The sequence below is a fragment of the Trichosurus vulpecula genome, chromosome 9 (genome assembly GCF_011100635.1).
Source record: "Trichosurus vulpecula isolate mTriVul1 chromosome 9, mTriVul1.pri, whole genome shotgun sequence".
Classification (NCBI taxonomy): domain Eukaryota; kingdom Metazoa; phylum Chordata; class Mammalia; order Diprotodontia; family Phalangeridae; genus Trichosurus; species Trichosurus vulpecula.
In genome coordinates, this window is record NC_050581.1 from 121,759,856 (window position 1) to 121,904,034 (window position 144,179).

At 40.6% G+C, this 144,179-nt stretch overlaps 3 protein-coding genes and 1 pseudogene across 6 annotated transcripts; 2 read left to right on the plus strand and 2 right to left on the minus strand.

The window, feature by feature from the left end:
* Positions 1-1,138: 1,138 nt before the first annotated feature.
* MANF (mesencephalic astrocyte derived neurotrophic factor) lies at positions 1,139-10,685 on the plus strand. Its single transcript, XM_036738537.1, has 4 exons — positions 1,139-1,316; positions 4,459-4,586; positions 5,515-5,656; positions 6,792-10,685. Exons 1-4 carry the CDS (start codon positions 1,139-1,141, stop codon positions 6,974-6,976), a joined length of 633 nt encoding a protein of 210 aa, XP_036594432.1. The 3' UTR covers positions 6,977-10,685.
* Positions 10,686-15,467: 4,782 nt separating this feature from the next.
* RBM15B (RNA binding motif protein 15B) lies at positions 15,468-18,631 on the plus strand. Its single transcript, XM_036739254.1, has one exon. It carries the CDS (start codon positions 15,529-15,531, stop codon positions 18,337-18,339), a length of 2,811 nt encoding a protein of 936 aa, XP_036595149.1. The 5' UTR covers positions 15,468-15,528; the 3' UTR covers positions 18,340-18,631.
* Positions 18,632-23,609: 4,978 nt separating this feature from the next.
* DCAF1 (DDB1 and CUL4 associated factor 1) lies at positions 23,610-101,814 on the minus strand. Of its 4 annotated transcripts, none has more exons than XM_036738026.1 (25): positions 101,669-101,720; positions 92,700-92,817; positions 84,912-84,988; positions 75,575-75,648; positions 74,423-74,536; positions 68,855-68,992; positions 67,236-67,739; positions 66,729-66,830; positions 58,381-58,539; positions 56,448-56,627; positions 55,004-55,213; positions 53,702-53,871; positions 52,691-52,815; positions 50,204-51,458; positions 49,381-49,579; positions 48,267-48,349; positions 47,279-47,363; positions 46,158-46,391; positions 44,831-44,924; positions 44,095-44,199; positions 43,549-43,622; positions 42,823-42,924; positions 33,582-33,590; positions 29,295-29,547; positions 23,610-24,682 (listed from the first exon to the last, which is right to left on the minus strand). In XM_036738026.1, the coding sequence occupies exons 2-25, from the start codon at positions 92,807-92,809 to the stop codon at positions 24,624-24,626; spliced, it is 4,515 nt and encodes a 1,504-aa protein (XP_036593921.1). In that variant the 5' UTR covers positions 92,810-92,817; positions 101,669-101,720; the 3' UTR covers positions 23,610-24,623. The 4 variants fall into 4 exon arrangements, with proteins under 4 accessions (XP_036593921.1, XP_036593919.1, XP_036593918.1 ...); XM_036738024.1 differs by lacking the exons at positions 23,610-24,682; positions 101,669-101,720 and adding exons at positions 28,381-28,542; positions 101,771-101,814; XM_036738023.1 differs by lacking the exon at positions 23,610-24,682 and adding an exon at positions 28,381-28,542.
* Positions 101,815-108,601: 6,787 nt separating this feature from the next.
* Positions 108,602-109,522, minus strand: LOC118832230 (annotated as a pseudogene).
* Between the last annotated feature and the right edge of the window lie 34,657 nt (positions 109,523-144,179).

Sequence of the window (144,179 nt, forward strand, 5' to 3'; positions counted from 1 at the left end):
AAGTGCATTTGTGGTGGCACGGGGCGGGAATAAAAGCTGCCCTGAGGGCACAACTGAAGGAGAGAAAGCAGAATTTAGTCGGTCACTAATGGATGAAATGATCCTTAAGGGGAAATGTGAATTGGGAGCCCCAATTCCCCTGACCCCAGCCACCCACCCCCTCCCGCCCGCCCCAATCCCCACACACGTTTTATGGGACGGTCTTTGCAGGGACTGAAACACCTGTATGGAGAGGATGTCCTGCCTTGGGGCAGCGCCGCATCGGGGAAGGGACTATAGACTCCAAGTTGACAAAGTTTAGAAACCTGGGTCTTGTTCCCAACTTTGCTGTAAAGAGGCAGATCGGCCTAGTGGCTAGGGTGCTAGCCTCGGAGTTTGCTTCAAACGCTATATAATACATGACACATTGGGTATGGCGCTGACGCATCTCTCAGCCTCAGTTTCCCCATCTGCAAAATTGAGGCTAGTATTAGCAGCCGTCTCAACAACCCTGTGAGGGTTAGGGGCCATTATTACTTCCATTTTACGGATAAGGAAACTGAGGCACGGGTGGTTAAATGACATGCCCAGGGTCACACAGCTACTAAGTGTCTGCAGGTAAATTTGAACTCAGGTCTTGCCTCCTTCAAGTCCCAAGCTCTGTGAGTGGTCATTAGTATGCGGCGCTTGACTGAAGTTATCGTAACTGAATTCGTCTATGATTGCGCATGCCCAGGTGGGAGATGAACTAGGCAAGCACGGGGACAGAATGGGGTCAAGGGAACAGGCAAATCAAAACATTCGGAGGCCGAGGCATTTTCTCCAGCACAGTGGCAGCATTTCCTTTCTCCCCGCACGTACCGCAGCCGCCCTCTCTCGCTTTGGTCCGCCCTCCGCTAGGCGGCGCAACGACCAAGCCGGCCCTCTCCAAGATGGCAGCACCCGCACCAGTTCCGTTTCCCGTGATCCGGCGGGCCAAGCCGCCACTGTCCCCCATATCCCGCCCTCCTTCAATCAGCGGCCGCCAACTGTCCCGGGCTGAGAGCCGATGACAGCGTCACCCAATAAGAAACGGCGTCGTGGAGCCGCCCGTCTGGGTTCTGTGAGGCCACGACCAATGAGAGAGCCGGACGTAGGAAGGAGCGGAGAGCGGTAGCCAATGGGATATCGCGGCGGCGCTGAAGCCGGCGCTTGGAGAAGACCCGGCTGCCGGGAGCGGATCAGTCCGAGCGGCGGCGGGACCAGGAGGATGTGGGCCTCTCACGGGCTGGCGGTGGCGCTGGCCCTGACTGTGCTACCGGGAGGGAGCCGGGCCCTTCGGCCAGGAGACTGCGAAGGTGAGAGCAACAGAGACGCTGAGCTAGTCGGGGGAGGAGGGAGACGAGGCTACTCGGTGCCCTGAGCTGGGCCGGGGCTGCGCTGAAGGAGGGACCCGAGGAGCCGGGCCTGGGCATGGGGTGGGGCTGGACTGGGGAAGGGGAGAGGAAGAGGAAGGGCCTCGGGGCCGGCTTAGCCGGCAGGGGAGCGGCGTTATCCTGGGAAGGAAGCCCGCTGAAAAGAGGCCGCCCACCTCCATTGTACAGAAGGGAAAACTGAGACCCGGACCCGGGGACCCCACACTGGCCTCCTCCTGGGGTGGCTCTTGAGGTTGTGGGACCCGGGAGCGGGGGGTGGGGGGTCTCGGATTGTTAATTGTGCCCCTGGACTTGGAGCCCGGGCTGCTTCTCCCGGAAAATGCGTCCATGAGAAGTTGCAGTACTTATTAACCGGGGCGTTGGAAGGAAAGTCCTCGGTGAGCTGGAGGCTCCGTGCAGACTTCATAAATAAAGCCCAGTCCCGAGTGTCAGAGGAGGCCGGGCTGCTCTCGGTGCTCTTGGTCGGGGAGAAGAAACTACCGGGAGTTTTCTGTTTGGGGGAAAGACCACCCCGCCCCGGGGGAGGGGGAGGGAGGGGGAGCAGTTCTTGAGGACCCCGAAGGATGCAGATTGAGAACAGTTTCTGTCCTAACCCGACATACTCGATCACCCCAGTATCCCAGGGTTACAGCTGAGGCTGGGGCGAGATGGATCATCTCGTTCACCAGCTTCTGTTATTGGGCTCCTTGAGGCATCAAGACCGATGGAAACCTCAGCTGTGCCACCGACCAAGGGGCAGGGGGCTGGGCCCGACCTTCCCCTCTGCCTGGTTCGTTCGATTGGTTCTTTAGTCTATGAAATGGAGCTGAGGATACAAGCACTACCAGTTTCTCAGGATTAGCTCCTAGAATTAGGGATGGAAGGAAACTTTAGGGGCATCTACTCCTACTCTCTTGTTTGTTAGGAAACTTTCCGGAAGAGGTCAAGTCACACAGGTTAAGAATAATGACAGAGCATGATTTAAATGCTGTTGACTCCCTAATAAAACCAAGCATTTCAAAGCTACAAAGTTTTGAAGGTGTATATTCTTCCCATCAGATTACTTTTAAATAGTAAAACACGAATAAAGTGTCAAACGTGTTTGATCCGGCACTCCACCCTGTGCCCTGCCATTCATCAAGTGCTGTGTGGCATATCCATTATTTAGATAGGACCCTTGAGGAGAAGTTATTCTGATCCATTATATAGCCTGTACACCCTTAGATGTTTCAAAAGAATGTGGGTGCATCAGCACAAACCTGCTTCTGTCCGGAAAATCATACTGATGCCTTAAAAGACTGCTATTATTGGGTCTCTAAAAAGCTTTTCTGCGTTTCTCTTTTGGCAGAACTGTTGTGTTTTTAGAGTCAGTTCATATTAGCACATCAGCCAGAGCATTTCCATGTTGGGGAGGCCTTTTGAGTTGTCTCAGATTTGCAATATAAAGGCTGTTCTCTCCACTCACATGGCCGGCAACCTAGTGCAGGTACTCATCACTTCTTCACTGTATAACTGCAATGACCTCATAATTTGTCTCCCTGCTTGCAGGTCCTGTCATCTCTCATCCATCCTCCACCCAGCTACTGAAGTGACATTTCTTGTAAAGTACAGGTTTTCCCACATAAGGAATCAAGAAGCATTTATTAAGCGCCTTCAATGTGCCAAGCACTAAAGGCAAATAGAAAAAAATTAATGGATTCCTGCTCTCAAGGAACTTACATTCTATTATCTATATAGATGTGTGTGTGTATATGTATGTACATGTATTTATATGTAGGGGTGTGTCTACGTAAACATAGCCATACACATATGTGAATATATGTGTATGCAAAGTAGTTACATGGAAGGAATGGTTTCCTGGAAACAAAAGTGATACTTGGAAGGCTATTATGAAGTATGGTGAGTTGAGAAAGTGCTCGTCAATGGTTTGATATTGCCTCTAAGATCAAATACAGTCTTTTCGGATTGTTATTTTAAAAGCCCTTCATAGTCTGGCCCCAGACCGTCTTTCTAGACTTAATTCACATGACTCCCCCTCCTTCCCCCAACTGACTGACTTTCTGCTACAACACCCACATTCAGCACTCCTCTCTCTGGCATCTCTGCTTTTGTACAAGCTGCCCCCCACCCCTGGGCCCAGAATTACTTTGTGTATGTTTTGTATTAACTTATACCATTAAAGTATATGGCTTTTCTTCTTTATCAAGCTTCTTGAGGGCAGACGCTTAATAAATGTTGATTAACTTGAATGCTGTGAATTTGGACAAACCTCTTCTGTATGAGCTTTAGTTTCCTAATATGTAAAATAAAAGGGGAGAGAGGGTTGGAATTGATTCTTGCTCTCTTAAGGACCTTCTGGCTCAAAAATAAAAGGGCATTATAGGCCTTTAATTCTTATGCCCATGAGAGATGGGCCTAGATGACGAGCACACTATATTTGTTTAGTTTGGCTTTTACAAAGTCAGGGAATTCCAGAGTAGCTGATACTTTATTCTGAAATGAGAAGTTTGTGATAAGCACATTTCTCAGACATCCAGCTGATGGAGGAGAACTTCACCATCAAATCAGCAGAGCTAGACAGGGAACGAAAACCAGAACCAGATAGGACTATTAGGAGATCCTTTAAACTCTGGTGTCCGAGCAGGCTATCCTAAGTATAGGCAGACGAGGTAGCCAAATGGATTCCTGCCCCCAAATGTAGGTTTCCATTTCACGGTGCCTAGAATGCCACTGTTAGAGAAGCAGTCCTTTGGGTAAAGACATCCTTCCAGGAGACCCATGTTTAAAATGTAAATATATTACCTAACACTCATTAATACTTAGAATGGATTACCAGGTTAACTGCCTCATATAGCACATTGGAAAGAACACAAATGAGCCACTATCTGGAAGTCTTTTCTTTGATCAAAACCTGGCACTACTTACTTGCTGATACAATTGGGAAGGCAAATAAATGTTGAAAGAATCAATTGTAGTTAATCCTTAGAAGGCAAGTCTGTTGATGTTATTTTCCTGGATATTTGGAATAAGCACATGTGTGACTGCTATAACTCTTTCCCCCCCCTCCCCCCGTTTTTTTTTATAGTATGCATTTCTTTTCTGGGAAAATTTTACCAAGACCTTAAAGACAGAGATGTCACATTTTCCCCAAGCAATATTGAAAATGAACTTATGAAGTTTTGCAATGATGCAAAAGGAAAAGAAAACCGTTTGGTGAGTATGCCATGCCTTGGCCTTTTCTAGATAGATTTGTCAAAATCCGTTGATAAAAGACAGGTATCTTTCCATGCTGAAGGCCTGTTCTGAGAACTTAATCTCTGCTCTGCTCATTGGGTTCAGCCTTTAAGCTCAACTGTTGGTTTACCAACCAGCTTTTTCTCCTCATACCTCTCATCACAAGCAAAGATTAAGTAATTCAGGACTGGAATAATCTCCTGTAACTTCAAACAACTTCTAGGAAGTGTTATATATACTAATGTCAGAATGGGTTTATTCTTGTGGTCAGAGATAAAAAAAAAAACCAATATCTTGAAGTTAGAAGTGCCTGAATGATTGTGACTTGAAAAATTCAATCTGGGCAAAGCAAGTACCAGAATAACATAGGCTTTAAAATATGAAACTAGATTTTTGAGAAAAAATTTTGATTTTATATAATATTGACTATGTGTGTAATATTGTTTAATATGGGCTGTCCCCCCTGCCTTTTCCCTCCTTAACTTTACCTACTGACTTCTGGCTTCCTTTTAAGTCCTAACTTCAATCTCATCTTTTGCTGGGAGCCTTTCCCGGCCCCTCTGTTAAATTATTTCGTGTTTATCCTCTCCATAGCTTGCTTTGTCTATGCCTGTTTGCATGTTGTCACCTCTGTTGGATTGTAAGCACCTTGAGGGTAGGGACTGTCCTTTACCTTTCCTTGTATCCTCAGCACTTAGCCCAACACCCTGACACGTGGATACTTAGTAAATGTTGCTTGATTGGTATTTGTAAAAGTGATTGTCCTGAATAGTGTGCAAGGATAAATGACCTAGCGTGGCCATAAAGAAGAGGGATGGCATATGCCATCAGATTTTGGTGCTGTGTTGGTCATTTTTGCTGAAATTGATGTAAAAGTTTCTTAAGCAGTTGTTCTTTCTTCCTCCAGTGCTATTACATTGGAGCCACCAGTGATGCAGCCACCAAGATTATCAACGAAGTGTCCAAGCCTCTTAGCCACCACATTCCTGTTGAGAAGATCTGTGAGAAGCTAAAGAAGAAAGACAGTCAAGTCTGTGAGCTCAAATATGGTGAGTTCTGATGTATCTTCTACTTCTTAAGCATCAGGAAGAAAGGAAACAAACATTCATTTGAGAGAAGAGGAAGGGAAAGGAGTAAGCCCTAAGTGCCTCCTCTGAGCCAGGCACCATGCCAGTGTTTTGCAAATATTATCTTGTTTGAGCCTCCCAACAAGCCTGAGAGGTAGGTGCTGGTATCCCCATTTTACAGTTGAGGAAACCAGGGCAGACAGCAGTTAAGTGATTTGCCCAGGGTCACATAAGCTATTAAGTGCCCGAAGCTGAGTTTGAATTGGGGTCTTCCTGGCTCTAGGCCCAGTGTTCTTCTATCCACTAAGATACTAGCTGCCTTGGTGGCAAGGGTGATCTTCTCAGATGGGTGCTTCCATCTCATCAGCTACTCTAGCAGGCCTTGGCTCTCACACTGCTCTGAAATTCTTAGCCATGTCCAAACAACTCTGGGAGTGGTGGTGTTCTCCTTTTCGTACTGTTAGTCTGTTCACAGAAACATAGACTAACACTTAGAGCCAAAGTCAAAAAGTACTTTTGCTGAGTAGAGGTTTTTCCTTCTTATTTTAACAGCATCAAAACATTTTGTGAATCGTTTCTTTCATGTCCTGTTGTAGAAGTTGCTGGCCTTCGAAAAAATCTGCAAAAAGGATCCAGTTAGGTTGATGTTCCCACAGTTTATTATTGAGTATTAGAAGCACATTTTAAATTAGTCTCTCTAACATGTTGATTTTAAACAGTATTGTTCACTTAATTGTCTGAAGCAGGTGTTGAACTTTTATGTGTATGGAGAGTTGTATTCAGTGTTGGGGGGCTGGCTGCCAAGGCTAGTTATGTTAAGCTTCACCACTGTGGCTAGCTCAGTGCCTTCCACAGTGCAGGTTTCTATTGACTGAGTGACCAGTATTGCTTTTTGGAGAATCACCATTGTCCTCTCACCACCACCCACCCACCCCCACCCCCCCACCTATGAGCCAGCTTTGTTACAACAGCTTTGATAAGTGGCAGTGTGGCAGTGGAGAAGAAGCTCATTAAGAGAGGCTTGTGGAGTGAGTAAAAGGGGGTGGTAAGAGCAGGAACTGCTGACTCAGTGCTGTGTGCCTTCTCAGTTACTAACATCTCCTCACCCTTCCTCCAGATAAACAGATTGACCTGAGCACAGTGGATCTGAAGAAACTCAGAGTTAAGGAGTTGAAGAAGATCCTGGATGACTGGGGTGAAATGTGTAAAGGCTGTGCTGAAAAATCAGACTACATACGGAAAATTAACGAACTGATGCCCAAATATGCCCCAAAGGCAGCTAGTTCACGGACTGATCTTTAGTTTGCACAGCGCTCTGTAGGCATTTCAGAAGAAATCACATTTAATCTGTTTCCAAACAGCCTTTTTGTAATTTATTTTTAAGAGGGCTCCTGATGGTGTCAGATCTGAAACCTGGGGCTTGATTCAAGATGCTGGTTCTACAGCTCCATTGCGTCTCTCTCTCTGTACTGTTCTTCATTTTTGTTGTTTCTTCATTTAGGACTTCACAATATGTATGGGATTTTTTTATTAAAGTTTTAAAAAAAATTAGTTTTCTAGCTGTCAGGGTCCGTGCCATTCTCAGCTCTGATAAAGTTATCTTTGCTGTAAGAGTGTTCCTCACGAAGCAGATTCCAAGGTGACCAGTCTCACCTCCTAGAACATAAGGAACAGAGGAATAGGTTGCCTGATCTGGTGGTTGTACTTAAAGAGCAGATAATTCTGTATTACTTTTAGAAGGGCAGATATCTCTGTATCTGCACAACAGAGAACGTTCAAATCCTACTGACTTGTGATACCAGGCAAGTCACCTCTCAGTGCTCTCGAAGACTCCAAGACCAGAAGTTGCTGCCCAGCACTAGTAAAAGGAGTTTGTTTATCCAGGAGGCTCCTCTACCAGTGAAATCATAGGTCGTCCTCTTCTGACAGACTTGATGTCCAGACAAGTTACAGAGAATTGTCCAGTCTTGGTCCTTGATGCCCAGGAAACTGAATTCCTAGAATAAGCTCTTTTGGTTTGGTCATCGGCTCTACCTTCCAAGGCCCAAGATAGTAAAACAGTCTAGGCCTGGGGTGATGAAAAGACAACTGTTTCCAAGTATGACGATTTATTGGGACAGTGAGGAGGGCAGGGAAACTAATAAAATGGATCATACCACAAAGAGACCTTTGAGATCAAGTCTAAACTCTTTATATAGAGGAGAAAACATCCACAGAGGAAAAGAGATTTGTCTGAGGTCAGACACTAAATAGTATTAGGGATTGGAGCCAGGTCTTTGACCTGAGTTTTATTCTCCTGCTGCCTCCTCAAAGTTCCAGAGGTCTGCACAGCCCATTAGACTGAAACAGCAGACCCAAGAGTAGTAACCAACAGGAAGTTTTCTGAGAAAAGTCAGTAGGAACCCAGACCCTGGAAAAATACATTGGAAGGCCTGTGGTTTTAATGGTGTCTGTGATTTATATAGCCCCAGCTTTTCTCCAACAACATTAACAGCTGTGAGCCTATGGCCCAACCTCAATGACCTTTGGTCATCTGCCCTCATTGGGCCAATGCTGGGCACAGGGCAGCTGAAAAAGTGGCCCAAATGTAGGGTCTCGGCATACAAAGTGAAAACAGATTGTGCCCCTCTGGACACCTACTCTGCCTTCAAATGAGTCGTCTAATTCTCTCCTACCTTCTCAGGAAAACAATGCATTTCACTATGTATAGAAAGTTTAAAATATCAAATGACACACATAAAAGAGTTGAGAAATATGAGGGGTTTTTTTTAACTTTAGGTAGATGACTAATTTACTTTTCAAAATACCATATTCCACTTCACCTTTTAACATAAACAAGCAGCATTTACCAATTCAAAGAGGTTTTTCCCTGGCATGTAAAAGCACTTCTGGCTGTTCGTAAAATTTGAAGTTGATCATATGACTTAGGACTTTCCTCTGAGAAGCCCTATGAAATCTAGTGATCTGTACTTTATCCCTATTTTTGAATACTTTTGTGTAATTTTCTTGTATGATTTCCTTGAGGAATACAGGCTTTTCATCATGTTTTTCTGAAAAGGACTATAATTTTTTAATATGATTTTGTTTCGGTTTAGACTCTGCCTACCCAGGGACCCCAAAAGCTTTCGGTTTTATGATGTCATGGAACCATCTGAAAGAATTCGAGTCAGACCATCTCTAATCCAAGTTTAGGCATTTATTGAGATTGATGCCTCTCATGAAGCAGGCTAAGTTCCAAGAGGAACCAGCAACTTCAGAGAAAGCAAGGTGGGTTTTTAACAGAAATTATGAATATTAAAAAATCAGGAGGCATTTGTTTAAGGTAATAGGGGAGGGGTCCCAGCCACAGTGGAACTGTGCATGCAATTACCCACAGTGCATACAGAAAAACCTATTTGGAGGGTTATGTACGTATGATAATGATAATACAACAAGCCTCTCTGTCATAAGTTCATTCTAGGTCAGCTCTTAAATATTATTGCACAGGGCCTACCTAGGGAAAGTTCCTTCTATTGTTTTGGGGTCCACATCCTGCTTGGGCAACCTGGCGGTGCTGTTTTCTGATTGGCTGAGTATAGTGCTCCTCTCTGAGACTAGATGGTTGTGGTTGAGTGCATGAACACACCCGCTGTTTCTGTGGGAAATAAGAGGAATGCGTCTGGGGGCAGTGGCTGGCTAGAAGCAATGGCTGGGACCCCATCACATGGACACACCTGTTCTGTGAGAAATATGAGTTCATGGACACACTTGTTCTAGTGAGCAGTGAAGCAAGCATCTATGAAGTTAGAATATTGAGTGTGGGCAGGGGGGAATGGCTAATGAGGGGCAGTGGGCTTGCTGTTCAGTGGCGCCTATAAGGAAGTTAGAATACTGGGGCTGGGGGCAGCTTTATTAAGATTCCATCAATTTCTTCGTGTCTTTTCCTTCATCTTGGACTCCACGTTGTAAAGATCTCGTGTTTTTTTCAAATCCCCTGTCCTTTCTCAATTGGCTGTTTTAGAGAGAGAATTCTAAGTCACGATCTATCACCCTGGAGAGCCTAAGATTTCTATCCTGATTTCTTCCTTTGATGTTGTTTTTAATTATTTTGGTGTTCCTCTTTTGAGCCATTCTGTTGATTTTTTTTATCTTTTCATCAGGGAGTTTTTAGTTGCTTTCTATTCTGGGGAAGCTGGACGAGTACTACAGTATTGAGGAAAGGCAGTGTCCTAGTTTTCAAAAAAGGAAAGAGAATGTAGTCTGCAGACTGCAGGCTAGTAACTTTGACTTTAGTCCCTGGAAAAAACTGTAGAACAAATTGCTAAAGATTGCCATCAAAATAATTTAAAATGCTTGGTAAACACCTAGAAATGGAAGCAGGGCTCACAAAGAAACAGCATGGCTTCCTCAACAACAGGCCATGCCAAAGTAGCCTCATCTCTTTTTTGATGGGAGTTTACCAAACTGGGAGATTGGGGTAAGGTTGCAAATAACAAAAAGATTTCAGCAAAACTTTGAACAAAAATCTTTCAAGTGATTCTTATGGACAAGACAGAAATATAGCCTAGATAATACTGCTTTCCATTCCATGTTCTCCCAGTGGTTGAAAAGGGGTTTGGAGACAAATTGGTCATTGAACCTTGAGTGCATGGCCAACTGGCTGGAAAGCACTAGACACCAGGGATTCCCAGAAGCAGAAATAGAATCTATTAAACCGTATGCACTTTTCTCACATGGTCTCCCATTGTAACAACTGTACTAGATAATATTGCACTTGGAGTTATTAATATTTTTATGTAAACTCGGGAAGAAATCTTTAGTGGAGCGACCCCAGAGATGTGTGCTTAGCTATCACATTTTACTGTTAATCTGCCATGATCAAGTCTGCTGAGAGCCAGGAAGCAGATCTGCAGTATGAATTCTTTCCCTGCCTGCAAGTTTCTCAATGTCCGGGATCACTTCATCCTTTCACTCTGTATGTAGAACCATATACTCCATGGGAGCATTAGAGATTAAAAATCAGACCTGTGAATTTTTTTTAGGTTTATGAAATTCTCCTGAGTCCACTATGAAGCAGTATTGGGAATGTTCCCCTTTTATGACAATAATACAGCACAAAAACAATTGAGTAGTCTCACAGGAGTTTTAGGACTTGTATAAGGCAGGTTCTAAAAAATGTGTGACTGAATGGCTGGCCTGAGCAGAAAACCACAGTTGGGGTCGTCAGGCATGTGCACATAACCTCCATTCCTCCAATTCTCATCCCAGCTGTTCTTGAAAATCCAAGATTTGCTGTACTCGACCTCATCTTCAAAGCTATACTCCACCACTAAGACTGGTGACCCATAGCAGTATGAGTTATTTAGTAAGGCCCTGAGCTGTAGAAGTCAGAAGCTATCAGGTCCAGCACTGATGGCCACAGCGATGGATCCCACAGTAGACACAGCATCTTGGAGGCTTTTTCTCAGCACTTGAAGGAAATGTAAGTAGCAAAGTCAGTGTTATTGGCAACAGATAATTCTGCCATGTACTTAGATTCTTTTCTTGGCCATGTAAGAGTAGGAATCTTCAGAATCAATGCACTCATTCTCCTTGACATGCTGAGAAACCTCCAGTATAAACCCATGTTTCCCTGCTTCCAACTGCAGTCCACCAAGCTCTGCTCATTCACAGGTGAGAACATGGCAGGATGTAGCCATGTTCTCTCAAGTCTGCTGCTCTGAAAATCTCCACAAGCTTCAGTGTCATGGATATTACACTTGCGGTTTTCTTTCTAGATGCTTTGTAGCCCAGAATCTTTTCCATGAATTCTTCCTTGGTCATGTCACTAAACTGGTTCATGGCCAGTCTGTAAGTGGGCTAGTCCATGCTGTATTCCATATGGTACAATTCATTTTGTCTCCCGAAAGAGATCCCCTCTAGCTATCTTGTATGCTCGTGAAGGTCTTCTGATGCCAAGATTTCCATACCTTCCAGGGAGTGTCCCTCTGGATATGATGAGGCGCCCCCCAAGGCCAACCCCAGACAATGCAGCCACTAAGAGATAAAACTCCATTACTAATATTAACAAAAAGACTGCAAGAGAAATGCTGAAGGTTTTTCTTTTTTAAGTTGCTGATATTCCTATTTCCACTCCTTCAAAGAGTTACTTGTTTGCTAGGGGACATGGTAAGCAGATTTGGGGTTTGTGACCCTTGTGATAAGGTCAATCATCTTTGCTTTCCATTCCATGTTCTCCCAGTGGTTGGGAACTTAGGTTGAAAAAGGGTTTGGAGACAAATTGGTTGTTCAACCTTGAGTATATGGCCAACTGGCTGGGAAGCACTAAGAACCAGAGATTCCCAGAAGCAGAAATACGTTATATTAAACCATATGCATTTTTCTCACATGGTCTCCCATTGTAACAAATTTTGAAGCTGAGAATCAGCCAGAAAATAGTTTCTAACTGGCTTGAATTGAACCCTTAAAAGAAAGCTCTGGGCTTTAGTAACAATCCCTACCATATATGCATGTGGTACAAGGGACAGGAAGTGATGACAAAGTTACAAAGACCATCCCTGCAATCTGGAGTTCCTCTCTTGTAATATGCCTTCCCCACTATAACACACAGAGAACTGTTTTTAATAAAGTGCACAAAAAGTATCACTTCCAAGGAAATTTTGGTATAACCTATGCACAAATGAGGCAAATGATAAGTTCATAGCCTTGTGGTGCAGTGGATAGAGTGCCAGGCCTGGAGTCAGGAGGACCTGAGTTCAAATTTGGCCTCAGACACTTACTAGCTGGGCAAGTCACTTGACCCTGTTTGCCTCAGTTTCCTCATCTGTAAAACTGGAGAAGGAAATGGCCGGTATCTTTGCCAAGAAAACCCCAAAAGTGGTCATGAGGAGTTGGACACAACTGAAGTGACTAACAAGAAGACCTAATGAGCCTGGCACAAGGTTGAAGTACTCCAGATCAGCTGGTTCCTCTCATTTGACTCTCACAGCAGCCCTGTGGAGCAAGTGGTATTCTTCCCATCCTAAGCCAGGGTCTGAACCTGAAGTTTGCCCTCTGACCTAAGCACGCAGAGGAGAAAGTGGAGTAACAGAATTCTGGAACTGTAAGACGTTTTGGAAATCTAAGCCAAGCCCCTCATCTTCTGGTGGGGGGAAGGCTATCCTGGGCCTTCCATGCTGCCTTTTGTTCTCGCTCTTAATAACTCATCTGAAAGTGCAGAAAACCTCACCACCATAGTCTCCATCGGTTCACCCATCTTAGATGGCTCCGGTTTATTATTTTCTCAGAAAACTGTCTCCTCAGGTACACCAGCTGATGGGCAGGGGTGGAGTTCACGCCTGCAAGCTCCCCATAGCTGTTAGAAATCCTCAGTCCCCTAATCTCTGGTCCTTGAGCTGTCCTCAGTGCAACATTAGTGTTCTCAAAGCCCAACATTCACATTTCAGTACGTTTGCTTTTGCCCCTCTGAGGCCATCCTCCCCCTCAAAAAAAAAAAGATTTAGGCAGTATTGGCTCAGAGAGCAAGTTCTACCAACTTGTATGACCTTGGTTATGTCCAATAACATTTAGGAAATGCGAGTATGACTTCCATTAGCTCATAGGTTCAGGCTTTTTATAGACTGAAGGACCAAATGACAAAATAGATATGATGATCTTAAATTGTGCAGTCTATCTTTTGCTTAGCACTTTAATGCTTTTCAAAGCACAAGCTCCATTCATTATCTCATTAGCTCTACGATACCTGTCAGGAAGATCTCATAGCCTAACAATGAATTTGAAAAAAAAATCGAAGGAACCAGGTAGAAAGTTTGTCTTTGCTGTGCTTGTGACAAGCAAATCACTTAACCTTTCTGGGGCTTCCGTGTCCACATCTATAAAACAGACTGGCTTACACGATGTCCAAAAATACCATGACCTTATGACTGTCTCTTGACCTCAGGAAGTAAACCTGGGCTTAGTTGTATCCTCCAGGCTTCAGCTGTTACAGAACAGTGGAGCCGGATCATCATCGCTATACATGTAGATGTCCAGAAATAAAGAGCTGTGGCCATCAACATATAGGAAGAGAGTTGTCTACAGGAGAGCAATATGACAGGTCCACAAGGTCAAATGTGGGGTGGAGGTATGAATGACTGGTGATAGTGAGACCCAAGGATAATAGGAGAGTGGAAATCTCAACACCCAGTAGGGATGGGTCCTAATGTCTCTTCCAGTCATACAGCTACATAGATGTAAGGGAGGTTCTCACTGGTCTCATTTTCCTTCCATGGTCCCTTTGTTCTCAGCTGAATTCCACAGTTCTTGGAGATCGTAACCCCCTAAAACACTCACCAGGCAATGAGGGATCCTTGGGCACTTTCTCTTCAGACTTGGTCATTTACAGCATGCCCCCCCCCCATCTCGTTGCAGTACCAAGTCCCTCTGTCACACTGCAGATGGCTCTAGGTGAGCCCATGAGCCACCAGAAGAGAGTAGGAAGTAGAAGTCCCCTTCCCTAAACACATTGCTCTCAAAGGTAAAAGCTTTCTGATTCCCTCGGTATGAACTGGTTATTCCTATTCCACAGTTCAGATGTGAGAACTTCCCAAGTGGTCCCTCACCTAAGGGAGAAGGGCGACTTTGGGAACCCACTTCTCACTCCACGCAGCATAACCAGTCCCTCCCTGTGGGGATCCACAGATCCTCCCTAACAAGTGACTGGACTAACCCGCGTTGGGGGTTCAGCACGGGACAGACAGCTCCTTGAGCCTCTGGGCGCTGACTCTCCTTGGGGCTTTATCGTAGGAGGCGGTGTATGGCTCCCCAGAGCCGGAGATAAGAGAAGCTTCGTAGATCGGGGAGCGAACCCCCATCCGGCTATTTCCTACCTGTGTGACCTTGAGAATAAAGTACCTTCCTTCTCCAAAAGCTACTTTCCCTTCCTGTACAATGCCAGGATCTCTTCCACTTCTTAAGTCTGTGGTCCTAGGTAAAGGAAGGGTCTGAGGAGAGATGGGGAATTCCAGACCCTCCAGGAACTGAAGGGGAGGGGGATTACAGGGCCGACCCCCAAATATCACAGCCTAAGATGGAAGCAGCTAGTAGATAAAGTGCTGGGCCTGGAGTCCGGAAGACCTGACTTCAAATACGACTTCAGACACTGTGTGACCCCAGGCAAGTCACTTAACCCTGTTTGCCTCAGTTTCCTCATTTGTAAAATGAGCTGGAGAAGGAAATGGCAAACCAGTCCAGCGTCTTTGCCAAGAAAACCCGCAAACCGGGTCAGTAAGAGTCGGACACGGCTGAACAACTGCATGTCCAACGGTTGTTCTGAGGATCAGATTGGTAAAGCACTTTGCAAACGCTAACACTGTATAAATGTGGGTCGCTCTTAGCTGGCCGGGCGAAGCGTCGGACGGCGCATCTTCGGGAGAGAGCGCGTCACTCCGGGCTCACTCGCTGTCAAGGTGACTGAAGACGCCGAAGCCCGAGCAGGCTGGTTGTTTCGCCCTCTGGCCGACAGGTGGCGCTAAAGCCCAAGCTCCAATCGGCTGTCGAATGGAGTCAGAGCCCGGGAAGGCTGGGGGGAAGTGACGGAAGGGCGGAGGGCTCTCCCATCGGACGTGCGCCCGCCCGCCCTCCGAGCCGCGCGCCTTGATGACGCAGCGGCGCGCTGTCCCTGTCCCTGTCCCCTCCCCTTCCTCCCTGCGCTTTTCCTCCCCCGCCTTTTCGCGGCCGCCGCGCTCAGTCCTTTTGTCCAAGATGGCGGCCCGGGGGGCGCTGCCTCCTCCTCCCGCTCCTGCTCCGGCTCCGGCCCCGCCGCCGCCGCTCCCGCGCCGCTGCCCGGTCGCGCTGTGAGGGAGGGGGCCCGGCCAGGCCCGGCCGGCCTCGGCGCCATGAAGCGGCAGAGCGAGCGCGACTCGAGCCCGGGGGCCCGCGGGGCGTCGTCATCGTCGGCGAAGCGGCCCCGGGAGCGGGAACGAGATCGGGATCGGGAGCGCGGGGAGCGGGAGCGGGAGCGGGGCGAGCGCGGGGAGCGGGAGCGCGGGGAGCGCGAGCGGGAGCGCGGGGAGCCCGACTCGAGCAGCAGCGGCGGCGGCAGCCGGCGGGCCGCGCACAAGAGCTCCGGCTCCGGCTCTGGCTCCGGCTCGGGCTCCGGCCCCACCAAGCACCAGGCCCCGGCCCGCGCCCGCGACAAGCCCCGCGGCGGCAGTGGCGGCGGCAGCAGCAGTCACCGCGACGGCCGAGGCTCCGGGGACTCCAACCACCGCGCGGGGGGCGGCGGCGGCCGCTCGGGCGGAGGCAGCGGCCGCACCAAAGCCGGCGGCGAGTCCGGCTCCGCGTCCGCCTCGTCCCCCGGGGCGTCCCCGCTGCTGCTGCTGCCACCGCTCCCCGAGCCGCCCGCGCCCACGCCGGCCCCGCCGCCGCCTCCCGCCCCGGCCCCGCCACCGCCTCCGCCCGAGTACAAGACGCTGCTCATCAGCAGCCTGAGCCCCGCGCTGCCGGCCGAGCACCTGGAGGACCGCCTCTTCCACCAGTTCAAGCGCTTCGGCGAGATCAGCCTGCGCCTGTCGCACACCCCCGAGCTGGGCAGGGTGGCCTACGTGAACTTCCGACACCCGCAGGATGCCCGCGATGCCCGGCACCACGCCCGCGCCCGCCAGCTCCTGCTCTACGACCGCCCGCTCAAGGTGGAGCCCGTGTACCTGCGGGGCAGCAGCAGCAGCAGCCGCCGGAGCAGCAGCAGCAGCGCCGGGGCCGCCGCCACCACGCCGCCTCCCGGACCCCCCGCCCCGGCAGACCCCCTGGGCTACCTGCCCCTGCACGGCGGCTACCAGTACAAGCAGCGCTCACTGTCCCCCGTGGGCGCGCCCCCGCTCCGGGAGCCCCGCGCCCGACACGCGGCCGCGGCCGCCGCCTTTGCCCTGGACGCCGCTGCGGCGGCCGCGGCCGTGGGGCTCTCCCGGGACCGGGCCCTGGACTACTATGGGCTGTACGACGATCGAGGCCGGCCCTACGGCTACCCGTCTGTGTGCGAGGAGGACCTGATGCCCGAGGACGACCAGCGGGCCACCCGCAACCTGTTCATTGGCAACCTGGATCACAGCGTGTCGGAGGTGGAGCTGAGGAGGGCCTTCGAGAAGTACGGGATCATCGAGGAGGTGGTCATCAAGAGGCCGGCCAGGGGCCAGGGCGGAGCTTACGCCTTCCTCAAGTTCCAGAACCTGGACATGGCCCACCGGGCCAAGGTGGCCATGTCAGGGAGGGTGGTGGGCCGCAACCCCATTAAGATTGGCTACGGCAAGGCCAACCCCACCACTCGCCTGTGGGTGGGAGGCCTGGGACCCAACACCTCTCTGGCTGCCCTGGCCCGGGAGTTTGACCGCTTTGGAAGCATTCGAACTATTGACCACGTCAAAGGAGACAGCTTTGCCTATATCCAGTACGAGAGCCTGGATGCAGCCCAGGCTGCCTGTGTCCAAATGAGGGGCTTTCCTTTGGGGGGGCCAGAGAGGAGGCTCAGGGTGGATTTTGCCAAAGCTGAGGAGACCAGATATCCCCAACAGTGCCAGGCTACGCCGCTCCCGGTGCACTATGAGTTACTCCCCGAGGGGTACACCAGGCACCGAAATTTGGAGGCTGACTTGAGGGTCCGAGATAGAACTCCCCCCCACCTGCTCTACTCAGACCGGGATAGAAGCTTTGTGGAGGGTGATTGGGCCAGTCCCTCCAAAAGCACAGACCGCAGAAACAGCTTGGAAAGCTACAGCCGTTCTGTGCGCAGCCGCAGTGGGGAGAGATGGGGCAGTGATGGGGACCGAGGCCTGTCTAAGCCCTGGGAAGAAAGGCGAAAGAGGAGGAGCTTATCCAGTGATCATGGGCGGACTACCCACTCACCTTACGAGGACAGAGGCAGAACCAAAGTCAGTGGGCTGCCCTCAGATAGAAGCCCCGAGAGGCTCCGAAGAGAGAACCATACCAGTGAGTCTGGAGCAGAGAAGGAGCCGAGCAATTCGCTGCCCAACAACCGGCACGGGGCGGAAGAGAGAGGTCCAGACTCTCACCAGGTGAAAAAGAGAGATAGCGAACGCAATCATCGAACCAGCGAGGTAGAATCGAAACCCACCGAAGAGCCAAAACCCGAGACCAAAAAGCTAAAGAGTCTGTCTGAGTACGCTCAGACCCTACAGCTGGGCTGGAATGGGCTTCTGGTGTTGAAAAACAGTTGCTTCCCCACTTGTATGCACATTCTAGAGGGGGACCTGGGAGTGATCAGTGGCCTCCTCAAAGACCATGCTTCAGGGAGCAAGCTGACACAGCTCAAGATTGCCCAAAGACTTCGACTTGACCAGCCCAAATTGGATGAGGTCACGCGGAGAATCAAGCAGGGAAGCCCCAATGGTTACGTGGTGCTTCTGGCCACTCAAGCTTCTCCAGGAGGGCCTGGAGCAGAGGGGACCCACACTGTGGAGCCAGGTTTGCAGCGGAGGCTTCTCAGGAATCTGGTCTCATACTTGAAACAGAAGCAGGCTGCTGGGGTGATCAGCTTGCCAGTGGGAGGGACCAAGGGCAGAGACAACACAGGCATGCTCTATGCCTTCCCTCCGTGTGAATTCTCCCAGCAGTACCTCCAGTCTGCTCTAAGGACATTGGGGAAGTTAGAAGAAGAGCATATGGTGATAGTTATAGTAAGAGACACTGCCTAGCCAAAACCTGGCTTTTTCCAATCTTGTGTTTCCTTTGTGTCATGAAAACAGTTATTTTTAAAGCCAATTCTGCTTTTGGTTTGGCTTTTCTGCCCAGTTATTATGGTTGGTTTGGTGAAGGCCAAAGCCCCCTCCACCAAAACTCAATTTTTTTTTAATGCCCATTTGAAGGTATTCCCATTTTATTGATTTCTAATGTATGAAACACTTTCCAGTGTGTTCTGTATTTTATTTTTTAACTAACTGTATGGAAAGTTGTCAGTAAAGCCTTTGTCCAAGGATCATTTTTTAACCCTGTGCAGTGTACTGGTTTAATAAGGTCCCCTTTGAAATAATGGAGCATGTGGTACTTCCCTGCCCTCTGAGATTTTCCCCCTACTTGCGCAGCTATCCTTTCCACAGACCACACACACACACACACACACACACTTTCCCTCCAAGCCCAGTCCACACACACACACACACACACACACACACACACACCTCTTTCCCTCCAAGCCCAGTCTACTTTTGGGCCTGTGGTGTCTTCACCTCAATTTCTAGGTATCATGACTAGCATAGAGCATGCAGAATCCAGCACTGAAACTTGTCTACAGGAAAACCTGTATACTCCGGGCCCTTCTCCCTAGAACATTTACAAAGACCTAAGTGTCTTAACAAACACTTAAACAAAAAGCTGCTGCTCCTTCCCCCATCTAGTCTGCTTTAAGAGAATATAGTGTCATTCTAATGTACTTCAGGTATTGTATAAACTGCCTCATTTCAAGACCTTAAAGAAAACAGGTGATGCTTTTTACCCAGTGTATTGGTAAACCTGGTAGAAATGTTAGCAACCCTTAAAAGGTGATGGTGACACATTCCCCTGTAATCTGCCTGGAGGAGGTGGGGAGATTTCTTCAGGCGGCATATTGCCTTGTTCAGGCTACCTTTCAAATTCGAACAACACAAGGACCAAAGACACCTCAGCTTCCTTGGTTACTTTTGCTTTGGGGGCAGACTGGGCTGTGGAATCAGAATGTAGCTATTTGGTTTATTTAAGGGGGTATGAACTGCAGGGATTAGCAAACCTTCCCTAGGAATTCAGGAACTACAGGTCCCAGGGAAGAACAAAAAACTTTAAATCTTTGTGTATTCGTTTGCCTGTCCCAGGGAAGAACAAAAAACTTTAAATCTGTTTGTGTATTCGTTTGCCTGTCTGGCCAAGGACTCCCCAGGCTCGCAATGAGCTTCTACGAAGACATAGATAGGGCAGGGAGGGTAGAGCTGAGAACCCCATCTAAGTTTCTGAGCTAGGGAGGTGCAGGTTTTCCCAGGGGTAAAGAGGGTATAAGAAGGGGTATGGCAAGTATCGAAGAGTTCTAGCTCAAACCTCTAGCAGTTCAGGAGCCATTGGGAAGCAGGCATTCAGTAAACTTTCCAATGTGTTCGACTGAACCATCTACTAAGTCAACTGCCAGCACTAATCAGACCTGCAGGGTATAGTGCCATGTGCCACACACCGGGACAGGCAAACACCTGCCTTCTGGCAGCTTTTAAATGAGACTTGAGGCAGCTGGAACGAGCAAGCAATGGGAGTGGGGATATCTGCAAGTCTTTCTAGTCAGTAGGTCTGTGATTAAATGTTCTCTTGAAAGCAGCTCATGGCCTCCCTCTCAATTCTTCACAAGAAAGCTCAGTGTAGCACCTGCATGAGCCACATTTTGTTGGGTGCTGGACCTGAAAAAAGTAGTGGACAGATCGGAGGGTCAGAATTATGGTCTGCAGCTATTTGAAATGAGGTTGTGTGGATAATAAAGTCTTTCAGAATGCAAGCTTCCCCAACACATCACCATCTTTGAAAGGTCCTCAAAAGCGCCACTCATCTGGGGCAAAAGGGCACCATGACAAAAGTGCTACCCCTGAGCCGAATGGAAACAATTACCTTAGAACAGAGCCCAGACACGTTAGACTTCACTGCCTAGCAAACTCACCTTGGAACTCTACAAAATGAGTACTTAATAACCACTGAGGAAGAAGATGAGAGCTCCAATGGAATTGGAAAGGATGGTATGTACTCTGGCCATCTGGTATTCATTTCAATGAACTTGAAGTGAAACTTATCTCAGGTAACCAGGAAACAGATTCCTTTTTAAGGCCTATCTTTCAGGAGTGAGTCCCAAGAAGGAAACTGACTCCCAGGGCATTTTCAGGAATAACCATGGAATTCCAGGTTTCAGAATAAACCTATTTTTGACAGCTTTAGAGAACCTGCCACCCCAAACCTCTTTGCCTGACCCCTTTCCTCTCCTCCAGCAGGCAGCTAGGAAGCAGCTGCAGTCTACAGAGAATTGAGAACACTGAGGGCAGGCAGGCAAGCTTGGAATTCTGAGCTTTCGGCCAGGATTCAGAGAAATGAAGCTATGTGCTGGACTGCTGTGGCCCATATGATCCTTTAGTTCTTGGAGGGGAGATAAGAGTTTGACCAGATTCATGAACTGTTAGAGCTGGCTGACTCCTTAGGCATTTTACTGGATAAGTAAACAGACCCAGGGAAGGGATGCGGTTCTGCCCCCATCCTTTTGGTCAGGAGCAAACTAATATAAAATACCCCTAAGGTTGGTGGTTAAGGCCACCCTACAATGGAGCAACATACTTAAGCAATACTTGAAGCCCAGGCTTAGGACCAGAAGCACACAGGTAGCTTATAGACAAGACATGGTTAGTACCTCCAGGCAGTACAAGACAAGGTTTACCAAGCTAGAGAGTGACCTGGAATTCGGTTAATGCTGTGAAATTTCCCAATTCCTGGATTGAAGAGCTCGGGTCCCTGAGTAGTGCTTCCCAGCACTGGGGTCGGATCCTAACGAAATGAAAAGTTGGCCATCCTTCTACTCTTTCTTCCCAGGGTCACAGTAGCACCTGCCTTGCTTCTAACTCCCCTTGGCTGCTCCTCACCAAAGGCCCTGTAGCGCTCTTGCCCACCAGATCCTTTCTTTTCCTCCATCTCCCCAACCTGTCTTAGTCCCACCAGTAGTCCATTTGGGCAGCACCCTGGCTGTACAGACATTCTGGGCTCCAGACTATTATCAGTGCCCATCTTTAAAACCCAACCCTACAGGCCATCTAGTTACTACAAAGACAGTTGTAATGTCAGACTTAAGATTTTTTTAAAAACATCACCAGTAGTTTACTACTTATATGGAATCTATATGTTTTCTCTTTTGGGGTAGCTTAGATTTGCGGCTTTAAGTCTCTGGTAGCTCAGACAATGTAAGGAAGAGGCAAGGTGTTTATTCAGCCCTTCCCCAGGGTGTATAACTCTAGGGGCCGTAGCCAAGTCAACCAAACCCAGCTTTCCTGATGGGAGTCATTGCCTCTCATTTACCATCCCCGTGGGATCTGTTTCCAAGTTTCATTCTGAGCCAGCCACGTTTCAGAGACACAGTTAAGTCCTACTGTTGGCTGAAGGAACCTTAGAGGATTTCACAGAATTGTAATCCCAGAACTTAATCAGACCTTGAAGGAACCTTGGAAATCATATACACCGATCCCCTTGTTTTACAGCTGAGGAAATGGTCTGAGGAAGGAAGAAATTCGCTCAAAGTAACACTGATATTGGGGTAATGCCAGGTCTAGAACTAAAGTCTGACTCTTAAATGCAATAAAACTTTACAAAAATGAAAAAGCCATTCATAGCTCCCTATGAAAACACGCAGCAGACTGGATCTGGCTCACAGGCTATAGTTTGCTGACTCCTGGAACTTGTGACTTACCTTTCTTTGTATCCCCAGCACTTAACGCAGTGCCTGGCACATTTAGTAGGTGTTAATTGACTCTGACTAAACCGGGAACATGACTTTTATGCTGCCTTAGATCAGGGACAGCAGTTGGATAAGGTACCCTCCAGGTTGAGTTGGTAACCAATTCCTATTTTAGGCATAAGGAAGGTAAAGTTAGTGTCTCAGCTATTCTAACCTCTTGGGAATCAAAATATATTTGTATAGTATGGACCTGATAATATATCCTGGGCTGATAAACCTTTCACCTTCCAGCTGTTTGAATTATCATCAACTTTAAAACCTTTTCCCATAACCCTAACCAAGGGTGGGGAACCTGCATCCTTAAGGCCACATGTGGCCTTCTAGGTCCTAGGGTGTGGCCTTTTGACTGAGTCCAAGTTTTACAGAACAAATTCTTTTATTAATAGGATTTATTCTGTGAAGTTTGGATTCAGTCAAAGGGCCACACTTGAGGACCTAGACAGTCACATGTGGCCTTGAGGCCACAGATTCCCCACCTCTGCATCTATCACCGCCCCCACAACATGAGTGAGTTGGAGTAGGAGCCCAGAAGCTATTACTGTAGTAGAATCAAAAATACTTAGGGCTGATGGTAGTCACTATGGAGTTCAGGGTGGTGATGATGGCCTCTTCAAGGTTAGGGAGAGTGTTTGGACTTGTGAGTTCATTAGTATGGGGAACTCTTGGAGGAAAAAACTCCTTCTAACAAAGCAATTTGGCACCTCTCTGCAATTGATAGTCTTAAGATAGTTACCTAAGGCATTAAGAAGTTAAGTGACTTGCCCAGGGTCAGCCAGGATGTGTGGCTGTCAGAACCTGAATCCAGGTCTTTCCTGGCTCTAAAGCTATTTCCCTATCCATAATACCACTACCTCAGTATCTCTTCAAACTCTTACTTTGTCTCCTAAGAACAAAGCAGCCATGGTTGAAGGGGAAAGAATTACTTTTTTTATAGTTCCATCCATCTTCTGGTAAGGCCAACCCTATTCCCTCTTTTCAAACATACTTTTCAAAGGCAACCAACCAGCTCTTAGCTCCTCCTCTCTGATATTCCCAGCTATGCAGCTGGACTGTGGCTAAAGTGATCAGATTCAGAATTCACCAATTACAAGTCCCTTTTCCAGGAGCCTTGTTCTCCTTTCCACCTCCCAGGGATTGGCTGGCACCAACTCTGCTACAGTTTCAGCCAGATCTACAGCCTACTCTCTTGAAGCCAAAGCATGGAGAGGGTAAGGGGGACTGTCCACACTACATCCATCCGAAGAAGCAGCTATCTGAAAAGACAGACACCTCCCTGCATGGAAATGGCAGAGTGGAGCTGACCAGAATGACTCAGCTCTTTGCCTCAATGAAGTCCTTGGGAGGGGCGAGGGGAGGGCGATTCTTATCACATTGCTACTGCTGCTGTCCCTAGAAGGCTGGAGAAATCTGTCTACATTGGGAGGGAAGGGACCCACTTACTACCAGAAAAAAGATAATAGGTAAAGGCCATAAACAAAGACAGACTTGTAGTTTATTTTGTATTTTTTTTAAATAAATACACTTTACATTAAAGAAAAAGGCCTTTGATTTGTAATTTCCACACAGGAGAAAGGGAAGAAAAAAAAGATTTGAAAAAAAAACTGAATCACGAAGAAAAATAGAGGGAGTGAACTTATATCACAAGTTCCCTCATCTCCACAAAACCAGTATCCACAATGACCAAAATGCCAGGACTTGCTCCTGCCTGCCATTCTGTGAGGGTGGGTAAACGAATGTGTGCATATACATGGCAAACAGCGGTCAATGCCTGCCTTCCTCCCCAGCTCTGGCACGAAGGCACCTCAAGTCAAGGAAAAAAACACCAACATCCTGACAGCATGAGGCAACAAAACTTTTTTTTAAAAAAATCATATATTATATTTATAATAAAATAGTCTTAATCCTTATCAATTTAAGAAACCACGATTTTCCTTTTCATTTTAAATACTTGTGTAAAAACGCCTCTTTATATTGATCTTTGGGCATCACTTTCTCCCAAAGGAAATGAAGCTTAGGGGACAAGGTACCCGGTGGATATAAGTTCACACCCTCTTTGCTATAAACACCTGCAATTTTTTTTTTTTGCTTTTATATAAAACTATTTCTTGTTCTTTAGTAAAGAACTTTATACAAAGAAAATATATTGTGAAATATCCCCAGAGAAGTGGGGCTTTTCCTTAAGGAAAGATTTGTCCATCCTGGAGGAAGTGGGGAAAAGAAGGCAGAAAAAGGGCCTAACCCCTGATCTCTTTATTGAATGGCCACTGTTGGGCACAACTGATTCTCTGCTTAAGCCAAAACCCTCCAAGCTTGAAGCCTACAGGTTGTCAAAAAACAGATATCCCTGGGGGAGGGACAGAGACAGGGATGGGAGAGAGGGGAGAAGAGGTGTCAGGGAGGCTTGTTCTGAATTCGCTGCTCATTTGGTCTCCTGCCTGCCAGGAATAGAATTTCTTCTGTGGGCATCCATATGATGATCACTCCTCACTCATTCAAAGATAAGATGATGTCGTCTTCCAAATCGGAGTTATCTGAGCTATCAGCTGGAAAAGTAGAGAAGAAAAAGGGAGGTAAAGAGGAGGTTATGTGTTGAACTTACAAGAAGTGTTCAGAAAGTACTGTGCTCTACCTTTATCCTCCCTGAGTGGGTCAATTACCATTTTCAAGAAAGGAGAAAACATACCAATTAGCTCCTTGGTGTTGGCAGCTGCGAGCACATCTGTTGCTGGCAACCATATCCTACCCTGGGAAATCTCAGCTCAGTGTTCTTTAAAAAGGGCCAAGGCAGTTTAACCTTTCTTCGCACTTAGGAACACTTCTGCTGCCTAAAAGAACCTATCCAGCCAAGGGGAATCTCAATCTAAAGAAAAAGGAGTGGTACCAGTGGTACCAGAAGAAATCACCATATATGGCATTTAGCAAGTGTCTATGCCATATAGCACTAGCCCTGAGATCAGGCCTGCTGTAGGGCTCCATATCACAGAGCTGCAGCCAAGCCCAAGGGATCCTAATACTCCTACCCTGAGGTCAAGGGACAGAGAACAACAAGATGTCACTCACTATAGTGTTCTTAAGACAGAAGATGTAAGATTTACATAGGGGCCCTCCTATCTTAGTGCTAGCTGGGCAAAGAGGGCAAATTTTTTACAACTCCCTGTAAGCTGAATACCACTTTGGTTTTTCATTTAGTTACCTCCTTCCTATGTCCTAGAGATTCTGGGCTAGAAATGGGGGCTGTCAATAGTGAGGCTCTGGTTTGAAGGAACTTGGGATATTTTCCCCTAAACTTCTCAGACTCCCGTCTGATCCAACAATCATCAATTTCATTCTGCTATAGGATGTCTGAGATACAGACCCATCAGTGTGCCTCTTCGTTACCAGCACCACCTTCTAAAGAAAGATGGCCTGTACAGACTTCCAACTACAAATCCTATGGGGGACATCAATTACCTATGGAGGATTAGCCATCTTATAGCAATGCCAAGGGAGAGGCTATTTTGAAATTCAAGGTAGGAGTTTGACTTCCTTGTGACTTGCTCCAACTCTCAACAAAACAAGTCTACGGCCCACCTAGGACACACTACTGAGCATCTTTTATGGATATAAAGCTCAGATAACCTGCTTCATCATGTCCCTTGCCCCTCACATCTGCCAGGCTGTACTTGTGCCTTCTTATATAACACTGACTGGAAATGCAAGGAGCCAAACCAGATTCTCTCAGCTGCCTCTACATTTCTGAGGCCTAAGTGGTCATTCAAAAGGGGGTCATCATGTGTTATTTGAAGTCAAGCAGGACAGAGAGGAAAAAGCCTGCCTCTGGTTTCAGCACTCTTCTTCGCTGTTCACAAAACAGAAAGCATGTCAATGGATGAGAGAACTAAAATTTTCAACAAGCCCTGTAATTCTTACTAAAGGGAATGAGTTAACTGGAGATAAATGGTTTCTCATCTTAGCTACATGACTAGCAAAAGCTTATTCTGTCCTCAACAAGATTAATAAAGCGTCCAAATGGGTAAAGATCAGGTACTATCCTCTGTGAAGTTTTATTCTTCAGACTTTTTCTAGTACTAGAGTTAACCAATTTTTGGAAATTACAGGTAAAGCAAAACATTTTCCCAAACATCACTTCCAAGAAAAAGACATACTGTGACTGGAGAAGCAGACTATAAAGCTCTTGAGCGAGGATAGACCAGAAGGCTAAAGTAACTGCCCCTGGGGTCAAGAGGAGTCACAATCAAGCAAAGGGGACAGGAAGCAAAGATCTCCTAAGAGTTAAGAAAGCAAGGAAGGAAGATCAGAGAACAGAGGCCTGGAATTACTGAAGTAAATCAATAATGGCACCTAATCTCGTCAACATGTTAAAGGTTTTCTCCAGCAGTCTAAAAAAGGGATGCCAGGAAGCTAGGGGCTCAGAGAAGAGAAAGGAGGCCAACATAGCCTACTATCTCATATGTCCCTAAGCGCTTGACCATCCTGCCCAAAGCCCTAGAGATGTCCAAAGACACAGCTGGAAACTAGGGTATACCAAATGGACCAGGACAATTTGTTCCAAAGAACTGGACCCAACAGTGGGAAGTGGCACCTAACCATCAGCTTCAGCTACATGCATGACCACCAAGAAAGGGCAATTAAGGGAATTCATGTGGCCATAATCCTCCTTGAGCTAAGTTCAAAAAGCTGATCCAACTTTTGATTCTATGAAAGTGGATGCTGAAAAATGATGTAAGATCGGCTTTCAAGAACACCACTACTGTTGAGTGGACTCTTGCGTGAGGGAAATGAGAAAAACTCAAAGCTAAGGGATCTCTGACAACAAAGACACTGCAAACAGATTGTTATATACTATGCCGGACCTTCTCACCATCACTCCTATCAATATAATTCATACTATAGGACTTCCTATCTATTTAGCCTGTGCTGCTAATTTTTTTTTAAGAGTAAACTGGATGCCTGGCAGCATGCACCACACCAAATGCCCAGAAAAGTCCTCTTAGGCACTGCAAAACCTTAGGAAACCTGTTGACACTAAAGTAAGCAAACAAATTCCCCTAACAGAGTAGACTAGTTAGAACGTAGGATGATGGGACATCAGCAATGCCTACCCAAGCCTCTTCCCCTGAAAAGAGGCCATTTGGTGCTTAAGATTCTGTTGTCAGGGTCATCATAACTTTGAAAACCAAAGTGGACTAAGCGCAGCCTGCATTTGCTCTCAAACTCCAGCTGAGACTCATGATGTAGTCTGGGTTACTCTCTATGTTCTACTATAAACTCTTTTCTCCATCTGTACCACCCCGATCTTCCCTCCCCGCCCCAGCACCCACTGGAGTCATAATTTAAGCTTCTTCTTTCCCAAGCTGTAGTTCTACACCCGAAGCTTTCCCCCTCTTAGCAACGTAAGTACTGTGCCTATACATTTGGCTTGGGAGAAAGTAGTTCCCAAATCTAAAATGATTGGTGGCCTAGTGGCTAGAACAGGAAGCTGTCTTACAAGCCAAACCCAAATTTTGGTGGCTTTGCATTCAAACTAAAAAATTAAAAAATTAAAGCAGTACTCACTTGCATTAGCTGGCACCACCACGAACTGGACTTTACTCTCCGCCACGGCTGCTTGCCACCCCTTTTAATGTGCCTCACTAATCCTTTGTCATTTAAGTGAATTAAAAATGGACAATGTCGATGCAGCTTGTACCCCATGTCCAATTATTAAGTACAAGAAAAATGTTTAATAAAACCTGTTCCCTGCACTTTTTACATTGGTTACGTCGATATGTTTCATCCACCCCTCATTCCCTGCCGGGTCCTCTGACAAAGGAAAAAAAACCCCTCTGCTGAATAGGAACCCTTCCTGGGACAAGGCCAGAGTACTGCCCCATCTCCTGGACTGTCCTACCATCTGTCTCCAAGTGCAGGAAACAAAGGCCGCTAAAACAGCTCTCTCCTCTCTCTCAATAGGGCAGATGGAGTTATGGTCCCCAACTCCTCCTCCCAAAAAAGTTTCCTTAAAACAGCAACAAAAAGAAGGGCTCATGGAAGTGGCTACACAGAAGCCAGTCTCCTCTAAGTTGGTCTTAGATTCTTTGATCAGAACCAGCAAGATTTATCCCAGAGAAAATGTCCTCACATCACAGTTTAAGGGGAATGCCTGAATTATACCTCCAATTAATTAGTTTCCTCCCCTCTGTCCCCACCACCTTCCCACCACCAAACCCATCCATTATAAAAACAGGTCAACTATGGCGAGGGTTGGCTTTAATTAAGTCTGTGTTGTGTCCTCTTCTCTCTGGACATAATACCTACCACCTTTAAAAGTGCTGACTGGACTATATATAAGAAAACCCGCTGGAGATCATAGGGATTATTTCCCAAAAATTCATGAGTTTGGCCACAGATGGGCAGTGAAGCGCTACAACGAAACAGAAGAACAGCATGAATGAATCCGCCAGTGATGCGCACATCTTACCGAGGGGCTGGTGAGCAGCCTAAATGGGAGCCTGCCCTAAATGAGTGTTGACAGTTCAGCTAACTTGTAAAAATGATCTTATTTTACATCATTAGTTGGCTTTTACAGGATTCCTGAACAAAGACAAGGGACAACCCTATCTCAGAAGCATATAGGGCCACCCAGTTTGGTCCTAATGGGAAATTTACTACCTAAGTCTTTGTTGGCTTATTCATCACAAGGAGGAGGAGGAGGCAAAGGAGGAAGAAATTCTAAGCAGAACACAAAGAAAGGAGAAGAGAGAATGTACCCCACCACTTCTAAGACGGAGGAGCCAATAGCAGAGAGGAAAAGGACAACACAATGGACTCTATCACTTTATCTCTTTAGAAATGAATAACTGTTCATGAGAGCTTCTTCTGATGAATTCAGACGTGCCCCTCAGATGGAACAAACAACTAAACTTTTTCCATCTGATCTAGGAAGTTTAGTCCTCTGAAGGTAAGGGATCATGGCCAGCTGGTCATACAGTTTAGGTGGTGAGATAGCAAATGAACACAGATGCTGACTTTGCCTTTCCTCCAAGAGAAATGTACGGTTAGCAGTTGAGGGCAGAGCAAAGAAGACATGTTTGACTCTCCATCTGGGTTGGCATGTAGGAATAAATATTCTCTGATGCTTCCTAGGATCAGAGTGATGGTCCTCTCTATACTTACTGTCTCCCAGTATCAATTCAACTTCCTCATCAGCATCAGAGTCTTCATCTTCCCCTTCATCTCCTTCTTCAAGCAAGTTAGCCAGCTCTTCATCTGAAGGAGAGAAGTCATTATCGCCATCCTCGCCAGCGTTCTCATTGTTTTCATCCTCCTCCAATTCTGCCTCCAGCAGCTGGTCAGTGTCAAGTTCATCGAGGTCATCTGTGTCATCATCATCTTCATCATCATCTTCTTCCTCCTGTTCTTCTTCCTCCTGTAGAGAAAACAGTAGGTCCATTAGGACAAATGCCTCAAAACCAAACACACGGCAGAAGCATCAGCTTTAGCTTTTCCCAAAACAGGTTGTGTGTGAGGGATGGGGAAATTATCTGGGAAGTAACTTGTTCCCAGTTCTGATGCATTTCAGGGTTAGTACTGGTTTACATTATCAGAGTGTTAACTCTGAGAGACACAAGCCATGCCTACCCAAAGGAGAGCATAGCAGAGAAAGGACATACCTTCTCCACAGGAGAAGTTCAAAGTATTAGTCTGCTTTATCCAGCAAGTTCAATCTCAACTCAACTTTCAGCAGTTCACTTAAAACTCCCCAACAAGGCATGAACAGTTATGCAAAAATCTAGTCTCAAGTCAAGAGAGAATTAATTTCATCATTCATTCCTCTCCTGCCTCAGCCAAAGCAGGAAAAAAATGCAAATGTGAACCATTTAAATAGGAACAGGATAAGTTTCTTTCAATAATCAAAAAAAATCTGCTTTTTTAAACTGAGAAAACACATACCAGTTAGAAATAAATCAGTACTTAAATTCATCTTCTCAAGATCACGCTGCATTTTCAATGTCCTAGTCTTGATCTTTTTCATTGTTAAGATAAGATGCAACTATAATAACCCCATTATTCTTAACATAAAACAAGAGAACAAATTCTATTATAACTGCAATGCAGGAGAAAAAACCCGGGGTGATAATACAATCCAACATACAAGGCTTCACCTTCTTCATCAATCAACCACAATGTGCTAAAACTGTTCATGTGTTTTTCCCAAGATCTTCTCAGAGACAGAACAAGTACTAGGAAACAAATTGAATGTTTTGCTCTCAATTCCTGGGACTTTGAAAATTCTACAACCAGCCATTTGTTACCAAGTTTAACTTTGCACAGGAATGTAAATAAGCTTCCAATCCTGGGGCTGGCTCAAACATCAATTACCGAAACGTAACAGAAAAGGGATTCTAATCTCTGCTGTAACTTGCGTTCAATGATTCTTAGTAATTGGCCCCCCAAAACACAAGTAAAGTGGGGAATGTAACAAACAAGCTCCAAATAAGGAAACAAGAAAATTATAATATCCATCAATTATTTTTAAAATCCCACAAATACTCTGACTTTCCTTCATCAAATGAAAATTTACTTTTTTTACTAACTGCTTTTTTTCTTCCGTGGTGCCTACAATAATGTCTGAACTACTATTAGTAAGGGTTTTAACCATCTAATGACTTAGAATTGACAATTAATACTATGAACTCAGAGATTTTTAGAACACAATGGGTGGAATAAAACCACAACACTAGGAAGCATACTGTTCTCACATGAAGAGTAAAGAAAGGTGGAACATGTAAAACTGAAGCACCTGGTTTACTATGGGGCCAGTCTGAGGTCTATAGTACTGAATATTGAACACAAAATGAAACCACTGTACCTGTGGGTTATCAATAAACATTCACTAAACTGAAGTGAATCAAGAGTGAGAAAAGTCAAATCACTGCAAAAACGCCATATAATTAATACTGACACAAGCAAAATGATCAAAACTTAAGGAAAAATGAGTCCCTTGCAAAGTCCAAAAAACTAAAACCACATACAGACCAGATTACAACTGATGGAAAAGCAGTCATCTTGGCCAACGTATTTTTATGGCCTTTACCAGCATTTACCCTGCCACCACGACAAGCAGTTGGTACAAAAAGGACAACTTTTGGTTCTCTGGTGTTTATGCACTAGATGGAATATTTATCAGTTTTCCAAAATCCCAAATTAGACGAGAATATACAAAGTTAGAGCAAAACGTTAAAACAGTCACCTGTGAATCAGGCAGCTCAGTAAGATACATGTTTCTAGGCCTAACATCTCAGAAAAACGTTGTTATTACCTTAGCTTAGGCAGGAAAACTGGGTAAGGAGAAATTCACAAACCCGTAGTTAAGGCCTATTTCCTCACAGCAATTCTGAAAAGGTCCTAGCTTTGCAGACAAAATTCCAAATCCACAAATCCTGAACTTGAGTGGAAATGAGACAAGGGTCTACCTGGGCCTTCAACAATCCTACAAATCCAACTTTTCATTTCATCTTTCTGTATCTGAACTAATTCTACACATAGCCATCAAAGAAGACCCAGGGAATGCTGCTACAATTACAAGAAAAGCAGGTAGGAAGAATGTATGGAAATCTGCTTGATTAAAAGGAGACCTTGTTGCTTTATCAATCAAACTCAAGTGTTTAAATAATCAATTCTAGTTTATTTTCTTTGTTTTTTAAATTATTTTTAACATTCATTACGAGTTTGTTTTCTGCAGTGCCACACATGGATATGACTATACTCTTCTAGGGCCAAAGGACTCTTACAAAGTTATCTAACTTACCTAGAAAATTAATAGAAAGATTTCAGGAGAACCTTTCTGGGTCTAAGTATAAGGTAACAGCAAAGTGCTCCAGTTTTCACAGTTAAGTACCAAGGTTTATTAGTGAGGGACTGACAAAATGGCCAAAGAGAAAAAGTGGCATCCAGATTTCCTCCCTGCCCCAGCCCACCCCTGAGTCAAACAAGACATCTCTTTAGTGGCTTGGGAATAGGATTACTACATAAACACTTTGTCTCTACTGTCCTGATCACTGCTTTCAGGTTCAAGTTTAGAACTGGGTTCTGAAGTCAATTCTTGCAAATAACTATTAATGATCAGCAAACTATAAAAATGTCTGATATTATTAATAGGTATATACTTAAACCATTCAACAAAACGTTATTTTTCTTAATATCTAAGAGAAAGAAAGCCTATTTTGGCATTGTCTTCAGATCTATTTTGACCTTTCTTCCTTAAAGATAAATTTTCACCATATTTGATGTCTATACCCTTCAGAATCCAGTATTTCCAGTTTTCCTTAATCAAACTAAGCCTACTACTTTCTATGCTGGAATTTCTGTCCAACTGGGCAGAAGAGCAGTGGAGTCCTATACAAAATACTGGAATCTCTCCCTTTAGCAATGATTTCTAACATGACCCATTTCAAACAGGATCCCTACATCTCTACATGATAGTACTTAGGGCTTCATAATCACGATCAGCAATGAGGCTAGGTATTTACTATTCAAATCAGAAGAGACAATTTCTAACCAGTTCAATGATTTTTCAAGATTAAAAATCTGCCCTTACATTTGCCAAACAGGAAACACATTTAGTTTGTTTCAGTTTTAAATCCAGCTGCTGTTCTCTCTTTGCTGAGCAGTAATTAAACTGCTCCTCAGGCATGCTCTTAGTTGGGTCACATCTCTATTTCTTAAAGATCTTACTTTCTTCCTTCCTTTTAGTTATTTCTCTTAAAATCACCTTCTATTTCTCTTAAAATCATCATCTACTGACTATTTAAAATTAAATATACTCAAATGTGTCTTCCTTTTCTAAAACACTTGCTATCCTTTAACTAAAGAGTTTCTTCTCTAGTAAAGAGGCCTTCTGGGGAGAAGTATTTTCCTTCAAGAACAGAACAGCTTACAGTGACTTATAGTTAATAGAGATAATCAAGATTTATTTTATGATAAATCTTTTTCTTTTGATGACCACTGCATCTGCTTCTAATGAGACCATTCAAAACTGCTCTCTCTGAAAACAAAATAGCTACGTTTCCAACAAAAGCAGCATTACCCTTGTATTTCCAGGCAAATCAAGCCATTGAACAAGTTTAACAGAGTAACTTGTCTTAACAACTGGAACAAGGATGAGACTACTTTTTATATGTGATATACACCTCACCCTAGTATCTTAACCCAGCCAGACTGTCTTTTTCAAAATAAAAATTCTGTTCCATACACTTCCTGCAACATTTGCTTCCGGGTATTAAGCACCCTCAAAAATTGTCTTTTCATCACAGGTCCAGATACCTGCATTGTCCCCTCCCCCGCTCCCCCCCCTGTAATGTCTAACACTCATACATTTAAATAATTTTACCAGGAAATTTGGGCCTATCAGAAACAATATATTCAACTATGGCTATGATTGATAGGAGTAAAGAATCTTACCATCCGCTTCTATGCAGTCAGAGGACACATGGACGGACACAATACAGGAAACACAGCATACAATGTGTCATAGATTCCAAAATGGAGTGGAGAAAAGATAGAGTTATTCTCTTGTTGAGGTTTAATTTACCAAAAAAATATGTTTAACAATAATTAGATGACTTCTGCTTGATGATTTTTCAAAATGCCTAAATCTTATGGGCAGTAAATATCTAGCCCTCTTACCTTATTAAGTATGTGACTTTCTATAGAGGTATACTACTTTAAGAACAATATTTGAATTTTAAACTTTTATTTGTTTGCACTAAATGTCAATGTCAAAATTACTGACTTGACTATGAAACATTATAATCTCCATTAGACTTAATCAAAACAGTAATCTGCTTATTTATGTTTCAAATTAACTTTCAGGTTTACAGGGCATATGATAACCTATGCCTCGCTGATTCAAAATAAAACTGTGTGCATTTTCTCATGTATAATGAGAAAAACGCACTAGCTTATTCCATCCTGTTGGGGTTAAGTCACTTTGAGGTTCAACTCATTAAATTTTAAAGGAAAAATCTAAAGTGAGTGGAGGAAGATACACATTAAAATATAGTGTTGTTTTTCTAGTCTTATCATTTTATCAGACTGCAAGGGGCCACTCAGACTTTACATTATTTTAGTAAGGTGAACATGCAAAGGGAGATCACTCAAACCTCCAATTCCTGTGCCACAGAAAATGAACAAATGTTCAAGGTCAAATTACTAACATCTGAGAAGAAAAGAGCACAAAATTTCATGTGTTTGGTAAAAAAAAAATTTGAATAGTAAATGATCCATATGAAAACGATCAGCCTAAAACTATTAAATACAGCACAAAGGCACACCAATCATAAACAAAACAGAAAAAGAGATCAAATACTCAGGAAGTAGCAAGATTATGGTGGCCAAAGAAGAGCAGAGAAATGTGATGAAGTGCCAACCACTCCACAAATTCCCATGACTGCAAATGTGACTCAATCAAACCCAAGTTATAAAGTAGCTTTATTCCAAATATACTCCCACCCCAACCCACACATACACATCGGCTGTTTGAGCCATAATTCAAAGTGCAAGAAAGTAAAGGATTTAGAGGGGCATAAGAAGCTCACCATCAAGGTACAATTTCAGAACTGGACTTTAGTTTAAAGCCTACTCTTAACATTTCCCTGGAAAAGAGAAGAGTACTAAATAGGAAATACTGCAAAGGACCTAATTCAGTGACATCATTTTATCTGCCATCTATAACCCAAAGAAATCTCAAATGACATTTAAGAAATCTGATGATCTATCAAGAGAACAGGTACTATAGAGAAAGTGTTCACAAAATACTGTGATGATGATAATAATTGCTAACATTACATAGCACTTATATGGCAGGCACGGTTTACAATTATCATCTCATCTGAACCTCACACCCACCATGGGAGGGAGGTGCTGTTATTATCCCCATTTTACAGATGAAGAAACTGAGGCAAACGAGGTTAAGTAGTGTCTGAGGCCCCCTGGGCACTATGGCACCACCTAACTGCCCTACTAATCTTAACAGAACTATGCCACCCCATCAGATTCATGCAATGTAAGATTTCATAAAATTAAGGTGACTCACCTCTAACAACGACTGCCTGAAGGTAAGGTCATGCCATAACATTTGGTGTCTTCACAGCCTTCCAAAACTAAAAGAGCACTTAAGAGGGGTTCCCTTGTTCAGTCTGACACCCTAGCAGGCTGCCAGCCTCAGAGCACCTACCTCCCCTTCCCTATATTCTCTTCCTGATCCAAGATATGAGAACTCCTCATCAGTTCACTCCTTTGAGTAGTCCCTAAGAATAGTTAAATATCTCACTGTGTAAGATGAATTCATCAGTTTCCTCCTTTTCTCCATTCTCTGCCTCTGACCCTTCACAAGAAAGCTATCTGGGGTGGGGTGGTAAGAGAAAGAAAATAAAATTGTAACTTTCACTCACCAATGGGACCCAATCTATCAAGAAGCACTCTAGTCTCGAAAGCTTCTGAGATAGTGCTCTTTGATTCTGCTGGCCTCCTCCCCCACCCTAATATTTTATATGACCTCTTCTCCCACTTTCGTAAAAGGACCACCATTTTATGGAAAGGTAATTTGCATATCACCTTTGAAATACACATAAGGATGGGGGAGGAGAGGCAATTTTTTTAAAATAAAGAACTGCAACCTCCTGGAGCTGAAGATTGATCCTTCTATTCTGGAAAGCAATTTGGAACTGTGCCCAAAAAGTGACTAAACTGTATATATCCTTTGATACCCCAAAGAAATTAAAGGAGAAAAATGAATCATCTGTATAAAAATATTTACAGCAGCTCTTTCTGTGACAGCAAAGAATTAGAAACTAAGGGAGTATCCATAATTGGAAAATGGCTGAACAAATTCAGTTTATGACTATAATGAAATACTATAGTGTTGTAAGAAATAATGAAAGGGATGGTTTCAGAAAAATCTGGGAAGACTTGTATGAACTTATGAAGACTGACGTGAAAAGAACCAGGAGAACAATTTCTATAGTAACAACACTATAAAGATAAATAGCTTTAAAAGACTTAAGAACTCTATTCAACACAATGAGAACCATGACCTCAGAGGACCAATGATGCAACATGCCACCTTCTTCCTGACAATCAATCAATAAACATTTATTAAGCACCTACAATATGACAAGCACTGTGTTACATGTTGACAGAGAAGTGAGAGACTCAAGGTGCAGAATGAGACATATTTTTTTAGATATGACCAATGTGGAAATTTGTTTTGCTTTAGAATATATGTTTGTTTAAAAGATTTTTTTATTCTTTGTTCTTTTCCATAGGGGTGGATGAAAGGTGGGAAAGAAAAAGATTTTTGTTCATCAAAAAAAAAATAAGCACTATGGCCTTTAAAAACATACTACTGAAAATAATTAGTAGCCAGAGTATTTAAATATTTCTAGCTATTGGTAGAGGGGAAAGGGAAGAAAGGAAAAACATTACATCTGGGATGGGGGTGAGGGAAACGAGCTACAGCAATCCACAAAACACAACACAACAATACAAAACGGTCCTTAGTTCTTATAGAGGCCTCTACTAAATTGATGATGACAGACTGGCAAGGAAGAAGGCACAAAAAGTATTAAAATCACATAATAAAAGCACACACATTAATTCAACTGTACTCAAGATGTGATCTTTGACCAATCACCTGACATACCATGAAAGGAACTAAACCACGAGTATACTGCCATCCCCATTTTAATTGGAAACATCTATCATGAAAGGATTGCAAACTCAGGTCTCTCAAAAAGGTGAATACAGGCATTTGGGGATTTGGATCCACCAGGTTTTCAAAGGCAATAATAAATATGATTGTGCCAACAATTAGGAAAATGAACAAAAATACAGGTATTATCACCATTTCTTACTTAAAAGCTTAACCAGTTCAAAATATTCACTGCAAGATAGAAACTGAATGAATCCAAAAGCCACTTCAGTCAGCAAATCTTCTAGACCAGTGGAAAAATGTGACATCCCACAGCAACACTAGTTGAGATCAAAAGATCAACTGCTAAACATTACATAAGTCTACTAACAGGATGGCCTCCATAAATAAATAAATGAATGAATGAATGAACGGATAGACAAATTAATTAATTAATTAATTGGTGAAGTGAGCTCTAAGAGAAATTGAGCACAAGACCCAAGTGAGCCAGATCATTCTGACATTTGTAAATAAAACCAGAAGGAAAAGTACAAAATGAAACATATATACACACATATGTGTACACATACACAACATAAAAGATATATTGTTAACGGCAACAAGGATGCCCCATTTGGTTTCTCTAGCATCACATTACCAAATGTGCTATGTGAAGAAATGGCAACAACACACAAGAAGGTAAACTTAAAAGGAGAGCTGGACCTGAACAAGTACACATACAGAAAAAAAAAGTCACACTGAAGGCATGCAATTTTAAAGACACTCAAGGGGGTAATTTTCAAGGTATTTAAAAATGAACATTCCACTGGAATGGAAAAAAGATCACAGATGGTTTGCCTACAAAAAAAGGTGGGGGACATGAAAACTTGACAGGTTTTTGCAGCTTTCTGTTTTTAAAAAAAAACAAATCATCACAACTTTATGCTCACATAAAAGAAAGGTGTAAGTAAGAAACACAAGATCCTTCTCTTTGTGTCATGTTATGTCTCATGCAGACGTCAAAATCAGCTAACACACTACAACAGATGACTGCAGAGATTGTCAGCTCTGCTCTGCTGAATGATTTGCAGAATAATGACTACATAAAGTATTAAACAAGAAGATATATGTTCACAAAAGGCATTCATCAATTTAATGGAATAAGTCCTGCATGAGGTCCACATAAACACTGATTGTGAAGCTAAATATTTGATCCATTGATGACATTGTGCCAATTGCATTGAATCTTCCAACACTACGAAACCTCTTCAATAAAATCTATAGCGGTGCAAAAGAGACTGATTTAACTATGAACACTGTAAAAACAAAATAGACCAAAAATATGCATCTCAGACAGGTAATAAGCTGAATTTAGAACTTAGCTTGAATTTAGAACACTTTATAGTACCTTTAAATGATTCCAAAGAACTTAAATACTATAAAAATCTCACCTCTCCAATGCAAATATATTTTTCCAGGAATATAAATCATGGAATACCATGGTTATTAGAAAAACTAAAGTTACAAATAACTTGAAAGACATATGATGTATTTAAGTAGATTGCACATATACTAACAAAACTTGTGTTAAAGTTGTGTTAAAAATACTACAAGGACATGTAAGACTAGAGAAGGATGTGGAAGCTCACATAGCAAGAAATGAGGACAGGCAGACAGTCTCAGCAACATGGTGGTAAACTCTAAGGTGTAAAAAGAAAAAGAGTAAGACCTCCAGTTAGGGGGGTAGGTCCCTTACAGAGAATGTATGTAAAAACACCATCAAGAATTGTACAGAATATGACGGTATAGAAAGGTTACAATTTCTATGATATACTCACATTGATAAAATTTATGGATCCAAAGTACAGTTTACATCTTGATACTATTATGAAATTTACCCAAAGCAGACATAATTCTGCAAAATTAATAGAGCCTGAAACTAACAAGAAGCAATATGTGCATATTAAATATTGTAATACTTTAAACCAAAACCAAAGTCAAAATTAACAATTTTTTAAAAGTCTATTTGAAGAAAGCTTGTAGAACACCTCAGCATTATTCTTCTAATTCTTATAGCCACTCAACAACATTATTAATTGAGTTTGTCCTCATGTGGCCACACACACACACACACACACACACTTCTACCTTATCTAATCCCACTGCACCAAAATGTAATTGGTTGTCATGTTGCCTCAAAACATGGATGGAATAATGACTCAGAAGTCTTAGTTATAAAAGGTATAAATAGTCATACAGGTTGAATTTTAATGATTAGTGGAGATCCTTTCTAATAACTTTAACATATAACACTGTAACAGTCAGCAAACAGTGGCTGATACTCCAGACTACACATTACAAATAGGTTTGCTTATGGATGGGAGCATGTTGCTGCTGGGCCTCCACCTATACGGCCTAGTTATAGCTAATATGCTAGACCACTTCTACCGAACCTCTAAGTCAATTTGCCAGTTTCTTTCAGTATATTTTCTCAATGAAAAAAAATGCCTAAATCACACACTAAAGGATTGTCCCAGGGACCTCTAAAGGTTAAAATTTTAACCATAAGATGGCAAATGATTAGACAATCATTGTGCCAATCAGGTCACTTAACTTTTTCTCCTGTTACTTCTTCAAAATGACCAGCTTTAGGACCTATCCAACCAATGTATGTTGTGATTAAAAAAAAAAAAGAAATTTTAAGATCTGCAGTTAGAAAACATAACTATTCTCTATACATAGGAAACCCAGCAGCATAAAAACAGCTGATACCATTTGATGACTGACTCAAGCGCATAAAGCCTGCATATTTTGGATGGACATTCCTACTCTTATTATTTATATAATGAATATTATATGTATATGGCACTACGTGTTCTATTTTATTAATTTTAAGTATTTTGTTGATGCCCTTACATCACAGTCATTTCAGTACCCTACTGAATAAAACCTCCCTTGTAACAAAGAAAAAAGCAAAAATGACCAAGAAAGACACCAATGAAGAAAAGAGTTTTGTGAGCCAGGCCATGAACCTGGCATCTGAGCATATATCCCACATAGAAAGAAACCAAATATACTTTGGTTTGGGGCACTGGACTAGGCCTGATTATGTTTTCAGGCCCCAGTAAAGGCTCTACTCTAACCCAGACAAGCATAATAGTTTGCCCTTACACTCAAGGAAGAGAAATTCTATAATCAATTAAATATCTCCTTCTCTCGCAAGATGCATGGAAACCAGTAAGAAAATGCTCCATGAAACACAACGAAACACTTGCTACTCAGCCTGAAAGCAACAGAAATTGTGACTGCCAATAGTGACAACACTTTAAAGTTGGACAGAAAGCATTCCATAAATACGTAAATGTAGATATTTAACCATCCTGATTCCCCTGGATTAAAGGAATAATCAAGTTGCAAGGACAAGCAAAGAATTCATATCCTGCTTCAGCTACTAAAGAGCAAATGTTTGAATATCAAATCAGCAAGACAAGTCATTAATGTGAGTTCACTATAGAAAATCTCATTTATTTCTCCCACAAAAATAAGCTATCACGTTCACTCCAAAGCCCCAAATCAAACCTCCATGGGCTTTACTTGTACAACAAAATTCCCATTTGCAAGAAGATGCAGGAAGTACGAAGACAAGCTATTTGCTAAGTATGTTAGTTAACCCTAACCTAACATGGCTTTAATGGTAAAACAAAACAAAAACCAAACATAATCTATTCCACTTGTTTCTCTCAACCATGATTTCCCTAAATAAAAATAGAAATAAAGTATGGAAAGGAACAAACACTAAAGAAAACATTTTATTATTCCTTTACCATCACACACACAAAGAGACACCATGATGTAGTGGGGAAAGCCTTGGATTCAGAGGGCTTTAGTTTGAATCCTAGCTCTGTGACCCTGGGCAACTCATTCAACCTTGTGGGAAGGGAGTTTTCTCATTTGAAAAATAAGGAAGTCCCTTCTAACTCTATGTTGGTAATCCAGTGTGTAATTCTGTCATCTTTCCTCTACTCAATGCCTTTTATTGTATGTACCCACCTAAAACAAACCAGGGGAAAAATGGTATGAGATCTAAATTTAGTTCAGTGTGCATTTATTAATTTCCTATATATGGCAGGCAGTGTGTGAAGCTAAATAAAATAATGACAGTTAGATAGTGCAGATAGGCAGACAGAAAAAAAGAGGGAGAGACAGATGGATAGATGGACAAGCTAGGACAGGCAGATTATTCCATGCTAAATAGGAAATGAACCTCAATGTTACCTCACCTTCTTTAAACTTGCAACAAGGGAAATTCTCCTCTCAAATGCCAACGGGTCAAAATCTTCAACAGATAACTGCTTCTCAAACATTCTATTACCCCCTCCAGAAATATACTATTAACCTGGCATAGAAAAAATTCTTTTTCTGGAAAGTGAATAATATTGAGCACAACCACAGGAAAAAAGTGCTAAAACTCTCAATCATGGGAAACCAAAGTACACAGTGCCAAGAGATATCCTATCTACAAAAAATTTACCTAAACACTCCACAGACAAGCCTGTTCCCCTAAATACTACCAAGATAATCCCTAATCTCAAAATTCAATTTAGCATCTAAGTGCTGAGTATAGATACTAACCTATGCTTTACGATGAAAATGCTAAAACAACAGAGTCCACCCTCAAGAAACTTATACTCCAAAAAAGTATTATAAGTATTCAAAAAAAGTACAGTAGAAGGCAGAATGTGATAAATGCAAATGAGAAGTTCCAGACAAAATGTTATGGAAAATTTGAAGAAGGAGAAATCACTTTCAGATGGAAGAATCAGAGGAAGCTTCATGAATGTGGTCTTAATAGAAATGAAGGACTTCAACAAATAAAGATATGAGGAGAGTTCATTCCAGTATTAGGGATGGCCTGTGAGAACGCACAGAGATGGAAGCCAGGGATGAGATGGAGAAGCTTGTAGTACAATTTGGCTGAAATATTAGAGTGTATGAAATAACAATGAAAAGGAAGGCTGGAGACTGTAGAGGATCTCAACTGCCAGTGTATGAAATCCACGTTTTATCCTTTAAGCACTGGGCAGTCACTAAAAGTTTTCAAGCGATGGAATGACATAATTAGATCTATGCAATAGGATAACTTTGCATTTTGACAACTGTGTGAAGGACGTGCTGGAGAGAAGAAATTAGAGGCAGGGAGACCTGTTAGGAGGCTATGAAAACAGTCTATGTGCAAGGTAACAAAGGCCTGACCTATGCTGGAAGCACAGGAAATGAAAAAGCCAAGATACAACAAACATAAGGCATACTAAAGAGAGATAATTGATAGGACTTTGGCAACTGAGTAAACTGGCCAAGGGAGGAGAGAGATAAAAAGGAAATCAAAGACGACTCTGAGATTAAATTAAGAATTCAGAAACATCTTCCCATGTAAAATAAGTACGTCGTTAATTCCCCAAAACATCAAAGCATTCTCTCTACTAGCTACTACTTCAATGAAAAAGGTTACATACTATAATACTGAGAAAATAAATGAAAATACTGAGATATTCAATTGGGTCATAACATTTCCATACCACGTCATGTCTGAGCAATTTTCATTGCTGTTCCCCAACACAAGGTAACAAATACTATTCACCTAACATGATTTGTATGTGAACAAGCCAGGAATTGTACCAACTAGACAGTTATTCATGGAGAATCAAGATTAACAGAAGCCGAGTTCTATTATACACCACTGCTGTGTACAAATTAACCTATGTGAACTTAAAAGTGGTGTCTCTGATTAGTGGCTAAGATTTACAGTAACCATGATTAACTTCATTCAATTTTTGTATTGCAGTATTCAAATATTAAAAAGTGATGACAGGTTATAGTAGAATTTAGCACAGACTAGATCAGACCTCCAAGGAACACTAACCATCATCATGAAGCACTTTTTAGCAATAAAAATAATGGCTCCCACCATGTTATTTAATTTGAAAGAAAGAAATTCCAATAAAATCCACTCACCTGATCCTCTTCCTCATCCTCATCTTCTGCCAGGCGCTGCCTGCCCACCTCATACAACCTGCATACTGTGTCCATGTTCAGGGCATCCATACTGCCTTGATTCTAAAATCCACCCCACAAAATATGAAGTCAGTGCACCGCAGAATTAGGTATCTGTTTCAGCTTTGACCTACTTCCTTCAATTACCTCCCTGTGTCAATCAAAATAAGTGATGCTTGCAATAATAAATGTTGTTAAGCAGACTGCAAATGTTATATTATACCTAGAGCACAGAAAGGGAGGGAAAAGCAGTACAAGAAGGCTTAGGTGCTATCACAATTACTTACACACAGACAGACACAGACATATACATACATACACCCCATACACACACATACATGGTTCTTCTGGGCTTTGATACTACAATGTTGATGATTCGGTAAAGATAACTACCATGGATATATTTTCTAAGTTACATTAAGAAAACTGTGCTATATTTCTCCTATACTGATATCTCAAAGACACAACATTCCCTCACCCCCCCCAACCACCCAGCCCTTGGAACCAGGTACATAAGGACCACTCAAGATATCTAATAACAGCAATAGACACTGGTAATACACTTTTCAAATATCATCCAATATAGTCCTCCCTAAAGGCTAAGCATGATATAAATGTAGCATAAAAGAACTATAAATGCTCTGAATAAATTCTACTCCAATCTACATTCCTCTAAGCATCCTTTACCTCAATAACAGCAAGGTAACAGTCCTTGGTGTCAGTGCACAGGTCGAAAATATTCCGTTTCACATCAATGGTAGCTAGAAAACAGAATGTGGTAAAACTCAGGGAATTTTGTTATTGCATTCTTTTTCTTTTCAAGAATTCAACATACTTTCAGAAATCCTAGTCAGCAAAAAAAAAAAAATCCTAGTCAGCTCCATTTTTCATTTCCCCTTCCTAACTCCCCTTGCTTTTCTAAATAAAAGAAAAATCACAAATTTTCAAAACAAAAAAGCAAGAACAAAGTTGGCAAGTCTCTTTGTGAGTTAGTCATTTCTCCATAGGAGACCAAGATAATTGCAAAAACAAAATTGTAATGTGTGTTTGTGTGTATGTGGATATATCTATATCTATGCGTGAGTGCGTGTGCGTGTACGTGTGCGTGTGTGTATTTTCTAGGAACAGGTAAATACCTAAAGTTCTCCCAAGAAAAAAAGAGGATTTGACATTAGGAATGCACATTCTCCCACAAAACATGCAAGTATGAAGACAATGATTTTTCATGCTTACCTATAGGCTTATAGTCTGTTGCATTGAATGTTCTAAAAGACGACCCAAAGGGGCTTTTCATCCTCTCTTCCATTAAGTCATCTTCATCATCTGCCTGCAGCATAGCTAATTTATGAGAAGAAAAACCACCCCACCCCCCACAAGATATTTAAATTTAATCATAGGTACAGACAATGTTAGTCTTTTAAAAACCCAAGAGTACTGGTGGAGTTTCCACTATATTTGGTTATGACTCTTCTGGATACATTCTCCTGGAAGTTTCCACAGGTTTGGCTTTAAATAATATTCTCCTCTATCACTTGTCTACTTCCCCCTGGTGAAATGTTTTAAGCAGTACAACCCAATGCTCTCTAACATCACAAAACTGCTAAATGGAAAGTGAACTATGAAGATTTGGTAGTTTTACAGAAGGTAAAGAACTCATGAAGACTGGAAGCTAATTTCCAAGAGATTTTACATCACTATTACACAAAATTTAGACTTAACACCTTTGAAGTCAGTTACTAAGAATCAGAATCTGTATGACCTTATATCAGCACTTTTTAAAAAAGATGTTTTTATTTTCTATCCTGCTGTCTTGTAAAAGTATTTTGTTTTTAATTCATGAATTTCCAAATGCATCCCACTACAAGGGAGAGAAATATTCTAAGAGCAAAATTACACAGTACTCTGGCATGTTTAGGTTCTGGACAAAGAAAGACAGGAAGGGGAAGACTGGAAAGGTTATGTTCATTACCTCCATACATCACTGTACCGGTATAGTTGAAAACTACACGACATTGATCCAAAGCTGGGACCGTGTGCAGCAAATGGAAAGTTCGAAGGTCCCACTGAAAGAATAGTAGTGAAGGAAAAGCCCCAATAAAAAAGTTTTCTTAAACTTATTCTTAGATCTATGGTGAAAGTCAACAAAGAAGCAAATGCCAGCTTGTTCCATCTCTTAGTTTCTAAGGATTGATTCTCTCTGAGAGTGATGGCTCTTAGCTTCCTTCCACATCACAGGCCCCAGAACACTGTTGCTAAAATACATGGAAAAGCTGGAAGGTAGAGGAGAAAGATGAAACCAAGAGCCACCTCATAATATTAAACAGATGCCACATAAATAGTGACATGAATCAGGGGAAAGTATTCCAATCTATCTTCCTGCACATGTAACAACTACAAAAAATTCCCTTCAAATGGAGGACTTTCTCTCTAATCTGTTAAGTAAAGAAGCTGATATATTTGAAATAAAATTTCACTGAAGCTCAGTAAGATAACAATTTTTTTAAAAGAAGTTTACTCATTCTCAGTAATACAGAAAAACATGATTACCCATATAATGAGTTATTATTAAAAATCTCTCAAAGTTCTCTGAAAGCTCAAGGCCACCTCAAAGCAATGGGAGAATCTGCCTATGTGTAACACAAGCTTCAGTTATGAATTTCTCATTCAAATATTTTAAAAGTTGTTTTTCATGTTGGATTTTTTGTTTCTTGTAAAGAGTTCACAAATGTCTAGCTAGCAGATATGCAATTTTTTAAAAAATGAAAATAGTACTTGTCTAGCTCGAATTCTTTCTTGCAGTCTGCCAATGGTAACTGGAGGCTCTATGCAATGTTATTTCTAACACTTTTTTAAGCATAACACAGCTTTAGTAAATTAACAAAAAGATAAACTGTTGAGAAAAAATTAATTTTCTTTCAAATTAACCACACTACTAAATGAAGATTTCCTTTGAATTAGACTGGTGAAAGGCAATATTTCAGCTAATTACAATTTTGTATGGCAACAGAAAAAAAAGTTAAAAATCAAATCAGTTGTATAAAATTTTGCCATACTACACAAAACCATATGTATCTGCAAAAAAACACTGGATGACTGACTAGATTTTTGACTTCTCTTCCAAATGTTTAGCACATTACATGCTCAGCCTATGAGACAGTACAAGGGACAAAACTGAAATAAAATGGATTTATTTTAAAAAAATCAATGGAATTGTCTTTCTAGCTTTCTGCACCACAACCAGACCTTAACTTTAACAAATTTGTAACTCAAGAAGTTTTAGTAAGGGTGAAGGATACAATTTCAGTATTAATTATGACTTCCAGTCCATTAGGATGGAAAACACCGCTGATATTCATGTTGAACTTGTCAAACTTATGTATGGCCTGTGCAGAGCGGACATCCCAGAGGACCCCGTCATTTAAGACTAGATCATCTGTAGGATTAAACGTGGCACAGTTCCTCTTGTAGTTGTTGGCAAGATCTGGGTTAAAGAGAGTCAACAGCTTGTTGCCAGTCTGAATGTCATAAATCTTTGGAGAAAAAAAAGAGGAGTGAGGAAGATATATCAGATTCATGTGTTAGTTGATTTAAAACAAAAAGATTTGCGAACCCAATTTTTCCTGACTTCTCATTTCTGTCAAAAGTCTTTTAAAATCCCGATTCTCCCAACTTGCCTAACAAGAAACCAATCTCTATCTTTGCTAAAACTCTAAAATATAACAAGTAGCTTTTTCAGTGGACACCCCTTTCCCTAAAGAAAAGTAAAAAGAAAAAAAAAGTCAAGCCTCCCCTAAAGATGAGAAGGAAGAAATCCTCTTTTCCTATCATCATCCTGGAAAAAGGACAACGTGTCTAGCATAAGTGGGAAAATGGCATGTTTCCTTTTCCAACTCAATGTATAATGGTCTAACTAATGACTATTCATTCTTCAAGGGGGCTGGGGCGGGATTCCTCTCTCTCTGTGGAGAAGATGGAAAAGGGGGCTGGATGGTATAAGATTTTCCTTGAAATATTCCAACACATTTGTCCCCAATACAGAATTTCAATTAGTCAAGCAAAGTGTCCAAATACTCACAGCAGCTTAAATGCCAAGATATTTAACCTACACAATCAATCAATAAACATATATATTAAGCACTTACTATCTGCCAGGCATTGTGCTAAGCACTGGGGATACAAAGAAAGGGAAAAACATTCCCCAAAAGCACACCACCCAGAAACCCACTTCCTTGAAAATGTCAGCTTCTCAGTTTTTAAGTTTTTCTTATAGAGCCTAGAACTATCTTCCTAATCATACTTAGGTCCACAGCCGTAGTATGTGTGTGTGTGTGTATATATATAGTCTTCCAGTCAGAAGCATCTTATGTGAACAGAACTACATGATCAGCTGTAAAGTTACAAAATCAAAGGTACTTACATGCGCAATGTCCCCTTTTGTGCCAATGACCCTATCCTGTGAGTGCTTGCTGAACTCTACGTAGTGGTCTTCTGTGAAGGAATGCCTGCAGGCAAGTAACAGGTAGCAGATATATCATACTCTCTGGAATCTGATCCTTGCAGTGGTTAAGTTGAAAACTCGCACCAAGTTAATCCCCGACTTCCTACACAACTAAACTTGAATTCAAATTCATTAACTCCCATAGATAAAACCAAAACATTCAAAGATCCGGAAAAAAAATTGACAAGACAGTCCTACCTTAATTTGTCCAAGCAAGATAAAAGTGCTAACAGGCCTCAGCCATAAGAGAAGGAAACTTATTACCAACACAATTAGCGGGCCCCTGGTCCTTTTCTGCAAAGTCTAACCTACCCACAGGGAGAGGCAGCAAGAGAGCCAACTGCCATGTGTTATCAGGGTTCATATGGGAAACAGGTGTGCCATGTGCCATGTCCAGCTGACTGGGGCGGGGAGGGGGAAGGGGAAGGGGAAGGAATGCTGTTGAGTAACGAGAGTTAACAATTAAAGAGCATTTTAAGGTTTGCAAAATGTTTTACATCCATAATGTCATTTGAAACCCTACAACAATAATGTGACGTAGGTATTGTAGATATTACTATTCCCATTCTATGGTTGAGGAGACTGAAGCTCAGGGTGGCTAAGTGACTTGCCTATGGTCACACAGAAAGTAAGTGTCAAAAGGTGGGATTTGAACCCAGGTCTCTCCTAACTCCAAGTCCAGCGCTCTCTCCACTACACCACGCTGCATTAAACATTGCAATGGTAGGTTCAATCTGAGAAAAAACAGTTCTGGAATGAAAGAAGAGAGTAAGTTTTCTTCTTTATCCATTGAGCTAAAAATTGAGGGGATTAAAGTTTATTCAGATGTAGCTAACAAACAATATTCTTCTTTTCCTAATAATTCCTTTAAAGGCACAGAGACCAGGCTGACAAAGAGTGTACTCACTTCATATCAAACACTGATTTCATCCCCCAGAGTGCAGAAAGGGGCTGGCTCCAAGTGGCAGATGTTAACAACAAAGATCCATCCTAAAAGAGGAGGAGGTCTGAGTTAAGCAACGATAACATATTTACATATAGTTAACTAACATCTACATATAACTTCAGTTTGCTAAACACTTTACGTACATCAATACCAACAGGTATGTACATTTACTACTAGCATACAAAAATAAATTATGAAAATACATTTCTAGCCTATTTCTATAAAGCAACAGAGGACAGAGGAACTTCTATGGGAGCCAGAAACAGCTATGCTACCCGATAGAACTATATTCTTACAGCAGGACCTCAGAAAGACAAAACTAAACTCCTTGAGAAAATATTATACACTCCTAAATTTGTAACATGTGACAGTCACTAACATCATAATGAAACTGGAAACATTTCAGCGGGGAAAAAAGAACATTCTCATTCTAAAGAAAAAGTTTCAAAATGTATTCCACCTCCTTTTAAATCATATTCCTCAGTTTTCCCCATGTTTAAATGTCTCCTTCCTTTGGGGTCAGTAATGATGTCCTGATAATGTGAATCTTCTCCATTTGGGGGAAAAAATCACTCACACCACGAGAAGAATAGTAATATATCACCATATTGGAATTATGTAATATTTTTCTTCCAAGTAACTCATAATATTTTAAAAGTCCACTTGGATAAAACTTTGCTAGAGAACCAGAAAATTTTCCTACCTATATAAAGCACTGAGGCACTACAGTGTATTGAACAGAAAGCTAGCACATAAGCCAGGAGGACCTGGATTCAAATCCCTACTTTGACACAGACTGGTTATGTGATTCCATGTAAGTCACTTTACCTCTCAATGCTCTAGGCAACTCTAAGAAGCAAAAGTACCAGAGAAGGTACCAACCTGCATTGGTAGAAGGAACTTCTTTATCTAGGAGTAACCTATACTTACGAAATCACAATTGCAGTCCCTATTCCCTATCTAATGCACACCTAATAGATCTTACTTACATGGCTTCCACAATGAGAGAAGTATAATGAGAAAACAATCAGGCCTTGGCAGGGAGGCTTTTGGCAACCTCAGAAGAGTTACTTACCCTAGATGGTTCAAGGTGTGTGATGGCAGAGTTATGACAGTTATAACTAGCTTCCTCCTGCCCACTGAACACATTGTAAAGTTTCAGCTGCCCCGTACACGTGCCAAGCATTAGAAACCTCTCTCGGGCTGAGAATGCACAGCAGGTAAAGCCACTTTCATCCTCATTTGCTTCCCGAAACACAGAAATGGGACGGAACCTAGAAAAAGACACAGAGATCATCAGCCACAATAAATCAGAAAGTTCTCACTAAGTAAAAGAAAATTGCGATAAACTGTGTTAGAGAGAAACTAAGAGATTAGTTAGCGCCATTGGGGTGGTATAGTCATAAATGTTTCCCAGTAGTTAAAGTTTATAATGACCAAAAAAAAGGTTTCATTTTATTTAAAACTTTCATTTTAAATGAAAGGGGAAAAAAGCTTCTCATTTTCAGATTCAAGCAAAAACTAATAACTCAAATCATTAGTTCTTCCTAGATTTTAGAAATTATGCCAGCATTTATATGCCAATCCCATGGAAAAGAATAAAAATCAACATGGACCAAGACAAGAAACAAGTTGGGAAGGCCTAGTTCAGGGCAGCTCATTAGAACAGGTTCTAGAGTAGCCAGTAGTCCTGACAAGGCAGAGTCAGTATGTCTACGATGCCCACAATAACAACAACACAAGGAGCCTAGAATCACTGCTTGGTCTCACAGAGTCACACAACTCTTCTGACTTTGTAATAATTTAGCTAAATAGCTACTTAGGCTTACTAATCTAGGCTCACACTGCTAGTTTGACCATTACCCCTTTTCCCTAAGAGGTTCAAAGCATTTTCTTACCTGCTGAAGATGAGGTGCCTATCAAAGCACCCACCATCTACCCCTCCGTACTTTGGAAAGGCTGCTCTGCGGGTTAGTCTTGAGGTAAAATTTGTTGGCGCTTGCCGCCTTTGTTTTGGCTCAGGACACTGGTGAGGGGTAAAAAGAGAAAAGGGGGGACAGGTGGCAACTGGGTTCTTGCAGCGAGCATGCTGCTCCCTAAGGTATTCTGTGATGATACTGTCCAACGTGGGAGGGGAAGGAAGATGTCTGTCCAACTGCTTTTTTATGGCTGGGCTTTGGCTATAGGCGCCATGGTCCGATTTCTGCCGTAACACTCTGATTTTCCTGCCATTGCAGGGTGATGGCCTCTCCCTGATAAAACTGATCCTGCCAATCAAAGGGGAGCTGCCTGCATAAGATGGGCCAGGCAGGGCAAGTGGACCCTGTGGAGGCCGTGACTGAGAGTGGACAGATGCGGCAGAGGAAGCTACACTGGCATGGCTGCTTAGTCTGGCTGCAATGCCATTGGCAATGCGAGGGGTACGAGGCAGAGAGACAGGGGAAGCAGCAGCTGTGACAGGAGTGAAGGCAGAGGAATGAGATGCAGCAGTCATGGGTAGATCAGCCTCTCTGGTGAGGACAGTCGCTGTCTCTCCCAGCCCTTTGGAGATGAGATGGTTTCGGATTAAGAGAAGCAATTCCTTCTCAGGAAAGGAGATTCTAGACTGGGCTACCACATCTGCTTTCTGCAGCCGTGCAAGAGAGACATCAGTACCAATAAGGAGGGGCTTTCCCGATACACGTTCAATTAGCTCAGCAGCATATTTGCAGAATTTGACATGGTCACTGCGTTTGTCCTGCAAAACAGGTTCCTTCATCAGCTGCTGGATCTGGCAGCTACTGAAGAGAGGCAGCTTGCTGATGATCTGCCGGACAGTGCTACTGCGAGAAAGTCCTACCAGGGCTTTGCACGCTAGCGCTCTGATCTGGTCTGCATCAGTGATGGGCATCTTGATGGATAACAATGACAAGAGCACCTTGATACCATTGTTAGACTGCACCACGTTCCACATCTTGGCCAGGGTATGCTCACTGCTTTTTGGAGGCTGAGGCAACTTCCGCCTAGGGGTTCCAGAGATGAACTTGCCAATACTAGAGATCCGGTTATCTGGGCCACACACACAATTGATAATGATCTGCAGAGCTGATTTCTGAATTTCAGCATCATGAATAAAGAACTCACCCTCCGCCACTCCCAAGATGATGCTGATACCTGTTTGAGGGAAAAAATTTTTTTTATACTTTCCTCCCCAATATTCCAAAATGATATTCATATTAAGATTCAGAGGAACATCAGGAACAAGAACTAGGAGTCGAGTTTATTTTGTTTTAACATTTTGTAGAAAGTAACTTCAATTTTCTATTTCTCCTTTGCTACAGAAATCATAGCTGTGGATCCAGCCTACGCAAAGTAACCTAAAGAGTGAGGGCACAGTCACTCATTTCAGGAGCATATTCAATGGTGTTCAGAAGCAGGGCAAGCTACATATAACAGTAACTCGTATTTTCTGTCTCCTTAAAGTTTCCAAAGCACTTAACTCACAAGGACCTGGAAGGAAGGTAGAACAAGTGTTGCTAGCCTCAATTCACAGGTGAGTAAAATCAAACTCACATGAGAAATGATGTGTCCAGACATATGGGTATGAGTAGCAGCATAAATAATAAAAATACCAACCGATGTCAGAGGCCCTGACTCTGCAACACATCTCAAAGGAAGATTGCAAAGTTCCTCCTAGAGGTTTCCATGTAATTCCACATGTATCAAAGAAATTCTCTTTAACTCTTCCAATACCCCAGAGTCTCAGAGAAAAAGTGACACAAATGAGAACATGTATGGGTCAAAAAAAAGAATGGGGCATTATTGCTGGTGAACACCCTAAGAACACCATCATGTTACTATGGAAACATCAATTTACCCATACGATGCCTCTGCAGCTGCACTACATTGGGTGCCACATACAAACTACAGGGCGCAGAACCCAATGTTGCCTTCTGGTTAAGTACAGTACTATGAAATTAAAATCAGAAGAGCAAATATGGTATCAACCATCAGAGGAAAAAATTTCAAGTTAAACCCTCTCTCTGGGCCTTTGCACTGGCCATTCCCACATGCCAGGAATGCTCTCTCCTGACCTCTACCTCCTGGAATCGTTTACTACCTTCCAGACTCAGCTCAAGTGCTACCTTCTGCATGAAGCTTTTTTTAATGCCCCTAATAGCCAGTGTCCTCCTTAAACTATCTTGTATTTATTTTTTAATATATATATGTGTGTGTTGTCTTTCCCTACCCTGAGTCCCCCACCCCCAACAGAATACAGGTTCCTAGACAACAGAGATTATTTCATTTTTGTCTTAGCATCCCCAGCACTGAACGCAGTGCCCAGCACACGATACATATTTAATAAATGCTTGTTGATTAATTTATAAAAAACAAATTCAACTTACCTACAGTAGAGACAGTGGATCCAGCTTCATCTAACACATCCACTGATTCAGCTAACTGCAGCTGGATTTTTGGTACTACAGTAAGAATAGCTAGGACATCTAAAGCATAGCGTACGGTATCATTCCTAAAAGAGTAGACAAAGAAACTTGGCAAAATAGCAAATATGATACAGCCAAAAGAATGCATAAGGAATGTTGTACTGGACTATGGTCAGTCTCTGACAACAGTGGAGCCTTAAAATAAAACGTAAAATAACATGACTCAAGAGGTTAGGAATGCACTCCAAATGTCCTCAGCTTCTTTTCATAATGTAAGGAGTCTAGCATTCAGGAGTTTAACTATGCCTTTCTTAATCCTCCTATTTTTAGCCCATACCACTTTTGGGACAGGTCCAAAGAGTTGACTCTCACCTATGTTAATGAACATTTCCTTTTTTCTTATCCTAACGTTTCAAGTGTTGGACAGTAAGCTCCTTGAGGGAAGGGACTGTCTTTTGGCTCTTTTTGTATCCTTATTACTTAGCATAAACCCTAGCACGTAGTAGGCGCTCAAAAATGTTTATTGATCGATTATTGGTTACATGCACCTTTCGAACTCTAAGAAACTGTGATATGGAATGTATTCTGAAAACTAAGTTCTACTGTTCTGAAATCTGGCAAATAAGTCCATGTTCACCCTCCTAAAATAACTTTCATGATTTTGTGAATGTTGATCCTCTCTCCTTAGCCATCATCCTTCCAAAAAGAAGTTTCTTTTAACCATTTTCAGGCAACAATCCCCCATATCCTTTATCAATTTGGTTGCCCATTTCTGGACCTCATTCTGCTTAGTTATGTCTTCCCTTACAAGTGACAAGCAAACCTAAACATAGTATTCTGTGTGTGCAAAACATGAGAGTATTTGTAAAAAGGATAGGAAGGAATTTTTTATTCAATGAGATAGGGAAGAGTAGGAGCAGCATACAGGTCGAGAAGATAAGTCTAACTCTGGGAGTAATTCTCCAGTCCCACCTTGCATAGTAGGTTTTCCAGTTGCAGGCAATGGAGATAAGCTGCAACATGAGTTGCACACAAGAAAGTTTGAGGAAGACTTCAGCTGGCTCCCAGTATAACTGAGCTGGTCCATACTCTATGAGAAACTCCATCATCTCCACAATCTGCTCATGAGTATAAGAACATGCCTACACGTAGAGAAAATAGACCATGCCATTAAGAACCGTATCATCTTCTCACATTCTTTGGTGCTTTTATCAGTTAGACAGTTTTAGCAATAAAAAATGAAGTAAGAGCTTTTAGAGTCCCACAATACTACAACTAGTAAAAGTCCACGGTAAGTAGATATATAGCTATAACAGATTTCATTTATGGAGTGCTTGACCATTTACAAAGCACTTTTATGTACACTGTCTCATTTGATACTCAAAACAACCCAATGAGGGAGGTAAGGAAGTAAGTATTCAACCTCTTTTATAGACAAGTAGACCAAAACTCATAGTGGTTAAGTGACTTATCTGGGGTCCATCACCCAGTGAATTGGCTTTTTTCCATTATATCATCATTCTTTCCCATAAATGTTTGATCACTTTACAGAAATCATTTATTCTATATACTACCACCTTAAATTGGGGAACTAAAGATGTGTTTTGTTTTAAAAAATAAAACTTTTAAACAGACATTCATGAAATGCCTATTGAATGACTAGCACCTATATTAGATCTGAAGTTGAAATGGTTAGTCAAAAAAATAAAAAAAACACCAAACACCAAACTCCATAAATTCTGTGCCCCCTTTTGAGTCTAAAAGCACAGGTTTTTTGGATTAAGACAAAGCCAAAAAAAAAAACCCACTTTAGTAATTTCCACTTTGATTTGAGATATTTAAAATGTGTTGAAATGGTTTTATTATGTATAACAAAAATATGTAGAGCAGCTTCCAAGCTACTCAGATTTTTCCAAGGCCTCAGTATGAGCTTACTACATCAATAGATTATGATTTTATATGACAAAATATAAAAATAAGAAGCAAGGGATACAACATTTTATAAAAGAAAGCTCTGTATTATACACACCTCAGTTAATCTTTTAATCTGGTGTAAAGGGGAAAGAGACGTGACAACTGACATCCGCGGGAAAACTAAGTCTTTGAAATTAACCTATGTCTTTATTTTTATTTAGTACGTAACTACACACAAGACAAAACTAATCCAGGAACTCATATGCTATAGTATTCCACTGAATCAAGTGTGTATCTCATACCCATGATGCACCCTAAAAAATAAAAGTACAAAATAAGCCATTCCCACTCCTTGCTCACCTTGTATGGTGGCTGTGGATGGACAAGAATACCACCTTCTGTCCTCTGAAGTGACTGCTTCACCTGTTCCAACTTAATGGCCAGGTGAGCTTCAAAGTATCTGCGGAGTGCCATGCAGGTATGCTTCCCAGTTTGGCGGCTGGCAAATATTTCATCATCACTCAGAAGAGCACCCTGATCTTCCAAGTTTAGAATTTCTAGGGTACTGATCTATGAAAAGAGACACAGGGAACAAATAGGACAACAGAAAAATGAAAGGCAGGAAGAGAAGGAAAATTTTAACTTTCTGGTAAGAAGTCTTTCAATATGAAAGTTCAACATGCTATCCTAAACACTGGTAATTATCATGGATTATACTCAAAAGAGTATACATTTACTACTGTAAATATACTCTTCCCAGGCATAAGACTGGATCTTTTAGAAATACCAAAGCAATATTGAGTAAGAGCAATTCCTTTTAAGAAGAAAGATCATCTTTTCCTTTCTAATTCTCTCTCTTCAACACCAATATTCACACATTGGTACCTATTTGACTATGAATAAACAACACCTTGATCTTAGAAGAATCAAAACTGGGAAACACAAAGAAAAACGGAGAGATGCATCGTGGGTACAAACAGGCTACAACACCTCTCATAATGTGCATGAAAGAAATGATAGCAATATACAAACATCAAGGACACGGATGACTAGAAAAGGAAGTGGGGCCAGTCATGTATCATGAGTGGGAGAGAGAACACCGGTATCCACAAAATATTAAAAAACCTAAGGCAAAGCATACCAGATAGTTCTTTTATGGACAGTTTAAGAAAGGAGATGGGTATGAATCACACAGAATGAGAGGATTAAGATGAGTGGCAGTATATGCTAGTAGAAGAACACCCATACCAATGAAACTGTGGATCCACCAGAGCTAGATACCATTATCAGAGATTTATCCAGCCACCACTTATAAAACAATTAGCAAGGCCTGAACCAGGAAAGCTTACACAGTTAATGATGAAACAGCAAAGTTTGTTGTTTTTTTAAAAAATAGACACTATTTATAAGCTAACGGGCCATTCCTTGCAGATCTTCTCTGGTGCTATATACACACCTACGTAACTACCCTCAATTCTTCTTACTCCCTAGCTCAGGCTTACATAGGAACAAAAAAAATTATAAATTAATAATACAAAAGCCTTCCATTATGGTTAATCTGGAATGAAAATGTATTCACTATTTATAGGGATAAGAAGTATCCATGGTTAGGAAAACCTGTACATGAAGGAATAGGCCTCTATAAACAATACTGAAACATCCTAAGTGATAAAGAGATCTTCTTCCACCAACGGGGTGTTGTCTGAAGGGTTCCTTAACAAAAAGTAGGGTTCCTGTCCTCAGAGGGACAGGAAAATTCAAGAAATTTTCCACTAAGTTCTAAAACAAAAGCATTAGCTCTCACCAAGTTGACCAGCCGACGAAGGCCATCATGCCTGTCAAAGAGTTCCAAGACAGCACGAAAAGAGAAGCAAATAGAGAAAAACATGGTAGCATGGCAGCATCCAGATGCATGGGAACATTCCATTAGCCACAAGGTGTAGTTCACTACATCAGAGAGCACATTGTGGGGATGCATGCAGACCTGCCAAGAAAAAAATGTGGTGACGCTTAAAGATAAAACATGAGAAATCTTTTATCAAGTAGAATTGTTATACCTGCTAGAAAGCTGGGCTTATTCAGGCAAGGAGTTTAAAGTCTCACATCCTAGGATATAAAGGTAGAATCTAACCCAACCAAGTGGCCCCCTCAAATCTCTTCCCTGTATTCCTTTCTTGTTGTTTTGCCATGGTACCTTCACCACTCTGCTACAGAGAAAGGAGGATACCCAAAGGTAGAGTAAGCTCCATTTCTTCTTCTATTACTCAAAAACTCATCACCTATCCCCACCCCTCATCTTAACTCCCATCCCATTTTTCATCTCAGAACCTTCACCCCAACTCCTCAATTTCCAACCATTTGAAATTACATTCTTGCTTTTCATACCTAACCTGCTGGGAGTCTCTATTCTAGGCCAAAGGAGTCACCACCAATGGCCTGGAGCTGAGGGAATACCTACTCCCCCCCATGGCTGCCATAAAGGAGATGCACTATTAGCATCTCAAAGTGGAACTTCTGAATGCAATTTCACAAGCAAATAAACGATGTTTAGATGTTTCAACACTATGAGAATTTTATATGCCAAAAACATTATGGATTAAATAAGTTTTTATTAGCCGAGGAGACAACATGGCACAATAGATAGTACATGGGACTTAAGAGTCAGGAATACTTTGGTTTACATTCCACCTCAAACACTTACTAGCTGTGTGACCCTGGGCAAGGCACTTAACATCTCTGAGCCTCAGGTTCCTCATCTGTAAAATGGCAAGATAACAGCACCTACCTCAAAGGGTTGTTGTAAGGATCAAATCAGATAACAGACGTAAAATGCTCTGCAAACTTTAAAGCACTGTACAGATATAGCTACAGTTCTCCTCTTCTCTAGCATAAATAGAGAGTAAAAAGGAAGCCTGCAAATTCAGAATGCCTCACCTACATTACTGGCAAATCTGCACGACGACTGTGGAAGCTACAAGTCTCAAAAGTTTGTAGTTAAGCAGTTCCACTTTACTAGAAAAACTAAAACTATAGAACTAGAAATGGAAAAACTTGTGGGGACAGAAAATTGTGTAAAAACACTACAGATATGCATTTTTTAAATTTACTGTTCTGTATATCCAGAATGCTTTGCTTAGCTAGAAAACTTAAAATGAAGATTTTTCAAGACAAAACTATTAAAATACCATAATAAGAGTTATTTTATCCTGAGAAAATACAAAATTGTTTCATGTGTCTTCAAAACAAACTACCTGGTAACAGAAACCTGGAAGCCATACTCAGCCCTCCTCATCCTAAAATAAATTAATCCACACAGGACAGGACTAAGAACTAATATAAAAGACACATTAGACAAGTACTTACATGAAAGTACTCAGTGAATAGAGAGAACAGTGTTAATACAACAGGAGGTACTTAGCCTTAACCTCAAAGTTCCTAAACCCAAAGAAATCTTATTTTTCCTTGCTTCAAATATCTCCTATTTATAGATGCAAATGTATACTTATATGCAGCTAAGCATGATCACATACACTCACATTAATAAATTTTCACCATTTTCAGAAAGCTTTGGAATTCTTCATAATACCAGGAATTCTATACCCTAGCTTCTTTTGCTATCATCCAACTCTCTTAATTATACCCCCTACATTTACTAAATTCAGTTATTTCCAGTGTGCACTCAAAAAAAAAACCATCCCCCAGAAATATCACAATATATTTGGGAGCACTGTACTTACTCGTTCCATGGCATCCTGGTTATAAGATAGATAATATAAGCACATGGACACACCAGTAGCAGCCATAGAAGGACGAGGAATTTCCAATAACTTTTGTACACCTCCATGCGCAACAAACTCTGTGGCAAACTTGTTGTGCAGCAGAAGTGATGCTAAATGCTGGCAAAAAAGGATAAGAATTAGCATGGGACAAGTAAAACCAATATAAGGCTCTCCAAAAAATATCAACAAAGTAGGCCAATTAACACACAAGTCCTCATTTTCCATATACAACTCTGGGTAGGATAAATGATTCTAATTTCCCGCCCCAAATAGAAGGGTAAGCAAAATACCAAAATATTTTTCCCAGGGCAACTAAGCTCACAGGCTGTCATGAGAATGATAACAGACACTAACAATTAGAAAATGGCATCGTTCAATTATTTTACTGTCTCATGAAGCAAGGGATCAAAGGAGTCTGTCTGGCAGTCTTCCCATTTGTGTCATTTAATATAACAAATGGTCTATATACTAACCTTAGCTATCTCTGCCACTGCCTTAGCCACTGATGAAGCTACTATCCTTTGCTATACTAGGACATCAGGAAGATTAATTTTTTTTTGGAGAGGGGAAGGCAGGGCAATTGCAGTTAAGTGACTTGCCCAAGGTCACACAGCTAGTAAATGTGTCAAGTGTCTGAGGCCGGATTTGAACTCAGGTCCTCCTGACTTCAGGGTCGGAGCTCTACTCACTACGCCACCTAACTGCCCCAAAGATTAATTTTAAAATAAGAATTTACAAAAAATTATCAAGTACTACATAGAGAGTTAATGCTAACTAAGAATCCATTTCAGAGAGACCACATACCTTCAACTTCTATGTACTTTCAACAAACCTCTGACATACACATTAAACTAGGTACAATCATTCTTCCTAATTATAATTCCAATTCATTCAACTTTTAAGAAGTCTTTCCAATGTCACACTTATGAATGTAGAAATATCGTACATTAATTCCTTTTACCTTTCTCAGATAAGAATAAGATACCAGAGCTAACCTTATGTAATCAAGTAGGAAATTTCAGGTCAGGCCAAATGCCTCTTCTATTATTTCACATTTATTAATCAGTAACTAATGATTTCTTAACTTGAATACCCAGAGGAAAAAAAATTTGCTCAACTATCCTTGTGGGCTGAAATGTTTTTAGTATTTAAGTGTAAGATTATACTATACTTCTCAATCTCACACCTCTTCCAAACTTAGACCTTGAGCCAAAGGACCTTTGACTCAGATGCAAGACTTTGATAAACTAATTCAAATTAGGAAATTGAGGATCAGGCAGAGGCACCCAAGCTACAAACTATGTGCCTATATAGTGACAGAAAACCTTCTTTTCATAGCTTTCGTAAAACGATGTGACAAAAACCGACAACTTTTTTGATTTAAGGTAGCTATCTAATCTGGGAAAACAAAGAATTTGACCATTTCTGTTTCGAACACAATGGTAGCAAAGTCTTCAATTTAATTTAACAAACATTTATTAAATATACATATGCATAACCCTATGCTAGATCACAGAACATTAGACTACAGGCTAGAAAGGACATGAGGCCCAGAAACGCAGATTTTCACAACAATAGCAATAACAACAACTAGCATTTGTATCGCACTTTAAAGTTTGTGAGGCACTTTACAAATATCACCTCATTTTATATTCACAACAATCCCAGAAGATGGGTGAAGGAACTCAGGCAGGCAGTGATTCAGTTCTTTGCCCAGGTTCATACAACTAGTGATTGTCTGAGGCTAGGTAAAACTCAGGTCTTCCCGAACCCACGTCCAACACTCTATCTACTGAGCTGACTACAATTATACAGGTTACAACTAGCAGAATATGACTTGAACCCCAGCCTCTAATTCCAAATCCAACATCCTTTCCATTGCATCATGGTGGCTCCCTAAAAGGGATTCAGACAATCATAGATAAGACACAGTCCAACCCCCCTCTTAAAATCTAAGAGGGGAATATACCATATTCAAGTCAATTTCCTGCCTCAGTTCCCTGAGTCCAAGCATCTTCAATATCTTCAACCACAGTGGAAATGTCTTAGACAAAAAATGAATATTATCTCATCACCTAAGAGGGACGGAAGATTTCCAAAAGTGAAAATTCTACCAAGTGTGATTGACCCGAAAGGGAGGAGGGAAACATCTAAATAGACCAAAGACACTACACTGAGAGCTCTCCAATGAGCACATTTTCTTAAAAAAACTTATATAAAAGACGAAGGGAAGAAAAGAAGAGGTCTATAAGAATAGTGTCAAAAAAGCTAAAGTTTAAAATGAGTTCAGGCTCCAGAAGGTTAAACTAAGATCAACAGATAAAAGTTACAGAGTGACAAATAGAGGTTTACTTTAAAGAACTTTCTAACTTTCCTGTCTAAAAATGGAATGGGTTGCCTCAATTAGTGAGGCTTATCACTCAATGACAACTTATTAGGGATACTGTACCAAGAAATATACACAAAACTAGCTGGGCTCTAAAGGCCTTTACAATTTGAAGATACCATGAACGTTTTCCAATTGATAAATGGTCAAAGAATATGAACAGGTCATTTTCGGAGGAAGAAATCCAAACTACCAATAGTCATATGAAAAAAATAACCTAAATCACTAAAGAAATGCAAATTAAATAAAATGTGAGGTTCTACCTCGTAGCTATCAAATTGAAATAGTTAACAAAAATGGAAAATGACAAATTCAAATGGGGCTGTGTGAAAATTAATAATACACTGTCAGTGGAACTGTAAACTGGTTCAGCCATTGTGAAAAACAATTTGGAACTATGCCATAAAAACTATTAAACTGTGCATACACTTTGACTCGAAAATACCACTACAAGGTCTATACTCCAAAGACATCAAGAGGAAAAGGGACCACGTGTATATTGATAGCAGTCATTTTTGTGCTGGTAAAGAATTAGAAATTTAGAAGATGCTCATCAACTAGAGAATGGCTGAGTAAGTTACGGTGTATGAATGTGATGGAATATAACTATGCTATAAGAATGAAGGGGGCAGTTTCAGAGAAACCTAAGAAGACTTGCACAACATGATAGAGAGTGAAGTGAGCAGAACCAGGAGAAAACTTATACAATAACAAAAATATTGTAAAGAGAAACAACTTTGAAAGACTTGGGAACTCTGATCAACACAATAACCAACCACAATTCCAGAGGACTCATAATAAACATGTTGCTCACCTCATGACAGAGAAGTAATAGATTCAAAGTTTAGATTGAGACATATATTTTTGGACATGGCCAATGTGGAAATTTATTTTGACTATGCAAGTTTTTAACAGTTTTTGTTTTTCTTGCCTTCTAAATTAGGGGATGGGTGTCTGTGTGTGAGAGAGAGAAAGAGACAAAGAAGGAAGTTTCGTGTGTAATTTAAAAAAAAAGACTATGAATTCCATTTTTTTAACCTAGTCCCCACCTCAAAAATACCACCAGTCCTGTAAAAAGCCCTCCATCTAATGCCCAACCTACCTATGCTGTTCTGGCCCACCATAGGGGGTGTGGAGGAGGGAATGACACAACAACTCCAACTTCTGGCCTATCAGAAACCTGAAAAGGACTGACTACTCTGGATACTATAAAGAGGGTGCCTCTCACAGCCCTGCGTCACATACCTCCTTAGCTTCAAGTCACCATATACAAAATAATCAGTAATTCCTGAACCAAGACAGTGCCTACATTTAATGATGAATACTGATAAACATTTTAAAAATATAATGTACAAAGGAACAAGCTATTTCTTACAGTTCCTTTATGATATTACATATACTCTCGACTAATTACACTCATATTCATTACTGCCAGGCTCAGGCTTCCTAAATAACAAACTACAAAACTGCAAATTAGTCACTCCCTTAACCTTGTCATTAAAGATGCCTTGAGTCACATCTCCAATTATGAATACTGAAATCTTAGTTCAATGGTCTTTCCATTATACTACACTACCACTGAAGAGACCTGGGTTCCAGGCCCAGTTCTGTCTGTCAAAAACTACTTACTTTATCACATGCAGTCATTTAATCAATCTGTAAAATGAGGATAATTACTTTCCTCCTAATTGTTTTATAGGGTCATTGTAAGGACTAAATGAGAACCTGAAAAAACACTTTGGGGAAAAAAAACATTCTATTTTGTGTTGTTGCTGGAAATTGAAGTGCAAATGATAGCTAGCTCTTAAGTTGCAGGAGTTAAGTGAATACCTCTGGACTTTAAGGGCAAATACGCAGCTCTTTTACTTTATATATTACATAACTAAGAAGAAAGGCTTCTGTCCAACACGCCATTTATTATTTGTACATGTAGCTATGCTCTGTCCTCTGCAGAAATGCAGCTGAGCTAGCAGTTTCACAACATCCTTGGTTATGATAGACTTTTGAGGTTCAAGTTTGTTTTTAGACAAGGTGGTCCACTTATTGCGCAACTTCCCTATGTTTCTTGTATAAACAAACTTTTTAACCATGTGCATCAAAATGCCAGCCAGCCCCCTTACCTAACTTTCCTTCCTCCCTGACTCTGCCTTCTTGGGGCTCTGTTTCCCCCAAAAGGGGAACAAGCAGGAAGAAGAAATGGCCCCCATGTTCCTAACCACCAGGACAGCCCCAGGAAGCTGTAACATTCAAGGATGTAGTTGTGAACTTTAACTAAGACGAATGAGGGCAGCTGGCGGCCCCTCATAAGGACTTGTGTGGGGAAGTGCAGCTGAATCACTACAGAGCAGGGGCTTCCCATTTCCAAAGTCATTATGATCTCCCAGCTGGAGCAGGTACCCAGTGGCTTCTGTCAAGAGATTTACAAGTTCCAGAATATGACACATTCGTACTATCAGAGGCAATCCATCTGGTTTTCACCACGTATCAATATTCCAGCCAGAATGTACTACCAGCTCTTTACTGAACATGACATTAGGGACATTCTGTTGTAGTGAACAGAACATTATACTCAGTCGGTTGGACCTGGGTGGGAATCCTACCTGCGATCCTTACTCCCCGTGTGACCAGAGGTAAACAATTTAATCTCTCCAAACTTCAGGTTTTTTGTGTGTGTAAAATGAGGATATTTCCACCTGTCTCACAGGGCTGTTCTGAGGGTCGAATCAAAGAATGATATAAAATACTTGACAAAATATCAAGCACTTCTGCAGCTATCATTATGATGAGGATGATGATCACCAGCCTCTAGGCCAGCAGCACTCCAAAACGTTTTGCTCACAGCATGGTCTTTTTTACCTTAGTGACCATGACACACTGAACACTGAAGTTAGCAACAAAGAAGAGTAGCTGGACACTTGGACCTCCAGACCCATGACCCTGGCCTTGGGATTCCCCCAACTCTGCAAATAAAGCTTCTGTGGCACCTGTACCCCTGGGGGACCATGATGACTCTGTGTGCCCATCTGGGCCACTTCCCAGGCCTGTAACACCCTTCCTTCCTCGTTTTTGCTTTCATATTCCTTTGACTCCTTTAGGGCCTGTAGTCAGATGCCACCCCTTTCATGTAATATTCCCTGATCACCTCTGCAGTTAAAAGTATTTTCTCTTCCTCCTAAAGTATTCCCAGAGCATTTCATCTTGATCTTTACTCTGCACCATCACACTCTGTGCTGTGTAGAAATCACATCTTCCATAGCAGAATGTAAACTCCATACAGGCAGCATTTCATATTTTATCTTTGTATCTCTACTGTTTAACCCAGGACTGCACAACCTGCAGCATCACGAAAAATGTAGAGGAAAACATCCTTCGTATGTAGAGGAAATCCTATGGTGTGCAACAAGCAGCCCGAGGGTTGTAAGCGGCCCACAGACCTGCAGGTTGTGTAGGCCTGGTCTAACCCAATGCTTTCCTTGCATACAAACGGTAGGGACTTAATAGAATATTTGTCAAATGACTGTACTCCGGACTCATTAACTCTTTAAAAGCATTTTTTATTCTTTTTTTAATTTCTTTTTTTTAATCTCACCACAGTGCCTAGTACAAGGTTCTAAACATTATTTAAATAGGTTCCAGTGAGTACCTTTCATGCTTTGCCCCTGCTGCCCCCAGAGAATATACTAGAAATGGCATCCCTGAGGGTCCATGCAATCAGTTTGACTTTGTTCCCTAGCACTGGCAGCATGCTGGGATCACGGATCACAAAGCCCTGAGGTTCCAACATAGTATGGAGAAGCTGTCATGGGATCTACCCTACTGGATGCTGAGTCCCATCAAGGGGACATTGTACATAGTAATGAAGGATGGCTCCTACCTGGTTTGGAAGGAACTGGAAAGGGGCTTCACAGAGAAGGCCCTGGTGTTCCTGGGACTCTATGCAGGGCAACTAGCTCTCAACTAAGCCTGACCACCCTTTTTCTTTAGTGCTCACCAAATGGACAGGAGCCTGGTGGAAATCATCCTGAACAATGGGGCTGCAGTGGCTACCACCCTATCCTGGTATGCCCAATTGCTTCCCACCTCATGTACCTAGCCTGACCTGGATGGTGATGGCCTAAATTACTCTGTCTGGAGGGATGACAAAGACAAAAAGTGTTGCTATAATGCAGAATAAAAGAGATCTATAGTTTCTGGTTTTGAGACAGGTCTCAGAAATGAAACGAGAATGTTGCTAAAGTTGACTTCAGGCTCTCAATTGGAAGCCTTCTCCATAAGCTGGCCAGCTTGACAAAAAAGAAAACATATTCTCTCTGTAGTCGGGGGCCACCCAAAAAGTGGCATCTCATTTTAAAACTTCTCTACTGGGGTTTCAAAATATAATATGAAAATTGAGCTATGACTAGTTCCAACTATTTAAATGACCAGGAGTTCCACCATAAAACAACTCTCATGTCTGTCAGCAATAGAACCAAGCCAAGCTTGGTCCCACCATTTTGGCTATATTGTAGTGGCTCATCTTCCCAACTTTAATATACAAAATAAATGTCTCAACAACTATGTTATGACGTAGACTTGTGATGTAGATCCTAGGATATTTCTGAAAATCACTTAAGTATATACAGAGTCTGTTCAAGGGGAGATCAGGTGTGTGGCCTGGGAGTCCCAAAATCACAGCATCTAGAGAATCGAATGGTCCAAGCCATACCTCAAAGGAATTCTCACTGAAACACACTCAACACCAGCCTCTGCTGGCAGAGCTCTAAGGAGAAGAATTCCACTCCCCCCCACTAAGCAGCACATTCTATTTTGAGGCACTTTTAATGGACCAGGAATGATTTCCTGCCATCCAGCCTCAACGTGCATCTCCACAGCTTCTTCCCACTGCCTATGGTTCTGCAAAGAGAACAAAGCTAGTCCCACTACAACTTCTATATCACAGTCCTGTGTTTCTCTTTCAAAAAATCTTTTTTCATAGTTTGACAATTTATCTATTAGTAATCTTCCTTGCATAAAAAACAAAAGACATTATTTAAATTAGTATCTACTTTGTGACAGCGTTATATTTTAAAGGGCAAAAGGACTTAATAAGAAATGGGAGTGGTTAACAAGCTATCATGTGTCTATGTATATTCTTTCATTTCTATTCAGTGTCAATAAATAAAGATGCCCTAAGGAGAGCAAGCAGTGATCTCTGGTTTCTCCTCTAACTTGATTAGTTGTTTTTTTTATTTTTAGGTTTCTAACTGTTCTGACTCAATGCAGGAGAGAAGTGCCTCAATTCAACAATTAGCAATGGAGATACAGAGACAAAAAGCAATAGTTTCTGCTCTTAAAGAACTGACTGTCAAGAAAGCAGGTGCTCTCTAACACTAGAAGGACCAAGAGAGTCAACTGGTGCAAAAATGTTCTAATTTTACTTTGAAATAAAAATGTTCATCCTATTATCTAATTTGTTTGCCTTATAGATTAAAAAGCATGTACTGCATCATGGCTTGGTATTCATAAATTCTGGTCATTCTAATGTGAAATAATGTTTAGAACACTGTACTAAATACTAGAGATAAAAAAGAGAAGAATTGATCCCTACCTTTAAGGAGTTGATGATCCATGGAGGAGACACTCACTCAACAATTATATTAAGTGCTTACCATATGCAAGGAAGGTATGGCACGGAATAAATCCAATATGCAAAGTCAAAGTACTTTTACAGGTAATCATCCCTTTTGTCTGATAAATATCAATTTTTCACCAGTTTTTGTTATAGTTACTACACTTTGATTACAGTTCTGCTACAGCCATTTGGAATAATGTTTTTGCAGCCCACATACAATGAAAAGTAAAGTGTGCATGCAGCCTGAAGAAATGCTAAATGTGCCAACAGATTTTATCTAACCAGTACTCTTTATATTCTACAATTTACCTTCAGGGCCTCAAAGGTGAGCAATACATCATTCGTCCTTTTCAAGTCAATATAGAACATCATCAGCTCCCGTGATCCAAGCTGCATGAAAATGGGAAGCAGCTGAAAGAACAAAAAGAGTAAAAGTCTTTTGGGGTTACCCTCCTAACATTCAGTTTCATCCTATGGGGATAAAAGACTTGACCTACTTTTTCTACTCTTCCATAGGAAGATGAAAATATAAATGAAACCCTTTAGGCTCTTCAGAAGGAAAAGAGGCTTTATTCAAGTCAAGAAACAAATATTGCCATTTTCACTAAACAAAAAAAAATTTAATAGAAATACACACACACACACACACACACACACACACACACACACACTGCAGAAGCCTTTGCTAATTCAATTCAGAAAAAACTCATGCCTCATACTATCACAAATAGTATTTCTTACTATAACTCATCTCCCCAAAATATACAGAAAGCTTATCTCAACGGAAAAAAATACATTTTATACCTCTATACATACCTCCTGATACTCTCCTAGTGGGGTCAAGTACTGAAGAATAAGTCGTTGCTCTATAGCAGAAGTCAAAGGATAAAGGGTATAATTAGTACCAATAACCCAAGGGGACATTTCTGACCAGCTGCTGTTAGAGAGTTCAACAAACATGCGTTCTGGTTCAGAAGTGGAGAAGCCCAACTTTTGTTTGGCCTTTCTGAAGCCATCTCTGTCACCCTGTTTTGCCATTTTACTTTTTTTCAACCCTCCATCCTCAAGTTTGGTGGTTGAATTCACTCTGCTACTGGTCTTATGGCCTGAATCAAGGTGAAAGGAAATCTCCATATCCCCGGAGGTCTCCTCCTGCTCTCCATCCATTGTCATTTCCCCATAGTCCATGTCTACCGCTTCCTCATCCAGTGGCAATAGCGGTTCTGAGGACAACTTTCGAGGGCTGGGACGCTTATTTTCCTGCCGTAAAGTCATTTCATGCACCTGCAGCTCCCTAAGTCGCCGGAGCACTAAAGCCACCTGTAAACACAATTAAGAAAAGTGAGCAACACCAATGAACACTGCCTTATTCTGCAATCTTAGTTCAGCAACCCTAGAGTTTAATAGAAAAAAAGAGCTTCTAAATCTCACTACTACAAATAAATAAAATTAAATTGCATCATTATATTTGCTGGTTTAAAAATTTTACTTACAATCAGAAACAAGTCCCATCCATTTCCCCATTCCCCGGATAGTCCTTCCCTGAGAGCATTTACCTTTAGTTGTGAAAGTAATATTTGCCAAATATTACTGAAGTGCAGGAATAAAGTCATGACCATAGAAAAAAAATTTATTTTTCTACGGGATCCAATAAAGACAATGGTTAAAAAGAATGTCTCATTTTTGATGTAAATAATTACATATGATTCTATAAAAGAAATCAATATCAACACACCTACTTATATAACATATTAATCGTTGGCTACAGATGCTTGGACCAAGCAAATCATACCACTGTACCCAAAAAGAGACATGAGACACATTAGCAAAATTTTAAGAAATTTCTGTGAAAACAGACTGTGACTACTTTCAACAACTTTCATTTGTTATTTTCAAAGTCCACATGGCACTAGAAATAAGTACTGAAATAGGTGCATCAACATGTCTAATGAAACTGTACAAATAAACCTTTCCCCAAAACTACCTAAAATTTGCCTACCCCTCCCACAAAATGACAGATGACTCCTGCACTTATTTTTTTAAAACAAGACAAAACAAAAACAAAGCATTTCTTTCTAGTAATCTAGCAAAAATAAATACTTATCCTGGACAAGCTGACAAGTAACTTATTTAAAAGACAAAAAATATACACTTAGGGCAAAGAAAGATGAGCAATTAAGATAAGGAACACAGTACTGAAAAGTTCAAGAAAGAATATCACACATTACAATAAGGAGAAAAGGTAAAGGCAGAATGTCCCACCAGAAGACATCCGTGCCACTATAACCACATCAAGCACAGCAGCAAAACCACCTGCCTGATGACAAACAGGTGACATTCGCATCAGATTTAAATGGCAGGAAGGAATTTTTATTTACAAAGCATCACCATCCTTCTCCACCTCCACACAAAATTCATTCCAAACTGGTCATTACCAGCTGTGAGTTCTCATCCCTATAGTTGGCAGCAATATCTTGGTTTTCCATAGCACCTCCCAACAGTCCAGTAGAATAAGTCCTCAGTGGTTGATCAGCCTCTCTTGCCCATTTGAACAGGTTCTCAACAATTCCTTCCTACAGTTTAAGGGGGAAAAAAAGAACGATTCAGAAGGCATACCTTTTCAGAATTCATCTAGATAAAATTCTGAATTTTCCTCATTTCCTTTCTTTCCAATTCCCTCTCCTTACTCAGATCATCATCCCCAAGTTGGAATGCTTTATTTTAAAATTCCTGAATATTTAAGATACATTTCTGAGCAATTTCCAGTCATTATCATGGTTAATTTTTGCATACTACATGAGGCAACAAAAGAAGGCACAGACTGCCTCAAGGAAAGATCACCTACTATTCATGTCACTGAAATAGATATCCTAAAGAAGGCACTGCACTTTGATATCTCCCCAGATTAAATTGTATTGGGCATATGACTTCCCCCAAATCCAATTACAGCCCTAACCCATTGCAATGTCTACCCTGATGAAGTCCCCTGCAAACCCAGCTTCCTAGAGTTCAGAGAGAATGCACTAAAAATATCAATGTAACCATACACTGGCCCTCTATACACTCATACATAGCTCTCACAGGACCTTAGAGGGTGGAAAAATCCAAACAATTGGGTCTTCTTTCATCTTAAAGCTAACAAACTCACATCTCCTGCTCCCCTAATCTCTGTGATCCAGGGTCAAAACCTGAGGTACAAAACTATTTTTCTTGTTACTTCTGCCCACAATCTCATTCCCATCCAGTCCCATCCCTTCCTAGTTCCTATCCTCTTCTACCTTCCTGTTCCACTACAACCTCTGGAATACCTAACTCTGTTATTAGCAAGCTTCTTTATATTTCACCTCTCACTCTTTTATTCTGACACTCATGATAACTTGCACTCTCTAGAAGATATCACATCCCAGAATACCCTCTCTACTGTGATTTGCTCCTTCCCTCATCCCTCATGACAAACTGGATCAGTATTCAACAAACTCGTTGCAAACCACCACCACTTCTAGACCCACCTTCTCCTGTCATCACTGTGAAACCTCTCCTCTTTTGAGACTGACTTCATTTAGAGTTTTATCACCCAGTCCACATCTTTGATACTATAATCTACTGACCTCTAGGGTACTTTTCCTCCTTTCTAATGAAGCTCAATACCTGGCTCCTAGCCACACTTGTCATCATATTTAAGGACTTCAATATACACAGTGATTTTCCCTTGAACACACTTAGCCTCCCAGTTCATTAATCTCCAACTCTCATGAAAAATCTTTACTCTACCTCTGCTATCTACAGGAGCGATAATACTTTAAATTCAATTCAATGAGTACTGATAAAGCATTGAATATGTGTTAGACACTGTATTAGATGTCAGGGACACAAAAACCAAAATGAAAACTGCCTCTGCCCTCAAGAAGTTTACATTCTACCCATCATCAACAACTGTGCCATCTATGTAATCTAAAACCTGAAATTATCAATTTAGATCAAATGGCTCCTCTCCTTCTACTTTTCACCCTGTTTCACTTTCCTTAAACTTTACTTTGTCCTCACCATAACTTAAACATTCCTCTATCCCTCTCTAGCCTCCCAATCAGTCATCCTTCTTCTGGTCTCACTGTCCTTGGCTCATCTACACACTGTCTACCTCTGAATCCCTGCGCTCCCTTGTTCTATTGCCACTCACATACCTTGACAATCTTCAACCCTGGTTATGACCAATATCAACTGTCTCTGTTCCTATTCTCAGACTTCTTAAGACCACTGAAGGAAGTCATACTGGCACATGATTAGACCTCTTAAAATAACAAGGGCTGACATAGATAGATATTTGAAAGGCAGCATGACACAGTAAACAGAGGATCAGTCTTGGAAATAGAAAGACCTGAGTTTAAATCCTGCCTCTAACACACACTGTGTCACCATAGGCAAGTAACTTAACAGTTCTGTGACCCCAAGCAATTATCTAAGACTAAATGTAAATTACATGTGAGTTGCTGATCTGCATTAATGGAAAGAATCTGCATATCACAAGTTCCTGACAACAGTGAAATCAAGCATGTGGACCAGAAAAAAAGAAAGAAAATATAATGTGCCAAGCGCTTTACGTAATTAGCTTCTCTAATACCCACAATAAGTTTGTGAGGTAGGCACTAATGGTATTTTCATCCCTATTTTCTAAATGAGGAAACTGAAGCTTCCAAGGTTCTCAGTGACTTTTCCATGATCACAAAGCCAGTCAGTATCCCAGGCGGGCTTCAAACACAGTTCTCCTCAGAATTTAAATTCAGTGCTCTTTCCTCTATATCGAACCACATCTCCAAATCATGTTATTCAGTTTCGACTAAACCTTCACTACCACATGGTTGTCGTTTTGTTGTTCCCTTTTTTTTTTAAACGATGGTTGGTTCACCAAGCAGGGCAAAGAAGAGAGACAGACTTGGAAATTAAGGTATTTTAAAAACAAAAGTTATCAATAAGACAATTAGACAGACAGCCCTTTGTTTCAAGGAGAAGCTTGGGAAACTACAAAGTCCTTTTAATGATCCCAAGGTGATCCAATCCTCTAGTAGTTTAGTTCCTGGCCCAAGTCACTGCCCATTTGTAGCATTTGACCAAGATAAATATACTGATAGATGAGCTCTTTAGGTTGTTCCTCTAAATACATGTCATAGTATGGACAATAGGAACTCTTTATTTATTTGTTTTTTCCTGTGCGAGTGATCAGGTTAAACTCTTTTGAATGATTGCGAATCTCATCTAGGAGATTCTGCAGTGTTCCTACAACCAGGAAAACCAGCAAAGTCTATAAAGAAGAATATTGAAGGCCCTCATCTAAAAAGAATACTTTTATGACTTAGATTCTGTGCTCAATATCCGCCACTACAAGAGCAAACATAAAACTACCTGTTTTATGTTAGATTTGATATTAACAGTGATGAATTCACTTGCAAGGAATCTTGCTTAATTTTGAGGTATGTAGAGGGGACACCCTGTTGGAAGAGAGTCTAAATTGGTGATGTACTCTATTGAATCAAATGCTTTTTAGTCAACAACCAATAAGCACAATGGGATCTTGCATTTGTTACATCTATCAATCAATGATGGCAAATATGTGGTCTGGTACAGAGTTTCACTTACATAATACCAAGTATGACCTCAATGCATATGTAGATTATTCTAATAAAAATTCTGTAGATGGGAAAATATGTGTGTATGTATGTTGGTAGAAGTCGAAATTTTCTTGATCACCTTTTTTTGGGTACTGAAGACAGAAATTTTTCCTATGCCTTTTGTATCTCTCCTCTTCAGACACTGGGAGAATCAATCCTTTAATGTCCCCATGATCTTACAGTCTCCAGCAGTTGTTTTCCCCATCTTTATTCTCTTCAGTCCTACCTTCTACATCTTCTATAAGTACATCTGGGGCTACAGATGTTTGAATGCAAGTAAAATGGCTCCCTTGATGGAGAAGTGTTATAAAAAATTTTTGCAGATCTTTTTCATTTTTCATTAATGCACTGTCCTCTTTCCAGTCATATCTTTAGATGCACTCAGAATGACTTTGCTAAATTGAACCCATTGCCAAGTTTTCTTTAAATTGTTTTCACCCTTTACTGAAAGTCTTCATCCTAAGACTTTACAGACAAGTTTACTGTTTAAATTGGGGTTGCATTTGGCTGCTATCTCCATTTGACCAAAAAGTGAACTGTTTGCTAAGGCACTTCGGCATCATCTAGTCTACTTGAAAGCCTAATAGCAATACCTTCACCTAATTTATACCTACCACTGAGATTTTCAGACTTCATCTGACCCAAATTTAAATCTTGCCTTTAGGTAAGATAATAGTGGCTGAATCTACTTGCACAAATATTTAGGACAAAATATCTGTCTACTACGACCAAAGTCTAGCATTAAAATATTTGTAATGACGGACTGATTAATATATAGACAGATAGACAGATAGGTAGATAGGTAGATAGGTAGATAGGTAGATAGATAGATAGATAGATAGACAGACAGATAGATGGATGGATAGACAGGCCATTTATCAAGTGGTTCCTATGTGTCAGGCACTGTGCTAAGTGCTGAGAATATAAATACAAGCAAAAAGACAGTCCCTGCCCTCAAGAAGCTTACATTTAATACATAAAAGGAAGCTGAAAAGGGGAGAGGCATGAACATGAGAATGAGAGTCCAGGAGGTGTCCAAGGAATCACAGGCTGAACCAGGTTTGGAGAGAGCATGGCTCACTCCATAGGAGCCAAAATCCATAAGAAAATGACACAAATTCATGAGTATAATCCTTTCCCCAACAGATGACTACACAAAGGATAAAAACAGACAATCCTCAAAACAATTAACAATTCCACAAATTATCAATAACACATGATTCAAAAACTACATAAAAAGTATTCAAATTCTTTACTAGTCAGAAGAATACAAATTAAAACAACTCAGATACCACATTCGGATTACATTAGCATAGACAGTTAAAATGATGAAATGTAATACTGGTGGGGTCTTGTAAAAAACAGGTATACTATTACACTGATTATAGACCTGCACCACTGGTGCAATCCACTTGGAAAGCAACACATAATACAACAAGCACTACAAAATTTTCTACCCTTTGATCCAGTATGGAGTATAGGTATTACTGACAGAAAAAAACTGTATAAAAATATTCCTAACATCACTTGTAATAGCAAAAATCTAACAATAATCATATGACCAATAACTATGTGACTAGTTGTCTCAAATTGTAATGTGACTGTAAAGGGACATTACTGTGTCATATACAAGAAATGAAAAGGGTGAAAAACAAAAAGAATTATGGGAAGACTTATATAAAGCAATGCAGTAAAGACAGTAAAACTAAAATTGTGTGTGTGTGTATATATATATATATAAACACACACACACTGACTACAGCTAGGTCATCAGTGGATAGAGTACTGGGCCTAGAGTCAGGAAGACTTAAATATAAATCTGGCCTCAGGCACTTCTTAGCTGCATGACCCTAAACAGTTTCCACATATGTAAAATGTGGATAATAAGATAATAAGAGCTTACCTCTCAGGGATGCTGTGAGAATAAAATGAGATAATATTTGTAGAGTATACTGCAAACCTTATATTATATAAATGCTAGTATAATAATTAAATTACTACTATTAACAACAAAATTCTAGGAAAAACTACACAGAAAAGAAAAATTTCAAAATGAGAAAGAGAAATAATGGGATGACTTACTATGATATTAAACTTAATATACACATATTTTTTAAAACTAACAGAGTTTTACAATTTTCTGTAAAATGTTTGTTCTTGTTTATATATGAGTAGTCTTATTAAAGGTTAAATTTATAATTTTTTTTAATGTGATGTCTCTAAAAACATTAAAGTAATAGATTTCTTCAAGCATAAATTGTGTACATTATGTTATAAAGTACATAGTGGTATAGAATTTTAGAGATTCCTAAGTTAAACACCTTTCCATAAATTAGGTACCTTTTCTTGAAAGACAACAGCAGTTTCCAGCCCAGGCATGATATCTAACAAGAGTCTGCAAGCAGCAGTGTTCAAAGGAGGCTCTCTGCTTGTCATCACATATGCATTCACCAACTATAAGTAGAAATATAGGAGTAGCACTAGTTAGAAATTCAATCTAGGCAAATTAAGGCAATCAATGTAATAAATTCCTTCATCAAAAAACTGTGAAAGAGAACACTCTCAATCAATACCTAACCCTTCAATTATTATAGGAAACCTTCAAGTACACAGCATTGAAAAAGTTAATAAAGAATATGTAGTTTTTACAACAATGTCCTCAAAATATAATAACATAACATACTTAGAGAAAAATTGCATGATGAAAGGCAACTTTTAAGAAATGACAACTCAGCAACTACAGAAGTAAAGGATATTCAAGAGAAATGGGCTAGTCAAGTAAGAGAAATTTCCCACCCAGTTATCATATATGTCAGCCACAAGGGCTGGAAGAGGCACTATATGTCACCAGATCCTTATCAATGACTAATCAACAACAACCAGGGTCTCTGAATTCCAAAAAAGTTTATATAAACAGATTTACAAAAAGGATAGAATGATTAAAACTTCAGGCTTTACAGCATAGCATAATTCCAATTCAGAAGAAAGACCACAGGAAAAAAACCAAATGAATAATTATTGAAAACAAAACGTTGTGCTAGAAAAAACGAAACCTTTTGACACCTCTCACTTGATGCTTTTACAAAAACATGGCTACTCTTAAAAACCAATTACAATGAGCCACATTCCTCCATTACCATAACCCCAGGAATAGAGGAATGAAGTAGATACCCACATGCTTAGCTCGAAAATCTAGTAAACTAAAAAAGAACCTTGGGATGTCTCATGGATCACCTTGAAGCTAAATAAATTTAAAGACGAATGAGAGAACACCTTAAGCGAAAAACTAGTACAAATCTACTACTTGGGATGCTCATTTAATACTTTTCTTCCAAATAAACCAACATTGTATAAAATAAATCCATTCCCTCTGATTCCCACTTGGTGCCACCTAAGTCACTAAGATAAAGTAAATTAATTACAAAAGATAATGAAATTATAACATTGGCTGTTTACAATATAAAGAAGAAGTAAATGAAAAAGCAAACCTACTGCATTCATGAAATCATCATTCTTGAATAGTATTCTCAATAGGTGGCCCAACATACATTCTGGATCAGCTCGACCTAACAAGACAAAAGGGGAGGAACAAAGGTATGAATTAGCCATTCCAATTACTTCTACATAGTCGGAATGCTCAAAGGAGACCGAAGATATTGATAATTTCTTTAAAAGTAAGAAGGGGAAGGAGAAACAAAAATAAAAACAATCTGGAAAAAATGGATTTCGGAAGTATTTCACAGTCAATCATGCAGTAAACATTTATTAAGGGCATTCTATGTGTCAGGCCCTGTGCCAAGCAATGGGAGTACAAAGAAAGGTAAAGAACAGTCGTTGCTCTCAAGCTACAATCTAATGGGAAACACAACATGCAAACAATTGGGTACAAACAAGATGGATACAGGATAAATTGGAGATAATCAAAAGAGGGAAGGCAATAGAATTAAAGAGGGTCAGAGGAAAGGCTTCCTGCAGGAGGTAGAATTTTAGTTGGGACCTCAAGGAAGCCAAGAAGCAGAAATGAAGAGTGAGAATATTTTAGTATGGCATTTTTAAGGGCAACTTTTGAAGTGCACCATGTTATTTTTCCTGTACTAGATGTGCAGTCAAAGGACCTGGATTCAAATCTCACTTTATTTAACCTGTGTGATGCTGGGCAAGCCACTTAACATCCCCGGCCTCTGTTTTTTTCAACTGTAAAATGAGAGTTGGACGACATATCCACAATTCTCTTGCAGCTCTAAATCTATGACCCTACGAATACTGGTCTAACAAAAAATAGGGCTGAAGAGGCTGTATCATAGGAGGTTAAGAAAAAAGATCTAGTCTTCCTGCCAAATACTAGGTTAAAAGAGGCATAATGAGGAGACTTTTGGGTGTACAAAGCATGCGGCTGGAAGAAGAGGCTGATTTCATGACCAGAATCTCCCAGAAAAACACACAATAGTCACATCTCCTTCCACTAGCAAAAACATGCCCCCCAAAAATTCACCATCAATCACCAAGTTCTAGAGAGGCGACTGTCACTGACACTTCCATTTCTCACCTACACTCTTGAGTAGAGATAGAGAAGAGAAGGAAGCTGTTGACCTAGAGTGTGTGAAATAATAATAATAATAGTATCACGTTTACTACGCACTCCACACTGTACTATACACTTTATAAATAGTATTTCATTTGATCCTCACAATCACTATGGGAGGTATGTGCCCTTATTATCTCCATTTTACAGATAAGGAAACTGAGGCAAACAGAGGTTGTAACTTGTCCAGGGTCACACACCAAGTGAATGTCTAAGGCTAGATCTGAACTGAGGTGTTCCTGACTCCAAGCCCAGTGCTATATCCACTGAGCCATCTATTCGGCCCTAAGTATGCCCAAACTAAGGTTAAAAGAGAGGGGTTTTTTTATTTCAATAATCACTGTTATGCATTAATTTAATTAAGGCCATCATTTTAGTTTCTTTTTGGCTTAAGAGGACAAAACCTCACTGATATTCAGTTTAGGGTTACAGGAAAAAAAAAGACTGAGAGCCGCAAAGAACAGAGCAACTATACTGTTGTTTGACTGTAAGAGGAAGTCACAAAGGTGTATTAGTGAATATAAAAATCAAAAACATAAAATGTTTTAAATTTCAAGAATCCTTGAGATCATTTAATCCATAACCCTGAATTTTTACAAACTAAAAAACTAAGACCTTATGTTGTTACTACTAACAGAATTTAATATAACTAAGATCTTTAAAATTAATTTTACAACTTTAAAAGAATAGAAATCGTTCTGTCCTTTCCATTTCTCCATGATAACTTCCGGCATTTTCTTCTAACATCTGCCTATTTCCTAATCTTCTTCCATAATTCCCCCATTTTAATAATTTTACATTTACCTTCAGATTTCATCACAGTCTCAGGCATTTACTGAGGTTTCAACTAAGAGTATTTTCATTTCTGTAAAGTTACACGTGGGAAAATCTAGTGAAAGTATGGCAGAGGAAGTAGTATGAACTCTTTGAACATTCTCATTTTGGAAGGCCTAATTAATATACTTGTGTCTGAGAACAAAACTAACATTATGGAAGATGCCAGAAAAATCAAGTGGTTAAGAAATTATTTTTTCCTTTCATGTCTTCCACCTTCAGTCCTATTATTCATAAATACACACAAAATTTCAGATTTATTCAAAAAAGATGGTAGGTATGGCACAATGGGAAGAGTTCTCTATCTAAAATCAGAACCTGGGTTCAAATCCTGACTCTATCATTTACTACTCGTGTAACTTAGGAGAAGCCACAATTTCTTTGTGCCTCAGTTCCTCTTTTTTTTTTTTGGAGGCAACTGAGGTTAAGTGACTTGCCCAGACACAGCTAATAAGTGTCTGAGGCTACATGTCCTCCTGACTCCAGGGCTGGTGCTCTAGCTACTGCATCATCTAGCTGCCACCTTTTTTTTAAGTTTCTCTTTTTTAAAAATGAGATGAAGTCTTCCTTCCTTCTTCATCAATAAAAATAACAACCAGGAGAACTGGGGGCAGAGCCAAAATGGCAGAGTAAAGGCAGGGCCTTGCCTGAGTTCTCCCAAATTTGCCTTCAAACAACTTTTAAAAAACACCTCAAAACAGATTCTGGAGTGGTAGAACCAAAAAAAAAGATGAGGGGAAACAATTTTCCAGCCCAAGACAATTTAGGTCAGCAAGAAAGGTCTATCTCACTGGGGTGAGAGTGAAACGAAGCCAGTGCAGGCCATACCCAACAAGCCAGCAACAGACCTTGGGGACAACTACATAGGCTGCAGCAGCTTCCAGAGCTCTCAGCCCACGGATGATAAGGGGGTCAGGCAACTGATCAAAAGGAGACTACAAAGGACCCTTTGCTGGCACTGAGTGCAGGACCCTATCACACTGCTCATACAGGGTTTACAGGTCAGTCCCAGGATGAGGATGAGCACTAGCACACTAGAATGTATGGCCAGAGGGCAGCAGGAGACCCCAGTCACAGCTGCAGGATGGAAAACAGTGCTTGTGGTCACTCACAGTCTAGAACACATGCTAGGAGAGCAGTGACTACACCTCTCCTTAGAGGATACCACCTTGAAAAACTGAAAACTCACAAACCCCCAGATCTAGCTTTGAAAATACCAGCACAAAAAACCTGAGATTTGGGATAGTGCCTCCTCCACCCTGGGAACAGAGCCCAACTTTAACACAAAGTTATAAGTCAAGAAATAAGCTGGAAAAATGAGCAAGCAACAAAAAAAAGGAACCTGACCATAAAAAGTGTTACTACAGTGACATGTAGGATCAAAACACAAACTCGAAAGACAAGAAAGTCAAAACAGCTACATGCAAACCTTCAAAGAAAAATGCGAATTGGTCTCAGGCCCCAAAAGAATTCCTGGAAGAGCTCTACAAGGAGCTCCTCAAAATTAAATAAGAAGACACCTAGAGGAAAAACTCAGAAAACAAATGACAGTCAAGCAAGAAAATCAACAAAAGAGAGTCAACAGCTTGGAAAAGGAGGTACAAAAACTACTCAAAAAAAGAAAACCTTCAAAAACTAAGAACAGGCCAAATGCTAAAACAGTCAGGAAACTCCATTCAAGAGAATAACTCCTTAAAAAGTACAACATGACCAATAGAAAAAGATGGACAAAAATTCAGTCTTGAAGAAAACAAATCCCTAAAAACTAGAATTGGACAAATGGAAATGACAAACATCACTGAAGAAAATCATTCCTTATAAATTACAATTGGGCAACTGGAAGTTAATGACTCCAGGAGACATCAATAATCACACAAAATCCAAATAATTAAAAAATACAAGAAAATGGAAAATATCTCATTGAATGACCTGGAAAATGAGAGATCCTTTAAGAATTATTGGATTATCTGAAAACCATGATGAAAAAAAGAGCCTAGGCATCATCTTTCAAGAAATTATCAAGGAAAACTACTCTGATATCCTAGAACCAGAGGATAAGATAGAAATGGAAAGAATCCTTTGATCACACTTCCTGAAAGAGATCCCAAAATGAACCCCCCAAGAATACTACAGACAAATTCCAGAACTTCCAGGTTACAGAGAAAATATTACAAGCATCCAGAAAGAAACAATTCCAATATTGTGGAGCTAAAGACAAGACAACAAAAGACTCAGGAGCTTCTAAATTAAAAAATCAGAAGCCTGAGAATATGATATTCTAGAGGGCAAAGGAACTTGGATTAGAACCAAGGATCAACTACCCAGCAAAACTGAGTATAATCCTTCAAGGGAAAAAATAGACATTTAATGAAATAGAAGACTTTCAAGCATTCCTGATGAAAAGACCAGAGCTGAATAGGAAACCTGACTTTCAAGTATAAAACTCAAGAGAAGCATAAAAAAGGTAACATAAAAGAAAAAGCATATGGAATTAAATAAGCTTAAACTGTTTACATGAACTTTTTCCTAATAACTCTGATATCAAAAATGGAATGTATCTAAAAAAATAAAATTAAGGAGTAAGAAAGAGGTAGGCACTGGGAGAAGGGGGAAGGGAGAGGTTAGAATGGGAAAAAATATCTCACACAAAAGAGGAATACAGCACTTTTACAGTGGTGAGAAAAATGGGATTGGGGGGTAGTGGACAATGTTTGAACCTTACTCTCATCAGAACCGGGTCAAAGTGGGAATAGCATACACACCCAGTTGGATATAAAAATCTAGCTTATCCCACAGGGAAGTAGGAAGGGAAGCAGATAAAAGAAGGGGAAAGGGACTGAAAAGGGAGGGCAGATTGGGGAAGACAGTGATCAGAAGCAAAACACTTTTGAGAAGGGACAAGGTGAAAGAAGAAAGGACAAACAGGGCCTGGGGGGCAAATAGGATGGAGTAATCATAACTGTAAAAAAAATTACAAAAAGTTTCTCTGATAAAGGCCTCATTTCTCAAATATATAGAGAACTGAGTCACATTTATAAGAATATAACTCACTCCTCAATTGACAAATGGTCAAATAATATGAATAGGCAGTTTTCAGAAGAGGATATCAAAGTTATTTAGAGTCATATGAAAAACTGTTCTAAATCACTACTGATCATATGCAAAAAACAACTCTAAGGTATCACCTCACACCTGTAAGATTGCCTAAAATAACAAAAAAGGAAAATGACACATGTTGGAAAGGATATGGGAAAAACTGGGACACTAAAGCACTGTCGGTAGAGTTGTGAATTGATTCAACCATTCTGGAGACAATATAGAACTATGCCCAAAGGGCTATAAAACTATTCATACCCTTTGACACAGCAAAACCACTACTAGGTCTGTATCCTAAAAAGATTTAAAAAAAAAAAAGGAAAAGGATCTATATGTACAAAAGTATTTATAGCAGCTCTTTTTTTTGGTGGTAAAGAACTAGAAATAGAGAGGATGCCCATCAACTGGGGAACAGATGAACAAGCTACGTTACATGATTGTGATAGAATACTATTGTGCTATAAGAAATGGGAAGCAGGATGCTTTCAGAAAGTCATGGAAAGATTTACATGATGCAAAGCGAAGTGAGCAAAGCTAGAGGAAATGTACACTGTAACAGCAATATTATATGATGATCAACTGTGAATGACTTAGCTATTCTCAGCAATACAATGATCCAAGACAATTCCAAAGAGCTTGGGATGAAAAATGCTATCCACCTCCAGAGAAAGAACTGATGGGGGTCTGAATAAAGATCAAAGAAATCTTTTTTGGGTTTGTTTGTTTTTTTTGGCAGGGCAATTGGGGTTAAGTGACTTGCCCAAGGTCACACAGCTAGTAAGTGTGTCAAGTGTCTGAGGCTGGATTTGAACTCAGGTCCTCCTGACTCCAGGGCCAGTACTCTACTCACTGCACCACCTAGCTGCCTCCAAAGAAATCTTTTTTAAAACTTTGCTTTTCTTGGGGTTTTTCTGGGTCTGTTTTCTTCTTTCATAAGATAACTAATATGGAAATATGCTTTGGATGACTACACATGTCTAACCTATATCAAATTGCTTGCCTTCTCAATGAAAAGAGTAAGGAGTGAATTTGCAACTCAAAAATTTTTTAAATGAATATTAAAAAGTTTTTACATGTGATTAGAAAAAACATATATTTTTTAAAAATAAAATGAGATAAACTGGAGTAAATAACCTCTAAGGTCCCTTCTAGTTTTAAGATTATGATGCTGTGTGAGCTGCTTGTCTTTGTATCTCCAGAGCCTAGGACATTGCCTTGCACGCGGCAGACATTTTAAAAATGTCTGTTGAGTTCATTCAATTAGAATTCCGGTTATAGGACTTATGTTCAGCACTTACATTTCTCCTAAATATGATATCTTTAGCAAAATTAATAATAAAGAGGAATAGCCAATAGTTCTGACAACTAGCAATGGAAGAAAAAACACCACCAGCAACAATGATGACAACAGCCAGCATGATATAACACTTTAAGGTTTACAAAGCATTTTACAAATACTATCTCATTTCATCCTCTCAACAACTCTGAGAGGTAGGGACTATTTTTATTCCCATTTTATAGATGAAGAAACCAAGACAGAGGTTAAGTGACTTGACCCGTGTCGCACATTTAGTAACTCTCTAAGGCCAGATTTGAACTCAGGTCTTCCTGAGTCCAGGTCCAGCACTCTGTCTAACACTGCACCACCGAGCTGCTTCTAAAACAGCAATGAAGTTCTCTGTACCTGACAGAACTTCAGGATCTGTGCCATTGAGAACATAAAATCACAATGTCTTTGTTCCAGGAAGCAATCTAGAATTACTAGTAGAAAGATCACTAAATCCTATCTATTCTTTGACCAATGCTACCACGACTTGGCAAGTACCCCAAGGAAGTCAAAGGAAAAGGGAAAGGTCATTTATGCACAAAAATATTTACAGCCTCTTTTTTTGTGATGGCACAAAATTAAAAACAAAGTGTGTGTCCTTCACTAGAGAATAGGTGAGCAAGTTATGGAATATTAACATAACAGAGACTTACTATGCTGGGAGAAATAACAAATATGAAAGCCAGTAAAATCTGACATGACTTGATAAGGGTAGGCAAATAGGTAGCATAGTGGATAGAGTGCTTGTCCTGAAGTTCAAAGCACCTATGTTCAAATCCTGCCTCAAACACTTATTAGCCATGTGACCTAGCTATGTGGCAAGTCACTCCACTTTTGTCTAACTCAGTTTCCTGTAAAATGGGGATGATAATAGCACCTACCTCCCAGCATTGCTGCGAAGATGAGATAGTATTTTTAAAGTGCTCTGCAAACTTACACACTATATAAGTGTTAGCTATTACTACTGTACGAACTATGCAAAACAAAATAAGGAAAACCAAGGGAACAATCCATGTAATCACATCACAAAGGAAAGCAACATTGATAGGTACCAGAACTCAAATCAATCTCGACTTTGGAAATCTAAGGCACACTTTACTGTCTGTCAGAGAAGTGACAGACTTTATTTAGAGTGTAAAGCATACGTTGTCAAACATGGCCAACGCGTTGATTAGTTATACATATGACATGAGAGGGCTCTATTGTGAAGAAGTATCTTTGGGGAGTTAGCTATTTAAAGAAAGAAAAAAAGGCTTCAATACAATTTTTTAAAAATAAAATAAATGTAAAAGGGATAAGGAAGAAAAAATTTAGGGAAAAGGTTTCAGAAGAGCAAATGTATAAAAAGAAAATGAAGGGATCTTTAGATAAAGTTATTTATGAAGACTGATAAGAAAAAGATATATATGGCAGGACAAGTAATTTGGAACAAGATAAATCAAATACATATTTTCCAGGAAAACGTGCTGCTTTCATTTATATCCTGCTGAAAATATAGTTTATATTTTGATAAAAACAAATTACAAGAGGCTGTAACAAGATCTTATGAGATCTTAAGCTTATTTGTCAAAGACTAGTATATGCATCCCACTAAATTATACCAAATCATAAACTAAAGCAGGTTGTGTTATTTTGAGGTTCCATTATAATTTGTTGTTAAGTCATTTCAGTTGTGTCCAACCAACCAAGAGTTTGTGACCCCCATTTGGGGTTTTCTTGACTAGAGTGGTTTGTCATTTCCTTCTCCAGCTCATTTTAAATATGAAGAAACTAAGGCAAACAGGGTTAAGTGATTTGCCCAGGGTCACACAGCTTGTAAGTGTCTGAGGCCAGATCTGAACTCAGAAAGATGATGAGTCTTCCTGACTCCAGGCCAGCACTCTCTCCAGTGCGCCACCTAGCTGCTCATTTCCTTCCATTATAATTAGCCCAAAGTAAATAACCAAAATTACTATAAACAGTACAATCTAGCAGAAAGAGCACTACAACCTAAAGAGGCAGGAGATACGCACACTATTTTAGGCTCCAGCACCAACTCCACAACTTAGGGCAAGTTATTTAACACTCTTTTACAAGCCTCTAAATGTCTAGAATTTTGAGCTATAAGGACCTGATCACAGATCACCCAGTTTAGCCTTCTCACTGCTGTCCAGTGGGGGTTGCAGAGGCTAGAGTGGCTTGTGAAGGGTCAGGCCCATGTTTCAGCCCTGCTCCTTGGATTCCATGGCCAGCAGTCTTTGCACTACATCCCAAGGATGCTGCCAGACTTTCTCTGTAACAATACAGTGCATAATTACAGCTACATCTTATACTCTCTATGAGACTACAAGTGCCACGACAATAGGTATCACATCTTATCTAAACTTTGTATCAACCCTAGGTCTAGCATTCAGCAGGCACTTAATGTTTATAATTATTGTGGTTATAGAATAAATGGCTGCTTTGTTGCCAAAGTTACACAATTTGTAAAATAGGTATGTCATTATCTAAAAAATGTAATGGTTTAAGGAGGAAGAAATGAAGAATGTGAAAAAAGATCCACTCCCATGATTTTTTGGTTTTCCAAAAAAGAAAAAAACAAGTTCTTAAATTTTTCAGGCATTCATCTTTCTAAATACATCAAATGTGATCCTTTTATGAGCCAACAAAGTTAAACATAATCCACACTTCAGATTTCAAAACAAAGTGACTTTTGATCTGTAAAGGGTATCCTATCCTCAAAGCATTGCATATGCTTCAGTTTCCCCCAGAATTTCCTATTTTTCCTGTCCCTTCATTTTTACCATGGTTTCAAGATTTCTAGAAACTTTTCAAAAGTCTAAAGGTACTCCCATTTTCCTCAGAAACAAACTGGGTAACATGTAAACGTGATCTGAACTAATTGAAGTAACAGGAAAAAGTCAGTCTAATAATATAAAACATTTATTTCCATTGGCAGCTTTCTTATTTTACAAAGATCTGACACAAGAATCAGTAAACAGAGATCTTACCAGGATGTCTATCATCAAATGGATCTGGATCTCCTTTACGATATTCTTCAGTTTCTTTCTCAATCAACTCTGACATCCTAATACAAAAGGAGAGAAACATTCTAGTCATAAACTGACAATTTTACCAAAAATTCAACTTCACCTATGACAGACATTCAAACAATTAGAGCATAAGCTCCTTCAGAATAGTGATTGTTTCATTCCTATTATTTGTATCCCTGGAGCCAAGCACAGTGCCTGAAACACGGCAAGAACTTAGCAAACTTGCTGACTGAATGAAATCACATGTGCAGAAAGAAAGCCACTGATATGAAAAGGGGAAATTTCCTGACAATACATGTGAATACCTTTCATGAAACAGTAGCCTACCAGAATAGTGGGATACCAACAAGATTTGTCCCTTCGTTTCAAACACAAGCAGGATAGCACTGAAGCAAACTCGTGAGCAGGTTTTTTGTCCAAAGCACTTGAATACAACAGTGAAGCAAGAGAAGCACACACAAATAATCCTTTCTGCAAGAAAAGGAAACTAAGGGGGAAACTCAAGAGTCAGCAAAAGGCTGGAACAAATGGGAAAGAATAATCACAAGTCAAGGTCTAAAACTGCAACCAGAAATTAAGAACAATCACATTTTTTCTGTGGCAAAAGAACTCCAAACTTACCAAAAAAATTAAGCTGAAGATTAGTAAAGCAATGCTTGAAATTCTAAACCTCACCAGAGTGTCTCTTTAGGATCACCACCCTTAACCATCAAGTGTCTGCTGACCAGGACTCCAGAATAATTGCCACACTAACTGGACTGGGCCCACAACTAAAGAGGAATTCAGACAGCTTGGTGCAAGGAAACTATTTTTTACCCATTATCCTACTTCTGTTAGCATATTCTCTTCAAATTAAGGTCCAAGAGGATGTTACCAAATTCTCCTGATAACGAAGGGAGTCAGTAAGGAACAAAACAACATGGTGGTCAGACTATACTCTGTATACTACATGAGCCTCAAATCTCAATTCCCAGTGAATTACCCAAAAGTGATCTTTTCCAGTGATCACTACCCAACCTTCTCTGTTTAGCCAATCCACACAACTTCTGTTAAATTCCTAATAGTTACAGATATTTTCCTTCACAGAAACTATACTGCCTATTTTATGAAACAAATAGGTAAGTGCTATTGCAAAAAAAATTGTGGGTAGCTCTGCACAAACTATTTCCCCATCAAGCCTAGACACTTGTGACTTTTGCCACATCCACTTTGAAAAAAGTTCACTTTTCTGCAAATATAGAAATTTGAAAGAACCAAAAGGAAATTAATTATATGATACACATATTCATATAATAATAACTAGCATTTATATAATACTTTAAGGTTTGTGAAGCACTTTACAAATATTATCTCACTTTATCCTCAAAATCCCCTGGAGGTAGTTTCTATATTATTTCCATTTTGCATAAAACTAGCTAACACAGAGAGGTGAAGTGACTTCCCCTGGACCACACAGCTATTAAGAATCCTAGGCAGGATTTGAACTCAGGTCTTCCTGACTACCAAGTCCAAAGCTGCCTGTTCAGGTACTGCCAATTTCCTTGTTACATGGAGTAGGTAATTGAGGAAGAAAAAATAAACAAATTACGCATTTCACTCCTGGAGGCTCCATAAATCCCTCTGGAAAACCCAGATATTTCTAATTCTAAGAAATGATAACTCAAGTAAAAAAGTAGTTATATCTACTACTGCATATTAACCACACAATATGACAAGAGGGCCACAAAAATCTCTTTTGAAGAACTGATTCTACCATTACATTCTGTGGTGAAGTGGAAATGTGGATTTGACTTGGGAGTTAAGAGGACCTGAAATCAAAAATCAGCCTCCCCCACTTACTGGCTGTGTGAACCAGGATAAGTCCCTTAATTTCCCTCAGCCTCACTTTCCTGATCCATAAAATGGAGATAACAATAGTGACATCCACTTTACAAAATTTCTGTGAAGATCAAATGAAATAACATATGGAAAGTGCAAACCTTAAAGCATTAGCTATTATTATACGCATTAGCTATTACAACATATAACTGTTACTGAGTCATTTTAATCATGTCTGGCTCTTTGTGATCTCATTTGGGATTTTCTCTTCATCCTCAGATGAAGAATTGAGACAACTGACCTGCCCAGGGTCACACTAACAGTGTCTCAGGCTGTACCTTAAAGCACTTGGCAAACCCTAAATTATTATATAAATGCTAATTGTTATTATTAATAGCGCTTACATTTTTCACTAGGAGAATAATTTTAAAAGTTTTTTTTAAAAAAACATTGTGCTAATTTTAGGCTTACTAGATATAAAAATAAACAAAGGAAAATGTAATTGAATTTATCTTTTTTAAATACAAGGTGGGGGAGGAGAGAAAGTTTCAGGATTTTACTAATAATGATGAGGCAGCAAGAAGTAGGAGAAAGCAGGGGGCAACCTGGTAGAGTAGAAAGAGCAATGAAAGACAGGCTCTGGAATCAAAACATCTGCTTTTATTGATTACTTCCTGTGCAACTTTGGCCAGGTCCCTTCACCTCTCTGAATCTGTTTCCTCATCTAGAAAACAAAACAACTGTCTGAGATGATTTCTGAGGCCCCTTCTTCCAACACTAGACATATGATGCTTTGGTCACCAGTCCTTGAGGAGGGAAACTGGTCAAGTCCCAACTCTAGCACTACCTGAGCAATGTCAGTCAGTGAACAAGCATCTAAGTATTTCCTCTGTGCTAGGCACTGGAGATACAAAGGCGAAAACCACTTCTGTCCTTGAGGAGCTCATACTATGATGCAAAAAACATTATGCAAAAGCTACATATAAGCAAAGTATATACAGAGCAAGATGCAGGGGTAATCACAGAGGGAAGACCCCAGCAGAGTGGAGAGACAAGTGGGAGGCAGAAAGGCCTCTGGTAGAAAGCAGATTTTTTTGCTGCGCTATGAAGGAAACCAGGGGATCCAAGAAGCATAAGTAAAGAAGGAAAGGCATAGATAGGGTCAGGAAATGGAATGTCTAAGGAACAGCAAAAATACTGGTGTCACTGGATCATGGAGTAGGGGCCAAGTTGTGAAGGGCTTTAAAAGCTAAACACGGGATTTTATATTTGGTCCTAGAGGCAATAGGGAGCATCTAGAGTTTACTGAGTAGAGGAATGACATGGTTAGACCTGCACTTTAGGAAGCTCACTCTGGCACCTAAGTGGAGGATGGAATGGAGTAGAAAGAGACCTGAGGCAGACAGGTTAACCAGGTTACTGCAATAGCCTGTATATGCGTGTGTGCTGTGCAAGAAGTCTAATAGGCAGTTGGAATTGTTAACTCGGGAGGTCAGAAGAGAGGTAAGGGCTAAATAAAAAAATCTGAGAATCATTTGCACAAAGATGATAATTACAACCATCGGAGCTGAAGAGAGCACTAAGAAAAATATTATAGTGTAAAAAGAGAAGAGGGTTTACGACAGAGCCTCAGAGGATACCCACGGTTAACAGGTGGGACCTGGAGACTCAGAAAAGGAGACTAAGAAGGAGCTGTCAGAGAGGTAGGAGAACAAGAAGAGAGCAGCGGCATGAACAACTAGAAAGAAGGAGAGAACTGTCAAGGAGAAGGCAGCAATCGACAGTGCAGAAGGCCACAGACAGGGGAAGAAGGATGAGGACTGAGGAAAGTCCGTTAGATCTGGCAATTGAGAGGTTATTGGTAACTTTGGAGAGAAGAGTTTCAGCTGGAAGATGAGGCTGAAAGTCAAACTGCAAAGAGTTAAGAAGACAGTGAAAGAAAAAGAAATGGAAGCACTGATTGCCAATGGCCTTCTCAAGGAGTTTAGTCACAAAAGGAAGGAGAAAGGGAGAATTACAGCTTCTGAGAATGGATGGTTCAAAAGGTGGGGTTTTGAGGAAAGGGAAGAAGTGGGCATGTACAGAAGTGGTCATAGATAGAGGCTGAGCATTAGTGAGAGAGTAGGGCTGAGAGAGGGGACAATCTACTGGAGGAAAGAGGATGTAATGAGATTGTGTGGGCACACAGAGGTTTGCCTTAGTGAGGAGGACCGCCTCTTCATGTGAGACAGGAGTGTAGTGGGGGAAAAGCACATGTGAAGTCAACAGAAGGGGAGAAAAGGGAGCTCTCAGTCAATGGCCTCGATTTTTTCAATGAAATATTAAGCAAGGTTCTCAGCCGAGAAAGTGAGAAAGGTTTGAGGAGTAATGAAAAGGTTTGATAAAGCTGCTGTGGTAAGTGGGATTGTGAATTGATTAGGTAAGCGTAAAAGGACTGCCTTTTTGTAGTGAAGGACCAATTGAAAATATGTAACATACATCTACAGGAGACTCGGTCAGCACAGTTTCATGATTTTCTCTAGCTCTGTTCAGCCGCACATAAATAGGAGAGGAGACTACAGATGGTGGGAGTTATACAAGATCGGGCCTTGGCAGGACATGATCAGAGATAGAATAAGGGTACAAAGGACTCAAGAGTAGAACATAACATAATGTAGAGCTGAACCAATTCACCAAACGGTTAAGCTGCGGAAGGGAAAAAGAGCACAACCAGTGAAATTAAAGATTGGAGGGACTGCAGGGCACCAAGAGAACAGTTAAGTTTTAAGGTTCCTTCCAGCTCTGATATTCTATAATTCTATGACAAAATTTATGGAGGGCATCTCTTGGCACTTAACAGACAATCCGTATAAAAGGTTACAGTAAACCATAGAGCTCTAATTCCCCATGACTACCAAGCACCAAGAAGTATTTTTTGTTAATCACTATGCCTTAGCAGCAACACCCTGACTTAGGAAACTAACTCACTTTAGTGAAGAATATGTCAAACAGGAAACAGATATAAATGTGCCCCCAAAAAGTTGTCCAGCACTTGTCACTAGGACTTCGAATAAAAGTGCAAAGAGAATGGCCAACAAATGAGGATTACCTCACTTCCTACTGCAAAACAAATGATTACTGTCTACAAAAAGTTCAGAATTTAGTGACCAATCAGACACCATCACCCTACTTCCATTCCACCCTCTAAGACCCAGCTCCCTGTATGTTAAAAGAGAGAACATTTTGCATCTTAGAGATTACAAATGCTCCCCTATTCTGTTACACTACAAAAACTTCACTCTCCAAGAGTTATTCTGTATTCCTTTATCCACTGTTAACAAAAAACTGACAGAGAAAACTGTCCAGAATAATTTGACCCAGATGAGTACTATAATCTCTAAAAAGTTAAACAAACAGCAAGATCTCTGAGAAGTTCCCCTGGTCTCCATAACTGCTAGCGTGGCAAACAAAGAGTGGAAACAACCTAACTCAATGTTGTCTAAGGCCCTGAGAGAATAGGTGACTTACCCTGGGTCACACAGATAGCATGTGTTAAAGATGTAATTTATACCTAAATCATAAGAAGTGGCATGGCATTGTATACAGAATAGTGAAGCTAGAGTCAAGAAAACCTGAATTCAAATCCTGTCTTAAGGCAGTTAGTAGCTGTGTGACCATGGGCAAGTCATTCAACAACCTCTGTCAACCTTGTCTCCTCATCTATAAAATGAGGATTTTAAAAATAGCCCCTATTCCCAGGACTGTTGGGACGATCAAAGAAGATAAAACATGTAAAGTATTTTGCAAACCTTAAAGTGCTGTATAAATGTTAGCTATTTATAACTAGGTCTTCCTGACTCTAAGGCCAGCACTATATACCATACCTCTCAAACTATGTGTTGCAAAGCAGATGTTTATTTCCTTTGGGGGAGAGAGTCTGCTCATTGGAAGTTCCCTATACCAATGAAATGACAGGTCATCTCAAAAAAAAAAAAAACAAAACCCAATGTTACTGTGTAATCTCATTTCAATGTACTCTAGTATACTACTCATTAGATAGCTTGATCCATATATGTTGCAGAGTTTTAGCTAGTAGAGTGTCTTCCTCTGGTTTTACTTGGTCTTCTTGCCACTTTAGATTAGCTTACCATTTAGATTAGCTACAGATAAATGGATACCAAACTATGTTGCAGAAAAAGAAATTTCTTCTGTTTCGAAAAATGTAACAGAAAAGCAAACAAAATGTACAAATATGGAGAAAAGTAGAAGAGTTGTAAATGGCTGTGAAAATAAACGGTAAGTTCCTATCTCAGCAGCATTATTATTCCTGAGTATCTTGTCCCCCTGGCACCATACCTAGATTACTACAGTAGTTCCTGGCAAGTTTCCCTTACTTTAAGCTCAGCCTGTTATATCAATCTTACTATACTGTTGCCACACTAACCCTATTTAAACACTATCTTTAATCATAACAAGCTCAAAATCCTCCAAAGGCTCTCTACTACACCATTTCCAAAGTCCTCTGCTTGGCTTTCAAGGTCCTCCTTTAAAAATATCCAACTCTACTGATTTATTTCCTACTACTCTGCAATATAATTTTTGCTATAGCTCAGTCAATCTCTAGTTACCCCATAAACAAACCCATGCTCATTCTCACCTCAATGACATTGTCTTTATTTCCTCTGACATGGCATACCCCCTTCTCCCTGACCTCAAGCCTATTCAAGCCACATCTCAAGACCCTCTTCCACAAAGCCTTCCCTGACTACTAGAAAATCAGGGTGGTATAATGAAAAAAGCCCTAGACTTAAGTCAGAAGACTTACTGACAATTACTAGTTTGTGCAATTACTTCCCCTCTATGAGCCAATATCCTCACCTGAAGATAGACATAAGACATACCCAACCTACCTCACCAAGGCTGCTGGGAAAAATTTATTTCATAAACACTAAGCACTAAATAAATATGGACCATTTTAATACTATATTGCTTCCAGATTCCCCCAGCCACAGAATTTTAGAGTTGGGAAAGATCTTAAAGATATAATTCAATCCTCTCATTTTTCAAACATCAAAAATGAGGCCTAATTAAGTTCTCCTTCTTAACTGCAGTAGTACTTATAATCAGTAACATAATTTTAACACTTGATTATCTATTGTCTTATTCTTCGACTGTTATAATCTTGTATTGCCAAATATGTTGTCAACTCCCTGAGGGAAACATTTAGCTTTCACTTCTTTTGTATACATCACACAGCACAGAGCTGAACACATAGTAGGTGCTCAAAACACACGCCAATCAGCTAACTGCATTAATGGTCTACACATTACGCCTACTTCTGAATTTCCATTCATTCACAGCTAAAATCTGTAATCTACTCATCACTCCTACAATATTCTCTTGAGATATATCATTCCTTTTGCTACCCCTGAAATATCCTACACCAAACAGCTCTCCATTCTCCTTTGCAACTGATGTCTATCACAGGGAAGTTGAAAGGAAAGTACTTTGTAAACAATAAAGCAGGGGAGGGAGGCAATTCTGCCCACCACATTCATTATTAAACTATTATTTAGGATTACCTTCCTCTTTATCCCTTACATATTGTTTCTTCAACGTTTAAACAATGAGTCTCCCCTTTATTGCTTTGCCACCAAGAACAGCCTTATTTCCCTATACTCCAATGACTCCATTCTGGGAACATTCAGCTGACAAGTTTCTCTGGCTTGACCTCTACTTTTCAATCTCTCTGCAAAGAATGGCTTGAAATCATTTAAATGAAAATGGGGTATATATTTTAAAAAAACTGCTATCTATATAATTAACATGTAACACTACTTAAAATGTATTTCAATTATCAATAGTCAAAATTTTAAAACATTCTTAAACTAAGTCTAATACCAAAACTTTTGAGTCAACTTAGTAAAGAAGAACACTAAATGGACTTACCTGGTGAGGATAGGGACCATGTCTTGCCCGCTGCCATGTTCCTTCTCCCACTGCTCTAATAAGGTAGTGAGCTCAGCTTTGGAGTCCACGTGCACTGATCCTGAAGTCATGGCTTGGCCTATGGAAGCAGGAACATAATTAATGAGCATAGACCAAAAAAAGTACATGAACATTTCTCCAAAATAAAGGATGAAGGAGTAGAAAAGTTGTTTGTTAGGATTCCCACTGATCTAACCAATACTTTGGCCAATTTAGCTAACTCCATTTATGGCATAGTGGAAAAATTATTAGATTGGAGACCCCTGTTCTGCCATTAACTAGCTTTACAACCTGAGAAAGAGTTCGTTCCTCTGAGCCTCAGTTTTCTCACCCTGAAATAAGAGGACTAGACTAGTTGATTGCTAAAGTTCTTTCCAGTTCTAATATTCTATGATTTTTTAAAATGCGAAAAGCAGTCCAAAGTTTTGATTACATGAGGCTTTTGAGAAAAATATTATTACTGATAAGAAACACATCTACTGATTTTCAACAAAAAGGTATCACTGATGTGTTGCAGCAGTAGTTAAGATCAGTTAAATATCTAAGAACCCTCTGAATCCTTTTGCCTTACATATCTGAGACCACAGGAAAGCAAACCTCTAACAAGACCTTTGTTCTTTCTCCCTATTTCTCTTCACACTGATGGCTCAGATGTCATTATGGACCTACAAAAGTTAAAAAAAAAAAAGCCTGACACAAAACTGGCCAGATTCCAAAAGTAGGAGGTAAAAGTGAATGACAGTCACGTATTCAGTCCTTCCCCAAAACAGAGAACACAGATGTGGAAACACTGCTTAAAGTCACCACCGAAAAGTCTCTATCTGGACAACATTAACCTATGAGCAAAAGTATAAAAGGGAGAAAAGGCCCAGGCCTGGCACAGGACAGTACCAGTGGGTTAGATAGGAGGTTTTGTTATTACTGTTGTTTTTGCCTTGACTAAGCAATTCAAAGATCAAAAATGTTTGAGAACCTACCACACAAAGCAAAGTGAAGTACAGGTACTTCAGATACCAAAACAAAATAAGTAGACATTCTATGACAATTGTCTATTTTTTATTCTCTTCCAAGGATGTCCACGATGGGGTTGAGTAAAGGGAGATGGATGTTGAACACGATAGTGGATTTGAGAAGAAGAAAATAAAAGTTGATTACACCACTGATCCCCCAAAATACTTTGACTAGTGTTAAAAGAATGGAATACAAATAAGTAATCAAATACAACTTGGTATACCAAAAATGAGTATCATCAGGTGATTTTGTCCACACACTAACCTACATTTTACTATTTCTTGACTGAAGTTAATGACGGGGGAGAATCTAAGTAAATATTGCCTAACGTGTTACGATTCTTCTAGTGGTACAATGGATAGAGCAGGCCTGGAGTCAAGAAGACCTGAGTTCAAATCTGGCCTCTGACATTTACTAGCTGTGACATCCCTGGGCAAGTCATTTAACTTCTGTTTGCCTTAATCCAATGGAGAAAGAAATGAGAAAGCACTTCACTATCTTTGCCAAGAACAACCATGGACATTGTGATCCACAGAAGTCACCAGGAGTCACACACAATTGAACAATACTAAGCATGAGAAAACCTGGGTTCTATTTCTGACTGCTAGCTAACTCTCTAATTAAGCTTAAACAAATCACACATCTGACCTGCACCCAACAATCTGAAAATTCACTGAATCATAGCAATATGTGTACAGATTCTCTAACCATAAAGTGAGGTGATTTCTATCCTTTTATTCACACACACACACACACACACACACACACATATATATATATATATATATATATATACCTGTCCAAAAAAAATCTTTTCAGCTTCTTGAAACTACCATGCTATTTAAAAAAAAAGTATAATGTAATGAAAAAAAGGTTATACTGGAAGTGAAAAGTTCAGATTCTAGTCTTAAACAATACTTATCTTTAAAAACACAGATAAAACACTTAAGAGAACTGGTACCTAGATGCAAGATTATCTGTAGAATAACTGTCCAACTATTTAATTTATATACTATAAAGATTAATGACTGTACATGTCAAATACTTGAATTATTTGGAAGAAATGAAGTTTTATTTGCTTTTCACTCAAAAAGTACTATTGCTAGAATCAAATACAGTAATTAATATTCACTGTAAAATTTTCCTTAATATTTTGATAGCAAACAAGAAAAATTTATCTATATTCATTGAACTCAGTCCTTAAAAGTAACCTTTCACAAAATGAAGAATTAACAGCTAAACGTGTAACAAAATTATTCCTTGATCAGAGCTAAAATTTTTTTTGGTTCAATCTGGTGTAGATAACTCATAACCTAATGTCAACTTGCAGTATCGTGGTGTAAACAATATATTAACATCACTACCAGACTTAGAACTGGTCTAGCAAATAAGGCAATGAGAAACAGAAACTAATAAAAAATACAATAAAAAATAAATGCAGACAAGATTACTAGACTCATAACAATGGCATTCAGGAAAGCAACAATCACATTATAATGTTCCCATCTAGAATAGTTACTGATGAAGCAATGAAGAAGGGTTTGAGCCAATCTCACAAGTGAAAGATTATTTTCAGCCTAAGTGAGAGTCCAAGTAACAGAGGTACCCACAGAGAGGGAATCATTCATGAAATCCTAAGAAGCAAGTTATTTGAAAAAAAGTGATCACAAAAAGTGATAAGGTTTCTAATTAGAAAGCTAAAAAAAAAATTCCCAAAACTAGTTTTAAATAAAAGATTAATAACTGCTTTGCTTGCATGTCTTATTTAATCCTCACTACAATCCTATAAGGTAGATGACACAAGTATTATCCCCGAGAACAGAAACAGTCTTAATTTTCTATTTATATTCCCAGAGTTCTGCATATAATGATGAATAAATATTTCACTCATTTATTCATTTTACAGAGAAGGAAATTTAAACTTACAGATTAACCTAAGATCAAACAGCTAGTGTCACAGCTGGAAGATGGACTTCAAGTCCATTTGGGAGAAATGCTTCATTTTAATAGTCTCTAGTTAGAAAGTACTCTCAACACACACACACACACACACCCTCTCCCTCTCTCTCTCTCTCTCTCTCTCTCCCTCACCTCAAAAAATGTTTAAGAATATTAGATGCAAGTCAAAGTTCTAAAGACAGTTTAGTCAAGTACCCTATAGTCTGGTGGTCAAGACACAGCTGCAGAGACAGCCAATACAGCTATCAGTTAAGTGGCAACGCTCCCCTACTGCAATTGACAAGTCACTCAAATTACCAGGAAAAAGCATAAATAGACTGGACAAAGGGAAAAAAGTTTGGACAAAGTGAAAATATGAAAACAGACAATCCACCAAAATCTCCCTCAAGCTGGAAGATCTTCTGCAGAAAGTAATTCACAATAAGAAAGAAAAGACCAAAAGCAGCACAACACTACGGAGTAACTTCCAAACAGTTCTCATTCATTCAGAAGACATCTTCAATGAAGGTAAGCACCTGGGAGTCAGAAAACAGGATAAGGCATTCAGAAAAGTAAGGGGAAAATATGACAAACTGAAATCTTGAAAGTCTTAAGTAAGAGTCTTATTTTCTTCCCAGGGAAAGAAGAAAAGGAGGGATGGCTAAAATGACAGGACAAATAAATGCAAGAATAGCATTGATTGGTTGTGTGTATATGTGTGTGTGTGTGTTTCTTGTCAAACATCTAGCTATTCATAGGCCAAAGAAAATACAATTGAACAGCATAGTGAGTTATGGCCAAAGAAACAAGCTGGTAACAAATGTTAAAATGAAAAACCAGGCTATCTCTTGATACTAGTTCTACAAACCTTACCAGAGACTGGTGTAGAATTACTACTTGCCAGAAAAACAATTTTCAACTGAACTTTTGAATTATTCCTTCTGCAGAATTTCTGTAATATCTTTAATTCTTTTCACTGGAAAATAATTTCAAAACTAAAAATTTTTATATGAGGTGACTACTTCTGAAGAGTTGCTAAATTTAAATTCCAGAAGGTTTTAAACATTACAAAAACAGTCTTCCTTGTTGATAAGTACTCAATTATTTTCTCGCAAACCTCTTTCTTTTCTTCAGAGTATATATACTAGGCTTATTTCACTGTCTTTACATCTTGTAAATTTTATCTGGTAGTGAGATAAGGAAGAGAGACTGAATGATCCCAAAGGATACCAATGCCAGTATTGGCATTTGCCAACTTAAGAGGCACCTTGTATCAGCGTTGTTCCTATTAGCTATAACAAATCCAGCCTACTGAAAAGGAAGCTACAACATTAGAAAAGCATCATGCAATTAATTGATCAGCAGAGCATCAAGACACACCCAAAACAAACTTCTATCCCTTAATAACTACTGAAGTTTCAAAACATGACCTCTGTGCCCCAGACTCCTGGGCAGATGACAAACCTGGCATTCCATTTTCTCTGAGACTTCCTTTACCCAGACTCTCTCCCCCATACCTGGAATGCACTCCTTCCTTTCTCACCTCTTCCTTCTTAAAATTCCTAGCTTCCTTCACAGCTCAATTCACCTTCCACCTCCTATAGGTTAAGCCTTTCCTGATCCCCCTAGATGTTAGTGTTCTCTCCCTCCTGAAATTATCTTATATCTGTTAACTAATGTATTCTCCAATACAATGTAAGCTCCATGAAATGAGGTTGTTCTTTTCATCTTTGTCTCCCCAATGCCTAGCACATTACTACCTTGCACACTGTAGGTATTTAATAAATACTTATTGAATCCAACTTCATGACAAGGATCCTAGCTTTTCTGAGCAAGAGCAATCATTCCTGCATCAAAAGGCATAGAAAACTAACCATGCAGCACAACAGCTAACCTTCTAAAAATCTACCAGCATGCATATGATCCCACAAACATATGTACTCATCAACCCTACACTATATTTGGTTTAAAAAAAAAGTGTATTCAATCCATTTTTAAACAACAATACTAAAACACTTCCTCCTCCTGCAACTATTTTCATCACATTCAACATGATTCAATGCCAAAATGGGAGCAGACTATAGGCAAAATAGTAAAGTATGTAAATGGTAAAATTAATGTCATAAGATGCTTCCCTACATGGTTTTAAATAGCTATCACATACAGTTAGGTATCCAGTTAATATAAATTTTCTAGAAAATAGCAATGCTATGAAAGGCCTCATACATGGAAATCCCTGAAAGCACTCTAGAAATTCTTGCAAAAATCACGTTAGAACTTTCAATTAAACTATGTTCAGCAATAATTTTAATTTTGGGAATAACCACTTAGTGGGTGAAATTTTGATAGCAGACTAGTAAACAATGCTCATATGTAACTACTTCCACTCCTGGTAAATCCCCTATAAGGGAAGATATGTTATTAAAAACATGTCTAGCCTGATAAACTTGTTATTTACAAAGGATTTCTAACATATCACTTACAAACAGATCTATGTTACAAACATATTTAAGTCATATTTTCTAAACATTTACATGAAAATTTTATACTAACCAATAAGCACTTGGCAGAAAACTTGGATTTATCAAAGCTCTTTCAAACAGATGTCTCTGATTTTGTCTTTTAAAAAAAGTTTAAAATACAATGACTAACAACTAATATACAAAGATCGAATTAAATTTTCCTATACTGTGATATGCTCACATTTCATACCACAGATCTATTAAGCAACCATTCCCAAGAAGCAAACCATATTTACCAAAACAGGTGTATAAATTTCATTAACTAATTTCCTCAAGTTAACAAACTTCCTGACATTTCTAATCATCCACCATTTATTACATGATGATATTGTGTTAGCACATCTTTAAAGGCTTTTCAAAAAAAAAAAAAAGGTGAACATGAACTTAAGACTCCGAAATGAAACTGAGTACTGGTATGTAAAACTGAATGAAACAAAACTGGATAATGAAAAATGTAGTGGAGCTAGGAGGTAAAAAGAACACTGTACTTGGAGTCTGGAAGGCCTGAAGTTGACTGGCTTCAAACATTTACTAGCTGTATGACCCTGGGCAAGAGTCTAACTTAACCTGCCTGCTTCAGTTTATTCATCAGTAAAATGGAGATAACAACTGCAGCCAGTGTGGCTCTGAGAATAAAATGAGACAAAATTTTCCAATGCTTTGCAAACCTTAAATAAATGCTAGCTATTATTATTAGTTATCTTCTAGCTAAACTGACCACTGTTGTATTATTAAACAAGACCACATAAGAAGTCAAAGGACCAGGGGTCAAGTCCCAAACCTAGGATTTACTACCTGTGTGATCCTGGGCAGGTCCCTTAATCCTACTGGGTCCCAATTTCCTCAACTGGAAAATGAAAATGGACTAGATGACTTCTAAGGTCTCTTCCAGCTCAAAATCTAGGACCCCAGGACGAGGATACTAGCTCATAATTACGCTCTAAGAAGCCCAAAGCTCACCTCACAACTACCATTGAGATAAGCAGTGCAGGATGGCAGCAACTGTTCTACCTATTTTACAGACGAAAAATAGAACCACAAAAAAAAAGTTTAAATGGTTATTCCAGAATGATTGTCCCAGCATGACTCAATGGTTAAACTCATGGTCAGAACTTATTGCCTGTCAAGTTAAGATTCTTCTCTTCAGTTAAGCCTCACTTACACATTGTATCACAGTTTAATTCAACCAAAGTTAGGGTTTCTCCTGATGTTTCAGCCTGACAGAAATTGTGGGATGGATGCTCCTCAGTTATTGTTAAGTCATAAACAACTCTTCAGACCACATTCGGGGTTTTCTGGCAAAGATGCTGGACTGATTTGCCATTTCCTTCTCAGGTTCTCTTTACAGATGAGGAAACTGAGGCAAGACCAGGTTAAGCGACTTGCTCAGGGTCACACAGATAGTAAGTGTCTGAGACTGGATTTGAATTCAAATCTTCCTGACTCCAGGCCCAGTGCTCCTTCCTCTGGGCTACCTAGCTGCCCTGGACAGCTCTTTAGTTGTTTTTGGTTTTTTTTTAAATACTCAGCCTGACCCTTGTTAACATAAACATCACTTACATGTTACCCCTTAAACCTGGCTTACCAAGGAGCAACTGTTCAGTAAAATGCTATTAATATAGCATGAAGGATGAAACCACTATCTGTAAAAACAACCATCCTAGAACATTTGTGTAGTTTTTTTCCTCATATAAAACCCAACTAATGGTGATTGAAGAATAAGTAAAATATCATATATTTACAATCGGTCTTTATTTTACAAGTGGTTTTACTTAGACCAAAGTAGGGTCCAAGAATCACTGAAAGCATGAGATCACCTAAAACCCACAAAATAAATCTCCAACTTTAAAAATCCATGATATTCCCATTCATTTCACAAACAATGCCTGTGAACTCAGAAAAAATTAGTTATAAATTCAAAACAACTGATACTAACATGATTATACCTGCCATAAAATTATTTTTTAATTTAGTAACTGGAATACACGGAAGAGAAAGTTACTGTACCCAGTAACTACCCCAAAACTGTAGAACATTATTTTTCCCCACACCTTTGCCAAAATAAAAAATCCTTTGCCTCTCTTACCTCTAGCATTCAAAAATCCCATTACAAACTAAAATGAGGAGTGAAGGCATTTCACTTCCAAACATAATGTCCAGGTCTTGACAGCACAAATACAAAGAAAAATACTCACTCTAACATCCTTTTTAAATAAACATGGAATAAAATACTTTAAAATCCAATACACCATAGGAAAACAAAATTACAGGCTGAAACAACTAGTAAATGCCTCCAACTTTCATATAATAAAGACTAAAACAGAGGAAGCTGTTACTAATATAAATTCTTTCGAGTGGCGTTCATTAATAATGCCTCACTGAAAATGCAAACCATCTGACAAAATGAGATGCAAACTGATACAGAGTCAAATTTGAGAAAATACAACTATCACCGCGCCCCCGCCCCCCCCCAAAATTTTTTTTACTACTACTTTATCAGCAGATTTTAAATCAAGACCTCTCAAAGTACCATGGGGGAAAGAAAAATTGCCTTGAAAAAGAAAATTGCTGGGGATCGCTGCTTGACAGAGCCCTAGAAACCTGCGGGACCCGAGGAGTATTTAGTTTGCGGCTTCGTTTGTTTCAATTGCCGCACCAGTTTACCAAAGTCTACACACCTCACCTCCCAGGCACTCGCAACCCACCGGGAGGAGGAGAAGAAAAGTAAGTGTAAAGCTCCGCCCTCGTCTCCTCCCCCGTCTCCTCCCCCAATCCTAGTCCAGGAGTGAGGCGGGACAGGGTCATGGAGGGGAGGGGAGGGGAAAACGTGGGAAGAGACAATCGGTCCCAACCTAGGTGATAGGAAGCCGAGTGGGAGGCGGGTGTAACTAGGATAGGGGAGAAAACGGAACCCCCAGCCCACATCACGTACCCACTAGGGCGGATTTCGAGGGAGGGGGGGGAAGAAACAATGCCCCTCCACTCCACCCCATAAGGGGAAGGGAAGATGGGGCGGGGGGAGGGGAGGAGGAAGAGGACAGAGGAAGAGAAGACAGGGGCACGAAGGAGATGGGAAAGAGGGAGCGAAGGCAGGGGAAAAGGAGAAGAGGAGATGGAGAGAAAAGGGGGTGAGGGGAGGAGTAACTAGGAGAAGGTGAGGTTACTCCCCAAGAAGTTTTTTTTGGGGGGGTGAGATCTCGAGAGGGTAAGGAAGGAGGTTGATCTGAGGGAGGGGGAGAGGGAGTGCCGAGGCCCCGCCCCCACAAGGGGGGAGGGAAGGCCAGTCCCAAGTGACACTGAGCCCCCGGCACCGGTTCCCCTCCGGCAGTGCAGGTGTCGCCCCTCCCCCCCGCTGCCGCCGCCGCCGCCGCCCCGCGCGCGCTCCCTGCCTCCCTCTCCCGCCCGCCCCGGGCGCGCGCCCCATCCCCTCCCCCGGCAATCCCCAGCCGCCAGCTTTACCTTCCCGGGGTCTCCCGCAGCACTCCCGACCCCCGCCGAGCAGTCTCCCCTCCCTCCCTCCCGCCCTTCTTTCCTCAGTGCCTCACTCCCTCAGTCACTCACACACACGGCGCGACCGCGGCTCCGAGCGGCCCACATATTACGCGTCACCCACGCTACGTACTCCCGGCGCGCGCGCGCGCGCGCGCGCGGATAGGCGCGGGTTGGGGAGGGGAGAGAAGAGGAAGGGAGATGGCGCGCCCGAAGGCTTCTGGGAAATGGAGTTCGGCTCTTCTCCCAGCAGGCCTTCCGGTTCCACTCCTTTCTCCGGACCTTTGACACGTAAGAGCGCTTTCTCGCCCTTCACCGCACAGACCCAAGGGAATTGTAGTTTTGTGCAGTGGAGGGGCGGGCGCTAACTCTGGGTTAAAAATACTCCACCCACATCTCTCGGATGGTGAAATCGTGAATGGGGGACGGGCGAGAGCTGAAATCCCTAGCTTCCCCACAGGGTGCCAGAAAGGAGCACCCCCCACCCCCCACCCCGCGAAAGCGTCATTCGAACTCCGACTCCGAGGCTGTTCGATCCTGGCCAAATCGCTTAGCCTCTGTGTCCCCTTCTATAAAATGAAAATAATAATGCATGCACTCTAGATCTCACATATTAGTTGTGAAAAAGCATTTTCCTGTGGAGCTGTGAAGGTCCAATCATTCTGGAAAGCAATTTGGCATTATGCGAAGAAAGAAAAAAAAAGAAAAAAGAAAATGTCTCTACTCTTCAACCTAGAGATCCCGCTACTAGGCATATACACCAAGAAAGTCAAAGTCAGATAGGAAAGCCACAGCAACACTTTCTGTAGTAGCGCAGAAATGAAAACAAAGCACATGTCAGTCAACTGGGGAAGAGCTGCAGAAGTTGTGGTGCATGGATGCCCTGGAATGTAACTGTCTTAAGACAGGAGAAACGGAATTCAGAGAAGCATAGACTGAGGAAGAGTAAAATAAGGAGAACCAAGAAAAGGAAGAAAGGAAGGAAGGAAAGAAGGAAGCAAGAGAGAGAGGGAGGGAAAGGAAGGAAGGAAGAAGAAAGGAAAGAAGGAAGCAAGGGAGGGAAGGAGGAAGGAAAAAGGGAAGAAGAAAGGAAGGAAGGAAATGCCATGTAATTATAACAGCATGGCCTAAAAGATGAAAAACTTGCCTGCCTCCCTTCTTTATAGAGGACGGGGACTATGAGTGAGGAACTTTGTCACATTTTACCACACAGCCGAACTACTTTTAAATTCTTTTAAATTTTTTTTTTTACAAGGGATAGCTTCCTTGGTAGGGGGATGGACAAGGAATATATTTGGAAATGAAGGTGATATAAAAAGAGAAGATATTAGTCATTTTTTTTTAAGAAGAAAAGGTCATACCAGGGTAATTTCATTTTTTTTTAACAAGTTTCCAAACTAACAAATTTAGGGAATACTGTAGATAAGTCTCTCTTACTTTTTTTTTTTTTTTTTTTTTTACAAAATGAAGAGTTGTGGACTAGAGATCATAGTGGAGTTAGGTGGATTTAGAATTAGAAGAGTAATTAATGATTTGATGTCAATTTGAAAGAAAAGCTATGGTGGAATGCTTTAGGGTTATGTAGGAGATAGGCATTTACTAATTATAGTGGAAGAGTCTGAGCAGAGTTCCAAATGTGATCCACTCTACTGATGATGACAAGAGTAGAAAGGTCAGTGTCTGGGTACCACTTCACTCTGTGGTATTGGGCCCACATCCTCTTGCTGCTGCTGCTGCTGCTTATCCTTCATTGAGGTGAGCAAGGTTATTGGTGGTTTAGAGTGAAAACTGGTTGGTCTCTTCTGTTCTGTGGTTTGGGGCAGAGCAAATTGCCCTCCTCCATGCCACAGTGCTGAACTGATTGGAATGTCCAGGATACTAGTGGAACACACGATTTGTCCACTGATCTCCCTCACTTTCTTGACATGACCAGCCTACTTCTATTATTTTTTGATCATACAAATATTTCACTGATATCTTTTGTTCTGTTTCTTCTTTGAAATTTCTTATTTTTTGTGTATTGCAGCCTAGTCACATGTACCATGTCCCTGTGGTATTATTCACAGGCTCATAGAATCATAGCTCTAGGCTAGAAAGGAATTCAAAAGCCATCTAGTCTATATCCCTCACTTAAAGATAAGACAGCTATATAGTATAGTAGATAGAGCCCTGGGCCTCATATCAGGAAGATATGAATTCAGATCTGGCCTCTAATACTTCCCAGCTGTGTGACTCTGGGTATGTCACCCGTTTTTTGCCTCAGTTTCCTCAACCGTAAAAAGAGTTTAATAATAGCATTTATCTCCCAGGGTTGTTGTGAGAATCAAATGAGATAATATTTGTAAAGTGCATGGCCCATAGTAGGTGTTTTAATAAATGCTTGTTTTCTTCCTTAAAGATGAAGAACCAAAGCCTAGAGAATGGGAGTGAGTTGCTAAAGGTCACACAGATAGTAATGATTAAAAGTAAGATTTGAATCCAGATCTTTAACTCCAAAGCCAGTGTCCCTTCCACTGCACTGTGCTAATTCTCATTTTAAATTCCTCAGAGATCAGTATTTTATGCTTTTTGTTGATTGTATCTCTACAACATATCACCTCTGTTACCTCCTCTTCACTCACACTGCTACTACCCAAGGTCAAGACCTCATCAGGTCTTGCCTGGACAATTGTGATAACCTCTTAACAGCTCTTCTTGCCCCAAGTTTCTCTCTACTTGAATTTATTCTCTGTACTGCTCCAAATAAAATTTTCCTAAAGCACAGATCTGACCTTTATTAATAAATTCCTTTGGTTATTTATCACCTCTAGGTCTTGGATAAAATGCAAACTCCTCATTGGCATTTAAAGACCTTCACAGCCTGGCTCCCAGCAACCTTTTGACCTTGTGAATTCCATTATTCCATCTGTCTGGCCCAAATGGCCTGGCTATCCCTCCCTGTGTCTTTGCACTGGCTGCCCTCCCCCACCCCACCCCCATGCCTGGAATATACTTTCACCTCACCTTGACCTCAGAATCCCTAGCTTCCTTCAAATCTCAGTTCAAATGGCCACCTCCATTTTCTGATATACCCTGCTGCAGCTCACCCTCCTTCCCCAAAAGACGACCTTACACTTATATGTATATATATTTATGCATACATGTCATCTCCATCTATAACAAATAAACTCCCCAAACTGTACCATTTTATCTTTGTATCACCAGCACCTAGCACTTTGACTGGCATGTAATCAGCTTAATAAATGTTTGTGGATTGATCAATTGAATCACAGTTACAAAATACCAGTGGAATATTGAAATAAAAGAGATAAGACTTTGATCCTAAAAGAAAAATGGGTTAATTAAAGGCTCTAAAACTTCCCAAAGGCAATCCAGTCTCCTTTTCTCTTCCTGTTTAATTTTAGGCCCAACCCGTCAATTTGTACCATTTACCCAAGATAGATAGGTAGATAGATAGATAATCTCGGTAGCTTATTCATATAACTGCAGGTCATAATATGAATAATAAATCTTCTTCATCTGCTTGGTTTTTCCTGTGTAAGTGGTCTTTTGAGTGGTAATGGATATCTTCCAGAAGACTCTACAGTATCCAATGACTTGAATATAATTTCTTGCTTTAAGTATTTCTTACTATATATTTATCATCAAAAGGTCATTCATTGAATAAGGTCATTTCTGTTACTTCCAGGGAATCTTGAATAATTTTGATCTATGAATGGGACATACATTGTCGGAAGAAAGCCTTAAAGGTGAGATTTTTTTCTACCAAATCAAAAGCTTTTAAAATATTCAATAAACAGTAGGTACAGTGGAAGCAAAGAGCTCCCCTAATGCATTGGGTATACTCCTTGCAGCAAACTTATACAATGTAGATAAGAGAAGAGGATAGGCAAGCATGGATGGGTTGAAAGCTGCATCAATAAAGAGAATATCCACATCTAGGAAATCCATTTAAATATTTGAGTAATGGGAAGTCTCACTGACTTAATATCAAGTATGGTTCTTAAGAGCTGATATAAGCTGGCTCTAGCATCCCTCTGGGTACAGAGGTGGTAGAGTCCAAATGTGGTAGTTCTACTACTGCAGTTGTTTGCAGATCTGTTCCATTCACATCTATTTGTTATCTTTCTCCTGATTGGACAAGGCACTCTCTAAGGTCTAGATCCTTTGACAGATGCACTCAGGATGATCTGGTTTAGGTGAATCTCATACCAAACTTGCTGTATACTCATTTTCCCCTCTATTTCTTTTCTGTTTTCTGAGATAATACTGTTCATAATCATCTGTCATTTTCCTCCTAATATTTTTCTCAAATGAGTTTGTACTCTCAACTTGAATTGCCCTTCATCGCCGTGAATCCACTTATTGAAGGGATTAAGTGACTCCAAGCTGAGGCAGTTTTCTAGTTCTTTCTGTCTCTGTTGTGGCAACTGTTTTGTATTAGTCTTCTCTAAGGAATGATAATTAGGGCAAGGTCTTTACTTTTACCCATTTTCCAGAGTTTGAAAAAATCAATTTAAAGCTGGTATCATCTCATATTTATTTTTTCCTTGCAATTTGGTGTTGACTTTGATCTTTGCTCTAACTGGCTAAGGAGCCAACTGAATACAGTAAGTTGATTCTGAAAAGACTGCTGTGTTTGGAATGAATCACCTCCTGCTTATGTGTAGCATGTTGGTCCATCCTCTGTGGACTTCCACAAACTTGGGTTTGAGTGATGAGAACTTTCCATGGTAATTTGCCCATCTCAGGCCAAAAGTTTGGAAATCCTTAATTTTACTGTGGCCTGCGTTTTTAGTTACTTACCACAATAACAGTCAAAGAACAAAATTGAAACGGTAAACATTTAACGGGCACAGGAATGAATATTAAAGTCACAAAAGCATTGCAGAATGAGCATTAGTGCCCTTCTACTTCCTCCCCAAGTAGTTTGGGACCCAAGCTCTGCCAGATTCTAGAACCTGGTAGTAAAACCACGAATTTAGTCTCTCTCTCTCTTTAGCCAGAGGATGGGTATTCCTGTATGGACCCTGGGAAGACGAATTTAGTGAAGAGTGGAGTGGTTGAATAGGATCTCAGCTTCTCTTACTCGTCTCAGTGGGCTGGGTCTGCAATCTATATTCTCTCATCATGGGCCCCAGCTATGCCGTCTCTCTATGTGGATCCCTTGCTGATATATCCTCTATTTTCATTACTCTTCCTCCCTTGCAGGAAACAAACTAACAAAAAAACCAACTTTCTTCGATGGCCACTTCACCAAGGGGAGGAACATAGCAAAACCTCCTCAGTCAGTGGTGAAAAAATGAGCCGCTCTCTCTCCAGGGCAAAAGGGGAGGAGGTAGAAGGGGAGGAGGTAGAAGGGGAGGAACTTTACACGAACTGGAAGTCCATAGTCCATTTCGATTGTTTTGATTTCTTCCTTTGGTGCTCTCCACATTCAGCACATTCTCCCTCTTCTTGGCGAAAGTAAAGTTTTAATAGTGTATAGGTACCATGCCCTCCTAACCCGGAGTTTGGGGGAGGGCAGGAAGGAAGAGGAGGGGCAGCACACGATGGGGTGGGATTAACAGATGCTAGTCTCAGTCCAACAAGCTAGAGGAGATAAGGCCCCTAGATTCCAAGAGGGCAAAGAGAAAGCAGAGCATAGTTCAAAGCTCAAAGCCAAATGTCACCCATCATAGGCATAAATAGCAAGTCAAAAGCTTAGGGGGGGGGATCTACAGGAAGCAAAGTCAAGATAATAACACAGGAGATCCTAGTAGACTGCCCACAGAGACTAGCCTGGTGAGGCATGGCTTTATAGCTTTTTCTTTCTCACTCTGTCCCCTCCATCACTCAGCTGAAGACAACACAGCTAAAAGCTCCCTTGGCTTCCTCCAGGCTTTGATCATTTTCACCATCGCCTGCCCCTGTCTCTAAATGTACCTGAATATGGTGGATATGTGATTTCCTCAGGGTGAGTGCTCCATCTCCACAGATTGCAACTTGTCCATACCACCTCATTCTATTTTATTTTTGGCTCGTGTTTTGTTTTCCTTAAATTTTATCCAATGTAATGTTTTACTAAAAACCCCCATGGAGGGTGCTCATTTTCTGATTTTGAGTGCTGGACTAGGTACTCCCATACCTAGGGTGAAGCCTTGCCTTCGATAATGAGTAGCTTCATGACCTCAGGCAAGGCACACCCCTTCTCTGAACTTCAGCTTGTGGCAATTCTCCTATTACCCACTTCCCTTGTGAAGAAAGCCACAGTGATATAGAAAAGTGAGTTGTTTTCTGTTACTGTTTTTGCTATCATTGTTATTATCATAGTAACTGAGGCTGCCCATCCTCTGTTCCTCATCCATCCTATGCCTCCTCATGTGAAATGTTTGGATGCAGATTATAAAGCAAGAAGATAATTGGCTTCAGAGTCAAAGAAAAATATCTTTAAATCTCAACCTGTTACTTATTCTGTGTTACATTGTTTTCTAAATGCTACAAATGTATCTTTTATGCCATTATTTATATCTAATTTACTGTTACTTATACTTACCCTGTATCTTTTTATTCTCCTTTGATTTATTGTCATTTTTTTCTGGAGACGTTTTATTCACTGAACATACCTTTGAAGTAGCCAGGGTTATTAACAGATAAAACATTATTCAAGATACTACGCAAGTACGAGAGTGCCTCAGAGGATCTTTAAATATGCAACACTAAAATCAGTTTGCACACTTTCCAAGTTATTCAGTTCATTAAATAAGGCAATTTCAAGACTGAGTGAATTTTCTGTTGAGCCACTGGTTACTCCAGGCCTTCCATGAAGAGTGGAGAAATATAAAGTGTTTGAAGGAAAAAATATCCATTTAATAGCTGTATAGCATTTGAGTGTGGGGAAGAAAGAATTAGAAAGTTAGACTGCTACAGTTCTTTAAAAACACCCACCAAAGCAGGTCTCAAGGTTGGCCCACGTAGCTTATACCCAACTTTGGTTACTAGTGCAATGGTGCCAGGCTCCTTCCCCTCTACTGGAATATGGAACAAGGCTTCGTGTTCATAGGGATCAAATTTGGTACCAACAGGATCTAGTTTGAGCAAGCCATGCTTTTTGAGCACTTTTTGAATCTGGACTTCAGTCATGACAAGACCCTCATATAAGTTCTTCAAATGAGGGTTTTCTTCCTTTATTTCCTCTTCTGGGACACTTGCTGTTGCCTTTTCCAAAATGGCAGCAGCTTCTAACAAATCTTTACAAAAACCTCGAATACCATATAATTTTACCTCTTCTACCAATTTCTGGTTCCACTGCCATAAATTCTCCATATCTTCTCCAAAGTTTTTTTCAGCTGTTCTTCTAATTTGACCTTCTCTTCAGTTAGAGTCTTCTCTGTAATGGTACTGTCTGTCCTCTGTTCATTTTGACTTGAGTCATCTTCTAAGTTCTGGCCGTTATTTTTCTCTTTTGCTGCTGTACAGAGCAGCCTAGAAGAGGTCTGGAGCTAGAGGGTGATCGCTGGGAAAGTCAGTCGCCCTAAACCTGAGCACTGTGCCGCCAAGGCCACCCCTCAGCCCTGACTCGTACCGGATACTCTATTTATTGTCATTTTCAAGAAACTAGTGACGGTGAAGAGACTCCTGTATGAAATAGTCTGGGATCAAGGCAACAGTACTCAATTTCTCAAACACACCCAGTCTGACATCCACCTCCTCCTTAGTTCTACATATTATTCCTCTGTAACGCTTATTCAAAATACACATACTAATGCAATAGGCGGCCCAGTCAATTTGAGGAATGTATGTTTCGTCCACTTTGTCCATCTGGATTAGACCAATATCTTTCATGTTGCTTTTGATTTCACTGAAGAGACCTTGTGGTATTCCAGGAGCTTGTGTACCTCAGTACCTGCTATGCACCAGGCACTGTACTAAACCCTGTAGACATAATAAGAGGCAAAAAGACAGTGTCTGCCCTCAAAAAGCTCACAGACTAATGGAGGAAACAGCAAACAAACAAATATGCACAAACAAGCTATACACAAGATGAAGAGAAAAATAATTAAAAGAGGAAAGGCACTAGAATTAGGCAAGGTTGAGAAGGCTTCCTGTAGAAGATGGAATTTTTGTTGAGATTCAAAGGAAGACAGGGAAGTCAGAAGGGAGAGATGAGGAAGGAGAGCATCCCATGCATGGGGCTCGGCCAGAGAAAATGCCCGGAGCCCAGAGTGTCTTATTTGTGGAATACCTGGGAGGTCAGTGTCACTGGATTGAAGAGGATGTGTCAGGGAATAAGATGTAAGAAGACTAGAAAGGTGAGAGGGTGCTAGGTTATCAATGACTTTGAACGCCAAACAAACATTTTGTACTTGATTCTGGAGGCAATAAGTAGGTGCTGTCCCAGAAACTGAGTTCAGGAAATCCTAGGGTTCATACAGTGTTTTGTAAAAAAGGCTCATGAAGGTGTCTTGACGTTTTGATAGAGGGTCAAGTTATTTATTGAGTCTCGGGTCATATATGATGGGTGCCCAGTAAGAACCTGTCTTACTAATTTGGGAGATTCTCAGTGATGCCCAGCATAGCAAGCATTACTCCAAAATAGTCCCCATGGATTTATTTTTGCCCCATTGAGGTTTTTGACCCTTTAAAGCTGTCAAATGTAATGGATGGAGAGCCAGCTTTGACATCAAGGTGTACCTTCTAAACCTACCTGTGATACAAACTGATTAATTGACTTTGAACACATCAATTAACTGCTTGGTGCTACAGACAACTCTAATCTAAACTATATGTTGCAGAACAATTAGCAGTCAGGACTGGTGAGGAATACAGGGGTAGGGCAAGTTTCCTTATTGGAAGTTCTTACACCAGTAAATCATAGATTTGGGCCAAAACAACTGAAAAAGCAATGACTCACAGAGATGTGATTTAAAGCCTTGTCTTTCCCTGCAAAGGCAATGGATTCTGGAACCAGGGGAGTTCAATGGACTACATACCAAATTTAGCATTCAGGTCAAGTTATATAATTAAAGAATGTTAGAATCTAAAGAAAACTTTGCAGTCAATCCACTCATTTTATGGATGGGGAAACTGAGTCTTAGAGATGGAAAGGTCGCACAAGTTAGACTCAGAGCCAAGTCACTTCCTCTGAGCCTCAATTGGGAATACCATGTGAATAATAATTCTATTACTGGTCTCACTGTCACTTAGATGATGTGTGTGTGGGAACGTCATTCTCTGATCCTTTGTTTCCTCATTTGTGAAGCAGGGATATCCACTCTGGGTTTGTTCTGAAGATCCAGGGAGGTAATGAATGTGAAAACGCTATATGAATGTAATTTTTCATTATTATTATTCCATTCAACAAACATTTATTAAACTCCTGCCATGTGCTGGGCAAAGATATAATATGGTAATAATATAACATAACAAATATATAGCATAACATTTCATTGTTTAGTCACGTCCAATTCTTCATGACCCCATTTGGGGTTTTCTTGGCAAAGATACTGGAGTGGTTTGCAATTCCCTCTCTAGCTCAGTTTCCAGATGAGGAAGCTGAGGCAATCAGGGTTAAGCGACTTGCTCAGGGTCACACAGCTTGTAAGTGTCTGAGGCAGGATTTGAATTCAGGTCTTCCTGACTCCAGGCCTGATGCTCTATCCACTGCACCACCTAGTTACAATATAGCATAAGATAACATAATATAACATAATGTAATGTAACAATGTAACATAAGTGGTTAGGTGGTGCAGTGTATAGAGTGCTGGGCTTGAAGTCAGGAAGACCTGAATTCAAATCCCGCCTCAGACACTTACAAGCTGTGTGACCCTGGGCAAGTCACTTAACCCTATTTGCCTCAGTTTTCTCATGCATAAAATGAGATGGAGAAGAAAATGGCAAACTACTCCAGTATCTTTGCCAAAGGGGTCATGAAGAGTCCAACACAACTGAAAAGACTGAAGAATAACAAGACCTTGGGCAAGTCACTTCACCTCTGTTCGCCTCAGTTTACTCCACTGTAAAATGAGACAATAGTAGCCCTGACCTTCCAGAGTTGTTGTCAGGCTCAAATGAGATAACTGTCAAGTGCTTAGCACAGAGCCTGGCACATAGTAAGCATCACAGACATTTTGGCTATTGTTGTTGTGGTTACTAATCCCTGCCTTTAATAGATTTACATACTCTAATGGGGGCCAAGACAAGGACACACAAGTATATTACATCAGTAAGACAAAGTAGGACAAATGCAAAAGAAACAAAGCCCAAGTAGTATTAGAAATTTGAGGATAGACAGAAGGATCATGATTATTTCCATTATTCTGCACAGTGCTTCTGGAGCCAAAGCTCATAGGGGAAGATTTGCTAGTTTTCTTTGCGAATGCCTTGATAGTACCTCATATAGCCAAGAGATCAGGAGGGAGTTTGGAAAGTGTGTGGTTGGCAGTCAAGTATACAACTATTGACTCAAACACCACAGAGAATGAGGGAGTGGAAAGAGACTTACACCTGTGGTCAGGTGACTGGGTTCAAGTCCTGCCTACTGGCCTGTGCCTATGAGTAAGTCACTTTGCTTCTCTGAGACACAGCTTCCTAATCTATAAAATGGGTCTTTGTACTACCTATTTCACATGGATTGTTGTGAAGAAAACACCCTGTTAACCTTAAAGCACTATAAGGACATGTGATATTATTAACAGGTATGCGCACTACTACATCCATTCAGGAATGTATTCATATTCAGACACTTAGTATCTATTAAATAGAAGTATAAGTGACCATAGGCAGCTAAGTGGCGAAGTGGATAGAGTGCCAGGCAAGGAGTCAGGAAGACCTAATTTCAAATCTGGCCTCAGAAACTTACTGGCTGTGAGATCCTGGGCAAGTCACTTAACTCTGCCTCAGTTTCCTCATCTGGAAAATAAGCTAGAGAAGGAAATAGCCACCACTCCAGTATCTTTGCCAAGAAAACCCCAAATTGGGTCATGAAGGGTCAGATGGGACTGAAACTACTGAACAACAAAATAAGTGATTAATTTTCCTTTTCACTTTTCAGAGAATTTTTTTTTCCTTACTTGTCTTGGATCAGTAGATATCCTGCAGGAACTGCTAAATTCCAGTTACTCTAATTGGTTGAGCCAGGTAATCAGCAGGATTCTAGACAAGATAAAGGAGAAATGGACAAGAGGTGGTTGGTTGGACATCTGGCTGTGAGCGAGGGGAAAAATGATTGGCTGTAGTCATCTGTCAGCAATCTGGCTAAGGAAGAAGAAAGGAGGCAAAGACAGAAGGAGCACATCCTAGTAAGCAGAACTCTGACTGGGAAACCAGAGACCTGGGAGTTGTTTAGTTCCAGCCTGGCCACTTAAAGGCAGTGTGACCTAGAGTGACCCTGTTCTAGGCTTCAGTTCATTCATCTGAGAAGTTGGTACAATAATCTCTTGTCATCTTACTGATCTCATGAAGGTAAGGGGAGGGCTGGGAGGGAAATGAGATAATAGACAGGCAAAGTGCTTTGATAAAGTTAAAAAAAAAAACCCTTACATATTTAAGGTGTTATTAGGCTATCCAAAAATACTTCCAGGTATCACACCAGTCCATGATTAACAATTTTCTACTTTGAGTTAGATATTAGGTCTTTTCTGATCATTTTCTTTTAAAATGCAAATATCTCTGGGAGAGGTAACTCAGTTAAGTCACTAAATAGCCATTAACTAAAATAGTTTGATATAATGGAACAAATACTTGACTTGGACTAAGAAAATTTGGTTTTGAATTTTGGCCCCACAGATGAGTGGTGCAGTGAATAGAGTGCTCTGGATCAGGACTAAGGAGGTCCTGAGTTCCAATCTAACCTCAAACACTTCCTAGCTGTGTGACCCTCAGCAAATCTCTTAACCTGTCTGCTGGAGTTTCCTCACTTGTAAAATGAAGACAATAATAGCACCTACCTTCCAGGGTTGTCCTGAAAATAAAATGAGGTAGTGGTTATAAAGTGATTTGCAAGCCTTAAAGGTACACACACACACACACACACACACACACACACACACATACACACACTCACATTCACGTGATTCGAAGAAAAAAATCCACTACCTGTGTAAATTTGAAAAAATTGCTTCATACCTCTGTGCCTTAGTTTCCTTATCTATAAAATGGGGGGCAACCCCCCCCCCCCACAAATAAAATGGAGTACAGCAGTGCTTGGACAAGGTGATCTCAAAGTTCTCTTTCAGCCCAAGGTCTGAATCCCAGCTCTTGACCTTTACTAAACTGTGTGCTACCCAAAAGACAAGTCACTTCACCTTTGTTTGGAAATGAGTGAATGAATCCTTGTACTACCACAAGAGAATAAGGGAAGAACAGGGTGAATTGTGAAGAACAATAGAAATCTAAGTTGCTAACACCTTAGTGTAGATCAGTTTAGACCACTGTGAGCCTCCATGTGGGAGAGAGAAATGACTGAAACCAAGAAGAACTGGAGGCGGGGTCCCTAGGACTGTTACCGGAGATAGGGTGTATGAGAAAGAGCTCTGCATTTAGAGCTGAAAGTCCTGGGTTAAAATCTCATCTCTGGTACCTTGTTACCTGGGGGATCTCAGGAAGGTGACAACTTATCTGCACTTCCTTTTTCTTATCTGAAAAAAAGTGGGGGGGCAGGGGCAGGAGGAATCAAATCACTGGACAAACCGTCTCTAAGACTAAATTCTATAAAAGGCAACCTTGTGTGATTTCATAATACTGCCTCCATCTGGGAGATCAGAGCCACAGCACGGACCAGAGTATAGGTAAGACACTATGGATTTGCGAGAAATTTTCTCAAATAGGTGATAAATAGCTCTGTGACCAGCTTTGCTACTCAGCAGGGAGGGAAAGTTTTTACGGAACTTTCCACAGCAACTAACCACCCTGCATTGTTTCTAATGGCCCCTGGATGGCGCGGTTACCCTTCAGAAATCCTATAGGCAGCATATTTCTCAGTGAGGAAACCCCCAAACCTGAGGAAGAATCAATATACTAGGTAGAAAATATGGCTGGCAAAAGGAGAGGGGGCCTGCAGATGTGGGGGGGGGCGGTGCTGTAGGGAAGAAAGGACCCCAGGAAGGAAGACCTAGAAGCCTTAGCTAGAGTTTTGGGTAAAAGACATAAATGCTTGTTCTCAAGGTTCCTCTCTTTCTCCTTCAACCTTCACCCAGAAACAGCCTCTTTTTACTGAAGGTAAGGAGCTCCTTATCCTGTTAAAAGTAGGTTTTGAATTGAGGGGATTTTGGTGGGGAGGCAATGGAATTAAGTGACTTGACCAGGGTCATACAACTATTAAGTGTCTGAGGCCAGATTTGCACTCGGGTCCTCCTGACTTCATGAATTGAGTTTTAAAGGAAATGAGGGAATCTAAAAGGCAGAGGTAAGGAGAGTTTATCAGAAGCAGCACTGGAACCTGGGTCTTGATGGCTCTGAGGCCAGCCCTTTATCCACTCTACCACAGTGTCTCTGAGTCATTGCTATCCAAAGCATTGGCACATATAAGCTTGAGATATATATGTATGTATGTGTATGTATGTATGCATGTACGTAGTATGTATGTATGTGTGTATGTATATATGTACACAGGCACATACTTTTAATATCAGGATTGTTGGGAGGAAAGAGCTTTGCAAACTATAAATTGTAATAGAAAGGGAATTATTAACTCCTATGTATAGATGAGTTTAGACCCCACCCCCACCCCTCTCTCTTTGGAAGAGAGAAATGCCTGAAAGCAAGGAAACCATGTATATGTGTGTCAGAGACTATGTCTAGGGATATAGATATCCAGCACATAGAGATAGAAGACATATTTACTTGTAGATGCACATATACATATGGGCACACATACAAATATGTACATGTATTCTCTGATACTTTTACAGAGATGTTTATAGACATGTGTACATAGAAACGCAAAGACACACTATCGCAAATACTCATCCGTACATTGATACCTGACCGTAGCACAATGCCTGGCACAAAGGAGATGCTTAATAAACATTTATTGGTTAATTGGACAAGGACCTTCAGGATTTGGCTTTTTCCCCAAGGTGGACCACAGGACACCAAAGGAATGCCCTGGGGTCCTCTTGGCCAGTCTGAACTTGACCATAACTCCATCCTGAGTCTCCTCCAACCCTCCTCCTGTCCCCTTTCTTTCCTGTCTCCATCCCCCTTAGCATACTAGGGCTGGGGAGATTTTGTTTTGTTTTGAAGTCTTTCAGTAGATTAATTCCAGGCCCAAAAGTACCCTAGGCCCCAATTTTATGGGTTCCAGCCCTGGAATCAGCTCACTTCCCTCCCTCCTCCTGCTTTATGGCCACACATCCTGGTACAGGCCTTGTACCAGAGGGGAAATGCTGTTGTCTGAGCCTCCATAACCTTCCCATATTTCCCTATACCTTAGGCCTTTGCCCACCCCCTCCGACACACACATTCAATTTCCAGGTGACAATTTAAGGCTGAGCTCACCAGTGTGAATATAATATAATAAAACCCTTGTTTTCTTTTGTCTGATCCTCAACTTGGTCTGGAACACCACAGAACTGAGTATGAACTCAGAAAGACTTTTAAGTTTTCCTGTGCCCCCTCCTCCAAGCCTACCTTGCACCACTTGATAAAAAGGGCCATTTCCCTTCAACAAAATATTTGTAGTTAGGGACAGAGCAAGATAGAGTTTGAGAGAGTTCATTTTTCGTGTTCTTCCTGACTTTTGTCACAAATGGATCTGTCTTCCAACTCCAGCATTTCATAGAGCCATAGGATATCAGAGATGGAGAGGCCTATGGGGAGAGACCATTTAATTCCAGGGCCAGCAAAGCACTGCCCGAGGGCCAAACCTGGTCTGCTGCTTGCTTTTGTATAGTTTATCAGTTTTCAAATTCCATAAGACTTTATTTTAAAATGTTAAAAAAAAAAACCATTTCTAGCTCACTGGCCATACAAAGACAGGAGGCAGGCGTAGTTTGCCAACTCCAATGCACTCATTCCACAGTGAAGAAAAGGGACTTTTCCTGTGGCCACACAGCTTGTATGTGGCAGAACTAGGGCTAGAGACCAGATCTTTGGATTCCCAGGCACCACTCTTTCCACCAAAACCCACTGCCTAGCCTGGAGCTGCTCCAACCTACTTGACCTGTCTTATCTCATACACTCTTTTTCTCACGACCTATCATTCTAGCCGAATTGGAACTTACCAATTAATCAATAACCAATCAACAAGCACTAATTAAGTCTCTTCTATGTGCCAGGCACCCCATAAACAAAGACAAAAGTGAAACAGTCCCCACCCTCAGGGAGCTTATATTCTATCAGGGGGCAAAATATGTATAAATAGAGGCATGTATAAAACATATGCATATAACTGGCCTTTTGCCTCATCCACAAAAGCAAAACTATAGGAACTGGGGTAAGCTGTCTGTACAATAGAGAGATACCTCCGCATCCCCCACACAAAGGTTCCTGGGGCCATCCTTCCATGGAAGGCAGGTTGCATACAAAATAAATACAAGATAATTTGGTGGGGGGAGTACTTGAAGCTAAGGGAACAGGAAAGGCTTTGAGTGGAAGGTATCACTTAGGCTGAGCTTTGAGGGAAGCTGGCGATTCTGAGAGGTAGAGATAAGGAAGGCATGCAACCCAGGTGTGGGGAACAGCCAGTGCAAATGGGCAAAGAGAGGAAACGGAGTGTTGTGTCTGAGGAATGAGTAATAAGGCTGGTTTGATGTAGAACGCACGGAAGAGAGTCACATGTAATAAAGTCAGGTTGGGGCCAGGTTGTAAAGGGCTTTCAATACAAATCAGAGGAGTTTGCATTTGGCCCTAGAGGCAATAAAGAACCAATGGAATTTATGTAGAAGGGAATAACACGGTCAGGCAGCTGTGTGGAGGGAGCATTGGAGAGGGGAGACACTGGAAGTGGGGAGACTTTTTAGGAGACCACGGCACTTGTCTAGATCATAGGTGATGAGGGCCTGAACTAGAGCTGTGGCTGTGCGAGCACAGAAGGGGACAGGTGTGAAATGACAAGATTTGGCAAATTTTTATCATGTACTTGGGGTGAGAGAGAGGGAAGAGTTGAAGATGGCATGAAAGTTTCAAACCCGAGTGACTAGAGGGGCAGAAATAAGGAACTTTGGAATGGGAATGGGTCATTGGTGGTGGGGGCAGGGAGAGATAATGAGTTCTCTTTTGAAAATATTGTTTGGCCATTCTGGAGAACAATTTGGGACTACGCCCAAACGGCTATAAAAATATGCATACCCTTTGACCCAGCAATACCACTACTAGGTCTGTATCCTAGAGAGATAAAAACAAAAAGGAAAAGATCTATATGTACAAAAATATTTATAGCAGCTCTTTTTTTGTGGTGATAAAGAATTGGAAATTGAGGGGATGGCCATCGGTTCAGGAAAGGCTGAACAAGCTGTGGTATATGACCATGGTAGAATGTTATTGCGCTATAAGAAATGACGAGCAGGATGGTTTCAGAAAAACCTGGAAAGACTTACATGAGCTGATGCAAAGTGAAATGTGTAGAACCAGGAGAACATTTTACGCAGTAACAGCAATATTGTACAATGATCAACTGTGAATGATTTAGCTATTCTCAGCAGTACAGTGATCCAAGACAACTTTGAAGGACTTTTGATGAAAAATGCTATCCATCCCCAGAGAAAGAACTGATGGAGTCTGAATACAGATTGAAGCATACATTTTTGACTTAATTTTTCTTTGGGTTTTTTATTTGTCTATGTTTTCTTTCACAACATAACTAAAACAGAAATATGTTTTATATGACTACACATGTATAACCTATGTCAAATTGCTTACCTTCTCAGTGAGGGAGGAGGGAAGGGAGAAAGAGAATTTGGAACTCAAATTTTTATAAAATGTTAAAAATTGTTTTTATATGTAATTGATGAAAATAAAATACTAAATAATTTTTTTAAAGTAGAAAATATTGAGTTTAAGATACCTAGAGGACACACACACACACACACACACACACTCAGAAAAGTCCAATATGCAATGCAGGTTTGGAGCATAGGAGAGAGACTAGGACTGCTGTGCCCCACCCAGTTCTTGTCCTGTACTCTCCTATCTCTGTTTTTGCTCATGCTGTCCTCCTTCCTAGGATGGATTTCCCTTAATTTGGCAGTTCTGAACCTGGAGTCCATGAAGGTTTTTTTTTTTTAATTATATTTCAACATGATTGGTTTCCTTTGTAATCCTATGCATTTTCTCTTGTGCACTTGAAAGCATAATCTTGAGTAGGGGTCTATAGGCTTCACTGGACTGCCCAAGGAAATCCTTGGTTTTCCTCATTATCTGTTTTTTTGGGGGGAGGAGAAGTTGTATGGTTGTTCTCTCTTCCCTCCCCCTTTAAGACCTAAGTCAAATGCTAAATCCTCAGTGAATTCTTCACCTTGTGCTCTTCCTCCTCCACCTGAAACCATTTTTTCCCTCTACAAACTTCTCATGGCATTTTCAGCATTTTTGTTTGCTCTACTTTCTCCTTGGTTAATACTTAAGATAGCCTTCTCCTCCCATCCTCCTTTGTCCCATTATACTGTATGCCTCAAGGGCTGGGGCTGTGTGTCCTTTTTTATTTTTGCATCCCCCACAATTCCTAATAGGTTTTTGTACTTGGTAAGTTATTCTCTCAGTACTTCAGTGACTAGTGATTCACCTGGGGCCAGCGGGAATGTCCATGGGTGTCCTGGCAGTCAGCTGAGCTGATTGTTAAATTTTTCTGTATGTATATTTACAGCTCAGAAATCGGCAAATGCTACAAATAAGGCTGATCTATTGTTTTGTTGACTTCCAGAGTTAAGAAAGTGATGGAGAAAATGTTAAAAATATGTAGATTAAACTTAAAATGTCACATTTTTCAAAGAGCCTGTTGTTAGACATTTACTAGCACATTGATGGGTGCTGCCTTCACCAGTGCAAATCTGAACTCTTCCATGGCTTAATAAGAGGTAATTGGGAATTGCTGTGACCAAAAAATTCATCACCCTATGGCCAGTGTAGTGGTTCAGAACTTTACTAGGCTGCCACATGTACAGCTCATCAGAGCATACTGTACTCAAGGCTTTTCCAGATTCTTTGGGCCTGCCAGAGCTGGAATAGCCCTTGAGAAAACAGGGTCACCTCCATGAAAGACATTTCTGAGTAAGACTTTAGTGGAGGCACTTAAGAAATGCTTATTAATTGAACTCCCCATGTTCCATTATCTAGGTTCTGAATTTCCTCTCTCAACTCCCTTGACTAAGCAGCCAGGCAGGGTGAACCTCATAGACAGTTAATCACCCTCCTCCCTCCTACATTTTTTCGCCTCTCTACATTTTAACAGCTAAAATAACAGGCATTAGACATAGCCACAGCTGCAGAGTCCTTTCTAGTCCCTGGTCTGGGCCCTGAGAGGTAATAGGACCTGAAGAGAAGAAATTCAATACCTCAGGCCATTTCATCCCAGGCCAATTTCCGGGACTACCTCTGGAGACCCCAGCCCAGAGGCAAAGGAAATCAGTGTATCACTCAGACTTTAACCCTTTGCTGTGGTTAGGAGGCCCAAGGTAAGTTCAGCTTACCCCAGCTATTCACACAAGGGAGATTTCTCCATGGGGGAGGGAGGGGCAGGCCAGGAACTCATCCTTTTGACTTGGATCCCGGAGGGAGAGGAAACCTTTCCCAACTGACAGCTATCTTCCTCTACCTGGGAATCTAGCCAGCACCCCAAACTCGATGTGCCCATATGGAACTAATTATCTTTCCTCCCTTAAACGTGTGCCCTCCTCTCCATCTCCTGGGCCTTCTACCTCCCAGTCACCCAAGCAGGCAACTAGAATTTATGTTGGACGACTCTTCTCTTTCCCTAACCTCCCACATACAACCAGAATCTTACTGATTCTGCTTCCTCAGTACCTTTAGAACCTTTCTTCTTCCACTGCTACTGCCCAATTTCAGGCCTCTCTTCCAATTGCCTATTAATTGGTCTCTTCGCTTTCAGTTTCTCCCTCATTCCTCCCACACAGCTTGCCCAAGATTAGTCTGCTCCAGCAACCTCCTTCCTTGCTCACTGAGCTTCGTTGGCTCCCAACTGAGTACTAAGGAGAGTCCCAAGTCCTTAGCAAGACACAATATGGCTCCATCTTACCTTTCCAGCCTTATCTTCCACTACTCCCCTTCATATATTCTGTGGTTCAGTCATTGCTTTCAGTCGTGTCTGACTCTTCATGATCCCGTTTTGTTTTGGGGTTTTCTTGCCAGAGATACTGCAGTGGTTTGCCATTTTCTTCTCCAGCTCATTTTCCAGATGAGGAAACTGAGGCAAACAGGATTAAGTGACTTGCCCAGGGTAGTATAGCTACTAAGTATCTGAGGCCAGATTTGAACTTCTTCCTGACTCCAGGCCTGGCGCTCTGGGCAGCTAGAGGATGCAATGGATAGAGAAACCAGGCTTGGAGTAAGGAAGACCTGAGTTGAAATCTGCCCTCAGATACTTACTAGCTGTATGACCCTGGGTAAGTCGTTTAACCCTGTTTGCCTCAGATTCCTCATCTGTAAAATGAGCTGGAGAAGGAAATGGCAAACTACTCCAGTATCTTTACCAAGAAAACCCCAAATGGGGTCATGAAGTGTCTCACATGACTAAAAACGACTGGACAACACTGAACTGCCCCTTACCTATTCTACACTTCAGCTAAACTGGATTGTTCACTGTTCCCCCCCCAATATCCTTTGTTTTCTAACCTCCGTGACTTTACTGCACTCCTGGAATGTCTTCTCCTGACCCCTTTCTAACTACTGGACTTCTCTTAAGGCCCACCTCAATTGCTACCTCCCCCTAAAAACTTTCCCTTATCTCTCCTAGGCAGACATGCATGCTCCCAGGGCCTCTCTACTTCCTCAGCACTGCATATGTACCTTTCATGCATTTATTACATTTTATTTTGCATTATAATTATGTGAATGTAGTAGGCATTTCCTGGTCACTCTTGCTGCTAGTGCCTTCCCTTTGAGATAACCTTCCTTCTTCTCTGTATATATCTTGTTTGCATGTAGTTGTTTGCATGTTGTCTCCCTCATTAGAACATAAGCTTTTTGAGGGCAGGGGCTGTTAACACTTTTCTTTGTATCTCCAGAGCTTAGCAGAACATCTGACATATCATAAAGTGATTAACAATGCTTGCTGACTGACTGACATATATTCATGTCATATCTCCCCTACTGAACTGTGGTCTCCCTTAGTGCATTCATCATTCACTCCCCAATAGGATTGCCCAATCAAAAAAGCCTTTATTAAATGCCTACTACGGAATCGGGACAAAAACAAAATATTCTATGCCCTTGAAGATTTTACATTCTATCCGGGAAAACAAAATGTTCACATGTAAGTGAATATAAAATAGCTTTTTGGGGAGTGCGGGGAACTCCTGGTCAAGAAATTCTTTTTGTCAAGGCAGATCTCTATACCTTCCAACTTAAGAGGGGAGGGAGAAGTGTTGTCTGGGCTCTCTCCCAGTGCGCGACACACTCGCACACACACATGCAAACCCAAGTCCTCCTGATGCTGGTACCCTACCCTTTATACACCATGCCACCTCTCAAATATACAACGTATAAGAGTCACTACAAGTTAAGTTTGCATGGATGGGGAAAGGGAAACACTGATAACAATGGGGATCAGAAAAAGCATGAGCTATACTTTGAAGGAAGCTAAAAGGTAGAGGTGGGGGAAGGGACCTTAGACTATCTCGCCCTATCCCCTCATTTCGCCAGTGGGGTAGGTAACTGAAGCACAGAGAGGAAAAGGGATTTACGTAAGATCAGTGACAAAGAAAATTAGTGGCAAAGTCAGATCTAGAGTCTAGGAGCCCCCAGTCAGGCTTTTTCCTGTAGCACCTCCCCCACTAGCCAGGAAGCTCTCCAGCCCAACTAAACTAGGGGGAGGAAGGGAGCACAAGGGGGAAAAGACCACATTCTCCAAGGATCCCGTCTGCTTTTCATGAAACAAGACTTCCTAGACCGCTCACACTCCTCAGATCCCATAAACAATGCTGCCTTTGCAGATCTAAGCCAGAAGAACACAGATTCTTTCTAGTGTTATGACCAATAAATCGGTCCTTCCATCCATCTAAAAAGATAGGAGCAGAGGATGGGCAACCTGTTTGTGCTTGGTGCCTGGGGTGTTACATGGCTAAGAATGTTTCTTTTCAGGAAGTAAGTAACTCTGTGCTACTTTTTATTTTCTCATTCCTGCTCCCACTTCCACCTGACCTCCCTCAGGCAGCTGGGAAGGGGGTCCCAGGTGAACTACCAGAGAGTTCTTTTATCCTTTCTCCTCCCCCTATTTCTGACCCTGGCTCCATAGCATCTCAGTTAGAAGTCTAATCCAACCCATGATAGAGGAGCAATTCCCTCTACAATGTACCATCAAGAAAGTGGTCCCACTTTGGAGACATCTGGAGATGAATGAGCCCCCCCTTCTCTGCCTTCTCCTTCTGGACAGCTCTCATTCTTAAGAAGATTTCTCTTCCACAAAGCTTAAGTCTGTTCTTCATATAACTTTTCATTGTTCCTAATTCTGTCCTTTGGAGCTAAACAGAAGCCTTTGAATCCAGCTCTTCAAATACTTAGGGACAGAATCCCAGGATCTCTAGATCCTTAGAGATGATCTAGTCCAAACCCCTCATTTTGTAGATTAGCAAAATGAAGCCAAGAGGAAAGAAAATGACTTGCCCAAGATCGGTATTTGTAGGTTCTCTGCCTCCAGATCCAGTGTCTTCTCCACTCTGGGATGCTGCCTTTTGCTTCCCTTAGGTCTTCCCTTCTGCAAGCTCCACATACTCAGTCAGTTCTCACTCAGTGTGATTTCCAGCTTTCTTGTACCCTTGTACCCTTCTCTTCTTGAGAATTCCAATATCACTCCTAAAATGTGATACCCAGACCTGGCCATAATCCTGCCAAAAGGCAGATCTTCCTTCCCCTTCTGTGGGAGATCAGGAGAGGCATCCCTTGCCTCTGTAGCCCTCTGGGACTCAAAGGATCCCACTTATCCAGATTGACCCTAAGCTTTGGGAACTACCCCAACTTTTCCCACATATACATCAGCTTTCTTAGCCCCACTAATCCTCAACATCCGCTGTTCTCTTCTTCCTACCCTACTTATGGTCAGATCACCCATCTCCAATGGATAGTGGAGATCCATTGGCTTTTAGTTCCCAGACTTACCCCTTAATGCTGGGTGGAAATCTATGATTCATCAGTGTGCAACTACTGACTCACTAAGGGACCTGCTCACTGGGACTCACTCCCTTAACCCTTCAGGACCTCAGTTCATTCACCTGCAAAACAGGGAGAATGAAATCACTCCAAGTCCCAGTGGGTTTCAGGATGAACGAGGCAGGCCATATAGTCAACTTTCAGTTAAAAAAGATATAATGGGCCTATTTGTGCATTATTGGGGTTTTTTTTTCTTCTCTTGCATCCTTCCCTCTTAGCTAAATCACTGCTGACCCAGAATGAAAAGGGAGATCAGAAGGTCCTCTTTATTGGCAGTTCTGAACAAGGCTTGGTGGAAGAGAAGGCTGAAACTATAGCCAGTTCTCAATTATCTGCCTGTGGATTCACCTTTATGCAAGGCCATTGAAAACTTAAGCTTGCCCAACCTTGCCCTTAAAACACTTCTGCCTTCCTGTCTCTTGTATACTGATCCTGTACATGCAGACTCACTCTTCTGAACTAAGCCAGAAGTAGGCAGGACAATTTCAAAAACAATTTTAATACATTCCAAGATAAGCAGAAATTATTTGGAAATTCTCTGTATTAATGTCACTTTCCTTCACACAGATAATTAGAATTTATTTTATTGGATAAAGTTTGGAAGTGATGACTTGAATGAATTTACTCTCTACAACCTTCCTGGGTCTCATTTTCCTCACATGTAATCTGAAAGGATTGGGGCAGCTGGGTGGTGCAGCAGATAGAATGCTAGGGCCTCATTTTCCTGAGTTCAAATCTGGCCTCAGTCACTTACTAGCTGTGAGACCCTGGGCAAGTCACTTAACCTTGTTTACCTCAGTTTCCTCATTTGTAAAATGAGCTAGAAAAAGAAATGGCAAACCACTCCAATTTCTTTGCCAAGAAAACCCCAAATGGGGTCACAAAGACTTGGACACGACTGAACAACAGCAAAAATCTAAGGGCACTATTAGGCTAGATGAGTTGTTGCTCTAAATCCTATCACATATTCTTATGGTGCTTTGAGATTTATAAGCTGTTTCCCCCCAGAGTATTCCCCAAGTAGGTATTACAAACATTATTATCATCCATTTTACAGATTGTTGCTGAGAGGGGTAAGATGATTTGCCCAAACTCACATAGCTAATGTCAGAACTGTAATTCAAATCCACACCTCCTGACTCCAAGTTCATGTTCTTACCACCACCAATTAACTGTAGGTTTTGTTCATCTGAGCTCTCTAGGACTATGGTAAATTCAGAGTGAATTGACTGTGCCCACAAATGAATTTGATTTTCTTGGAGGAGAAGACTGCCAGAGATTAAAGCAAAGATATAGTTAGACCCATTTCAAGGCAGGAAAATGAGGATTTCTTGAAGCCAGAGCCTGGTCCCAGAAGGCTCTGATTTTAGGACAAGAGATAGGAGAAGACAAAATACTTTCCTTTTAAGTCCTCAGAGGAGCCTAATTAAGTCCACAGTCCTTGGGCCAGAGCTATAAAGTCACCTGGAAAGGTAGTATCCTGGGGCCCATATGCTGTCATGGGCCTAAATGAGATCGCTTAACCCGAACAAAATGGGAAGTAGGTTTGGATGATTTTCCAAAGCTGGCCAAGGCCAGTCCCTGTGCTTTGCAGACCAAGAACCTGGTGGATGTATCTATCCTCAGGGACTCAGGACCCTGTTATTCCCTTCCCTTCAGGAAAAGACCCCCAGGGAAGGAGTCTCCCTCCCAGGCTCCCCTGGGGCACATGCCTTTTGCTGCAACCTGAGGGGGAGCCATGATGGTGAATGTCAGAAACTCACCTGCTTCCCCTAGGGGGCTGCTCAACAGGTCATCTATGATGTCACAATAAAAATAGGCATAGGCATTGGGTAGAGATGGCAACTCTCCACATTGCGGTCACAATGGACCTACTAAGCACAAAGGCATGGACTAGAGCAACAGATGCAGAAGGGCATATGCTGTCTCTTGGTCTGAGTGCCTGGTAAGACCGAGTAGGACATCCCTTAGCCATGACTGGCTTCCATACCTAACTGCTAACAGCACCATGGGCTTCCTAAGAACCTGTCTTTTCAGGTAGGTGGTTGAACAGACAGCTGGACAAAAAGGAGGACACAATTATTGAAAACTAATGATGGATAACAACCATGGGCAACCGAAGGGTAACATCAATGTGCTAGAGCCCAGGGAGAGGACAGATCAAGCTTTCTATGGCTTTCTCCCTTGCTCAGGGGTTCTTTGGGTGGGAGGGGGCATCATCTTCTCTTACCGTGGTGGGGCAGGCTCACGGGTACTCCCTCCAGGGGCAGGCTCTATGATGTTTCACATGTTGCCAGTTGACGGTCATCCCCACCCTCCTGGAGGCCAGCTGCCATGTCTATCAGGACTCTGCCTGTCACAGAGGTCATGCCTTGTGAAGTCACAAAGCTGCCCATTCACCCCTATGGAGTGGGAAAAGGGTCCCCAAGTGGAGGAAAGGCTTCCTGTTACACTCAGTGCTGAACAAGGAAGCCATTGAGGACCCTGGTAACTAGATAAAACCCCTCTAAGCCCTCGGAGGAATCAAGGACTACTCTGTATCTCCCTGGGATACCTTCTTAGGTCAAAATAATGCATGCTTGGCAAGCTGAGGAGTGAGGCAGGCTCAAGAGAGTGGGAGAAGAAGAGTTATACCTTTGAAACACTGGGGAAAACCGTACTTGACCTAGTGATTTGCACTGGATTGCTGCGCTGTTCTAAAGACGTTTAGAATCTTAACATTGGGAGGGACCTCAGAGGTTATAATTCAACCTGCACTGATCATGAATCACTTCTACAGTTATCCTAGACAGTTATTCATCCAATCTCTGCTTGAAGACAACTCATTACTTCCTGAGTCAACCTATTTCACTTTCAGACAGCTCTTACTGTTAGGAAATATTTTCTTATTTTGAGGTGAAATTGGTCTTCCTATAAATTGCATCCATTGCTCCCAGTTATGTCTTCTGGGGTCAAGGGGGGTAAGCCTTATTGCTCTTCATAGGACCGCCCTTAAAATCTTTGAAGACATTAATCATATTCCCCCTGAGTCTTCTCTTCTCCATACTCAACAGCCCCCATTCCTTGAACTGGCTCATACAGTATGAACTCCAGTTTCACTGTTAGCCTGGTCAGCCTCTCTTAGATGAAATCCAAACTCCTCTTCCTAGTTTGTTGGCCTGTAACAGGCTTTGGGGCAATATAGGTTTGCTTTCTTTTTCTGTTCTTCATCCAATGAGCTTCCATTTGCTTCTATACCCCTCACCCCTGGTGACAGCAGCCTTCTACATACTCAAGCTACCATCTGTTGGGAGAGGATGAAATGGGGAATCAGATTGTAGGATTTAGATCCACAAAGAACCTTAGAGAACACCTTGTTCAATCCTTTCATTTTTTCATGATTTATTCTTATTTTTTAAAAAAAGTATCAATGCAGTTAGCTGCTTATATAACATAGACCTTACCCAATATATCTCCCTCCTTCCCCCTAACAAACCATCTCTCTATAATTAAGAAAAAGTTAATTACAGCCAAACAACAATATCTACATCTCGCAGTATACCTGTAGAGTCCTCCCTTCCCACCCCACCAACGTACACATTTTCTCTACAGAGAGGTAGGAAGTGTGTTTCTTTATCTGTTCTCTGGGACCATTCATCATAGCATTTAATCTGAGTTGAGTTGCCTTTTAGAAGTTTTATTTTTTTATTCTGAACTTAACAAACACCAAAAAAGAAAGCATTTTCATATACAAAGTAGAACATAAAAAGGACTGTATACGAAACTGCAAATATCTATTCTGTACAGCTTGCTATTCTAAAAAAAATATACATAATAAACTCAACATGTTTTTCAAAGCTGTCTTCTCTCCTGTTTGTCTGTTTCCTTCTGAATTTTCTTCTGTTTTTGCCATATATTAAAAAAATCTTCCAATGGCCCTCTGTTGGGAAAAGGGCACCTCTAGTGCTAGCCCCCTCCTCCTCAAATACTGCTACTGCAAAAAAAAAAATGTAACATATAAGCATAAACAAGCAAACAAATTTGTACAACGTCCATATCTGAAAATGTTTGACTCTTTCTGCACCTTCTATAAATCATTTCCTTCCTCACTCTTTCCATTTTGGGGCATTCACTGAGACTTGTTGACAAGGCACCCCTAGCCACCCTTTCCAATACAAGTTGTACTTTCATTAATAACCCTCCACCTTGGTTGAGATGATGTTGGAATGCTCCTTGTTCCGCACTGCCACTTTCATATTCTCCTCTACCACCATCGCTCAGCCCACCTCTCCTCCCTCTCTACCACCTTTCCTCTTTTTGAGGTTCCAAATTTATCACCCAAATCAGATCTCCATGACCATTATCTATTGACCTCCGGATATTCCTATTCCTTCCTTCATGAATTCAGTGCCTGATTCATAGTCTTTTTTTCCTCCCCAACTCTTGCTATAAAATTGGATTTCAGCCTACATATTGATTCTTCCTCAACCACTCTAATTTCCCAGTTTCTCAATCTACTCAGTTCCCATGATCTGTTCCTCCACTCCACTTCAATGACACACAGAGATGCTAGACTACTGATCTTGTCATCACCTACAAGTGTTCTACCTCTATGTTCAAAAATTCTGAAATTCCTTTATGGGAGCATAAATTTTAGCATTCCATATTTCCCTCTGTATGCTTGTTCTTTGTCCTCAATGTGATTCCAATCCTTCTATCCCTCAGTTTTTCCTGGCCATCACCCCTAGCCTTGGCTATACTCTCCTCTTTTCCCTATTTCAACTCCTTGGTGAATTAGTTCAGCTCTACACTATATACCTTTCCCTTCCTCCCAGTGTCCCCCCTCCTGCCCCAACTCCCATCTCCTATAAACTGATCATGCCTTGCCAAATCCCAACCTTGGATGCTTCTTGAATAGAGCTGGAGAGTCACAAAACTGTGCTGATGAGATCCACTGCAAATTTGCCATATAACCTGGACTGACCCTCACTGCCCCAAAGAAATCTTTTTACACCTCCCTAATTGATTTACTATTTCATTGCTCACACTGTGTATGTGTGTGTATGTGTATGTCTCCACATATATATGTATAAATATGTATTTATATATATATATGTACATATATATATGTACACACACACATACACACACACACATACATAATCATTTTCACATTGCCAAGGAACGGGAGTTCTTTGGGGGAAGGGGCCATGTTTTTGCTTTCTTTGTATACACAGCACTTAGCCTGGAATATTGAAAGCACTTAATAAATGCTTGCTGGCTGACTGCACCTTGAGTCAAGCCTCTCTCAGGTAGGATGCTTCATCATCATCCTCTGGAGTCATGGTTGATCATTATTCTTTGATCAGCCTCCTTAAGTTTCAGTTGTGTTTCTTTATCTTATTGTTGCTATCACATTGTTGTTTTCATATAATTTATTCTCTTGGAATTTCTCTTTTCACTTTGGATCAGTTCATACAAATGTTTCCAGGCTCCTCTGAAAATGTCTCTTTTGCAATTTGTTACAATGTAACAATGTTCATTACATCCATAAAGCACAATTTGTTTAGCCATTCCCCAATTCATAGGCACCATCTTAATTTCAAGTTCTTTTCTTTCTTTTTCTCTTTTAGTTCTCTCTTCAGGTTCCATTCTCTAAAGTTGAAGTTTAGTTTATTTATTTTATATTTGACTATTCCCTCTTTACCTATTGAGGTTGATATATTTCTACACACTTACACATGTTAAGAACTCTTTTGTCTCGTTCAGAAGAGTGAGGTTCATTTCATGCCTGTTCCCCCTTCCTTCCATCATGTCTGTATATTCTCACACACTCATTTTGAGAAAAAGTAAGTTCCACTTTCTCCTTTCTCTTTCTACACCACTGCTTTTAACTTCTCTTTTCATCCCCTCCTTAAAACCAATCAGAAAAGAATCAACCCACTCCCAGGTCTTCTGTTTGCTTATAACTCCTTCAATATCCTTTGGAAACATTAATGTTCTGAAAGGATACTTGTCTACTCTCTTTGGTCTGGTGTTTTAGGGGGATGTCTGTCCTCAATCATACAAAGACTCTCCCTGGCAGAATGGGTGGAGGAGAACAATTTGTTCCAATGGCTATGAAGGTGACTGAAGCAGCTACTGTGGAGCACTTAGAGCTTGACCAGACATCAAAGATGCCAAGGTGATCCACTGCATCCTGGGCCATTGCCAGGCATTTCGACTTTTGCTTTGCCACAGGACTTCGATGACTCTGGAAGAGAGAGTAAGGCTGACGACTTTTACAACTCTACCCCACGTAAATCTAATTCAGTATAAGTTAAGGCATCACCCATCACATTGTGATATCGTTGGTCCTCTTCAAAAATGAAGGATGAACAACATTAAAAGCAGCATTCACACAGTACTTTAAGGTTTGCAAAGCACTTTACATATGTTATTTCATTTGATCCTTGCCACCCCGTAAAGTTATTATTAGAAAGTTAGAACTTGGGGGCAGCTAGGTGGCGCAGTCAGCAGAGCACCGGCCCTGGAGTCAGGAGGACCTGAGTTCAAATCCGACCTCAAGACACTTGACACATGTACTAGCTGTGTGACCTTGGGCAAGTCACTTAACCCCAATGGCCCTGCCAAAAAGCAAAAAAAAAAAAAAAAAAAAAGAAAGAAAGTTAGAACTTCATCATCATCTGGGCCCTTCCAATTGCTCAAATAAATTTATTTTTCTTTAGGTTTACTTTTTACTTTTCCTTTAGGTTTTTCTTTCCCTCACAGTAGATATTCTGTCTCCAACTCCAGGAATTTTCACTGGCTGCCCCCCATCCCTGGCTTTCATCATCTCCACCTCCTATCATCCCTGGCTCCCTTCAAGTTTCTGCTAAAATCCTACCTTCCTTGGGAAACCTTTGTTGATCCATCTTAGTTCTGCTGCCTTCTCTCTGTTGATTATCTCCAATTTATGCTGCATATAACTTGTTAGTACATAGTTGTTTTTATATTGTTTCGCCCAATAGACTGTGAACTCCCTGAGAGAAGAGACTATCTTTTGCCTTTCTTTGTACCCCCAGTGCTTAGCACAATGCCTGGCACATAGGTGCTTAATTAAATTCTGATTGATTATGTATATTAAAGTTTATACTCATTCTGGCCTTTTAACCAGGAATTGATATTTCTCTTTCCATTATAGGTTGTTGGGTTTTTTTTTCCTCATGTGGGATTATACTCAGTTTTTGCAAGGTAAATTATTCTTGATTTTAATCCTATCTCTTTTGTCTTTTGGAAAAATTATATTCCATGACGTTTTGTAGATTCTGACAAACCTTGTGCAATCCTGACTGGTTTCCTGTTACTTTTGAGCTTTCTTTCTGGAGGTTTTTGATATTTTTTCTTTGTTCCGGAAGCTCTAAATTTTGGCTCTAAGATTCTTCAGACCACTCCTTTTGGAGTTTCTTTCGATAGGTAATTGGTGGATCTTTCTATTTTTACTTTGACATCTGGTTCTGATAGATCTGAAAAGTTTTTGTTTTAGATTTCTTTCTTAATTTTTTTTTTTTTTTTTGCTTTCTGGCAGGGCAATTGGGGTTAAGTGACTTGCCCAAGGTCACATAGCTAGTACAAGTGTTAATTGTTTGAGGCCACATTTGAACTCAGGTCCTCCTGACTCCAGGGCTTGTGCTCTACTCACTCACTGCATAACCTAGCTGCCCCCTGTTTTAGATTTCTTAAAATATCACATCCAGGATTTTTTAGGAGTAAAATGATTCTTAAAAATTACCTCTTCTTGATCTGTTTTCCAGGTCAGTTGCTACTATATATGTCAAATATCTTACTTTTTGTTTTATTTTTCAATATTTTGATTTTGTTTTTAATATTTTTCACTATCATAGAATCATTGATTCCTGTTTAGTTTATTCTATTTTTCAGGGAGTCTTACTGCTTGGTTAATATTTACCACTTTCTGTTCACAGAAATTTACTCTTCTTCCAATTCTTTCTTTTGGAATCTTTATTTTATTTTTTTAAATCTCTTGCTTCATTTAAAATATTTATATCCTCATGGAAAGTCTTTTTTGTTATTTTGAATACCTTCTTATAGCTGTAGAGCTACTTTCTCCTTCTAGGTCGTATTTTTGAATCTATTGGTTGTATTTCCTAGATCTATAAATTATAACTATAGGATCTATAATATTTATTTTCCTTTTTTTAGTGGTTTGGCTATTTTGTTAGTTTTTATTTATTTTTAAAAAATATTTTATTTTTTCTCAATTACTTTTAAAAACAATTTTTAACATTTATTTTTTTGAAAAAAAAATTGAGTTCCAAATTCTCTCTCTCCTTCTCTTTCCTACCCTCCCCCAAGACAGTAAACAATTTGATATAGGTTATACATAAACAATCATGCAAAACATATTTCCATATTAGTCATGTTGCAAAAGAAAACAAAGACCAAAGGGAAAAAAAACAAGAAAAAATTTAAAGGAAGTGAAAAATAGTGTGCTTTGATCTTCATTGAGACTCCATCAGTTCTTTCTCTGGAGATGGATATCATTTTTCATTATGAGTCTTCAAAATTGTCTTAGACCATAGTATTTCTGAGAATAGCTAATTCATTTACAATTGATTATTATACAATATTGCTATTACTGTATACAATGTTCTCCTGGTTCTGCTTACCTCACTCAGCATCAGTTCATACAAGTCTTTCCAGATTTTTCTGAAATCAAACTTCCTGTCATTTCTTATATTACAATACTATTCCATTACAACCATATACTACAACTTGTTTAGCCATTACCCGATTAACGGACAGCTCCTCAATTTCCAAAGAGTTGCTATAAACATTATAATAATTCTTTAGCATAATTGGCATCTGCTTTTGACCTGACTATTGCTGACTCCCACCAATGTTTTAGGCTCAGTGGGTTCTAGGCAATATTTCCCTTTGCTATTTCTAGTACAAGAACTTGAAGACAGAGCTGACGATAACCACCTCCATCTTTGCAATTGAGAAGAAAAGGACAAAACATGTTCTTAGAATAATTGCTATGACTTAATTAATATTTCATGTAGTGAATGTTCTCTAACCTCACTCTCCCACAGCTAGGCCTACTACATCTTCCCCTCAGAGTGCAAACATTTCCCTGATGGGCTTGAGGTTGTCTTCTTTCTAATGCCATTACATTGATCCTCCAATGGCTTTGTTTCTCCCACTATTAGGAGCCTGTGACCGGAAGTCCCACTTCCATTTAACCACTTAATATTGATTAATTTTTACAAAGAGATAATTGCATCGAAAATAAAGCCATCACAGAATTACAAACAATTCTGCACCAATACCTGACGGGGAGGGGGCACACACACACACACACATATACACACACATACATACACACACACACACACACACACACACACACACACACACTCCTCTGTCCCACCCTCAGGCTCTTGAAAGAGTGGGCTTAAACTTAGCTCAATTCCTATGTGACATCAGTCCCACCAAGGTCACATCCTGATATGGTATGACTTCTGGATGTATCCTCATCTCAGCAACTGTTGAACTGGGTCCAGAAAGTCACTCCTGAAGGTTACTCCTTGTTGCTCTAGGGCATGATGTTGAAGGGGATGTGAAACCCTGACACCAGGATGTTGAGATGCCTGTTCTCTAATCCCTTCACCAAAAACAGAAAAGAAAAAATGCAAGGTCAAGGTCAGAGGCCTGTTTCTCAGGGCCACATGGACTTGAATGGTGAGAAGATCCCCAGGCCTTTCCCTTTATGGCATTGTCTTTCACCAGATGCTGTTAGCAAAGAAATCAAGCCACCAGAGCAGAGAATACAGTGAAGAGACTAGGGCAAGGCTGTCACAGCACATAGTCAGTGTTTAATAAATGCTTATTGACTGACGTACTGTAAGGAGTTTTTGAAAATGCCCCTAAGAATCATTCTCTAACCACGTAGTTACCAGGCTGGAACCAGTTATAGGATGTCTATGTGTGCTCCATACACTCTCTAAGACACTTCCATTAGAGGCAGTTCAGTGAATAGAGCACTGTTCTGGAAGTCAAAAAGACCCAAGTTCAAATCTAGCCTCAGACATTTACTAGCTCTATAACCATGCACGACACTTAACTTTGATTTGACTCAATTTTCTCAACTGCAAAATGTGGATAATAACAGCAGTTACCTCACAGGGTCATTGGGAGGGAGCTAATATTTGTAAAGTGCTTAGCATGTTACCTGGCATATAGTAGATGCTACATAAATGATTTTTCCATTCCTTTCCCCTTCTATTCCATACCATCAGAACTCTCTTGGAAGTAAACTCTGTAGTCTCTTCCATGGGGTAAAGTTGCATCAGTTGAGCTCTCAGACAATCTCTGTGCATGTACCAGTCCCCATCACATTGGTATTTAGCTAATATTCTCTCCTTGTTTGAGCAGCTCTACGGTTGAATCTCCAAATCTCAAAGCAAAGAAAATAAACTCCCATGGTTATATTTCCTTAAAAAAATAATAAATTTGGATCTCATCCTGCAGCCCAATCTTGTCTAAATAATGAATTGAAGAAGAGCAGAGATTCCTTTGTAGAAAGTAAATTGTACCAGAGCAACTTAATTTTCTTCCATAATAGAAGGACAAAGGGTTTGAATAAGAAAGGTGAGTTATTTAATCTTCAGGAAGGCTCAGGATCCCAGGGACATTTCTGTCACCATTGTAGAAGGATGAGGCCTAGCCGCCATGATTCTAAGAAGAGGGAGCCAAGCAGACTGGCATTACATTGAGTGATCAATGACTTGGAGTGGGAATCCTTCCTCAGATAACTTATTTTGCCTTTGTGATAGCTGCTGTTCACCCCTCAGAGCCCCAGTATCCTCAGCTTCTCCTCTTCTCTCTATCCTTTCTCTCGGAGATCTCATTATTGGCTTCATAACCTTCTCTGTGCAGATGACTCCCTGATCTATTTGTGCTAAATAAATGCTTGTTCACTTGTCTTTAAAATGGGAGTTAAAATTATTTGTATCATTCATTTCTTGGGGTTATTGTAAGAGAAATACTTTGCAAATATTAGAAAACTATATTATATTAATATTAATTATCATCATCATTATTATGATTTGAAGTAGCCTTCAAGGGGGCAGAGTACAGAGAGGGTTATTCTTTCAACAAACACTTAGTAACACTTACATTCCACTTTGGTGGTTTCCCATTGCTGAATGGGAAGTTTAAACTTCTGACCTAGTCATTCAAGGCCTTGGAGTCTACAAGGAATCCCACCTTCTCATATTATTCATCATTGTTCTACATTCCAGTCAAAATGGACCACTTTCCATCAGTTTTCCTTTCTCATCCCTTCCTTTTACAATCTCTGTGCCTTTTTGCTCATGCCATACTCATTGCCAGTGCCCTTCATCTGTATCTGCTGAAGGCCCACTCTTTCTTCAAGATCCAGTCTTCTCCATGAACCTTTCCCCGATCTATCAAGGGAAAATAAGTTCTCCCTCTTCAGAGTTTTGATAACCTTTTCCCTGGACTCCTCCTTTGTCTTTATCTTACACTCCAAATCATAATTACTTATCCTCTTCACCCCCTCCCCCTTTCTGAATCTAAGCTCCTTGAGATCAAGGCCTATGTTATGTCTATCTTTGTATCAACAACAATGGTATGGTTTGTTGAATGTTATAGGTTCTCAACAAAGTCTGTTGATTCTTCTGCACTCAAGGAGCTTACTTCACAGAAGGGAAGAGAAGATAGGTAGACAGATCAATAGAATATACATTAGAAAATCATAGGTACACAGGAAGAGTATACAATACTATGAGATGAGATCAGAATATAAAATGCAGAGTGCTAGACCCAGTGGTGTGCTGGAAAATGTTTTACAACTGGTATATAGGACATACTCTTAAATTTAACCTGTATTATTAACATTTTTTCCCATCACTTTCATATGTCTAGACAACCAACAGCATACCTTGGTTAATAGCTTTTGTTTATTTCCATGGCGTAAATGCTCATACTGAAAATTTAACAATCAGCTCTCACAAGTTTATATAAAGTGGCTCTCTCATGCCCCTGGTTGGCTCTAAAAAGCCATGTTCAGAGATAGTCTTTGGTTAAAAAGTAAAGTCAAATCTGGAAATCAAAATCAATCCACTAAAATAAAGTAACAAAAGGCAATATGATGCTTTAGAAAGACCACTGGTTTGTGAGTCAGGAATTCTGTATTCTAGTTCCTTCTCTGCTAGAAACAGGCATTCAACCTTAAACAAATCACTACCTTTCTTTAGGCTTAGACTGTATGATCCCTAACGACTTTTCTGGTTCCATTATGGCCTTATGACCTTGCAGATGTACTCATATAAAGAATTCAGAAAAAAGGACTTTTTTTTTTTTAATCCAATCTTAGCAAAAAAAAAATTACCAAAGAGCAGTTCATTCAACTCAATTCAACAAATTTTCACTGTGTGCATTGCACAGTGCTAGACAATAGCAGAGATAGAGTTTAGATTAGACATAGCTTTTGCCTTCATGGAACTTGTAGTCTAATAGGAAAATAAGACACATACCCAAATGACCATATTACGAAAGCATTTATGATACAAGGTACAACTCATATAACTCATAATATCATATGTCATACAACTCACATTTCAGTAGCATTAAAATGTTTACAAAGTTCTCACAACAACCCATTTTACAGTGGCCCAAGGCCATGTTATTCCTAAGTATATTAAAGTATGAAGTATGAAAGATGGAATTTGGGATGTTTCTTGACTTCAAATTCTATTTGTTTCATGAAGTCTGATTACTTTTATTGGAGAATACCGTTATTGACTGGTGAGCTCAGGGAAGGCTTCCTTAAGGAGGAAGAATTTATGGTAGGTTTTAAAAGGTTGGTAGGAATTCAGGTAAGGTGGTGAGTTATGGGTGAAGTTCTATGCCTACAGAACAGTGTAGAAAAAAGACACAGTGGGCATAGAGTACATGTACAGATAATGGTGATTTCTTCAGTTTACCCAGAGTGCATGAAAAGTAGCAGTATAAAATGTCTGGAGAATCTGAGTGGTTAGAATTCTGTACAAGGGCTCCCATACTTGCATACTAAAAATAGCACCAGACCAAATAAAGGTCAAGAACCCCCAAAAGGAAGCACAGTAAGTGACTTCACCTTAGAATTACACAAAAAATTAGCCGAAAGCCATAAAGTGATAGGAAAAGGCAAAGCCAGTGCCAGTAGAGGCACCAAGACTAAAGCTTTGAGACAACGCCAGAGACACATGTAGTCTACAAAGTAGCAAGTTGGGGAATTTCACCTGAGAAAGGCCCAAAGGGATCAGGATGGACCTTAGAAAATACCTAGAGCAACAGTGACTAGTACAACTTCAGCAGTGTTCAGAACAAGAATATCTAGGTCCAAGGGTTCCCAGATATCTAGTATTCTGTCCTGAGATACCATAGAAGGCCCTCAAGATCCAGCACTCTAAATCTCAAAGATACAGGTGGTCCTAACTTCAAGAGATAGATATAAGCACAAGAAACCAGGTGACACAGACCCAGGCTGTGGCCAAGCTGGATCATCTACCCCACCCAAAGAGGGTAGAGTCTGGACCTAGCACAAAGGCCCAATTCAGGAATAAAGGCTGAAGAAATGAGTACATCAAAGAATATACAGACCACTGTAAAGAATAAAAAGAGATCCAGAGATAACTAAAAAATATAACTTAGGAGGAGAAAATAACTCTACATCAATTTCAGAGACTCAGAGGAAAAAGATAGATGTTTCACAAGAATGGCATGAAAACCTAGAAGATATGATACGTGATAGAACATGAAAAAGAAGATCTGGAAGGAGAATGAGTAACTTAGAACTTACTCATGTGATGGTTGCCTTCAAAATTAGAACAGACAAAACAGAAATCAGTGACTCTGTGAGACACAGATTAGAATAATATCAAAGGATTGAAAAAAATAATAAAATGTAAGATATTACCCATTAAAAACAACAGTCCTAGAAAACAGGACAAAGAGAGATAATTTAAGAATCATCAGACTCCCTGAAGACCACGATTTTAAAAACAAGCCCTGGACAGTATATTTCAATATATCGTAAATGAAAACGTCCCTGATCTAGTAGTACCAGAGGACAAAGTGAAAATAAAAAGAACTGACCAATCATCCCCTGGAGGAAACCTCAAGGTTTCTAGGAATGTCATGGAAAAAATCCAGAGCTTCCAGGTCAAAGAAAAAAAAAGCACTAGAACAGCCAGAAAGAAAGAGTTCAAGCATGAAGGAACCACAGTCACTTTTCATACAAAGACCTGATAGCTTGTATTATAAGGAGATCTTGGAATGCAGTATGGCAAAAGACAAAGGAGTTAGGCTTACAACCAAGGAAAGCTGAGTATAATGTTATAATATTATAATCTTTAGTAACCCTAAGTCTTAACAGGGAGGAAAAAAAAGGATTTTTATTGAAATGGAGGACTTTCGAGCAATTGTGCTGAAAAGACCAGAATAGAGTGGGAACTTTGAAATGAAAATACATGAGTCAAGAGAAATCTAGAAAGCCAACCAGCATGGTGCTGTCCACTGCTCCAATGAGGATACTTTAAACCCAGAGACTCTGATGTCCTTAACATTCTTTTCTGAAATGCCAGAGAAATATGAAGATCCAGCTCTCTGAACATGGAAAGATCCAGTGGAGATGAACTCCAGAAAGGCATGATCAGCACAGAGACCCAAGGGACAGGTTGAGATGAGCCAGGGCTGACTACCCCACCCAAAAGCTGAGCATAGGGATAGACTTTGGCCCTTCTACAAAACTCCAATTAGGAACTATAGCTGGAATCATGAATAAGTCATAGAAAACACTGAGTAATATAAAAATGATTCTGAAACTAGAGATTCACCAAAAGGAGAAAGTAACTCTGAAACAACTGAAAGAGACTTATGGGGGGAAATGGATTTCCCATAAGAACTATATGAATACCTAGAAGAAATGAAGTAAGAGATTAGAAAAAAAAAGAAATAAAGGCTCTTGAGGAAAGATTTTCAAGGAGAATAAATATCTTAAATCTGAAAGAAGTAAACCATACTCAAGAAATAGACTCCCTGAAAACTAGATTAGACCGGACAGAAATCAATGACTCCATGAGCTAGTGACATATAAGAACAAAATCAAAAGACTGGAAAAAAAGTAGAAAAATATGTAAGATATGTGATATAAAAAACAGCAGACCAGGAAACAGCTCAAGGAGAGATAATTTAAGAATCATGGAATTTCCTGGGAACCATGATTAATATAATTCTGGACACTATTTTAAGAAATCATAAATGAAGGGTTTTTTCCAGAGGGCAAGGTAGACAGAGAAAGTGAACCCACTGAATCATAGTCAAAATACACAGCTTTTACATCAAAGAAAAAAATACTGACTGTAAGCTTCCAGAAGAATGCAGTTTGAGTGTCAAGGAACTATAGTCAGTATCACACAAAAACCCAGCAGCTTCTATTATACATGAGGAGAGATCTTGAAATACAATATTCCAGAAGGCAAAAGAGATAGGCTTACAACTAAGAATAATTTGCCCTGTACAGCTCAATATAATTCTACAGGGGAAAATATGGATCTTTAATGGAATAGAGGACTTTTAAGCATTTCTGATGAAAAGACCAGAACTGATTAAGAACTTTGAAATACAATCACTACAATCCAGAGTCACCTTGAAGGTAAATTTGTTTGAGCATCTGGAAGGGGATTTATTATGATATGGTGCTGACATTCTAATAGTGGGAGAAAAAAACAAGTTGTCTCTTCAGAGACTTAATATCTTCAAAGAGTGTTGAGGGAGTTAATTAAAAAACAGGAGACCTGGGGTGGCTTGGTTCTGTTCTGAGGCTTTTAAGAGGGGAAAGAAAAGGGAGGGTAAACACATTAGTGTAGAAAGGAAGAATGAGGAGGTAGAACTTACTATTTTTAAAAATTGGGGTATGTGAGAAAAGTATATACATATAATGAGGAGGGTCCAATAGTAATGCCAATAAAAAAGGGCATCATTAACATTTTTCTAAATGCACAGAAGAGTGAAGTTCAGAAGGAAGCACAGATAATCAGGACGGTATTGGACGTAATGTGTAAAATTTATTATATGCTTTTTTTTTAAAACTCAAGCAGTTTGAAATGAATTTAAGGGAAAAATTATATTGATTTTATATTTGATATCATAGGAAAAATATAACAGCTGACTGTGTATCCGGGAGATCTCCAGGGAGCTTGGGAGGCTTTTTCTACGTAATACTCCTAGAGTGCTTTAGCAGTAAGCAAAAGTGGAATCTGTGATTTAGGGCTATTATGAATTCAGTTCTACAAATTAGGCAATCCAGCATTTATTAAGCAGCTACTATGTAGAAAGCATTTCTGGGGCCTATACCATATACACAGATAAGTAAAAGTAGATATAAGTTATACAAAGTAATTTTAGAGTGAAAAATAACAGAGGACATTAAGATTCCTGACATTGAGCTTCCATCTCAGCAGATTACATCATACTCATTTTTTTTGTTTGTTTTGCTGCTAACTAAGAGAGTTGCACCTATTTGATCATTTTTCCTCCTCTTATATAATCTGAGATTGCTTCCTATTAGTTAGTGATTTCTGGTCAAACTCCTACCACAGCGCATTGCACCGAATAGCCTTTAATTATATTTGTTGAATTGACAGGTCGACAAGGGTGGCAAGTAGAACCATAATTAGCAATTATTGTGCCTGGGACAAACATGCCCTCATATCAATTAAGACAAATTCAGTTAAATGGTACATGTAGGAGAAGAAGAGGCAGAAACACCTGGGATACCAGCACCAGGGCAGGAGTTCACATAGGATCTGGCCCCTGAGGCAGGGGGGGGGGGGGGGACCAGGGAAGAAGCACATCATTTGATAGCTTCCAATTAAAACTAATTATTCTTGCTAACTAGGTGTTGAGCTCACTTGTTTCTATGCTACTGAAAGAAAGACTTCAAATGCTGTCAGCATCCAGGTTTTTGCCTTTTTTCATATGCTCAGTGCTTAGCACGGTGTCTGGCACGTAGTAGACACTTAATAAATACTTGTGACTGAATGAATGAAAGAATGAATAGTGATTGACTGAATGTTAGTATCCTAGGACAAAACTTCATCAACCTGTTCAGTTGTGGCCCTTGATGGTGGCAGGAGTTAGGTAAAGCTGTTACCTGACCAAAGCTCTGAAAATTTAATAGGTGGCTATGTCAATGCAGCACTCATATTAACTAAATCTTCCCCCTACAGCCCTCTTTACTTAGAGCCCAGAAGGCAGCAAAAATGTTCATTTGCCCCTGAAATCCATATTGTTGCTGCCAAGTGTAAATGGATCAGGGAAGAATTGCACATTTATGGCATTTCAGAGGCAGAAATCCCCTCAAAGTATATCTAGCCCAACCCCTGCATGAGTTATCAGTATCCCAGACAACATCTCCAATGAGTGATCATTCAGTCTCTGCTTGAAAAAGAAATGCATGTGATCAAACTGTGTGTCTCATTTAGGTCATGATTTCCACAATGTAAAAGCCTTGGCTAGTTGGCAGAAACTTCATCACTGTGGGCTGATCTCTACCCTCTCCTTTCTGCCAGTTCAACTACCATGTTTCCTTATCAAGCGGTTAATAAGACTGTGCACCTACCATGTGCCCAGCCATAGCTGGCCTCTGTGCTGTGCAGGACATGTTATGTGGTTCTCCTAGACTCGGGGGGAAAAGCCCCAAGTTCTAAAGCATATGGAGCAGATTCTGAGAGCTCAGGCATTTCAGAGATGTTTCATCCACACAGGATAGAATAATCCCTGATGAGGTTGCCCTAATTAATTAAGCTGCATCATCAAGCATGAATAGGATTTAGATAAGAAGAGGGAAAGAGGAAAGGCATTTGAGGTAGGGGTAACACCACCGAAGGCTGGCTCCTAGCTCTTTGTGAAGGAGCTGGAACTACCCACAGGTTCTGAAATTCTTCTTTCTGATCACAATTTCCTATTTTTCTACCTTCTCTACTCCCTTTCCCTTTCAATTCACTCATAGTGACCTTTGCCTCACCTGGTGAAGTAAAAAGGACTTTGGCCTTAGAGTCGATAGAGAGAGGTTCAAATCTCAAGGGTAACAAGCATTTTTTTTTTGGCCTCTGTGAACTTAGGCAGATCACTTCTCTGTGAAACAGCTTCCTGATATGCAAAGTAATGGGGTTGGAGTAGGCCTTTCCTATGATTCTGATTTATCCCTAACATCCAACCTGTGATCCCTGTTATAGTTTCATTTTCTTTCTTATCTAATCTTGAACCAATGAGCAAATGTCCTTTCCTCCACTCTTGAATCCCTTGTACATTTAATTTTATACTGTTCTCACTCTATCGTCTTTCATCCCTGGCTAACTCTTTGCCATTCTTACCCACCTTCTCTGTTCTTACTCCTTAAGCTTATGTAAATATTAGGTGTATATATATATATATATATATATATATATATTATTTTAGAACCCCAGATGATAATCATTGAGGCAAACAAGCTAACAGCTAGTAATGAACAGGTAAAGAGAGGTAGTTGCACCACATATGCTACATATGAGGATAGGCAGCCTTAAACTCCCTGATACACTTGACATACCTGAGATGTAAATCCAATGGCAAAGCATTTAGCTAAAACAAAGTAAATAAGAAAGGGAATCAAATAACAAAACATTCTCCACACTCATACACAAAGTAGTACAGTTATCCTACACTTTCAAGGGACTGATAATCCAATTTTCCTCATTCCCTCTAAATTGATGGCAAAATGAGAACATGGAGCCACTTTGCAATTGATCATTGGTGGAAGCTTATAGTGTAGTTCTTTCTGCTGTCTTCAGCCACTTCCCCAGCAGACCCTCCAGGGCAGACTGGACGAGAGATGAAAGCTTTTGCTTCATTCTTATAGCCACCATTGTGATCCAAAAGGTAGACCAGGAGGACGTCACTGACAGCCCATGTTGTCCTTTCTGCTTAGCCTGAGTACCATTAGGTTTTACTGTTCCCCTCCAGTTAGCCCTAAGGTTCTTGCAACATTTTTTAAACCTCTCACCTTGTATAGTATCCTCAGCAGACAACGTTCTCACCTGACCATGTTATCATGCTGAGAACTCACATACAACCCTGTGGGAAATGTTCCAGATCCAAGCTTTGTGGGAAATGAAATCATATGGACATGTTCCTATATTTCTCCCCACCCCCAGCGGGTTAAAAAGGTATTTTCCACAAATCTCACTAGATACATAGATATATCTATAGGTGTGTGTCATAAATATTAATTGGCACATAATACAGTAGTCACAGGGAATTATCTCAGATACATAGTGCTTTTAGTAGGTATATAGTATATAATATCCACATGACAGTTACATGTGACACAGGGATTTTTTTCCCCTGAGACTAGTAGGACCATAACTTCTCCTCCTCTTGTGTTCTCTATACATAGAAGTCAGCTATGGCTGGGCAACACAGTAGGTTCACAGTACAAACTTATTACCTGTTTGATGAGGAAGCATGGGAATTGAACTGGCAGAAAGGAGAAGGGAGAGATCAGTCCACAGAGATGAAACATGCAGTAGATCAGAAAGAAAACGTGGCACATATATTAAATTTGCATGTGGTAAACCAAATATATAGGTCACATAAAGTCCACAACACATATTAAAATTACTTATAAAGTACATATTATATATGTTCCATCAATGACCACTTTCTACGTGTGGAACTTCCTCTCCCATTACCCCCTGGAGCACTGCATGTCAGCCTAATAATTCTTAGATGCACCGGCCTACAGTCTCAGTCTGGAGCCCATAGATGGCCTTAGCTGTGACTATCACAGCTTTCACGAAGAAAGCAAATCAAGCTCCAGAGGTGGCTTCCATACCTTTGAGTCCTCTACAACTGGATTATTAGTTAGGAGAATGCAGGTCTCTAAATTTAACCTCCTCCTTTTATCAGGGCAGAGGTTGCTCACAAGTTGAGATAGTCTTAAGAGCCCTTCTCGACCCTCAAGAGGATATCGACATGCTGGATCCTCATCATCTGGATTGTTACCCAGATCTTTTTCATATGGATCTACATCCAGCACCAAAGTTCAATCTTCAATTGTTGGACAGTCCATTCCCAGAGTCCGTTTTCCTGACAC

Bases quoted from the DNA above. Each gene is read 5' to 3' on its own strand.
- MANF (XM_036738537.1), top strand. From the start codon at position 1,139: ATGGGATATCGCGGCGGCGCTGAAGCCGGCGCTTGGAGAAGACCCGGC. The intron at 1,317-4,458 runs GTGAGAGCAACA...TTTTTTTTATAG, and splicing joins TCGGCCAGGAGACTGCGAAG to TATGCATTTCTTTTCTGGGA. The intron at 4,587-5,514 runs GTGAGTATGCCA...TTCTTCCTCCAG, and splicing joins AAGGAAAAGAAAACCGTTTG to TGCTATTACATTGGAGCCAC.
- DCAF1 (XM_036738024.1), bottom strand. From the start codon at position 92,809: ATGACTTCAGGATCAGTGCACGTGGACTCCAAAGCTGAGCTCACTACC. The intron at 74,537-75,574 runs GTAGGTTTGCTT...TTCTACTTATAG, and splicing joins ATGATGATTTCATGAATGCA to TTGGTGAATGCATATGTGAT. The intron at 58,540-66,728 runs GTAAATTGTAGA...CTTTTTTGCCAG, and splicing joins TCACCTTTGAGGCCCTGAAG to CATTTAGCATCACTTCTGCT.
- RBM15B (XM_036739254.1), top strand. From the start codon at position 15,529: ATGAAGCGGCAGAGCGAGCGCGACTCGAGCCCGGGGGCCCGCGGGGCG.